Source organism: Psammomys obesus, unplaced genomic scaffold (genome assembly GCF_907164565.1).
Source record: "Psammomys obesus unplaced genomic scaffold, mPsaObe1.curated_primary_1811, whole genome shotgun sequence".
NCBI lineage: Eukaryota > Metazoa > Chordata > Mammalia > Rodentia > Muridae > Psammomys > Psammomys obesus.
The window spans coordinates 16,088,830-16,233,008 of record NW_026596125.1 but is presented as its reverse complement, the minus strand read 5'-3'; the positions used below and the strand labels follow the sequence as shown (position 1 = coordinate 16,233,008).

General features: G+C 43.7%; 2 protein-coding genes across 3 annotated transcripts; one reads left to right on the top strand and one right to left on the bottom strand.

The window, feature by feature from the left end:
• Positions 1-30,524: 30,524 nt before the first annotated feature.
• Positions 30,525-86,975, bottom strand: Nhlrc2 (NHL repeat containing 2). Its single transcript, XM_055591657.1, has 11 exons — positions 86,571-86,975; positions 83,643-83,795; positions 65,371-65,826; positions 61,467-61,588; positions 59,381-59,510; positions 45,947-46,046; positions 42,290-42,521; positions 41,678-41,800; positions 40,368-40,574; positions 39,252-39,468; positions 30,525-36,993 (listed from the first exon to the last, which is right to left on the bottom strand). Exons 1-11 carry the CDS (start codon positions 86,746-86,748, stop codon positions 36,737-36,739), a joined length of 2,175 nt encoding a protein of 724 aa, XP_055447632.1. The 5' UTR covers positions 86,749-86,975; the 3' UTR covers positions 30,525-36,736.
• Positions 86,976-86,993: 18 nt separating this feature from the next.
• On the top strand, positions 86,994-106,973 carry Dclre1a (DNA cross-link repair 1A). 2 transcript variants are annotated; one of them, XM_055591656.1, is made up of 10 exons: positions 86,994-87,225; positions 87,647-88,728; positions 89,711-91,324; positions 92,571-92,704; positions 93,583-93,701; positions 94,774-94,914; positions 96,672-96,817; positions 97,700-97,854; positions 105,212-105,353; positions 106,447-106,973. In XM_055591656.1, the coding sequence occupies exons 2-10, from the start codon at positions 88,263-88,265 to the stop codon at positions 106,605-106,607; spliced, it is 3,078 nt and encodes a 1,025-aa protein (XP_055447631.1). In that variant the 5' UTR covers positions 86,994-87,225; positions 87,647-88,262; the 3' UTR covers positions 106,608-106,973. The 2 variants fall into 2 exon arrangements, with proteins under 2 accessions (XP_055447631.1, XP_055447630.1); XM_055591655.1 differs by lacking the exon at positions 86,994-87,225 and having other exon boundaries at positions 87,261-88,728.
• The last annotated feature ends 37,206 nt before the right edge of the window (positions 106,974-144,179 follow it).

Sequence of the window (144,179 nt, the reverse complement as noted above, 5' to 3'; positions counted from 1 at the left end):
CTAACTTTTACTTGCATTTATTTATTTATTTGTGTGCCAGTGTGCAAGTGGAGGTCAGAAGTCAGCCTGCAAGAGTTGGTTCATGTGAGGCCTGATGGCAAGTGCTTTACCTGCTGAGCCATCTTGCTGGCCCCATTGCTGTAAAAATTATGACAGAAATCAGGAAGCTTATCTTAATGAAGACGTAATGTAGAAAGTGGGAACTATTGAAGTTCACTAGGAAACAGGGAAGGACTGGTCAGCCACCTGACCAATTTATGATGCTAAAACTTCAGTCCAGGGAAGTGGGATTCTCAGGTGCTGTGGTTACTAAAAGAGGGTTGATGCTGGTTCAAATCTCCCAAGTTCTACTACGAGAAATCTCTCTTGAGTGTCAAGCTATGACAGCGCATGGGAGTGTGACACACCAGTCCTAAAGACTTCCTACCAGGGATGGCCCCAACCCAGCTCATCAGTGGCGTTCCCGGCACTGTGTGTTGGCCACGATAGGAGCTGAGGTCTGTAAGGGACAAGCACCGCTGGAGAAGGCTCCTCATCTTGATGCAAGAGAAAAGTGAGAAGACAATTCCTTCCGGAGCTGTTGACTGAAAAGGGCTCTAATTTCCTCCCTTCTTGGGATGTTTGGATTGAACAGCTCACTAAAGTGTAGTGGTTTGGGGTATCTTGGAGCTTGAGAAAACTGTTCTGGGGTATGCAAGGTGGGAGAGGCAAAATGTTGGCTTTTCTGGCTTGATTGACGGACTTGGTGGTCTAAGAAAATCGAGTTCTGTTCCAGCAGCTGCAACACAGCACAGTATGCGCTGTACGAGTACTTTTGAATTTTCTATTCATCACTTTAAAAACATTGCAAAGTAGATTTAGTGCTATTTATTTAAACTAATATATTCCGAACATGATCATGTTACCATGGAATCAATGTGATGGTTATCGCTGGATTCTTGCACTTGCCTGTGCCGGGGTCACACTGAGTGGTTAAGGTCTGGGCCTATGTTGCATCTCTGTTCCACCTTACTGTGGGTTGGCCACATTTCAGAAGTGTGGTAGCCACACGCGGCAAGTGGCCTCTGTGTTGAGTGGGAGAATTCCCCCCAGCAGAAGCCATCTCAGCTCTGTCTCCACCCAAGTGGAAGCCCTGAGAACAGAGAAGGTGGCCTGAGTGCCCAGGGAGATGGGCCAGTCATATGAGCACAAGTTCCGATTCCTAACACACACAGAAAAGCCAGGTGAGGTGGCCAGCACTGTAACCACAGGGCTGGAAGAATGGAGACAGGGGCATCGCTGAGCCAAACTGAGGAGCTTTGAAACTGAGAGCACTGAAATCAGTTGGGGTGTGATGAAGGTAGACACCTGACTTCAGCCTCTAACTTCCACGTGAACATAACCACCTTCATGTACACAGGTATACGCCACAGGCACACAGACACACTGACACAAAGACATAGACATATACACATGAGACACAGAGAGAGAGGGAGAGGAGGAGATTGAGATTATCTGGCTAATTTTCTCTCTCTTCTTTTTGATATTTTCAACACAGGGTTTCTCTGTGTAGTCTTGGCTGTCCTGGACTCACTCTGTAAACTACCCAGGCCTCAAACTCAGAGGTCCCCCTGCCTCTACTTCCTAAGTGCCAGGATCACAGGTGTGCGCCACCACTGCCTGGCTCCATTTTTTCCCCTCTCTTTTAAACCAGGCTATGTGTCTAAGAAACAGTTTTGTTTTTTTTTTTTTTTACATTTTATATATTTCTATTTTGTGGGGGTACTTGTGCAACACCGCACGTGTGTGCAGAGGTCAGAAGAGAAGGAGCAGAAGTGGCTTCTCCCCTTTCCAGCTGGGGCTCCCGGGGATTGAACTCAGGTTGTTGGGCGTGGTGGGCACGGGCGACTGTTGAGCCATCCCATCAGCCCAGGAAGTCCGCCTTTTTGATGTCCGAGATGACGCCATCCAGAAGTGTGTCGGGCCCCATTCGGAGCTGCTCTGAGATGCACCTGCCAGTCCCAGAGGCTGGACGCGTCAGGAAGTTGTTAGGAGATAGTCCTAAGCAGAGGGAGCAGAGGACCAGGTAAAGTCATAAACCAGGCACAGCTCGGCAGGTTTACATGCTTGGCCGGCAGTTTGAATTCTAGCCCATTCCAAAAGTCACCTACTGTTGACCTTGAGGCCACCACCTGAAGGCCATCCAGCACGATCCACCCCACCCTGGCTGCCCATTAATCATGGGCCAGCGTGGCCTTGCCTGGCAGAGGAGCTACAGGGTCCTGGAACAGGATGCCACCAGTGGCAGACTGTTGCTCTTATCAGGGCCTCGCAGTTGGAGAAAGGAGCTCCGTGTACAGCAAGGGCAGCTTTTGTTTGCTTTTTCTTTTCTCTTTTAGCTAAAGGGAATTCCTGGGGAAAAAGGATGCCAGAGGAAAGGAAATGCTTGCCAATAAGAAAAATCCTTCCCAGCAAACTGCTGCCCCACCCTAAGGACTGTCCCAGCTTCAAAGGGTTCCTCACGCTCAGGGTCAGGCCCAGTCCAAGCCAGCTCGATGGCCCTTTCTTGTAGAGAGGTCTGCTCCTGGTTTCCTTCAGCTGCCAGGGCTGCGTTTAGATCAAGGAAGACTAGGAATACAGACACTCAGTCCTTCTTGGGTTTTCTAGGGTGGAGGCCTAGAAGGACCAAGGAAACTGGAGGAGGCCTCAGGAGCACCCTGTCCAAGAGGAGGATGCAGCAGGCAGAGATGCCGCCCACGCTGGGGACTGGCTATGTCTGTGCCTGGAGGCTGGCCTCGAGGACTCTGGACTTGCGAGCACCTGTGTGGTTAGCTGCTGAGATGCTGCTGTGTTGGTGGGTGTTGCAGGGAGGGGCTCAGAGAAGAGGGCCCAACACTGTGATTGTACCCAAGCACAGGCCCTGGGGGTGCTCACGGCCACTGAAGAGGCACTGATCAGGAGTTGCCGCCTCCTCACTTGACAGAGCTGTCCTGTGTCCCTACTGTGTGCCAAGCAATGGGATCAACAGGTCTGGGATTCTTGTTCTTGCCTCTGATCCTACTGGAGGAAGGCAGATAGAGAGAGGTGAGTGGAAGGGTAGAAGGTAACAAGCATGGAAGGAGAATTGCCTAAACTAGGGTGGCCAGGGAAGGCCTTCCTGACAAACAGCGTGTGTGCACAGCTTTCTAGGTGTAGACTGTAAACAAAGTCCTTAACCCTCTGATTCTTGGGAAATCTCATCAGCAACAATAGCGAGGTGACTTAGCATCCTCCCCCGGGCCCTCCAAGGCTTGATGCAGCAAAGCCACCTTTCTCCTGAGTGCCATGACACGCGTGCTGTCTCCCTGTTCGGGAGAGTGAAAAGCCCTGTCAGGGCTGCAGAGACTGGCTGCTCTTCCATAGGTGCTGAGTTCAATTTCCAGCCACCACACAGTGGCTCACAACTGTCTATAGTGAGAGCTGGTGCTGTCTTCTGGTGTGCAGGCACACCAGCAGAACAGCAGAACACTGTATATAATAAATAAATAAATCTTAAAAAAAAATCCCAGTCAGGAAGAGCGCTCTGTAACCTGGGCCATGCAGGTAACACCCAGGCAGCAGGCTGACTCCAGAAACTGCTCGTTTCTGCTGCATCTCGGGTAGATAGACTTGAACACAGGGTGTCCAGTTCAGACAGGAAATTTGATTTGAAAGACTTATCCAAATGAGCATTTCTGCCAACTCAGAATCTTTGTATTTTTACTTTTCTTCCTCCAACATTGCTTGATGAACTTGTCATTCATTCATTCATTCATTTATTCATTCAGACAGGGTCTCTGTGTTCCATGGTTCTATGTTTGTTTGACACAAGCTAAAGTCATCTGAGAGGAGTCATCTTAATTTTTTCAATTAAGAAAATGCCTCCCTAAGATCAAGCTACAGGGCACTTTCTTAATTAGTGATTGATGGAGGAGGGCCCAGTCCATGTGGGCAGGGCCATCCCTGACCCTAGGCATATCTCCTGGGTTCTATAAGAAAGCAGGCTGAGCAAAGTCAGGGAGCAAGGCAGTAAGCAGCACTCCTCTGTGGCCTCTGCACTAGCTTCTGCTCCAGGTTCCTGCCCATTTGAGTTCTTGTCCTGACTTCCTTCAATGATGGGTGGCAATGTGGATGTGTAAGCCAATTAAACCCTTTCCTCCCCAACTTGCTTTTGGTCATGTTGTTTAAAAGCAACCATAGAAACCCTAACTAACACAATCTTACTATATAGTTCAGGCTGGTTTCAAACTGGTGATTTCTCTGCCTCTGTCACTCTCATGCCACCATGCCCAGGTGCCAGGACGGTTGAGTTCTGTCATGCCAAGCATGATGGAAGATATATTGAATGTGGCATCCTGTATGAATCCAGTCCCAAATGCTAGGTCTTTGCATCAGACTCACCTGAAAAAAAACTCGGGCAGGCTGAGATGTGACCTACAAGGCTGCACAGCTGATTTCTAAGGAGGTCAGTGGGCCTGGGCAGTGGAGGCACCTGCTGAGACATGCCCAGAGGCAGGAGGAGGGCTGCCGTCTGCTGGGTGGGCATGCCTTGCAAGTGTGCAGGTAGCTCAAGTCTGAGGGAGGGGTAGAATGCAATGCAGGCCACATGTGCCGATCCGAAACAGCCTGTGGGCGGTGGAGACAGCGGTGGGTTAGGCTGTGTGAGCCCAAGGGCCTGAGTCTGATCCCCAGAACCCATGTCAAAGAAGCGGGCACAGCAGTGGGAGGTGGAGACAGACAGGTCCCCAGGGCCCAGCAGCCAGCCAACCCAGCGTAAGGAGTGTCATTCCGGGATGCCCTCTGACCTCCAAAGCACCTGCATACATGTGTGCATCATGTGAATGAGTGCATAAACACACAAGCAAACACACACACACACACACACACACACACACACACACACACACACACCACAAACACACAATGCAAAGCAAAGCAAAACAAGACACCAACAACCTATTCTGAAGTCTGTTTCCCAGAAATGTCCAGATTGACAAGGCCTCTTCCTAGTCCTCATGTGTGATTCCTCATGATGGGGGTGGGTGGGAGGGGTCACTGAAACACCATGAAGTGTAATTATGCTGCAGGGTCACACCTTTGCCTGCTTCTTCTCTACCACTTCCTTGTGGGGACAGTCACTTTGAGTGTCATTGCACATGAACCCAACCACAGCCCAGCTCTGTGCATAAGTCCTGCCACAGAATCAGCGAAGCGCTTTCATCTCCACAGGCCTCTGGGGGCCTGAGCGTTCTGGTCCTGCTCAGCCTGCCCTGTCCACCCAGGGGTCGTCAGCTTATTCCCACTGCACTCCCTGGGTGACCTTTCTCAGGGTCCAGGAGAGAGACAGAGTTCCGGGCGCGGGATGAGGCCGGGCGAGGCTCAGCATAGCACTGTGGAACAAAGGCACGTGTCTTGGAAATTGCCAAGAGGACAAATCATGAAGCCATAGTTTTTTTAATCAACAAAACTTAAATAGAAATGGAGGCTATTCATTATGCTACCAGATTTAGAGCTTTTATAAAGAAATACACTGATGCTTAAAGAAAGAAATCTGTCTTCAAGAGTCTCGGTCTTGCTCTAGTCAATGAGTCTAGCCAATGAGCTTCTGAATTTTGGTGGCAGCACAAGTGGAGTCAGGATGACCCGTTGGTGTGTTCACATTTTCAAACATTTATCTTTCTGAATGAGCAAGTTCATTTCAATTCTCATCCAAAGTTGCTTTAAAGATATAAGAATCAGGTTTGTGTGTGTGGCCCAGCAGCCTCACTTTTCTAAGGCAAAGTTCTTCAGTCTGTTCTGCTTACCTCTCACACCAGAACCTAAGCCACCATGCTTGCGTTGGTGTGCCTGTGGCTGCGTAGCAGCTACAAAGCATGCATCTAGCTAGGGCCCTTATTTTGGCAGGACAGGGTAGCCTTGCTCCAGAGCCAGGCTGAAGGAGAAGCTAGAGAGGGTGGGCCTAGCTGAGACTGGAAGGGGCCACAGCACAGCTCTGTCTAGTCCCCAGTGGACGTCAGCTTGGGGACCTGTCTGCACACAGACATCCACATTGGAACCATGGGACCTGTGCCCTGGCCCAAGCCAGCCCTCAGGGTCAGGGCTGCCTAACAAGAGTCATAAGTCCCAAAAGGAGGGCAGGGCTGGCTAGAACATTCAGGCCTGAGCCTCAGAAGTCTGCTCTAGACAAAGGTGAAAGGGAGGACCGTGAGGGAGAGTAGGGCAGAGCCTGAGGCAGACTCCAGCAGACACCCTGGCAGGTTAGCTCTCAGAACAGGGACAAGTCACAGACACCAAACAGGAAAACAAGAAGTCAACTTAGGTGGGGACTCATACAAGAGCCCCTAATCCTTCCTGGCCTCTGACATCATGGCAGGAATGAACCCTTCTGGAGAAGGCAGATAGGTGCCAACCAAACCAAAACTTAAAACCAGTCTTCCTAGCTTTGGGGTCCCTGGTTGCATTGCTTGAAGCCCCCAGGACTAAATGCCAGAGAGCCCTTGCTCTGACTGCTACCTCAGGTCAGCGTGCCTCAGGGGACCAGCAGTGTTTGTCATGTGGATCCTTTCTGGGAGTGATGAAATGGAAGAAACAGGCAGGATGTTTATGGAGCATTTATGAAGTGGAACTCTAGGAAAGTACAGAACACTCTTCCACGTGGCTGACCTAAGTCAACAGAGGCCTTGATCATGTAGAGAAATTCATCTTTTTCCAGTGGAACACGTGAAATCACATGAACACTGATTCCAGAATCTCTAGGTTTTGTTGGAATTTTGTGATAGCAAATATTGATTGAAGTTGGTGGGCCGTTAGCAGGGTTTGCCAGTGTTTGAGTTCTCCGGAAACTCTGACACGCTATAGTAGGGAGAATGGGATTGGGCTCTGGCCCTGTGTCTGTTACCAGCCAGCAGTGTGTCCTTCCATGACCCCCATGGACTCATGGCCTGCCCAGTTACCACATTTGTAGACTGACTAGATCTTTGTAGTTGGACTAGATCTTTTCCAGATCTACAAAAAGTGATCTTGTATCACAAAGACGGGAGGGGCACCATGGCTAAAATCATCTGATGATAATTTGGACTTCAAACACATTCTGATAAATGTTTTAAGGAGGTTGCTGAAATGCACTTTCAAAATCCAAATTGGTGTCTTCTGAAGCCCAAGTCAAGTGCTTGGAGTTTCCAGGCTGGGCAGATTGTATGGAGTTTGGGGCCATTGACAATTAAAGTGTGGTTTCTATCTGGCTGGATCCTGAAGGAAAACCATAGTAAGGTTTTTGTGCCCTTATTTCTAGCTGGATAGGCACAGTTCAAATGGGTCTGAAAACCTCAAGTGAGAGTACTAGAATTTTAATTACAGTCTCTTAAGAACATTAAAGCCCTATTAAGAAATGCTCTGACCCTCAAACCCTACTAACATAGGCCAACTCCTAGCAATCAGATGAGTCTCAAGTTGACACTGGAGAAAAGCATGACAGCTTCTACACGTGAACTCTTACAGCAAACGTGGCTGCTGGCAAGGTCTGGCCCTATCTCAAACATCCATGGCTTTCCCTTTTTCCAGAGAGGGACTAAGTAAAAAAAGACGATTCTTGTGCATAGGGGGTATAAAGCAGCCATGACGATGGACAGCTTTCCTAATGCAGAGCTCCGGACTGACCATGCCTATTTGGGGATTATAGACAGGATAGTTTAGCCTCTAAAGCATTCTATGTTTATGTATGTGAGGGTTCCCAGTGAAAGAGAGACAGCTGTTGTTATGGACCATGGAGCAGTGGTCTGGACTTGGGTGCACGGAATGCCTAGGTACCCATAGATGTTGGCCATCCTTGGGTGTATCTAAGAAACTGCCTCTCTTCTGCAATGTGAGGACTCCTTTTTCTCTGCCTACCATTCGCAAACACATTTGTGAAATGGGAGAAAGACTTTTTATGGCTGTAAAAAAGGTAATACAGTGCACAGAATGTTCCAGCCCTACAAGAAGCCTCATGGGACACCATAGTAACTGGACCTCCTTCTTATCTCTCATGAGAGTGGTGTAGAGGTTAGATGTCCCCAGAGCACAGACTGTCTGAGCAATTTAGATGAGACACAGAGATTATTGTCTTATATTGTTTCTAGAGTCACATTACTGAGCCACATGTTTTTAGAATTGAAGATTACCCCATTCTCCCCTCTTCAAAGAGTTGTATTAACAAGACCTGCATAAGATTAAGCCAGTCAGAATCCAGAATGGATGTGGGAGGGGAGCCCCTGAGACACACCTATCACTGACAGTGGATGGCTGCCGAAGGAGGGAGAGTCAGTGTCTTTGGGGTTCTGGCTGCTGGAAGGTCGCCCGCACGACAGTGGATGGCTCCACACCCACGTGCACATGAGGGCAGAGCTAACCAGACCTGAGAGCTTATGAACAGCGATTGTTTCAAGAATAGGTGTGGAGTGAAGAGGGAGGTGGGATGGGCGGTAGGAGGTGTTAGAGGGAGGAAGTGGTAGACAGATAGGATCAAAGTCTGTTATATCAATGTACAACATGTCCACAGAATACACTCTTTAAATGTGCCCTAAAGTACCCTAAATGTTCTCTCCTGGAACCCCTCCCATTCTCTGGAGTTCTTTCTCACCTTTCCTTAATAAATGTACAATCACTCTTTTAAATAAACAAGCACATTTAATCCCATCAAGTGTGTGCCATAGTTTCACTGACCACATACGCTCTGTGGCACAAACAAGATGGTTTCATCTTGCAAATCAGAATTCCCCTCTCATGGTGGGGAACACAGGCATTCCAGCTGTTTCTGTGACCATTTAGAAGGTGACACAACTTTCAGCCTTCTCCACTCAAAGTCTCAGAGTAAGTTCAAGATGAAGTCATCATCATTGTTGTCATCAATGACCATCATCATCACCATCATCATCATTGCCATCATCATCATTTCCCATTTCATTGCAGGGCAAACTGATGCATTAATAGGTTATTTGTCTCATCCACGTTGCTAGTCAAGTAAGAGCTAGACCTTGAACCCACACCTCTAGATTTCTAGGCTATGGAGTTGGCTTTTTGTTGTACTAGGAATACCCCCAAGCCCCGCCCCCACCCACAGAGAGAGAGAACCTCAAAATATGATGCTATTTGGAACTGGAGCACTTGAAAATGTAAGAGTTCCTAAAGATGAGGACAGACAGACTGGATTAGCTTGGGCCCAAATCTGAGGGCTAATGCCCTTGTCAGCAGGCCATGGGGGGATTAAAGCAACAAAACTACAAGGGAATGCCGGCTCTTTTCCCACCAGAGACTAGTGAGAGTCATGAGGGGGTTCTTTGCACCTTCTGAGGGGGTGTGGTCCTGCTGACACTGATTTCACACTTCTGTCTCCAGAACATAACAGAGTAAGTCCGCATGGCTTTGAGACTTCTAGTTTGTGATTTGTACATGTCTCTGTGTGGGGGAGGGGGGCATGCACATGTGCATGTTTGTGTGAGTGCACACGTGTGTGTGTGTGTGTGTGTGTGTGTGTGTGTGTGCGTGCGTGCGCCCGCGCGCCTATATGCGGACAGCAGAGGTCAACTGTGAGTGTTGTTTCTCAGGACCTGCTCACCTTGCTGCTTTTGTTTTGCTCTCTGAGCAGCTGTGCCTCCTGCCACCAAGCCCCAGGGATCCACCAAGCCCCAGGGATCCACCTCTCCAGCATAGGGGTAATGACTGTGCTGCTACACTGGGCTCTTTTGGGTGGAGGGTGTGGAGTAAGAGGATTCTTGGGGAGAAACTGAGCTTCTCATGCTTGCACAGTATGCTGGCTAGTTTTATGTCAAGATTGACACAAATCTCAGAAAAGTAAACTTCAACTGAGAAAACACTCCCAGCAGATTGGCCTGTGGTACAATTGCTGACTGACTGACTGACTGACTGACTGACTGACTGATTGATGAGGGAGGGCCCAGCTCACCATTGGTGCTGCCACCTGACAGCTGGTGGTCCTGGGCACTATGAGAAAGGAGGCTGAGAGAGCCACGGGGAGGGAGCCAGTAAACAGCCCTCCTCCACAGCTTCTGCTTTGCTTCTTTCCTGTCTCCAGGCTCTGCCTTCAGTTCCTTCCCTGACTTTTTTTGATGACAGAGTGTGGTGTGTGACCTGGGAGTTGTAAGCTGAAATAAACCATTTTCTCCCTGAGTTGCTTTTGGTCACAGTGTTTTATCACAGGGATGGAAGCACCAAGACACACAAAAGCACTTCTTCAGTAGAGCCATCTCCATGGCCCCTAGCTTGAGGTCATTCATGCTCTCACCTCCAGAAGGCATACTCTCTCCCTAACTACTACAGAGCACTGAAAGGACCTCCAACAACAGGCCAAGGTGCTCTAGCTACCCATCCTGCCCTGGGTTAGGCTCTACCCCAGAGGCTCCACATAGAACTCAGTCTTTGCCCCTGACCAGCACACATCCTGTCTTCTTTACTTCTGAAGCCAAAGCCAGGGCTGGGTGAGACAAAGGACACAGTGGAGTCATGGCCCGTGATCCCAGAAGATAAATACACAGGACACAGGCTTGGGTACGTGAGATTTTCTTTCTTATTCCATGTAACAGGCCAAAGATTAAAATCTCTCTGCCCTTCTCCCACTCATGTTCTTGAACTGGAGTGCACTTGAGCAGCTTACTCACAGCAGCTCTGGTTATGTCCACGTGCGTGTAGTTTTTAGTAGTCCCTGCCGCCCATAATTGTGCTGGCTTATAATAAGAAGCTGAGGTCAAGGTTCAGCTGGATGAGGGGGTGGGTGGGGTGGGACTTCTGTGGGACATGCTGTTCTGTGCATCCAAGTTGGCAGGCTCACACAGAGGAGTCAACACTGCTGTACAAAGAAGAGGGAGGCTATGAGGACGTTCTTCAGATTCAATGCCACGGCGAGGGATGCTTTTGAAAAGCAAGCATTTCCTCTCATGGAAGGGTACATTCACCAGGGCCCAGCAACTGGGAATTAACGATTTTGGTCCAGTGTGCTGTTGAATGGAAGGGATGTGAGTGGCGCTCCCGACACAATCCTTCCACAGACTGAGACGCCTAAGCACTGGATTTTCTCCAGTTCCACTGCCCTACCCCGAACAAGTGTGCAAGGGGCCCTGCTCTGTCAGCTTTGCTCCTCTCTCTGTTTCCCTCTCCCTGGGTTGCCTCTATCTTACACAGTCTTGGCCTTCCGTTACCTGTAGTTTAAGTTGTGGGCTCCAGGAGGGTAGCTATCCAACTACACATCCTTCCACCCTCTCTCCTCATCCACCCACCGGCACATCTGTGATGACTAATTCTAATTGTCAGTTTGGTACAATATAAGCATAAAACTGCATGGGAATAGAGTTCAATGAGGGGTCGTCAAGATTAGGTTGGTTTGTGGGCATTACCTCTGGGGAGTTGTCCTGATTATATTAATTGATACAGGAAGACCCAGCCCACCGTGGGTGGCACCATTCCCTAGGTCACTCTAGAGGGGTGCATGAGCACAGTAGGCACGAACACATTCATTCTCTCTGCTCTTTACTGTGGCAGTGTCTAGCTGCTTCAAGTTTTTGCCTTGACTTCCTCATAATGGTGGACTGTTATCAGCAACTATTAGCCAAATAAATCCCTTCTTTTCCAAATTGGTTTTAGTCATAATGTTTTATCATAGCAGCAGACATGAAACCAGGATGCTACCCAGCCATGCCATACCTATTGAGCAGACAGCTTTGGACACACCACTATGTGTGTGCACCCTAACGGGCACAGATCCTAATGATGGTCTCTCAGAGATGTAAAAACCATGTATGCAGATAAATAGTCTCAAGCTCACCCCGTTCAAAGCAGTAGCTCCCCACTGAGCAAAACTATAGAGTCCCTCCCCATTGAAGAACCAGAGAAACTGTTTTTGGCAGAGGGAGAACACAGGCAGTTCTATCTATAAGCAGGGGCTATCTACTGACCTATATAATTTGAAAAGTTAGTGAACTATATATTCAGCAACCGGACATCCTGAATTTTTAAATAACTCTAACTTAAAATACTCTATTCTCTTTGTAGTTCCTGTGTCCTGGATGTTACTCAGGGAAAGCTGGGTACTGGGCTAGAGACAGGGCTGAATTCAAACGTTTTCTGTGGTGTTGTTCAGTACCTCAGACAGCCTTCATCTCCCGTTCCAATATGTCCACTCAGTACAGTACAGCCATATGGTGGCTAGATCTCTATCAGACACCTGAAGCACAGACTTCCATGGGATGCTGAATGTGAAGCTACATGAGGGGGCGGGGCTCTCCACTACTGAGTTAAGAAGGAGGCAGTGAATGCCCGGGATAGGCACTAAAGCTTGCTGAGGTGTCCTTCCCACTTGGCCTCGGTGAGTGCTGGAGAAGAGGTGGAGCAAGACCTCGGTGGGGGAGAGCCAGAGGGCTCTTTCCTCCTTATCATTACTTGCCCTGGCATGAACTCTGCTAACCCAGAGCTCAGGGGCTGGGACCTGAAGACTTGAAGCTCATATACAGAAGGCTAAGGTCAGTGCAATTCTGTTTTATTGTTAAAGGAACCTCCTGTTTTCACTCCCTAAGAGTTTGAAAAAAAAAAAAAAAAAGAGAACACCTTTCTTCAGTTCACCTTTTTTCCTGCATTTGGGATGAGGAGCCTCATGTGACCATGGACAAACTCAACAGAGTCAAGGAGCTTGCAAGGGGTGGTCTGAAGCCACTGGGGACTTCTTCCAGTGTGCTGGCCCTGCTGTGTGCCTGGCAGCCTGTGTGCCTGGATACATGGCAGCCTCATCGCTATCACAAGTCCCCTCATCTGCTCAAAACCTTTGCCTTTCTGGGGTAGTAATTAGGATTGTTAAAAGTATGTTAAATGCACACTCCAGGTATAAGAGACAAGTTTAGACTAGATCTGTTATGAACAGGCATTTTCCTTCAAAAAACTATGTGGCTCAATCAAACACATCAACCGGAGCATCAACCGGATACCAAACCCTTATGGAGCTGAAAGGCAGGAGTCCTCGAACCGAGGCAATGAGGCCAGAAATGTGCCTCTTCTCTTCCTCTTTCAAAACAAGCCTCCCGGACATGAAGTTTATACTACAAATCAAATCTTCAGGAGACAGGTGAGTGCCACTAGGCTGCCCCGAAAGAAACCCCAGGTGCTGGTTCGAATGCTCATCTTGGTTAGCATCGTCTAGAAGACAGCTCAGGAGACGTCTGAAAGCAGTTGACTGGCACTAGCCTTCATCATTCCATGGTCACGCTCTCCAGACTGCGTCAGGAGTGTGCCAGGGCTAACAGTGCCATTTCCGTCTGGGGAGGCTGGGAACAGCCCACTTTGTGACCTTGTTCTCCCTGTGAAGGAGCCGGGGCCCTCCGTGGGCTAGTGACCCATGACGCGTGAGAATGGAGCCCGTAAGTTGGAGTACGTTCTAGTTCTTCTCTCCCAGACTACCACACCACGGGCACCAGGGAGAAGTGCTCTCTATGCTCATGGAGCCAGGTGATGACTGGCCCTGCGCTGACCCACTGCTGAAAAAAAGATTCTGCGTGATTTCTTTGATGTCCTTCCACTCACAAGGTTGGCTGACTCTTGTCAGGCTCTTCCCTATTAGCAGAGGAAATCAACTTTCCCGTTGCATCCCTGGAGGCTGTGTTCCAGAGCTTCCATAATAAAGTCTGTGTTTTAGGTCCCTGTGGCCCCCTAAACCTTCACCTCTACCCACGCCATTGCTCTGCCTGACTGGACCAGTGGCCCTCTCTCTGCTTCAGGTTCTCTGGGAAATTAAATCCGCGTGGCTAATCTTGGTACGTGTGTGTTTAATTTCTCTTTCATTTTTCCCCCTGCAAACCACCCCCTCTCCACAAGTGCCAGCCATCCCTGCCTTCCTTTCCTTAGGTGTAGAAAGCTCTCATTAGAGTATCCAGGAGTTCCTGGCCCTCTTCAGAATCAAGGCAAAAACTTAAAGCTGTGGTGAGTGTCTCTTAACAATGCTGCTTAACTATAATCACAGATCTGTCACCAAATATGCAGGCTTATGAGGGGTTGTCAAAGTTTGCCTTCCAGTGGAAAATGTTCAGGGGGAAATTAACTTAGCTGAAAGGAAAAAGGAAAAGCCAAGAAGCGAGGGATCGTGTGACTTCTGCAGCTGCCACGCTGCAGACCTTCCCTTCGCTTATGCTACTGCAGAGGATTCCAGAAAAGGAGAATGGAGCTGGGACCATGTGCACAGTGAAGGGTCTCGGTGCTGCTTTTCTGGGAGGTTCTAACTCTCTCAGCCTGCTGAGGCTGTGTGTGTGTGGGGGGGGGTGAAAGTGCTCCTTCCTCGTCACCCCAATGAAGACGTTGTTCTGACTGTGGGATGTCAAAAGCCTCCTGAATACATAGGTTTCCTTGATGCTAACCTTCAGTGACTCTACACCACGACTCCAGAGGGTTTATGGATTCTTAGGCATAAAAGACAGAAGTTCCCAGGGCTGGAAAAAAAGAAAGAAAGAAAAAAGAAAAGCTTAATCTATATGGTGCTTGCCAGCACGTGTAAGGACCTGAGTTCAAGCTCCACATTCCAGAGCTAAGAGTAGGTTGCAGTTCTCAGGCTGGGGACACCAGGACAGCCAGCTCTCTGTGGCTCCATGGCAGCCGGCCTGGCTTATTTGGTGAGTTCCAGGCTAGGGATGTGGCCTGTCTCAAATGAGCAAGGTAAACTGCTTCCGAGGAGCAACACCCAAGCCAGACCCAAGCATCTGTGGCCGGCACAAATGCCGCACACACACACCTCCCCACACACACGCACCAACATGAACACACACACTGTGTTTTGAAGCCATTTGGATTTACATCTCAGTAAAAAGGAGGGGAAAACACCCTGGGTTTTGTAGATGAACTCCCTGGAGGAGGTTTCTGTCCTGAGTCTTTAGCTGCTTCCGGGGTGAAGGCCCCAGCACTGTGCTGCCCAGCTGCCCAGCGTTTGGCGGTAGGGCTGGTCCTGTGTGCTTCCCAGTCCATTCGGCAGGCCTGGAGTCCTGGGCCAAAGTCTCAGGGTCCCTAGGACATCCAAGCATTGCTCCCTTTCCATTCTCCCGGGTACTCTACCTGCCTTGAAATGTACCTTCCTTTCCCTGCCACCCTTTTCTCCCACCCCTAAGTCCTGGATGAAAAGTCTGTCAGCAGGCCAATTTACTGAACACTGAATTGCCCAAACAATACCTTTCCTTCCCATGGTTCTCCAGCCAACTTCTCCTTGCCCTTCCTTCTCACACCAGGCTAGATGAAGCTCCACCTGGCAAAACCTCCTGAAAAGCAGCCTGCCTCCTCCAAATGAGAAAGCAACCTGCCCTTTGAACCCCCGGCCATTGTAACAGGACGGTGGCAGATGCCAATTTTCAGACCTGTGAGGGCACCTTTCAAGTGCCTGACACCAGTGCAGACTGAGGTATCGTTTGGGCAATTGAGTGTGGTTGGGCTTGGTTTTAAAAACCAGGCTGACGGGGCTTCAAATTAAGTTATGTTGTACGTGCACATCTGAAAGAAAGGGACATCAAAGGAAGGGTCCATTTGGATGGCAAACAGAAGTAGATGCTGGCCACAGATGCTGAAGATGTCTGTCTGGCTTGCTTGTGAGTCTGATGTTTGTCTCTTAGGTAGAGACAGTTGGTGACTTTAAAGGGAGCTGGATGTAACTTCTAACTCTGTTGGGAATTTATTTCTGAAAGCTGATTTTAAAATAATGTTCTTTTGTTTTCATTATGTGCATGTGCCTGTGTGGGTTCGTGCACATGAGTGAGTTGCCTGCAGAGGCCAGTGGGTCCCTAGAGCTGGAGCCATGTGAATGCCGAGAACCAGCCCAACATCCTCTTCAAGAGCAAATGTCTTTGTGAGCTGAGTCATCAGACTGCTGTATTCCCAGGTAAAGGTCCTCGCCATCAGAGAAGCTTTGTCCTGTGGCAGGTGGGAACAGAGACTTCACAGACAGAAGTGCAGGGAGTGAGCCCCTTGGAACGCTCAGCCCTCAGTAGGATATCTCCAGCAAACTCCTCCCCTCAAGGAGTAGGGAACCCTGCAGAAGAGGGCAGAAAGCAAGGCGGAGCCACGGAGGATGGAGAACACCTAGAGCTTCTTTCAGACGCTTTGAAGGAGATACACTGAGGTTACTTTCAGCCTCCCACAATCAATAAAGAATTGCCTGGGAGAGGGAGGGTTTTAGAGATTGCTTACATGGAAAAATAACACTTGTAACAAATGTGTCATTTGTCTTTTTATAGGCTGAAATGTTTTGAGTTAGCATCTTATGTAATTTCTACACTGTCTCTTAGTCTTTTTATAGGCTATTTCTGTCTTTTAAAAGGCAGATGTATTGACAGTACTTCTCTAAAAGGGCTTGGTTGCCCAAGACGGGGCATGATCCACCACAGGACTAGTGGCTCTGGGCACACCTTTGCCCTCTCTTGGGTTCGCTTTCCTCCTCTATAATCAGACCGACAACAGCCTTGGTTTTCTGGCGATGCTGTAGAGACAGAGCTCAGGGTGCCCCTTACAGCAGGGCTGTCCTGGAGACCGAGGAACAGGAGCTGCTACCAGGGATTTCTGAGAAAGGGCTAGGACTGACTCATCAGGGCAGTGTAGAATCTGAAAAGGTCCCCGTGCTCTGTACCAATTTTCCTAGGACGAAACCAGGTGACAGGATGCTGGGCCAGCTTTAAACCCTAAGTAAATACCAGACTTCTCATGGGAAGCAAGGGCATTTTGTTATGGGCGCATTTTATCAGTCTCAAGACTGTAAACAGCAGACAAGGAGACACTATTCCCCACAATTCTTGAGCTGTGCAGGGTGAAAAATTGCACTGAAGTTTCTGAACAGCCTTTCAGGCACCTCTGAAGAAATGGATGGGTCTGGCTGGTGCTGCTGACAGGAAGAGCCGGGGCCTTCTGGGTTCCTGGTCTCCAAGCCCAGCTCTGCCAAGCCTTTGCCTGTCCATAGTGCTGTAGCAAAAGTGGGTTGTTTAGAGTGACAGAAATGCGCTGCTCACAGCTCTGGGTAGTCCAAGGCGCCTTGTGCGGTGCCTGGCATGGCAGAAGGGGAGAAGGGGCTTCTCAAGCCTCTCTACACAAGCTCTGATTCCATCTGTGAAATCCCCAGGATGTAGTCTTTTCCCAAAGCCTGTGGTTCTTCCCACAGCTGCACAGGGGACTAAATGAACACGTGAGTGCTGTGCCAGGTGGCTCAAACCTGTAACCTCCTGCTGGAGGCAGAAATGAGGGTCACTGTAAGTTTAGGGCTACTCTGGTCTACACAGTGGGTTCAAGACTATTCTCAACAGCAGCAGCAGCAACAACATAATGGATGCTCATCTCTCCAGTCTAGAAAAGTCACCATGGCTTTTAGGTACCTTTCCCCCAAAGTGAGATGATTCTAACTTAAGGCCCATGCTTTCTTGAGCTCTTGGTGCCCTGGGCCAGCCCTCATGGCTGCCATTTCCCACTTTGGACTTAATAGAGGCTGCAGGTGGTGGCATCGGGCCCATCTAAGAATGCCTATCCTGCAAAGAGGCTCCAGGCAAGCTAGGATTTCCTGTAAAGTAGTCCTATCTATGGAAAAGCACCCTCAAGACTGGACTGGGAAGTGGCACAGGCAGGCTAGCCACAGCTATGTGTTCAGTGGGGTTGCCCCACCGAGCTGATGGGTGTTGTGCTAATCCAGGGTTGGGGTCTACTTGATGAAGAAACAACCCTCACCGAAGCTTCTCATCGTTCCCTGACGACTAACAAAACCTAGTGTCCATTGGGACAACGGCCATCTTTTAGGAGTTCTATCCAAATGGCAGGTTCTTGCATCCATACTGCAAACAGGGCCAGCTGCCCTCAGGGTTGCTGGGCGACTGTGACTCCCTAATCTGAGTTCCTCCAACACCAGGGCACACATTTGCTCCACCTGAAAGCCATGTCTGCTCTGCCCCAGCAAGAAGAGCTTTAGAGCCAAGTGCCTACGTCCGTTTGTTGTTAGACGCTGAAGCTGCCTTTTGCAGTTAGAAGTTGGGTCTGGTCTCACTGCTTACTTGTTAAGTATAGGCAATATTTCCCGGTATATGCAGAGTATGAGCATGGAAGCAGACCAGGAGAATCAACGCAAAGGATGCACCTGCCTTGCAATGTATGCCTCACGCAGCTGTCTTGCTTCTCTCTTCGCACCAGCACTTGCAACATCTGTACCAAGAGCCCCAAGACCCAAGTGGGTTGTGTGTGTGTGTGTGTGTGTGTGTGGTGATGGCCTTGCTTCCGGCAGAATGAACATTCCTCTCCTTCTTTTCATCTTCCTTAGGCTTACCTACCAGCTGCACGAAGGGCTGAGTTTAAAGGGAGGAGGCTTCATTTATCATTTCTTCCTAGCAAAGGCTGAGGTAACAGTTAAGGGTGGCATTCTACTACACTTGCAAAAGGTGAATAAAAATGTTGCTATAAAAAACGCTGAGTTCAGGCAACAGCGGCAAGCCATCACTGACTCATGGAGCACCTCTGCCCTCATAGTGCTAAGCCATAGGACACCTTCTGGCTTTTGGCCTTGCATTGCCAGCCTCCACAGGAGAGCAGCCCTGTTTTAACAGTTCGGTGCTGTGAGATAACCACACATCTGAGCTGACTAAGGAACGTGGGGCTATGAGGTCTGTCTCTCTTTCTCTCCCTGGATCAGAGTCTGAAGGGCACCTAGGGTATCTGGGTCATAGTACAAAGAATAAAAGGACATGATAAGTGGTAGAAATAAGTCTGTTAAGGGCTTCTGGAGGTGGACAGGGGCCAGAGAGAGACGCTTGGTCCTGCTGGGCTATACTCAGGATCCTCATGGGTCTTTTGTATAGCGTCACTTACCTTTTCTAATATTTGCTTGTCCATGTTGGGGAGTGTTGGAGGTTGGTCCAACCTCCAGCTAATTACTGGTGCTCAAGATCTGGTTACCCACTGGACACACCCATCCTTGTTTGGCCTGTACCTGGGCAGGGCAGAATGGAGTAGGCCTGGCTAAGGTTCCCTGGCTTTTGAGGACAGAGAATCAGGAGAATCAGGGGAGGAGACCTACAGGAAGAGAGGAAGAAGGAGGACACCATGATGGGTTAGCTGGAGAAGAAACCACATGGGGCCGGGAGAAAGGACTCCAATAATGGAGTGAAAAGGTCCAGACGAAGAATAAAAGCAAGGATTTATAAGATTACGGATGGAAGATAGGATTGTTAAGGAGGATGGCATTAGATGGAGGCTGGGAGATGGATGGTGAGGATATTGAGATGGTAAAGGTAGAAATATCTGCCCAGCCCAAGGTAAATAAGGCAATTATAAAAATCTAACAGGTGCTGTGTCTTATTATTTGTGATAGCAGGTTAGATAATATTGCCATGATAATCATAGGGCTAATAATAATAAACATTTTAGAGCTCAACACTCATTTTTTTATTTACTACAACAGGGGAAAGTGGTTTTTTTTTTTTTTTTTGTTATTGTTTTCTTTTTGCAGATGGTCTGTCCCTCACAGGTAGTCCTGGTAGAGAAAGCCTTTCTCTCCTTAGCAAGCTGTTGTTTCAAACAGTAGTCCAGGCATGTCTCAAACTTGTGATCCTCCTGCCTCAAGCTCTCCAGAGCTGGGACAGATCCCAGGCATGCTCCACCCATTCAGCCCTCTCTTGTTATTAGTTTTCCATGCGGCTGTGGTAAATGGTCATGAACACAGAGGCTCAGAACAACACATATGTGTTCTTAGTTATGGAGGTTGCAAGTCCAAACAGTCTGGAGGGAACCAACATCACGATGTCAGCAGCGATGAGCCTGCCACAGGCCTCCTGGTCTTTCCCAGCTTCTCACCCCTTGGTGGACTCTTCCAGCATCAGCTTCCCTCCTATCTCTGCTCCTGTGGCTACAGTTCTTTCAAGGAACCCTGATGATCTAGGATAATTTCCTCACCTCAAGGTATTTAATCACACCGGCCAAACACTGACAAAGGTTCCAGGGCAGCAGGCTGCAGACATCCTTGAGGGGCTGTTGTTCTGCTTACCATACAGTCCAGCTCCCTGAGCTCAGGGTGGGTGGGAAGAGGGCAATAATTATGCAGCAGAGTGACTGAATGAACTGGGAGTCCAGAGCATCTGCTGGACTTGGAGTAAGTCCATCATTTTTGCTTCTTTCTTGCAAAACTAGAGTTCATTGGGAATCCTACCAAAACATCAACTGACATCACAGTGCCATCCATGTGTGTGTGTAACTACTGCAAATTCACATTTCCAAAATCCCCTGGTGAAGTTGGCCCCTGCTGCTCGTGGATTAGGTGAGCCTTTGAGGAAATGGCTGGTGCTTCCACAGAGACAGAAAACCTCTAGGAGTGCTTTTAAACACAAGTAAATTGAGGTTGTGCCAGGCAACAGTGCACTCAGGCCCTGCCTGTGTTTACCATGTCTGTGTGCCTTCCTTGCTCTACAGTAAATAAAATCAGCAATTTCCCAAAGTGGACACCAGTGTTGGATTTCCTTCAATGAAACAAATGGCAGCTGGGGCCACCAAAACAAGAGCTATAAAGATGTCCCCAGCCTTCAGGACAATAAGTACCATTGAGGGAAATACCTTTCTTTGAGGCCCCAAGGCGGAATGAGAATTTTAAAAGGCAGACAGATCTGGGAAGGGGTACACTGGGTTTCCTGCAGGCCTTTCTCCCTGTTGCTGTTTCCATATATATCCGTGTGTTTGCCCATGGACATTCAGGTTAGTTAACAAAATTCAATATGCTTTCAAGATGAAAACTCTCCACAAATTAATTAGATATAAAAAAAAAGTGTTTGTTCCTCCCCAGGCATAGATTAGACCAGGACCATATTTGACAATCCTTCAGTAAGTCATGCTATATGACAAAGTCCAATTTGATGTCATCGTTGTAATCTTTAAAAAATTATTACTTTTCTGAGTTTCATAAATGTATTTTGATTGTATTCAACCCTTCATGCCTCTTCTTACCTTCTTCCTGATTATCTCCTCACCACCTCTGCACCTCTCTTGTTTTAATCTTTAATCTGGTTGCCATATATTGATTCTAAGGGATTAATAAATTAACCTTGTTTCATTTATTGGATAGCATTGGAAATTTGCCAGAAAATAAGAAAAAAATAAATAAATGTGTTAGCTACATAAACATCTGAAAACATTCATAAGGTTCTTTGTTGAATAAAATTTTACTTTATCTTGAACTTAAGTATCTTTACTACACTGTATAGTTAAGGTTTCTTTTTCTGTTGCTATGATAAAATACCCTGACAAAAGCAACCTAGAGAAGAAAGCATTTATTTCAGCTCAGTGATACAGGCTGCTGGTCCATCATATGAGGGAAGTCACAGTGGCAAAGCTGATACGGCTTGTCATACCACTTCCACAATCAAGAGTCAGAGACAAGTTAGTTTCTGCATGCGTGCTGGTGCTCTGCCAGTCATCTCCACTCCTAAGCTCGGTCCCCTGGCTGGGGAATTGTACCTCCCAAGGTGGGACCCTCTGACCTCCCAGTTAACACAGTTAGCACAGTCAAGATAAGCCCCACAGACATTCCCACAGGCCAAAATGATCTAGAAAATCCCAGGGAGACCTCTCCTGCCCCACCGGCACCCTGGCTGACTCTAGACTCTGCCAACGTGGCAACTCGCCATCACAGCATTCAGTCTATTTGATACACACAGTCACTGTGTATCTACCACAGCCATGCTAATTAACATGACCAGTGTTTTTTGTTTTGGTGGTAAGAACACTTAGACTCTATTCTCTGGCAAAGTCCAAGTGGATAGTGTGGTAACAAGCTATTCATCGAGTTTCTAGAATCCATGCACGCTACATTAGTGGAATTTGTAGCCCTTACCAACACTGTCACTTCCTCTCCCTCCAGTGGGCTGGGATCTACCAGCCCACTCACGTTTCTGTGAGATTGATGGCTCCTCCTCCTTCTTTTCCTCCCCTTCCTCTTCCCCCTCCTCCTCCCCTTCCTCCTCCTTTTCTTGGTACTGAAAATCAAATCCAGGGCCTTGCACACTAGGCAAGCCAGAGTTTGACTATTTTAGTTGCTACATAATAAGACCAGAGTGTTTGTTTTTCTGCATCTGGCGTATTTCACATTCCTCCTTTTCCTTCTTTTTGTGAGTCAAATACTATTCCCTTGTATAAACACATCACATTTTATTTTTCAAACTTTTTGTGGATTCTTCATGACTTCCACAATGTGCAGCCCAGTCCTGCTCATCTCCTTATCTCCTCATATCTGCCCTTTGCCCTTGTAACCCCCCCCCCAACATAAAACATAAAACAAAATGGTGTTGGCCACCAAGCCAGGCATCAAGCTAGGATGAAGAAAGCACTGCCGTCTGCTCTGCCCTCAGTCAGGCGCTGATATAAGACACCACCACCAACTAGGTGTCTCTGCCAGGGGAACACATCACATTTTATATTCATGTATTTGTCAATGGAGATCTAGGTAATATAACAAAAACCAGTATCTTTTCAAGATAGAAATGCTCAACAAATTTGGTATAGAAGGAATGAATCCCAATATAGCAAATGATTTATATATCTACAGCTAACATTATGTTCAATAATGAAAACCTTTTTTTTTTTTTTTTTTTTCTTTTCTAAAAGCAACTCTATTCAGCACTGAATGGAGAATCCTAGCCAGGACAATTAGGCAAGAAAAAGAAATAAAAAGCATCCAAATGGAAAGAAGTAAAAAAAATTCTGCAGATGATATGGTCTTATATATAGAAAACACCAAGACTCTAACAAAAATGCTAGAATTAATGAGTGAACTCGGAACACTTAGTACAGCCCCAAGCCCTCTCTGGAGTGGAAGCAGAGCTGCCGCGCTCACACACAAGTCATAAGCATCTAACACAAAAAATGAATGCTTACAGTTTCGCTAAAGAATGTGCTTGAAGATCCAAGGAGCATGCACAGTCTGGACCTAGGCCCCCGCACACATGTGGCTGATGAGTGGCTTGGTCTTCATTAGTTGCCTGGTGAGTTGGGGGGGAGGGGAAGGGGCCATTTCTGACATAGACGCTATTGCCTGCTTTTGGATCACTTCCCCCTGGCAGGGCTGTCTTGCCTGGCCTCAGGGGATGAGGATACTAATGTGACTTGATGTGTAAGGGAAGGTTGATATGAGGAAAGGGGGGGCTCTCCTTTGCACGGGGGGGGGGGGGGTAAGGGAAAAAGAGGAGAGGGGGAACCATTGGGATGTAAAGTAAACTTAAAATAATTTTTTAAAAATCCACTGGTAATAACAATCGTTGGTATTGAGACAGCTCTAACATTCTTGGATGCTATTTGTTTTTAATTAATTGAGACGGGTGTTCCTTATATAGCCTAGGCTGGCCTAACATACTCTATGTAGTGCAGACTGGCTTTGAACTCACTGCAACCTTCTTGCCTCAGCTGGTTCAACACCACCCTCAGCACAGGGAAACATTCCAAACCACATTTTTCCCCCCCTTTGCTTTGAGACTAAGTCTTGCTCTGCAGTCCTGGCTGGCCAGGATTCACAAGCTAGCCCAGGCTGGACTTGAACTCAGAGATCCACCTGCCTCATATGTCTGTACTTTAAGAAGTTCTTAGAAATCCAGCTAATAGGTAGTCTATGCTGTCCTTCCTCCCACAGTCCAGTGAGGCAGATTCCACCCCAGTCCGCTGCTGCCGGGAACACGTGCTACCTCCCCTAGCTCTCCCCGGAGAAGAAACGTCAGCGTGCTTCTCAGGTGATCAGCAACCCGTAGTGAAGCTCACTGGCCAGTGTGGGCAAGGGGCAGGCACTCTTTTCTGTCCAGCCCTCACTGGTGAGGGTGAGGTCCCCGTACAACAGAACACACCTGGAAAATGGAGTCCAAGTCTCAAGGAAACACTTTCATGCCGGGAGAGGTGAAGGAATAGCTAAACTGTGGCACATCCAGGTAACAGGATAGCTACGTAAGAGCCAAAGCCATGAAAAACTTGGAGGAAGCTTATGCATGTGTCTATGTTCAGGAAGCCAATTCAAAAAGGCTCTGTACTGTTTAGCATTCTGGAAAAGCAAAAAACAAGATGATGGACACAGTATAGAGATCAGTGGTTACAGGATTAGTGGAGACAAGAGGATCCCTAGGTGTAGCACAGAAGGTTTAAGATAGTGAAATTCTGTGTTCCCACAATGGTAGACAGCATTAAACGTACAGCACCCAGAGAGTGAACTGTGAGCCTGGGGTGAGGGTCACATGGGTCGATTACCGCACGTAAAGCATGATCCTGGGGGAGGGGCATGGCACGTGTGGTGAGAAGCATGTGGGAATGCTGGCGGTTTTACTCGGTTTCCCTCCGTACATGTGTGCAGGGGAGGGCGCTGACGGTCTGGACCTCCTGGAGACTACCGCTGTATTTGGGACTGGATGGGAACCCTGCCCTTGTAGCCACACCTGGAGTGGAATGTCCAATGATAGCCTTGTGCATCAAGGAAGGTCATGGCTGCCAGGATACAGTCACTTGGGGACTGAAATCCAGCATGTTTTCTTGAATCGCTATGAGGAGGGACCTCGAAGCCCCTGAGCCTCGTTCAGGAGGCCCATCAACATTTACTTCCAACGTCACTGACTCTTTCTACAAGAGGTTCCGTTTAACTCTTGGCTTCACAGTTTCAGCTGCGGACAGATTGGGAAGGGCTGGGAAGATGGCTCCCTGGGCCTGCACATGGTGAATTCCTATCACAGGTGCCGAAACGATTGGCCTGAAACACATGGCTAACTAAGGTCATACAGAGCCAGCAAACACGGTCCCTGAATGAGAAACCAATGGAATGTGTCTGATACAGGGTAAGCATGTGGATTAGAGCCAAGAGATAGTCTCCTGGCAGGCTGGTTAAACGGCTGGCTGTACTTCCCAGAAGTTTCCAGACTAGCTCTTAAAGCAGGATGTACCCTTATCTTTCTAGGGCTAACCTCACAGTAGCAGAATCTTAGTTTCTTTATTCACACGCATTCCAAGAGAATCTGAGAAACATTTGCTAATAAAATTCCTTAAATAACTTCAGAAATTCAGACTCATGGCCAACCTTAGCCTACAGCGAAAGCATCCAAGAGTATCTGAAAGCCAGTGAAATTGAGATACAAGAAAACCAAAGAAGGTTCTTGATCATGTGGGGATTGTTCAGCTCTTCCTTGGGGTTCAACAGATAGAAGCAGCTGTTTTTCCTCCTGACTTTCTGCAGGCCTAATGTTGGCCACTTAAAGATGCAACATGGCAACCAGGCCCCTGGCAACACTTGGGATTCCAGGTTCTGTCAGCTTCCTGAGCATGACCAAGCCATTGTGTTTCCATTTCCAGGATGGGGAGATAAAGTACACTCTAAATATTTATTCTTCTCATCTTGTATATTCTAATAAGGGGTTTGGTTGAGATGACATTTCAAATGAAATGCTAAATATAGAACAATTTCAATTTACACAGAAATTATTCTGTGGATGATTCTTTTCAAATTCAGATCAAAAACACGAGGGAAATGGGTGCTCCTCACGTGTTGGCAGGATTTCAGAGCTCAGCCTTCTTTAGGGAGTCCCCTCTGCTTTTGGCAGAGCAGGGACTTTGTCTATAAGGCGAGCAACCACAGACACAGCACTCAGCAATGTTATCTTCTTGCTTCTCTTAAGACTGAAGTTAAAAATAACTCAGTGACTTTAAAATTGATATTTGCAAAGTTTAATTAGATAGCAGCCACTTACTAAACTGACACCCTTGGATTGACTGAATTTGACTGGAAGGACAAACAGGAAACCAAAGGCTGCAACTGTTCAAATATATACACACATCTGTACCTGCGCACATACATTTACACACATGTAAAGATAAGCACACAGCATGCGTGTGATTTGTGTGTGCGTCACCATAAAGACAGAAGCACGCTTTATGAGTCATGGAGATGTCTGCAACTAAAAACCTCAACTCTAGAGGAACAACGGTCCGACCCTGAAGTCCCTTGTTTGTTTCTGTGGTGCTGGGACATCCCTGCCGAGTTCCAGCTGAGGCCCCTCGGAGTGCTGATGAACATCACGCTGACACTCCTTGTGTGGCCTTTCTCATTTCAGTTTTACTAAGCTGATTTCAGAACGGACACGAAGCAAGCCCTTTGTTTATTGAAGGGGTGTCTTAGAAAATACCACAGTTAGTGCTTGCTGCTCTGCTCTGGCCCCACTGGCTCAAGCTTCCTCTTAACCACTGACCCAGTAAGCAGCCAGCGCACAATATGACGGAGGACTAGATTCATCCCTGTGCCGTGGTTTAAAAACAAGACAAAACAAAACCCCAAACAGAAGAAGGAGCAATCTGTTCTTTGTAAATGGTTAAGATTGTGGTCACAAATGGTTAAGATTGTGGTCATGGCATCATATGTTGGAAATCACACACTTTTTTTTTTTTAACATTTTATTTCAGCAAAATTTTAAACTACCCTGAATAAAGTTTTTGGTACATAAACACATTTCAAATATTTTTATAGATTATTCATAAAGAAAATAAAGGGAGAAGCGTGAATGCCTCACTTAAGGTCCTTCTGACTGAAGTTTGTTACTGAGTAATACATATTCATGTCCATTATACATGATATAAATTCAATTAGCTAAAGGTTGGGATTATACAAAATGTACTTAAAATAATTCTGAGTCCTATTAAAATTCTAAGAGTAATACTTGAGTTGGTTTATAATGGGTGTGATTTTTTAAAAAAATGGTGTCTTGGCTTGGGAGATGGCTCAGTGGGTGAAGAGCTTCCTGTGCGAGCACAGAGCCTGGAGCACTGACCCCGGCACTGGCGGGCAGAGACGGCTTACCCTGAGCAAGCTGGTTAGCTACACCAGCCAATGCCAGTGCTACCCCGCAAGAAGGAAGACAGCCCACATCAACCTCCGACCTCACACTCCCACTGGAGGAACCCCCAGCCGTGTGCACGCACAAACCCCACAGCCATGTGGACATGCGCGTGCTCCCATATGCATAGCACACAAACACAAACGTAGTAAAGACATGTCCAAGTCTCAAGGCAGAAATCACCAACTCCTTTCTGGGACTTCACGGAACAGGCTTGTTCTTACATGTTCCAACATTCTAGCGGCGCAGAGCCTGAGGTGGGCCACTGCTACCTCCCACGGGGCATGGTGAATCCTGGCCAACTACAATGGGCTGGAGACCCTCACTGTCAGGAAAGGCAGGGTTTTGGGCCTTCTCAGTTCTTTGTCACTTTTCTTGTGTAATCATAAGAAGATTCCGGGCAGCACTAATCTGTAATAAGTCCCGCTGTTGAAGCAGGGCGCTGGCTGCTGCAGACAGATGGAGAACGGCTCAGGGCTGCCCTTTTGTGACATGGCTGTGGCATTACGGTGGAGGTGGGTTGAAACTCACTTCACATTTTCTGCATACACCCGTCACAAGGCTGTTTCTCCCTACAGCAAGCACTTGCTCATGTTGTCTCTCACACCCTTCCTCCATTGTTTCCGGCTCTTTTCTGGGTGTACAGGTGAACCACGTGACTTCGGGAAACAGCGTTTCTCGTCCCCCTCTGTGCTGAAAGCCACACGAAAACACACAGGGCAGCACTTGGCCCTCTGCACTAGGCTTCACACACTTAGTAGTGTGCTGAGCCCTACTACCTTTCTGGTTTACCTATTCATATACCTATATATGCTTATGTACATATATATGCATGAATATATATGTTCATTTATGTGTGTACATGTGTATTTCCTCACTTTTGTCTTTCTGTCTCTGCAGGCACTCCTTGCTTTGCACAATTCTGATATGTACAATTTCAGGTTCTGTGGTACGACACAGTCTCTGAGAATACAATCCAAATTTCCGTCACAAACTCCATTGTTGTCTTTGCCCACAAACGACTGTGTAACAGGCGTCCCATGCTCAGAAACTAGTGTTTCCCTCAAATTTTGCTAGTGACTGGACATTCCCTCTTTTGACTGATTTTGCTCACAGACAGCAAAGCATGTAGCTCTGTTTCCTGTTTCATAGTGACAATGACCCATGACGGATAACAAAAATGCTGAGTCAAAAGATGGAAGTGGTTAACCAACATAAAAACACACTGCAGAGCAAAGCTCTGGTGACAGGCGGTCACGGAGCAGCCGCAGTCCCCATGGATTATGGAGGTTTGTAGTTCAGATTGCCTGGACATGTGTGTGCTGTTTAAACTCAGCCAAGGCTGGCCCTGATCTTGTGGTTCTTGTGCCTTGGCCTCCCACCATCAAGGAATTCTGGTGTATGCTATGACTTCTGGCTTACACAATCACTTTCAGAGTCTTGTGTAACTGCAAAGCAATGTCTGTTTATGAATATGCAGTTAATTTTTAAAAATGAAAATGGAGTATTTACATGTATTCTGAAATATGTTGTTTGAATAATGGGATTACAAGCACACATCGATAGTTGTTTTTAATGGCTGTTGTAGTCGACTGGATGAGCTATCGCTTACTTAATATTTCACTACTGATGAGTATTTACATTTGTTGTTTTGTTTTTTAAACATGCTAACACATTTTTGTGTGCGTGCACAAACATTCTACTCAATCAGTTTCTACAAGTGGCCTACTGTATCATTCTGGCTGAGACAGGCTCACTGAGTTCTAGGTCAGACTGGTTATATAGTGAGACCCTGTCTCAAAAAGAACAGAACCCAGTTCTGCTGGTGGTCACAGCAACAACATCTGCACCACAATGACATGACATCTTATGACTGAAGGTCAAGAATTCAATTCTGACAGGACAGGGTTGGAGACTGTGAGGACCCACCAGTTCTCATGTACTGACGGGACCTCTGGGTGCCCGGCCCGGGCACTGCCCTGCAGACTCGTGTGGAAATGGAGCACGCACTGCTCGCATGCAGCTGCTGTGCCTCGACATGGCCGCGTGCCAGGTTGCATGTTTGCTATAAGCAGATACATCCTGATTCAGAAGGGAGTGGCACTTCACTAAGGCAAATCCCCAGCGGTCACATGCTGATGTCCCGGTAACTTTCCAGCTGCTATGTCCTTATTTATAATTGGTAAGTTTCATGTATTTTACAATATTAATTCTAGGTCTCTTTCAGGTTTCGAGTTTTCATTTCTTTGTGCAGTTGCAGGGGACCAGGGACCCTGTGCTGGCCTTTTGTAGGCACTGAATGCAAAGTATACATGTAGGCATAACACTCATACAGAAAATGAGAATAAATAATAGTTTTAGTTAAAAAAAAAACTTAATATTGTCTTCTTTATACTCTCCAAGGTTCAAATAAACCATGTCTTAAGGTTTCTTCTTTTTCTACATGTGTGTGGCGGGCAGAGACGATGCCTGATGTGATGGTCTGGGTAAGAAGGCCCCCATAGGCTCGTCTATTTGAATGCTTAGTCATCAGGAAGTGCCACTAGAGGAGGATGAGGAGGTGAGGACTTGTTGAGCAGTGTTACTGGGAGTGGGAGCTCAAGTTCCAAATGCCCAAGCCAGGCTCAGTGTCTCTCTTCCTGCTGCCTGTGGATCGGGATGTAGCGCTCGCCGCTCCTTCTCCAGCACCATGTCTGCCTGCATCCCACCATGCTTCCTGCCATGATGACAATGGACCAAACCTCTGAAACTGAGCCAGCCCCACTCAGGGCTGAGGTCATGAATGCTCTTCACAGCAAGAGATCACTAAGATACCCACGGTACTTACTGAGGCAGGGTCTCTCCCTTAACCTGGAGCACCCCAATTCAGTTGCTCTAGCCAGCTGCTTGCCCACTGGATCCCCTATCTCTTCCTCTGGGATTACAGGCAGGTCACCATATTAAGAGCCAACAAAATTCCTAGTTAAGAGAATGAACTCTTGGACGTGAGTGGAATCTCCCATTCCAGGTGGGGTGGGCTCAACCATTCTAAGGGACTGTCCCTGGAAGGGGCTCACCTTAAGCCATGGTAAGGAGATAGACAGAATAATTAGCTCTTCAGTGAGATGCTGTGCCTTTTCCTTCCCAGGATTTCTGCAGCAGCGTCTGAGCCACAGCCACACAAAGGTCCAAAGTCAGCTTGCTTTTTAAAAATTACCTACAAAAGGCCAACTTTTCCTTTCCTTCTCCAAGTATGCTTCTCAACACTTCCCCCAACATTTGGGGCTTGCCCCCCCCCCCCCCCCCGCCCCACCCCGGCATGAGCACCACATCTGCCCTCCAGGCAAGCCTCAATGATTTCCCCCCCTCCCCCAGCCATGTAGCTGCTGAGATTCCCAGCTTGCCTGCCTGGGGTTTGTCTTTTAAATTCTAATGAAAATGTCCCTATGCTTCCATTTGAGGCCATTCATACATTCTTGGATTTAGGAGACTAAGAACTAAGAACTAAGAGAGGAGCTGATTTCCTCTGTCATCCACACAAACTCAGTTGTTATGTGGGTGTGGAGGCCCAAACTCCAAGTTTTACCCACTAAGCTGTTTCTCCAGCCCCAGTTTACATGTTTCGAAGAAGTAAAATTAGTGACATACTTAAAACACACAGCATATTAAGGACAGAAACACAGCTTTGGAGAGAAAATATTTAATCTGTTTCATCAAAAACAAGTACAGAGCTTTGGAAGAGTTTAGGTTTTCATGTACAGTAGAAGCACACTTGTGCTCCCGAGATCCAAGGTTCCCCACTTCTCTGGAGCTGGAAAGGCCACCATGCTCCTGTCACCCAACACCACACCTGAAAAGGCCAATGAGGAGTTTGCTCTAGAAATAAATGTGAAACACACAGTTATGTAAAAATACACTACTCCATCCACATCAAACACTTCAAATGCATAGCAAGTGAATTCTCTCAGGACTAAGCCATGTCTACAAATATCAGCATCTACACTTGTATACTAGATTCTCACTGCACTGCTTAGGCACGAAGTCATCACAGCAGACCATCTCTGGGCTCACAAATTAAATCACAGAATGTATCCACACACGACTGGAAGACTCTCTAATGTGACACACCTATGAACTATCCTTTGGAGGAGTGACAGACAGATGGAAATCATGATTATGTAGCAGGCGTGAAGTAATTAATGACAGAGGGATGCAAGACCACACCGTCAGGCGTGTGCAGTTAGCACGATGAACTTCAAAGCAGAGCAGCTCATGTGAAATCCCAGAGGGTCCTGTCACCAGCCTTTGAAAACTGAGCACTTACTAGGAACTGCAGAGAAACCACCTCTGCACCAGCACTCTCCCACACCAGGCTCTGTGGAACCCTGGCTCCTCAGCAAAGGCTCTACAGAAACCACAGCTGCCTCTCAGGGTGGACGGCAAGGTGCTGAGAGGGGCTCTGCCTTATTTTCTGTAGGTAAATTACAATGATGACAGCACAGTTATGTATCAACAATATATCCCAACGCTATGCAAACAAAACTACTTTATGTTTCTGGTGGAATTAAAAATAAAGATAACTAACTTTAAAAATAGAAGATAGCTCAGTGGCTATGTTGGGAACTTGGGTATTTCTACCCCATCAGTATAATTGACTGATTGATTGTTTCATCCTTCTTATCTCAAAATGTTTTCTCATGAAACTAGGTACAGAATAATAATATTTCTTTTTAACTGGGCGTGGTGACACACACCTTTGATCCCAGCACTCAGGGAGGCAGAGGCAGGTGGGATTGCTGTGAGTTCAAGGCCAACCCGGTTTACAAAGCCAGGACAGCCAAGGCTACACAGAGAGACCCTGTCTGAGGGGAGGGGGGACCTCAGCATTGATCTTGACCTCCCCTTAGTTTTATTTCAAGTGCAAAGCTGAGACCAGGGCCCTAAGAGTACCATACTCACAGTTTCAGAGTTAGTATTAAAAGAAGCTCTTTTGCCCAGGTCCACTTCTTAGCCAGGACAGCCACAGAATACTTCTGATGGAGAGCTGTGGGTTTAGTGTTCATTTCTAGCCTAAGGCTCATGTGGACCCAGGAAGAAGTGTACTGGAAAGTGCTTGCACTACTTTCCTTTGGGTCTGGAGGCTGCCAATAGCAGGATGTCCAAAGGCACATTGGAGTGACATGCAAGGGGGGAAAGGACGCACCAAGCAATGAGTAACTTCACCTAGGCACATACTCCACAGTACCTGAGGGTGTAGCTCTTGCACTATAACCCCTGGCAATGATTAAACCAAAGTAGCACACTAAGGCAAAAGCTATCCCGGCAAAGCCTGCAGGCAGGGCTGAGTCCTATTCCTCCCAGCCTGTGAGCTCACAGTGGCCACCCAAGAGACAAGGCACCAGTCTACACAGTCGGCACATGCAGGAGACAAGGCTTATTAGAATGCCACGTGGTCCTCTTAACAAGCCTCTAACTTTTGTGACCATTCTTTCCATTAGCCTATTACAAAGAAAGCGGAGAAAAGCCAACGTGATTAGGCCAGGGTGAAACAGAGACTCAGGCGAGTGCGAAATCTTCAGGTGCGCTCTGCGGCACAGGTAGAAAAGCAGCACGCTGGTTAGCACTGAAGCCTAAGGTCGACGGCTTTGGTAAGATGTGACAGGTTTCGCATGGATGCCGGGGACGGCACTTCTGACACAGGCAGAGCACGCACTCCCCACCGCAGCACAGCAGGACCTCACTACCAAGCTCCCTGTCAATGGACAGCCCCTCTTCCCTGGGCTGGCCTTTACTGTACATCACCACTGAACACAGCACTTTGCCGCACAATGCCAAGCTGACCTCACATCGACTTCTGAGGCTCTAGAGGAGCCTGCACAGCAGACCACCAAGGCTGCAGACAGGCAGAAGACTTTTTATTCTATACCTCACTGCTCACAAAACACACAGTCTCAAATATGAGCGGACTTCTCAAGGTCTGTACCTGCCCTGCTCTTTACGACAAGGCCATCGGGGCCGTCCCACTGGAACTAACCGGGATTTCTGTACATTCAGCAGCCAAGAAAAACTGTGGCTAATGGCTGAAATTACAGGCACAGACAATCCTCTGGGGAAACTATATATACCATTCCAAGGCCCAGGTGATAAGAATCTATGAAATGTTGAGTAAGTTAAATGGCTTTATTTGCATTTCAAAAACAATCATTCCTAGGGCGCCTGGAATTCTCTGGATTGATAAGTTACTACATAAAGGCACCAAACTACGCGTGTCTGACAGACAATCCGAAGGCAGTGGAGCAGACAGCTGTGCAGGCTGGCACTGCCTTAGGGCATGGCCTTGATTGCTGGGATAAGTGCCTAAGCCCTGGCTTCAAGAAGGAAGGCTGCTGGGAGGGTTAGGTGTGCTCCCTGCACACCAAGCACGTGGCCAAGTACCGGCAGGTGGTGAGCCACCCTTCTGCCATCTGGAAGCCAGAGGGGGAGCCACAGACACGCCCCTTCTTCAGTGACTCCCCATCCACCTCTTGTAGGAGAGCCTCAGTCTAGCATACTGCTCACTAGCCACGGCTGAGTCAGTAGAGGAGACCCAGCGTCCTGTGCACTAGGTCCTGCCTAGGCACTGGGCACTAGCCTAGGAGCTTCCTGACCTCCGACAGCTACAACATGCCAAAGCAGCTTCCTTCTCTGGCACACACACAGCCACCTAGTCTACAACACTGTTCTGAAGCCCACCCCAGGCAACACACGTGAAAGCACTTTGAAGGTCCTGGAGAACAGGAACCAGGTGAGAGGAGCACATCCCGGGGTGCTCAGGCTACAACTGGGGAACTCTGAAGAGCACGTGTGGTGTTCAGCTACGGTTCCAGCTCCAGGAGGTCATTTTAAATACTTCAATACAGTACAGAGATGCTTCTTCATAAACAATATTGTTTATGAGACACTAATACACTCTATCATAAAGAATTCTTGAGCCCAGATTCTGTTGGAACTACTAACATGTCAAATGGTGGAGAAATATTTTGCTTTAGAAACTGGAGTTGTTAAGAAAATGTCAAGCATGTGTCTGTGGCCCTAAATTATTGTCATTATTAGTAACTAAACTGATAAGTAGCAGTTCATAAATTACTCCGCGCTAAACGCCGCATGTACATGTCACTGAATCCTGGCAGCAACCCCAGGAGGCAGCACAGCAGCCCTGCTTTACAGGCTTAGGCCAGCCACACAGTGCACACTCACGCCACTCCACAAGCACAACCATCCCTGTCCCTATCAGCTCACACTTTAAAGGAAGTGGGCAAATGTCCTCTAAAACATGTCCCCATCTTTGGTGATGGAAGTAGCTTTAGAAAAGCTACTGCATTAGTGCTGACAATTCAGATTATCTTAGCTTTAACAACGTTAGATTTCTTCCTAAAGTGCTGATTACTGAAAGACACAGAGAAGTAGAAACACCAGGAGTCTGCTCTGTGCACAGATCAGTGACGCAGCCCTTACATGTGTTCTCCTGTCATGTGCACTACAAAACTGAGTTTTTGATGACTTTGTTTTTGGCTGAGGACCGAACCTACAGCCTCTGCTCATACCAAAGACAGCCTCCAACTGAACTACAACTCTGATCTTTAGTGACTGGTCTGTAACATCATGCCAGAGGCAACAGCTAAGCTGATGTATCACAACTGATTGACAAAACAGTCAACTCACAGTGTGTGTGGAAACATTACAGTTACACATGTTCTTTATGCTCCCCAAATTTCCAACATTGTAAAACATAGACCAAAATAACTTATCTTCTTGGTATAAGCCCCAAAGTGGACAGGCCATAATGCAATTAACAAGCTCTTAGTGGAAGCAGAAGGCAGCTGCAGATCCAGACGTTTCTAAACTAAACTTTCCAGGGTGTCCTTATGTCAGACACTTGTGTCACTCATGAATCTAGGAAGCAATGCACACTACTCAGTGGGTGTAGTCTCAATCCACAGTAATCCATTAGCAATGATACTCTAGTCTAACAGCAGCATGACAGGAAGGGGAGTGACCAATCAGACTGTGAAGATCTACTGAGTCACCAAAGACCAATGAAGATTCTACCCAACAAAGGGGAAGCCAAGGAGTCCCAAAGAATATTTACGGGATTTTTAAGGTACATAAAACTACTGAATACATACTTGTGCTTTTAGTGTGAAAACTAAGTTACCATTATTTCTACACTAGTTAAACTGTTGTAGAGAGTGATACTGTTTATGTCCTCAAACAGGGAATGGCTGAGCTGAAATAGTCTCATCCTGTGCAACTGGAAATGAGGAATAGAGCAAATCAAACATGGCTGCAATACCTGGAGGTGCCTTCCCCACAAAACATCAGCCAGACTGGAGTCACAGAGCCTTCACTTTGGCTGCTTCGGGAAGCAAAGGTTTCTGGGATAACTATGTGTTCAACTCTAAACACGATCCTTTTCTGTTTACATTTCCATTTCTCTTAAAAAAAGCTTTTGCAAGTTACTAATTAAAGTCATGATCGATACATTCTCATGTTAGAGATTTCTTTTTAGCTAACTCAATAATAAAATAAGCAAATATTTCCTATCAAAAACTACTTCATAAACCAACCAATAAATTCGTAGAGTGATACTTGAATGATTACACTTCCATCTAGGACTTTTGTAGGAGGGGAGGCAGGCTATGCTAGACTCTTACAGACACTCAGTGAATTTATAGGTGGAGCTCAGCCGATGCTTCTGAAATCTTGTAATCTGAGTAAATGTCAAGTCAGTTTCAGACTCAGAAACAAATTTTAGTCCCAGAAAGACAGGCTTTTGCACAGTTATGATGAGAATCTATGATAGCTAAAGTGAAAATCAAGCCCCCCAATATCCCTTTCAGTGCTCTTTCTTACGGGGTTCAAGAAAGCAAATACTAGAGCAGTGTGAGTAAATCGCTGTGGCTCAGCCCTCACATTCTAAATGAAGTATTTTAAAATAACTTTACCTGCCAATCGCATTAAAATATTTTACATTGAAAACAGCAATCTGAAGGTTTACATATGATTTTTTAAAAATACCAGAATTAATGATAATTTAAGTTCTAAATAGGGAACTATTGACAATAGTAAAAATAAAACAATAAAATCCCAGACCCAACAAATCCGTATTTAACTCTTAAAAGTGCAATGTAAATTTCCAAAACAACATAATGCTCATTTTTATCAAGCTCAACCATTACTATATACACACACACACACACACGCAGCAACACAGCCTGACACCGCCCCAGGGGCCAGCATGGCTCTGGGGATCATGGCAAGGCCTACTATGAATATGTTCATTAAAAACAGTTAAGAGGTGGTCTGCACGCCCTTAGAAATTCTCTATTTCTTTTTATTTTTATATAAAGTTATAAGGCATTAATAACAGAATGTTAAAACAAATACTTTTTAATAAAAATAGATTAAAACTCTCTTTTAAAAATATCTCAAGTGATAAAAACCACAGAGGAGATGGTAAGTACCTACTTGTGTACTCTAAGCTTCCCCTGAATGAATACCTTCTGTCCTGGCTTTGAAGAGAGCTCCGTGCCAGGTGTACAGCTCAGGCCTACCTGAAGTTACTGTGAAACTTACACATGAGATGGGCCGCTGCTGAGAAACACTGAATTATTAGTACATTCTGTAGTACTGCAGGGACTGCAGCCTTATGCTAAATAGCTCACAGCTCACAGCACTGTGCTTTAAATGACAGTTGAGGACTTGGCTAGCACACAGCTAAAATGAAGACATTTATTTAGAATGAAATGTTAATAAGGAGCACAATTTTATTTTGGTATCAGTTGTTAGAACGGAGCAGTGGTTTCTATGCTTTTTCCCTAGACGATGGCAGGATGGACAGGGCTGCTGGCTGGCTTCTAGAATACGTGTGTGAGCTCCACAGAAGCTGCAGAGCCTGGCTGGGTACTGCTTATCTGCAAAGGCTGCCTGAATAAGATAGCCTTCATCATACAAGCACTGCTGTCTGCACTGCAGTAATAAAAAAACACTCTGACAGATACCACAGCTTCGAGTGACATGCAATCGGTAGGAATCTGCAGGGAAATTGTTGGCTGATTGGAAAGATTCTCTATGTCTCCAGATGGGTTCTGGTCTTGAAGAAGCCACTCATTGCCTAGAAAAAGGAGAGAATATTATTAAGACTGTAAAAACCCAGGAAGCTGGGGCATGGCTCTGGGCAGAGTGCTTGCCGCCCACGTGTGACAGCCAAAGTTTCAGATCCCTAGGACCCACAGACGCTGGGAGCATGTGACAAGCACCCATAACCCCAGAGCACAGGAGATGGGGACAGGGCATGCCCGCAGCAGACTGGCCAGTCAACCTATTCAGAACAGTGAGCTCGGGGTTGGTGAGACCCTTCCTCAATATTTCAGGGGGAGCAAGATCAAAGAAGACGCATGGGATTAGCCACATGAACACATGAACACATACACACACACCTACACATACATTTGTGCTCACACATGTGGACACACGCACATGCGTAATATACATACATGTATTTGAAAGAAATCCAAGAAAATTCTAAGAAAAGCTGCCCCCAATCATCAAGTGTTTACTGCGAGTCTGAGTGGCAGGCATTTCGCTCCACCATGAGGTCATCCAGACTGACGGTCCCTGTTTCGTCAGTGAGGCTCCTCCCTTCTGTGAGATCTATAAAACACACCACAACCTGGTTTCTACTGAAATGAAGCTGACAACTGAAGGGATGGCTCTTTAGCTCTGGCACACCCAGCTCAAAGTAAGGGCTACTGCTTATAAATAAGCAGAGGAACCACGAGGCAGTAGATAATTTTTAACCAAAGGGAAAACAATCTTCAGGGATACATCTAAAAACTACAAAGTGAGCTTTAGAGGATACAAGTGTCCACACAGTTCTGCAGTGATTTCAAAGTCCAGACAAGACAACAACAAACTGTTATTTTAACATTCAAATCTAGAAATAGGACATCAACCATTTCTTTGTGTACTTTTCACATATATCACAATTATGGCTTATGAAGACACGAGATGCCCGTGTCTTTAAAACACTCACAAATGCTAACCACTTTAACTATTTCTAAAGAACTAGCCCCAAAGAAAAAGCTTCTTCTATCCCTAAGTGTAGACATGGGCCCTGTAATACTTTCAGCATCTTTGAATTACTTGGATTCTTGTATAAAAGCTTATTTGTCCTATATAGCAAAAACAGAGCCAATATTTTACACAAATAATGAAATATCTCAGTACCTGACTCCTTCACTTTAACATCATCTTCACCTTACAGGGCAATGACTCAGCAGTCAATAATTTGGATGTTTAAGAACACAATGTTAAAAAGGTAAATTGTCAAACTCTTATTTTTAAAAAAGAACATAGTAGCCTTTACACAGAAGTTAAATATGCGATTCCCAACTATGGGCTTGCTGTCATAGGCACAGACACGAGCAGAATAGCTGAACTTCCTCTAGGACCTCTTGGGCCGGGAAGGAGGTGAGGGGTATCTGGGTCTGCACAGGCTTAGTGAGCTCACACTCTGAGCAGCTGTCTACCTGCTGCGTCCCCGTAGTCCTGACATCTCACTGATGCTGGACACCAGCTTCGGCATTGAGAACAAGTGTGTGAGAGGGCATGAGAGAGGAGGAACTGAGGAAATGGAGATTGAGTGAGAACGTGTGAAAGAGCGTGGGAGACTAGCACAGAGGAAGCTCATCTGAGACCGCAAGTCCTGCGAGAGCGCTCTGGAGCCAGAGCTTCACCTTGGACCTGCTATCGCTGTGTTCCCATAGTCCAATGTCCAGCAGCACTAACACAGCAAGCACAGCACTGACTCCTCACCATCTACTCTGAAAGGAGGATTTATATACACAAGGGCTGAGAAGGAAGACTACAGAAAAAGATCTTAAATAAGGAAGCTCCTCTTTATTTCTCATTGGGCATTTATTTATTTATTTATTTGATTTTTGTTTTTTTGGCAGGCTCTTGCTCTGTAACCCAGCTGGCCTGAAAATCACTATGTAGCTCACTACCCTCAAACTTGTGATCCTCCTACCTCAGTCTCCTGAATGCTGGGATCACAGGTGAGGCTTTAAGAGGCTTTTTGGGGACAAAATGAAGAAGGTAGAATGTGGCAGACATGCAGGCAAGTCTAATTCCCAGGGCCTACGATGCACGTAGCTGCCAGGGGTCTCACAGGCCACAACGTTTTAATGGAAGGGAAGAGGGAAGACGAAAGGCCAAGAGAGAACTATCTAAGTGGGTTAGAGCTATATTCATGTTTGCCTATCACTTCCTTCAACTCTTGCCCAAACCCTCAGTAAAATACGTAACAGACAGAAAGCATCAGTCTAAAGAGGAGCAGTTTCCTAATTCGTCTTAGCACTATGCACATACCTTCAGCTGCTACGAACCAGCAGCTGGGTACATCTTCACTCAGCTTTGCCCCTGAGGGAAGGTCCAGCTTGAGCCTGAGCTGCAGGGTCTGGCCAGGATGCACGGTCACAGCGGGGAGGCTAATCTGGGGGGCAGACTTCGGCACTTTGGGCACTCTCTGTTTCTCTCTAGGGAAGGGGCCATCTACCACCGCACCGCCAGACTTGAAGATTGGAAGCTAGAAGACCAGAGGACGTGCATTAAAGCAGAAGCACTGTTAGGACCAAGCCGGAGAGAGCTGAGCCTTAGACTTGGGCAGAAAAATGAAGTTTCCCATCAGTGAACTCAGCTGCCATTTAATCTAAAGAGTATTTCCCCGTGTGCAGAAACAGTCTACCTCAGCAGTCAGACTCTCGGGGACAAAGAGTTAAACTAACTGTCCCACGACTATAAATGAGGAAAGTAAGCAACGCTTTACAAACATAAGGGCATGGGGACAATATACACTCCTAACTTTCACGCCAAGAAAAATCTATGCAGGAGATGACACTCTTGATGCTCTTCTGTAATTTTTATTTTAAAATAATTACCTTGCAAACACTTCTTAGGTTTGCCCCCCCCCCCCAAAAAAAAAAAAAAAAGCTACGGTACATTAAATGGCAGTGAGCGGGCAACAAACTTGCTCTTTGAAAACTGATCTGAACTTGGTCACGTTTTTTTTCCCAGACCACCTCATTTTCAGAGTTTGGGGGGCTGGGACTTCTGACAATTTGGTAGTGGATTCACCACAAGAACAGATCTAACGATCACAATAAACAACCAGTCCACACAGCACAAATATAGTGTGTGTCATGACTTCTACACATTTGAAAACAGACCTGAGGGCTCTATTTTTATTAAAGGTTCATCCAATTCACTCCAAATTACAGCATTTTCCTTAGATTCTCAAAACAGATGGAACTTATATTTTAAGACTAACAGGAGATCCTCAAAGCAAGCCTTCTGGTCTAGTCATCCCAGAACACCACAGGGTACCCACTTCTGGCCCCTTTCTCCATAGCCAAAGCAAACATGCTTCAAAGCTCAGTGTCGCTCTTGAAATCCCCATCCTTTAAGCTACGTTTTAAGATAACTCACCACAGAAACGGTTCTTGCTTCTAAATCCATCACCTTAATTTGGTGATTGTTCGTGTCTGCTACATATAACAGCTGCCCACGCTCGCCGACACACAAGCCCCCGGGCTCATTAAAGGCTGACTCCTCGAAGCTGGAAGTGGTGTCACTCGCATCTCCAGTCCCTGCCAACGTTGTGCAGCTTTTTGTTTTTGGATCCACAACTTTAATCTAAACAAACAAATAAACATTTCCCTGAAGCCATCTTGGTTTACAGCAGCCCCAGGGAAACCAGAGGACTCCCAACTGCCTAGTATTTTCAGTAAAAACCTCAAAATAGATGTTTTCCTAAAAACCCCAATATTCAAACTACATCACTGAAGGAGAGAAATTTCATCCTAAAAGTATGCCTTTTATAAAATCTTAGTTAGACCATGTTTCCTTGCTAACCCCAGGATTTTTTCTTTCTGGAATTAAAAGCAGCCTTTCCCCCGCTGTGGAACACACTTCCACAGGTCCACTGGCTTCTCGAGAGCACCGTGTGAGGACTGCTTCTCTGTCAGCTGCGAGGCATGCTACTTAGGTCTTAGTACACTAAGTTATGGCTGCTCGTCACACTGCAGAGAACTCTGCAGTGAGAGCAGAAACAGCAGACGGAAATGGAAATGGTGCAGAAGATGGACTTTTTTGGCTCATGGTCATTGATTGGGTGACAGCTCATATTCCTCATCTGTTTGTGTCCCAGTTAACTTTAACTGTCAACCCGACACAATCTGGAGTCAACAGGAAAGGAAGTCTCAAGTGAGGAACTTTAGTCAGACTCTCAGTGGGCGTGTCTGTGAGGGATTGTCTTATTGATTAATGTGGGGAGGTGTATTCCACTATGGGTGGCACCAGTCCCTAGGCTGGGTCCAGGGTGACATAAGAATGCCAGCAAGCAAGCCTGCCTTCAAGTGTCAGCTGGGACCTCCCTCAGTGAAGGACTCAGTGTGGTGGTGTGTGTTAGAACCTTCCCCTCCTGAGCTGCTTTTGGTCAGTTTTATCACAGAATGAACCAGAACGGCTAGCTCATGCTTTCTCCCTAACGCTGTCTCCTTATTCCCTGACTTTATCACTGAGTAGCTCAGATGGGCCACAATTCATGCATTAGGTCACAGCCATTGGAATTAGCTTAGCACTGTCCTCAGTTCAGATATCATACGCCGCAGCAAGAAAGGCCCAGAGTGAGCTGCACAACGCTGAGGGCCATGGTTGTGCTCTGTCCTTCAGAGAGAGAGGTGCTGGGCAGAGGCACAGGGGTCAAACACGAGGCAGGACTTCGGGCCCCGACTCACCTTGTGGTTGTAAGAGTCGGCCACATAGAGCATGCTTCTCTTCTCATCCCAGGCAACCCCAAGTGGATGCTGGAGCTTCGCACTGATGCCTACTCCATCAACATCACCAAAAGCAAACAGATTCTTTTATTTTTTTTTTTTTTTAAAGAGAAAGAAACAGCAGTTATTAAAAAATTTCAGTGTCTTGTCAGGAGAGAATGTAAAAACTAAGGTCATCGTGTTGCTAACGGGGGACACTCTGGCTTCCTGGTAGAACTGGGCATGTGAACAGACTGGTGAGCTCAGCAGTCTACACGGCCTACACGTGCCGCCGTGCCTCTTCACTCACAGCCTAGCACTCTTTCCAACGCACTGCTGCAAACCCAGTGCAATCTCTGTCTTGTTGCCAACAGCAGACACTTTATCGTTTCCTTTCCCTGGAGCCTAAACATTTATGTGCATTCGGGCAGGGTTGGTTTCCTTTTCTTAGAGGCTTGCCTTGTGTTTCTTTATATTCACACTTTCTTTGGTCTGACTGCACTTTATCACAGACAGGCCAAGAATGAACCTCCTACAATTCACGACTGGTTCACGGTCCAGGGAACTGCACATTGCACACAGTGACTTCCTTACCATGGGATCTCGTTCTCCTCCTACAAGGTGCTTCACAGCTCCATCTTTGAGTGAGATGGTTCTCACTGTGCTGCTCTCACTATCTGCCACAAAGAGGCAGCTCCAGGGATCTTCTGAGGCTAGAGAGAGACCTGAAGGCTGGGCAAAACCCGCCTTGTGAGGATATGCATTGTTCCGGTTCTCTTCATTTCCACTTCCAGCAAAACGAAGGCAGGTTCCTTTCTGTAGCTCGCTGAAAGACAAGTTCATGGGTGGGGTCCACAAGTTACTAAAGGAATGTAAATGACCAGATCATGGTGACAGCAGAGCTAGACAGGTCACAGAACTGCTGCTGTCCACTGCCGCAACGGTTTAGTCATTCTCCTGGTGAGCCACCACGCAGGGCTGCCTCACTCCTCTGTAGTATACACATTGCTGAAGTCACCCCAAACACCAGGTAAGAAATCCCTGGAGCCACAACAATGGTCAGATTATTATGATATAATAACGAGATGGTTTTATTCTCAATTTAACTTCTTAGTTTTGTACAATATCAGGTTCTAGAAGAGAACTTAATAAGGAGATGATCCAGTTTTTTGATCATTTCAGGTTTTAAGTTTCTTTAAAAATGTCTGTGTCTTCTGTAACACAGAGAGTAGATTTAAGGAAGCCAGGTCTTCTAAGCGTGACCACTGAAGAAAATGACATAAAGACTGCACTGCATTAGATGATCAATCATACAAAACCCACCTCTTCTATACACTGGGAAACGTCTATTCATTTTCTGCAGCACAGGGCATGGTGGCACACAACTGGCACCAGCCCTGGGCAGCTGCAGCTGCAGACAGACTGTGTCTCAAGATGGTGCAAAGGACCACTGCTGGTTCCTTTTGTAATGCAGAGAAAGTTTACACGTTGATTTCTAAATTTATGCCAAAAGGATTATAAAGAAGACATGGCACTGTGAGAAAGAGGACGCTGACTTCACATATAAAGTAAGAAACTATGTGTGCACCATCTCCAAACCTAGCACACCACACCACGACCGGCACTCTGGACTGGTGCCTTCCCAACACTAAAGAGGGCAGGAAGCAGGGAATAAGAGGAACAGAATGAAGAAAACATGGCCATTTATTCAAGGAACTCACACAAGTTAGCTGGTCAGAGAAATATGTGCAAAACTTATACAGCAAGCAAAAAAAGGGTCTAAGCACGTTAGAAAGGAATCTGTGGTGATAAGAGCGGGAGGAACAGTGACATGAACACATTAAGGTCACCATTCCTGCAGGTCTGTATTAGACACTGTCTTTGTCTAATGCACCCACAAAATTAAGATGCAGATCACTGTAGCTTGAGCAACCACTTTCCTGCATTTTTCTGTTACAGACAGTGGCGACTCCTCTTACAAGGAGATGCAAGAAGCCCTGACAGCATATTCTGGCTGCTGCTGTAATTACACCTCACGCACTCTCTGGTAATCTACTGCTCATGCCACTACCGCCTCTTCCTGTGTGACAGCTACCACCTCCTGAATGGCACCGTGCTCCACCTGAATGCTGGAAGGATTCTTTCAAGAACACATCTGATCATGTCATCTCCCAGCTTAAGGCTTTCTGTTAACAGCCTTGGAATGTCCCAATCTCTTAAAAGACTATGTGCTGATACCACTAGCACCAGCTCTGTGTGGGAGATCTCTGCCACACAAGCCCTCCAGACACTTCCATCCCCCTCACTAGAAAGCACAGTGTGAAAGAACACTGTGGAGGCTCTGCCACACCATTTCTCTACTTTCCACTGTTTGCTGACTGATTCTTCTGCAGACAGGCCTGTCTTTAACACAGCGTTTCCTTTCATCCCCACTGCCTAACACGGTGCCTAGTGAATATACATTCAACACATTTTAGAGCAGTTCTCAATCTTCCTAACACTGTGACCCTTTAGTATACTTCCTCATGTGTGTTGACTTCCAACCATAAAATTATTTTTGTTATTTCATAACTACAATTTCACTACTGTTATGAGTCATACTGTAAATATCTATTTTCCAATGGTCTTAGGTGACCCCTGTGAAAGGGCCATTTGACCCCAAAGGGATCACAACCCACAGGTTGAGACACATGATTGTCATAAAACATTATACAACTATGTCCACACCTGTCCCTGAACATCTAGGCAGCTGTCCCTTTCTACTAATAAAGCTGACTGTAATTGGCCAGGCAGTGTGGTGCACACCTTTAAGTCCAGTACTCAGGAGGCAAAGGTGGAGGAACTCTGAGCTTGAGGCCAGCTTGGAGTACAGAGCAAGTTCCAGGACAGCCAGGGCTACACAGTGAAACCCTGCATGGAAAAAAAAAAAACCCAAAAAAATCAAAACTCAGAAAATAAAGCAAGCAAAAGAAGAAGACAGCCAGTGCCTGCTTCCTTGGCTACGCAACATCTTTATGCTCTATGAGTCTGTCCAGTCCCTTTTTTTGTCAATTTGACACAAACAAGAGTCATCTATGAACAGGAAACTTGAGCTGAGAAAGCTGAGAACATGTCTCATCAGATCGGCCTGTGGACAACTCATGATCCACTTTCTTGACTGAGCCCTCGACGGTGATGCCAGCCCTGGACATGTGGCTCTGGGTGTGCAAGAAAGAAAGTGTGGCAAGCCAGTGAGCAGCAGTAATGGGCTCTGCTGAGTCCCTCCCTCAGACTCCCCACAGTGGACTGTAAGCTCTAAGCGGAAATAAACCTCCCTTCCCAAGCTGCTTTTGGTCACGGTGTTTATCAAGGCAACAGAAACCTCGCTAGGACTGATGCTCACAGATTTGATGATTCTAGAAGCTTTTAACTGAGCTGTTATGTACCAGACTACTAGACACAGAGGACACAAAAACAGACAGGATGAGGCCCCTTTCTTTAAGAGGTAATCTAGTAGGAAGGGACAGTTAAGAGCAGCTGTGACCCAAGAGACAGAGAACAGAGAAGCGAGAGAAGACGCAGAGTGAGGCCACAGTAAGGAGCACACCTGCTCTGAGGATGAGGGAGAAGAGGGGTCAGGAGACACCGTGTCAAGGCACTGCTCTTTCATCCTCACACGCCCGACAGTGGCCGCATGTGCCTATGCCCACTGTATGTGCCAATGCTATGCAAGACCCTTCACACAGCAATCCCGAGGTGAAACATGAAAGAGATGGAAAAGACAGCGAGGTAAAGGGGCTGGCTCTCCTATGCTCGCACAGGAAGCAGCAGCAGGGACTGGCAGCCACTGGCCATGCACACTCAGCCCCTGGAGGAGTGGCTGCAGACGCCTGTACTGTGTTCATGCTGTGAAGGATCCGAGCCCACCTGGCATTTCTTTCTCTCTAGGCGCTCAGAAGAACAGCTCTTCTCAGACTCTTAGAAATCACATGCAGCCACAGGCTTAACCAAGGCTGATGAAACATAAGCCCAAGTGACGCATGTCACTTCTGAGCAGCAGCTTTAGAGCCAGTCAGTGACTCACCACCTCCTCCTCCCCGTCTCTGCCTCAAGGGCTGATCGAGCTCCTGATAGCAGCTGCTTCCTCAGCCTGGGGTGCAGGCCAGTGCTCCCCTGTGAATCCACATGAGCGAGCAAGAGAACCCCTGCTCCACACTTCTGCACACTGGGGACTCCAAGGAGGACAGTCCCCTCAGGGGCACAGCCACTTACCTTTTCTTTGGCAGCGTACCGGTGTCCAGGAGGAGCGCCCAGATCTGATGAGTCCCTGCCATGGCTATCCACAAGATGTCATTGTTTTGGACCTCTGAACCTTTATGAAAATAAGTAGCAAGTATTATATATATATCCTAAGTATTACATATCTTAAGTATTATATACATATCTTAGCAAGAATTATATACATATATTATATACATTATCATATATACATATGATACTTAATTCAGAAACAAGAAATATGTGGATGATACTAATTTTTATAAACTGGTTGTTTTTGAAATGACTCCTCAGCAAGACATTTGTTCCTACAGTTGCATACTTTACCTGCAACAATTTCATGAAAACCCAAAGTTGTCCAATTTTTTTTTTTTAAATTAAATGCAGTCAGGGTATAATTCAATGCATGCTTACAATGTGCAATGACAAAATTAGCATTTCCATTTCCTTAAACCAAATCCACACATTCTTAATAGCAATAAGTCAGTCTGTATCTCTGGAAACAATGTTTTTAAACACTGATTTTTTTTTTTTTTTATTTGTCACAAAAAATGGGCTCACATTCTCTAAGAAAACTCTGGCAATTTCCATGAAATAAATGATGCTTTTAAGAGCAGTGTGGTGGCACATGCCTGCACTCAGAGGCTGGGATGCAGAGGCAGGAAAAGCTCAAGCTGGAAGCCTGTTAGACTACACAGAACGTTCCAGGCCAGCCTGGGTTACAAAGTGGACACCCTGAGTTAAAACAAAGTAACAATGAAAAGAAGCTTAAGGAATGTGTCTTTTTATTACCATCACATGAGATTTAGACTCAGACACAAAGTCCAACAGTCATTTAGAAAGCCACTTGTCTAGCTGGCTGTAACATTTACGGGAGCATGTCTGTGGGAATGTGCATGTGTGTGTGGAGGCTAGTGGGCAATGCCGCGTGTCTCCTTCAACCATGCTCTACCTTATGTACTATTAGACAGGGTCTCACTGAACCTGGAGCTCAGTGATTTGGCTAGACTGGCTGCTACTAGGAAACCCCAAGGATCCTCCTACCTCAGCCTCCCAGGGTTGGGACTGTAGGTACATGCCTCTGTGGCTGGGCTTGTATGTGGGTGCTGAAGACTGAACTCAGATCCTCACGCTTCATGGCAAGCTCTTTACCAACTGAGCCACTTTTCAGCCCTGGTTTAAACACCCTTCAAAAAGTTTAACAGACTAAGAGTACAATGTAACTGTTTACAACCATTAATTTTATCATTCTATTTTTAGACAATGAGTGACATCACACTTATTAAAAGAGAACAAAGCTGTAGTTCTCAGATTAATTTTGTTAACATATTTAATTAGGATGTATTCTGAAATAACTGAGACATTTTAACTAAAGTACTCTGGTAAGACATTATCTTATAGAAAGTGATTTTATTTGTAGTTTCTTTAACTTCAAGAATTTTGTGATGAGAAGGGTATTTCTTCCTTAATTAGTAATAATTTTTAAGTGTCTTTCAATTTAGTAACAACAGAAACAACCCTCAATGATGATTGTTCTCAAGTAATTATGGATGCTATAATCCCAAGCATTTAAAAAAAAAAAAAATCATTGGTTTTCTCAAAGGACCATGAGCTAAGTACTGTTAGAAAGTCTAACTCCAGATGAGTAACCAAGCACAGGGAAGTCAAGCATGCCAGGTCACTAGCTAGCAAAGGAAGGAAGTCGACACTGGGCCCAAGCAAGGCAGAGAGAAAAAGAACAACATCTCAGCCATCAAGTGCTGAGCCTTCCTCTGTTCTTAACTGCTGCACAGGGGAAAGTATTTCTGTGCCCCTCATGCACACACAATCATTTCCACAGATGTAAGTGATTCCAAAGGGGATTCTGCTGCCCATATATTCTGGGGACTCACTTTCTGCTTTATCACCACACCAAAAGACCTTCACGATTAATTTTTTAACACACATTGCTTCATCAGTTATTCCAGGGCTACCCTCTGGGACTACTAAAATGACTATGTCATCTAAGCCAAAGAGTGCAGTATTTCAGATGTAATGACATTCAGATGAAAAGTCCTTACAGGCAGTAACACTCCATTGTCAGCCATGTTCATTATTTCCTGAATCTGGGTCTTGCCTTCACAGCATAAGCATGAGGCAAGCATCAATGTGTCTACGAACTCAACAGCCTGGAGAGGAGGGCACTGAGGAGGAGGACTATAATGACATCTTTCCCAGAAGCCTGCTAATCAATAATAAGCACTGCTGCGCTTGCAACACAAGATCCCAACACTACACTCAGTTTACAACTGCTTACTCCTGTTAAGGCCATCAAAATCTCAAACTATAAACTCTTCATAGCAAACAATGAAAATGAGCTCAAGTTCCTGATTAGATAATTATTAACAAAGGAAATGAACAACAAAGCAAAAGCTTCAGTAAGTAATATAAACACAAGGCACCAATGAATAATAGTTATTTTTACAAAATCTGGACTGTTTCCCACTCACAGTATTCCAAAGCCTGTATTTATCCAGTAACATGTTTACACTAACATACTGAGTACTGTAGACAATTACCATTTGAAGCCCACTACTAGGCCTCCAATTCTCTCTGAATAGAACTAAATTATGCACAGGTGTGGTGACAGCCTGTGAAACAAGAGGAAGCGTCTCTTCCAAGGCCAGGGAGCCATGTAGTCCAGGATCTGAATCCTGGCTGCAGCTTCTGCCCAGTTTACTCACCTGTCATGCGAGGCTATGACTGCCCATCTCTAAAGATGACCAAAGGGGTGAGCACAGCTCTGGAAATGAAGCACCACACAGTCCCATCCCATGCTGGGTCCTAGACAATATTTGCAGGCCTTCAGCTCCTACCCCAAGTATGCTCCCTTCTTCCTTCCCCTAGGACTCTCCCCTCAGCACAGGAGACAGACATTACCTTGCATGGTAACCAAGGTCATGCCAGAATAAATCCTTATTTTATTATTAATAACTTCTATTTCATTTCTATTTTAAAGACATGTAAGTATAGTTGGATTATACATCTGTGGATTTCACTTTCACTCTTTTTCAGATAATTGACAATGGGGCTGAACTTGGGGTCTAAGAGGCTGAGAATTCTCAAGTTACATATGAAAACACAAGTTTTCAATACCTTTTAATGTTTCTAGTTATAAAAACGCTGAGAAAACTGAGGTCCACAGATAACCTATCTAATTTGATAAATACTTTCAAAAGAATTTAGAGCAAACATATTTAATGACGAACCACTATAAACATGCTCCTGCCAGCAGAAATAAAAGACCTACCATTACCTTTATATAGCATCATATGAAGGCCCTAGCTTGTGGAACAAAAGAAAAAATAAATGCAAATATTATAAATGAAACTAAGTATTAGCAGGTGACATGATTATATATAAACTGCAGAAGAATGATCAGAATTCACAAGTAGGCCTCAGCTTGACAAAGAGATACCCCCAGTTTCTCTTCTTGTTCCCAGTCCTCTTACCTCTCATTCCCATTCTCCCCACATCTGATCTTCACTCTTGTTTCCCTCCCCATTCCATTTCCTGCCCAGTTCCCTCTCTTCATCCACTTCTGCTGTCTATTCTATTTCCTCTTCTAAATGACATTCCAAGCACCCTCCCTTGGGTCCTCCTTGTTACTTAGTTTCTTTGGATCTGTGGATTGTAGTATGGTTACCCTAATATGTGCTTATAAGCGAGTACATACCATGTGCATCTTTCTGGGTCTGGGTTACCTCACTCAGGGTGATCTTTTCTATTTCCATCCATTTGCCTGCAAATTTCATGATTTCCTTGTTTTTAATAGCCAAGCAGTATTCCATTGTGTAAATAAACCACAATTTCCTTACCCATTCTTCGGCTGAGGGACATCTAGGTTGTTTCCGGTTTCCAGCTATTACGAATAAAGCCGCTATGAACATAGTTGAGCAAATGTCCTTGTGTAACTCTAACTGAGACTCCTAATGGGGGAGAGGGGCATGGAGACTGAAGTGATTCCCTCCTCCCCAGGCAGGGCTAGCGGAGGGAGGGGAACAACAAATTGATCCTAAAATTATCCTAACTACAAGAAGTGCAGGGATAAAGAGGGAACAAAGATGGAAGGAATGACCAATCAATAATTGGCCAACCTGAGACCCACCCCGTGGTAGAGAAGCAGCCCTTGACACTATTAATGACGCTCTGCCGTGCTTGCAGACAGGAGCCTAACATGACTGTCCTCTGGAAGGCTACAGCCAGCAACAAATGGAGACAGATGCTGGGACTTGCAGCCAAGCATGGGACACAGCTCGGGGCATTCTGTGGAAGTGTTGGGGGTAAAAAATGGAAAGACCTAGAGAGGGCAAGAACCTCACAAGAAGACCAATAGAGACAAGTAACCCAGTCCCACGGGGGCTTACAGGGACTGAGACATCAACTAAGGAGCAGGCATGGTCTGCATCTAGGCCCCTCTTTTGGACCACTTCCCCCTGGCAGCACTGCCTTGCCTGGCCTCAGGGGATGAGGATAAGCTCAGTCCTGATGTGACTTGCTGTGTTAGGGAAGGTTATACGGGGGGCCTCCCCTTTTCTGGGGGGAAAGAGACAGGGAAAGGAGGGACTGGAAGAGGGGAGGGAGGGAGTGCTCTTGGGATTTAAAGTAAATAAACTGAAACACAATAAAACACCACACAAGTAAATGCACACCTGCCAAGAGAGGCCTGTGTCCTCTTCACCGTCACCATTATGGAACACTACGAACAGCCTAGCTCCCCATGCTGTTTCTTGGGCCATAAACCCTGTTGTCACCCTTACTGACACTTTCTCTTACAGGCCACGCACAATTCACTAGCAACTTCTGTTGGCTCCTCATTTAAAACAGATGAGGAATTTCTTTGGTCTGAACCATTTCCACCTCCATCTGAGATGCTGTCAAGGCCTACTGGAGAATCACACCTTAACTAATGTGTTACTCTGTTCATACCTAAACGCAGCCCCTGTGTGTCTCGCTGGGTGTGTGGCACACACTTGTATCCCCAGCACTCAGGAAGCTGAGGCAGGGAAATCACAGAGTTCAGTCAGTTCCAGGCCAGTCCGTGCTTCACAAGCAAGAGTCTGACTCCAAACAGACAGACAGACAAGAGAAACACAACACACAGAGATGAGACCTCAGGAGGAGGCGATCAGGCAATTTCCCTCTCAACCTGAGGAGTCTTCTCAGGCTGCTCCCGCAGAGGAGAGCCCTGCTGGTGCACATCTGCCTGCGGCCTCTGCCACCTGCTTCTCAACAGGCCAGCAGAGCTCGGGCCGTTCCCTGCACATGCAAAGGAAACGTGTGCAGTCAGCTGTTCTTGGCCTCCGTGCCCTGGTCTCCTCAGGCCATGAGCTAGGTACAGATGCATGGGCTCTGTCCACCTAGGGTGTGCTCTTGTGGAGCTTCTAAGAGCCAACCAGTGGCGAGGGACATCAAAACCCACCGGAATACATCCTGCTGAAGACACTGGGCTTGGGACGTCCTAGCACCACCTTCATTTTATAAAAGAGACTTTAGGTATTTGTTAATATTTGCACAGCTAGACCTGGAATTGAGTGAGCTGACTCGTTAGTGTTGGGACAAGAAAGAAAGCACTGTGGAAGAGAGCTTGTGCTGTCCAGTACTTTGCTTGGCCCTTTCCCTCCTGCCTCCATCTGCCTCGGACTTTGAATTTAGCCCTAGGTAGTGTACCTAGCTCATTTTCATGCTGAGATGCTCATATGTACCTATAGCTTCCTACTCTAGGGTGAAAAACTAGTTTACCCCTTCTAATGTCCAAAAATTGTAGATCACTAAAATAATTTTTAAAATAGGAATAAATTCAATAAAAGAAATCTGAAAAACACCTGAAGTCCAGCTTTGAAAAAAACAAAACAAAACAAAACAAAAACAAAACTGAGCAGCATCCTCCTGCTGGCCTCTGTAAAATCTGCAACGTTGACAGATGGGTTTCCACAGCTCTGAAAGTGCCAATAAAGCTGTGTTGAACTTCTAGGGAAGAACAGGGACAGTCACCCCAGGGCACACCCCAGGGTACAGGAAGGGCAGCAGAGAAAGCTCCATGCTGTGGGTGGAGGACTTCTGTTAAGAGCAGGATTCCCCAGACCAGCCACAAGCAGGACAGTGGTGCTGCAGAGGAGGGAAGGAGTAGCAGAGGGCTCTTCTTTCCCCAGCTTGGCTGATGGTCTCTACACGACTGTGGAGCACCAACGACAGCCAAGGGCAAAGCACCAAAGAGCAAAGGTCCGTCCTGGAGAGGCAAGCTCACAGAGAACCATGTGGTTTCTGTGTAATGGGTGACAGAAGAGAACCCCAAGGGTAAAGAACAACACCAGGCATGGAGGCCACCCAGAGGCCACCCCACCAGCCCAGCTAGAGGAACTAGAAGGCCACTATGCACACAGTAATCTTAGCAATAACAAAACCCAGCCTAGCACAGCATCCTTCCAAACTGACTTAGTTCCCCACGATAACAAAGCATTACTATCTCAGCCTTTACAGTTCTATAATGACATAATTAGTGACCAGAGGACAAAATGAAAGCAAGAGGAGGAGGAAGAGAAGGAAGAGGAAGGGAGGAGATGTGGATGACCACAACACCCACTTTTGATGCACGAAAGGAATAAACTGAAATTCAGAAGTGTGGGCTGAGACTCTGACTTAGTCTGTTAAGGACAGAGAAAAGGGAGGCAGCATTCCTAATGGGAAGCTTCTTCAGACACAACTCAGAACCAAGAGCAAGGCAGAAACGTGGCTTTTCTGTAAAGGCAGGATACTGAAAATGAAGAATCCTTGAAAACAGGGTCACCAGCTGACAGAGTCAAGGAAAGAATCAGTGACCCTGAAGGCAGACCGGGAGGAAGTTACCAAAATGTGGAAAAAGGAAGTGAGTGGAAAAGAAGGAAATGTGCAAAGGCCCTGGGATACAATACTGAGTAGTTTGACCTGAATATCTAGAGGTCAAGAAAGACAGAAAGGGACAAAAAGTGAGGATGTGAGGAGATGACAGAGGACTTCTTGAAAACAATGAAGGATACCAAACTGCAGAACAAGGACGACATCCAACCACAACAGTCCAGGCCGGGTAATTCAAGATTAACAGCCAAACTACTGAAAACCAAAGGCAAAGGCTTGAGGGCAGAGAAAAAACACACTTTACTTAGAGAAGCCCAAGAGCAAAAGATAGAGCAGACTGCTCATTAAATGTAAGCAGAGTCCAAATGTTCCCACAAAGGGAACGTATCTTCTGACATGAAGGCTGAACATTTTCTCAGCTCAGAAAATGGCAAGAAATCAGCTTAGTTTGAAAAGAAATCTGAAGCGAAGGCCTATGGAAAGGGGCAATGATCTCAAGCACATGCTTGGGACCTACGAGGACAACCACTGGGGGAAAATGGCAATCCAATTCATTCCTAGGCATTTACCCAAGAAAAGCAAATGAATCACTACCACACACAAACAGAAAGTACAAATGTTGATAGAGGCAGTCCTGTATTTATAACTTAGCAACTAGAGATACCTGAGTGCCAGTCAATGGGCTCAGCAAACTACGACAGGGATCTGAACACAGTGTGGTCAGTGGAAGAAGACAGACAGAAAAATCTGTTTTGAAGCAGCCCAAAACCACTGCTGCCAGTGGCTAGAGTGGGTGTGGTGACGCAGGGAGGCTGAGCAAAGGTACCACCAGGGAACTTTCTGGGGTGATCGTGACTGTGGGCACAGTCACAGATCTATACAGTAAGAATAAAACCCACTTTCTGTACAGTTTACCTCATTAACTTGAAACAAGATAGTTTAGGAATATTCTGACAGAGAAGCTTCCTCCTGCAATGCATGGGAACTAACACAGAGGCCTGCAACTGGATAATGTATAAAGAGTGAGTGGCTTTGCAGCACTCAGTCCTAAGCGGAATGGATGTCTTCCTGAAACCCTCCCTTCATGCCTAAGGATTTCTGCAGAAGGGAAGGTGGAAAGATTTTAAGAGCCAGAGAGGATGGAGGACTCCAAGGAAAACAAGTATTCTCCAGATGCAGCAGGACTACAAAAATTCACACAGACAACGACAGCACAAGGCCCACACAGGTTCAAACCAGATGGGGTCCCAGCACTGAGAGGGGGAAGCAGACACAGCACCCCCACCCCTAACCAAGAAGCTATCTGCAACTGACGTTTGGTTGCTAAAGAAAAGTTGGTTTTCCCCAATGAAGTCTCACCGGGTATACAAAGCAAACCAGGGTGGACCCCACGCCCAGCAGTAGAGGACCCATGCAAAATAAACTCAACAGTACTTTCGTAGACCTTCTGTGTCTCATTTTGCTTTGTTCAGGATTTTTTCTTTTTGTCTTATTGGTCTTTGTGTATATAATATGGTTTCTGATTGTTATTACTAGTGATTATCATTAGTGTGTGTGTTTATGTGTTTTTTGTTTTTTTAAAGAGAGAAAAAGAAAGGGAGTGGTGCTGGGATGGTGGGGAGGACCTAGGAGTTGGAGGAGAGGAAAAGCATGATAAGAGTATATTGTATAAAAAGTATCAATAAAATTATTTATATAAAAAAGAATCTTCTGTCAAATTTTAGATATAAAGATATAGCTGTTTTTCAAAACAAAAGTACACAGGCCACAATGCATAAAATTTATCCCTTTAAACATGCCTACATCACAGGCTTACTTTTTTTTTTTTTTTTTTTCCTGAGATAGGTTTCTCTGTGTAGCCTTGGCTGTCCTGGACTCACTTTGTACACCAGTCTAGCCTTAAACTCACAGCACTCGACCTGCCTCTGCCTCCCTGAGTGCTGGGATTAAAAGCGTGGGCCACCACACCAGGCTTAAATTATATTTAAAACAAAAATATTTACTGGTATCTTATAGAATATTAATGGATGTCACGTGATGTATCTAAGCGTGTAAGTTAATATTTTGCTAACAGACTATCAGCTGAGTGCATTCGTGCTGGATTCTAACCACTAAAGATGACACAGGAAAAGTGGAGTCTGTATCTGGGGAAAACACTGGTTACAGAGTCAGGGAAGGTTAATGGGATTCAAGCACAGGAGCCTCTCTATACATGATTCTAAACCCGGGACCAGCTGAAGCACTCAGGATGGGCAGGGATCTGACCTCTGCAATAAAACCCTTTACAGGCCATTGTTTGGCATCAGAAGAATCAAGAGAGAACCAAAACACATTCTGGAGGCGTGGTAAAATAGCTGCTAAAAGATGAATCCATCAAGACATCAGTATTACACAGTGAGGTCATCGTATTTAAAGTGGTACGATGAAATTTTTTATTTCTTGTAGCAACTGTATAATTAGGTCAAATGCACTGGAGCTATCTAAAAATACACATATTTAAAAATTACATATATATTTAGAATAACCACGCACTTTAAGTCTATTTCTTTTCTTTTTATGTATGAGTGCTCTGTCTGCATGTACTCCAGCATGCCAGGAGAGGGCATCAGATCCTGTTTATAGATGGTCATGAGCCACCATGTACTTGCTGGGAACTGAATCTGGACCTCTGGAAGAGTAGCCAATGCTCTTAAATGCTGAGCCAGCCCCTTAAGGCTATTCCTTAATGTTTCCTTGAGGTACGTTGTTCTCTAAGCTGAATTCAAGTACATATTTCAGTTACCTGTCTTTGTTACTATCATTCTTTTTACTTACCTATTTTTCTTTATGTTTAACTTTAATTAGATTCACCATACAGAGGAATACATGTGACATGGAAAGTTTACCTATCTAAATCCTACATGCACATGTGTGTACAAACCTGAGAAAGAGCATCACTTAACTGGAAGCACTGCCTTATGACCACACGCCCTTCTTGCTCTATGACCGCATGTCCCCCTTCTTCTCAGAAGTCATTGGTGCCGGAATCTGTCTTTTTCATTCCTTTCTTTTTAAGTTTACATCTGTACGGCTGTATCTTCCAGTGCTCCCTGTATCTTAACCTCTACACGAAACTCAATGGAGGTTCCTGATGCTTGTCCACAGTTCAGGTAGCTGTGTTCCACTGATGTGCACCAGACAAAATCTATGATTTAAAAAGATTACAACGCAACCCATTTCCCATGTTTTCTCCTCTCACTTCATGAACTATGGCAGAATTTGAGAAAGTTTTATAAAATTTTTGAAACATTAGAAAAGAACTTAAGAAAAACCATTTTCTTGGGCTGCTGAAACTTTCAAGTATTTACTCTAGCATCTGTTACATAATCTTATAATTTGAATGGGAATAGAAAGGTTGTGAAATGGGAATAGAAAGGTTGTTCATACTTTGAGAAGAAGAATGCTTAAAGAAAACACAATAAGGGCAAGTGGCTAAGTCAAGTGTTGAATGTATGAAAAATGTAATTGTTTTAGCCCTCATATTTATTTATTTACATTTATTAAAAATTCTCGTCACTTTGAGAAAATAAAAGACAGTTCATCTGAGGTTGAAGAAAAGGCCCTTTTCTCAGCCAGGAGACTGACTAGCTGGCGTGAGGGCGCACACGTACAGACACGAGCACACTATGCTGAGCCTAGGCTACATGTAAGTACATGGCGATTGTGTCTTAAAAGCCACCACCAACAAAAGAGAAACCGACTTTGAAATATACATTTATGTTTCTTAAAATAATTACAAATATACGGGATATATTTTGACCTAATAAATAATATAAAATAAATATGCACATATAAACATAAATGAATATCATGTTTATAAGTAAATACATCTTAAGTGACATCAAGCAAACATGTAATTTGGTAAGAACAATTAATCTAATCCTATGATCCAGTTATCAAAGAATTATATAGTAATATAGGTTAGGACTTTAAAGTAATTCAAAGCATTAGTTATTAAGATGCTTTGGGCAACATATCACTTTGAAAGTCTTATGAGAATCTAAACAAGTGTTCCAAATGTTAAATAAAAGTTCTGGGATTACCCAGTAATTTATAGTCATTTTATAAAGCCTTCCTACCGATGACTTGGTATAGACAGCCAGATTAGCTATCTCATAGATAACTCCTGAACTAGTATGACCACGGGGAATAGGTCCTTCAGACAGTTTTCACACCACACCTTCTGAGCTAGCCAACACTTCAGTGGATTCAAGACTACTTCTCTTGCCCACTTTCTGTAGTGAAAATATGTCCCTGTTACTTTTCTATTGCTGTCAAGACACACCATGACCAAAGAAAGAGTTTATTGGGGTCTTGCTTACAGTTCAGAAGGCTGAAGTTCATAATCATTATAGCAGGCACACAGCAGGGGTAGGCAGGCATGGGGCTTCATCAGCAACTGACAGTTTATGTCTGATCCATTAACAAGAGGCAGAGAGAGCTAACTGGGAAGGGTGTGGTCTTTTGGAACCTCAAAGCTGACCCCTGCCATACCTCCTCCAGTAAGGCTACACCTCCTAACTCATTCCCAAACAGTCCACCAACAAAGGATCAAGCATCCAGATGTGAGCATATGGAGTCATTCTCATTCAAACCACCACAGATGTTTTCAGAATTAAGTTGAATGCAGAGGCACAAGCTGAGCTAAAGCAGGACTTGAAAACCAGGGTTAATAAAAATATACTTAGACACTAACAGAATATCTATAAATATAGTTAAGATTCTTAGGAAGCAAGATGGATGGATTTTCAATACAAAGATAAACAACTAGCAATAAATACCACACCATGAGCTGTAACTGAGAAGTTCTTAGCATGGATGAAACTTTAAATATTCCTTAGCCATTATGTACATCTAACTTAATACAGCACACTGTAATTTTAAGCAACACAAATTTTGATAGAAATGCTATAAGTTGAACATGTCTTCTGTACCTACATGCTTTCCACAGCCTCCTGGTGGGCAAAGTAAACATCCCTGTCCCCTGATTTTAACTTGCTTGTGTGACTTGTGTTTCTGTTTTATTCTTCGACCCTCAGAAGCTGGAGTTATAGGTGGTTGTGAACCACCCAACATGGGTGCTGGAAACCAAACACAGGTCCTCTCGAAGAGCAGCAAGCACTCTTAATGTATGCCAGGTCTCAACGCCATGCTTTGTTTTAGTAACAGTAGATAGAATCTGAGCCAAGGCTTATTGTTCTCTTGTGCTTTTTACCTTCTGTCAAAGAACAAACACCCTACACAGAGTTTACTTGTCACATGTGAGGACCACATAACTAGATGTGGACTCAAGACACAGCTGGGGCAAGTCCAGGCCGCTCAGGCTTAGCTGACTCATCCCCAACACTATCTGTGTGTACAAAATAAGGGCTTAGGCTTGATGAATCTACCTAACATGACATAACTGTGATAATTACTAATAGATACAAAAAGCACAGTGGCAAATGCAAACACCAGTAACTAAGTCACTGTGTAACTACTGGCCATCAGTCTTACATATAAAGCACAGAGTTTTCCCTCTCCTGAGAGATGGTACTTGCAAAGCAAGAATTTTAAATGTGAAGCCATTCAAATAAGCCAAGATCACATGAACCATTCAGTTTCAAATTCTATTTCCCAGGTATCCTACTTTCTTCACGTCTGATATTAGACACACAGATAACAATCATGCCAGCACCACTGCTGAGTACCGATGACAAGCATACTGGTGTTTCTTTTAGTGTGTTCGCACGGGCAACGCATATCACAGAGAAAGCATGTCTCATTGATTATTAGCATCGGCCTAACTCAGGAGGTTAGTATTTTGAAATTAAACAAAAGATGCTATCCTATTTCAATATTTGAAAACTTTTTTCAGAATGGAAAAGATAAGGCAGCTTCCTCTTTGACATCTGTCTTTTTAACTAGAGTAAGGAAGGATTTTGTTAAGTGGTACGTAGCTGATGGACAATCTTTGTAATTTCTGAAACCGCAATCCTGCCAGCTTAAACATATTTAGAACCACATCAATTGGAAGATCCAGGCTGATAATATTGTTTAAATTAGAAGTTAGTGTGTGCTGAGCCCCGATCCAGGGCAAGTCAGCTAACTAGTTATTTTTGTCTTTTTTGTAAACTGTAATGGTATATGTAACATGTATTCTATTTGTATACGTTATGGCTGCTTTTGCTTTATACAACCAGAAACTCTGAGCTATTAAGTACAAATATACAAAACAAGCTACATAATTAAGTTAAATAAAAATTTCAAGACTATTTTAAGTAAAAACATTAGAAAAGATTTTTTTTTCTTTTTGTTTGTTTGTTTTGTTTTTCAAGACAGGGTTTCTCTGTGTGGCTCTGGCTATGCTGGAACTTGCTCTGTAGACCAGGCTGGCCTCAAACTCAGAGATCTCCTTGTCTCTGCCTTGTGAGTGGGATTAAAGACATGCACCGCCACTGCCCAGCAGAAAGGGATTTTTAAAGATTTTATTTCTATATGCAGAATCTTCCAGCATCTGCTGTTGAGCTCTCATACCTGAGGTTCCGAGCACGACGTCCCAAGGGGAGCTGATAGGCTGCTTCTGCCCTTCCCCTCCCCCTTCCGTATCTGTCCCTTGAATGCCGACACCAGCGACAGTGCTCACCTCCTCAGCATCTAGGTCAATCTACAACAAAGTCAGTGCGTCTTTTAGTCAATGCATGTTATATGTGAATAACTGCACCAGAACATAAAGACTATGAAAACATAATGTTTTAGAATGCTAATTATAAAGGACTGTCGCTTAAATGCGTGCAGTTAGTTCCTCTCATTTCCCAGTAATAGAAAGAAAGGGATTACCAACATACTACATCATGCCTTAAAATAACAAATGCGACTGAAGAAGAGAAGCCATACATTCCAGGATTCTATCTGTGTGGGAAGCTCAGAAAGGGCATCAGTGACAGGAAGCTGACTGCCTTGAGGGGGGATGCTGACCGGCTGTGTGTGACAGTTCTTACTTGGAGCCGAAACATTCTGAAACAAGTCATGAGTGGAAAGCCTGCTAACCCAGTTAAAACCTAGTAAGTTTTCACTTCAATGGTGAACTGCCTGGCGCATACTGCAATGATGTCACTAGGCCAATCACATGCATAGCACACGCATGTTTCAGGGCAGTATACAGACAAGCATATTAAGGTGCTTAACTACAGTTTGCTCATGTGAGGGAGTAGCAAGGGGAGCTAGGAAAGGGGGCATAAGAAATCTATACATTAATAAAGAAATTATCCTAGCCAAAGGAAAGGTGTGCATGGAACAATGATGTTTGTGTGTGAATGTGAGAGGATGATAAGCTTAGACCTCTGCAAATGAGGTCTTCAAAATACACACAGCAACTCTTTCTGTCAAAAAGAAAGAAGAAACAGTTCTGCTTCCTGTCTTGACAGACACTAAATCATGTCACACAGAACGGACTGACTGTGGGAAATCCAGGACTCTTGTGATTATATTACTTCAGCAACTAGGGGTTTAAACCCAGCACCCTGTCCAACTGGGAATCACAAGTTGTGAAGCAGGACAGGGGGCACAACTAGCAGCAGACAAGTGCTGCTGAGCGCTGGGGATGCCCCCGACCTCAGCAAGCGGTGAGACACCTATGACACTGACAGACTACAGAAACAACGCCCCGCAAAGACTATTCACAAGAACTGACTTCTAAGAGGTCAATAATCAAAACCAATTACTTTTTTGGAACATATACACAACATTAACAAAGTACTACCTAAAAAAGGGGGTTTGTGATCAAATAAGTATCCTGCTAACCTTGTCAACAACATATTAGCACATTTAAGTGTCTAGAAAGAGTTTCCGAGACTCAGAAAAACACATCCTATTTAATTCTTTAAGTCACAATATATATTTATAAAAATAAATTCATACAAAATGTTTTATTAAATACATATAATTTGTTAATAAACTTACTTAACAAATATCTACTGAGCATTTTAACAGGCCAAGTCCTACCCAGAAGCAAAGAAAACACACTGCTTTTATTAAGATATATATTGCAGTGATATCATTACATTCTAGATATATGCTTGCTAGTACACATACGTTATATGATAACTTTGCCAAATGAATGAAAGTGAAGTATCAGGAGCACTGTGTTTACCTAACAAGGTGTATTATAGGCACTTTGATTTGTTATTTTCCAAACTGACAATAACTTAGTGACCAATAGACTATATCAAAATCACTACTGGTAGGAAATGTTTAAAATAACTTAGTTTATCTAAATTGAAATATGATAGTAATATGATTTCTGTGACTAATATGGAATAAATAAAACCTGCAAAATACTGTTTAGAAAATTTCTATTTGCTTAAAACACTCTCTAGAAATAGTCTTTGAAGTGCAAATTTGCAAGAGTATATGGACAGGGAATTTTTCTAAAACCTTACTGTATTTTTTTCTTTTCCCTTTCTTCCTCTCTCCATCCCTCCTACCCTTTCCTCTTTCTTAATACAGGACTAACACAGCCTGGCTTCCAACTCATGTAACCCAGGATGAGTGTGGGCCCTCATAAACAGCAGGGTTTCTTGAAAAGAATATTTAAAACCTTTGCCTTCAAACAGAAAATTACCTTTCTTATGAGGTGGTTTTCCGTGTCAGCCACAAAGATGACGTTATCCACTATAGCCACACCCTGTGGAGAATCAAAAGACGACTCTGAGAACATTCCATCTTTCCTTCCAGGGTTAGGGCCTAAAAGATAAGACAGTTGTGAGACATTTTTTTCTTTACATTAAAAAGTCAACTTCAAAGTAATAACCTCCAAATAAATAATTTAAAACTTTGCATTTAAGCAGGGCAGTGGTGGCACATACCTTTAATCACAGCACTCAGGGAGGCAGTGACAGGCAGATCTCTGTGAGTTTGAGGCCAGCCTGGTCTACAAAGTGATTCTAGGACAGCCAAGGCTACACAGAGAAACAGTCTCAAAAAAAAAAAAAAAAAAAAAAAAAAGCATTTAATGCTGGGATTTTAAAATTAAGTAACACAGTATTTAATTATTTCTTTCTAAGAATGAAAATCTAGGGCAGGAGAAATGGCTCAGCAGTCAGGAGTGCTGGCTACTCTTCTCTCTGACTGGGTTCGACCGCCAGCACCCTCACGGAAGCTCACAACTAGCTGTAGCACTAGTCCCAGGGAGATATGATGCCCTTTTCTGGCCTTGGAGGGCACTGCACATACATGGTACACAGACATACATGCAGGCAAAACAGCACACACATAAAAAATTAAATTATGAAAAACTTTAAATGAAAATGCCATTTTCTTCTATTTCTCTGTGTCTATCTATTTTGTGTAAAGACAGGTATTAGAGTAGGTCCTAGTGAACTCCAGTAGCATATTGCACAACAAAAACTTAAATACATATTACTAACTAGAAAGTTAGAAATAACTTTATCCTTTTAGAAAGCTGATGTATTTGAAGTATGTGTGTATGTTTGCCTGCATGTGTATACAATAAGCACCATGTGTGTGCCTGGTGCCCACACAGGTCACAAGAGGTCATCACATCTCCCAGAAGTGGACTTACAGATTATTGTGTATTGCCATGTGGGTACTGGGAATGGAATCTGGGCCCTCTGAAGAACAAGTACTCTTAACCACTAAGCCATTTCTCTAGCTCCAAAAGGGATAATAAAAAATAAAAAAAAACAACAACAACAAAAAAAAACAATTTTGAATAGACTCCTTTGACAATAAAACCAAACTACATATACACTCCTTTTCATGAAAAATACTCATATTCAAAACTACCCTGTACCCTGAGAGCCAGTGTCTTCCTGAGTCAACAAGCCCAGGGTAACACTCCTTCCCTCCTGCTGCTTCTGTCATAAAGCCATGCAACGTGGCAGGCATATGGTAGGACAGGCAGAGTGACTCTGGCTTCACAGGTGTCCTCTCAAGTTTTAGAACACCATAGCTCCAAGAAGGAACAGTCTGACACAGCAATGTACAACTTCTGCTACGTGGAGCCTCTAAGTCAGCACTCACAATTCCTTTGCAGACTTTCAGGCTCGTACACAGCAGGAGCAGAGGCAGTACACCTGGTGGCTAGGGAATGCATGCAAGTCCCATTAATTCCCAGCTCCAGCCTTCTCTAGCTGGCGGTCTGGGTACGTGCTTTATGTCTTAGTTTTACTTCTGTAAAGCAGAACTAATAATACCCTGATTCACAGCATCACAGGAACGAAGAGAAGGAAATGCAGGCAGTATGCTCAGAATGAAGCCAGGGATGTGGTTTGCCATCATTACTATTAATACTGTTAATTGTTGACATTAAGAATTTTGCAAAAAAGGATAGGGCTGGGGGAAGAGCTCTATGGCAGGTCAGATCTGAAAACACCACGCCCCTCAACCACCTGAATATCCATGAGGCACTGCCTGAGTCAAGTGCCTAAGAACCCCGACAATACTACACCGCCACAGGCAAAATCTGCTAAGTCACATGAGACCAGTATTTCTTGAAAATCTGTGACCAGTGAATTCTTTGTAAAACATAGCTGGGCACTAGCAAGTTGGCGCTGCAGGCCAGAGAGCTTCCTCCAGACCTAACAGCCTGAGTCTGACTTTTTAACCAAAAGATGGAAGGAAAGAGCTGACTCCTGTGAGTTGCCCCCTGACCTCTATGCCAGCATCCTTCTGCTCCCCAACACACTGCAAACAAACAAATGTAAGAAATAGTATCAGGTGGCTGTGGTGGCATACGCCTGTAATCTTAGCACTCTGGAGGCAGGCAGACTGCTATGAACTCAAGGTGAGTCTGGGACACAGTGAGTTCCAGGCCAACCTGAGCTAGAGACAAAGACCCTGTGTAAAAAGCAGCATGTTAGAGTTCTGTCAGAGATGGAAGTACTCTTCGAGGCACACTTGAGAACATCTCTTGCTGATGTTTTCTGTTAACAAAGAATATTGTTGGGCTGGGCATGGTAACACATGCCTTTAATCCCAGCTCAAGATGCAGAGGCAGGTGTATCTCTGTAAGTTCCATAGCAGCCTGAGCTACAGAGAGCTGCAGGCCAACCAGAGGTGCACACTGCAAGTCTGTGTTCAAAAGAGAAGAGTACTAACCCACACCACCTCGAATGTGACAGCATAATAGATCTGGGTGGGAAGATGGCTCAGTTGGTAATGTGCCTTATCTACAACCATGAGGATCTGAGTCTGGATGCCAGTGCACACAGAAAGTCGAGCACAGCAGTACATGCCTTTAATCCCAGAAGGCAGACATGTGAGAGCTAAGACAAGTCTGGTCTACATAGAGAGTTCTAGGCCACCTAGGACTTCATAGTCAGACCCCGTCTTGGACAGCAACAAGGGCAACAACAACACAATGTGGTGGGCTAGAGAGGCGAAGCAAGCAAACTTCTAGGGTTCAGGGGTGAGTAATTCTGGCAAAGATTCACTTAAGATTCACTGAGAGACCCTGTCTCAAAAGAAGGCAGACAGCAATCAAGAAAGATACATAGTGTCCACCTCTGGCTTCTATTTATCAGCCCATTTATCAGCATAGAGACTCACATGAACATGTATCTATACCACACACACCAAAACCCCAAAGGACCAATTACATTCAAGACATTTTCCAAGTAACAATTTTCAAAACTGCCTATTACAACTGAAAATACCAAGTAGCCCCAACAAAAAAGCTCCACAAAACAACATATACTGTAATAAAAACAGTAAAGAATGACACAAAGATGAGAGAATCTTAGCCCACTACCCAGCACAAGGGCTTAGGAATGGGGCTAACCTACTTCCCTATGTGAAATGAGTCCTATGCTACCAAATGGGATGGGCTATAAGGAGGTGGTGTTCCTTTCCCTCTGACTAATTTGTGATGTGTCAGTTCAGCCCAGATAAGCAGATTAGTCTGAATGCACTTAGGAGATTTTACTAATCGTGCAGATGGAAGCTAGAGGCAGTTTCTTATCTAAAACAGGGAGGTGTGGAATGAGATGAGCTGTGCTTACAAGGAAAGAAGAGGGTCCAGATGTGTGCTGTAGTTCTTAGGAAGAACAAAACAAGAAAAAAGTAAAACTGTGTGCAAACCCTAGCTTGTTTATTTCTAAATATCAAGTTTCTTGGTCATTGTCCTGAGTTCTTGTCTTGAAAACTATATGGACGTATTTTCGTAGAGAAGAAAACATGAAACTTCCATTTAAAATGTCACTGACCTAAAATCTTGGGATATATTTCCATGAACAAATAAATGTGACTTTTAATTTGAAAACATGGGCTGGAACACACAAATATCCCTAAAAACTATATAACTCACTGATCTCCTGCTTTCGATGTGGAGCTTCTGGGTTTGGTTTGTTCTGAAGAGGGCAGGGAGGTTAGCTCAGACCCCACAGACTAAATAACAAAATAACTTGGTGATAAAGTCACAGGCAACTCAGGCTGCCTTTGTGTGTTTACTCGAGCTATTTTTAAATTGGAAATGTATTCCAGACCATGATCAGAAGCAGACCTACCTCCAATGCTGTGCTGGATCTGCCCATTCTTCTGAATGACCAGGATCCTGTGGTGCCCAGTATCTGCCACCACCAATCTACCAGTTGTGCGGTCTGCTGCTACTTTCCCTGGGAACAGCAACGGTGAAGGCGGCAGAGACTCTTTAAAGAGCTTTATTCCAATTTTTCCATCTCTGATCTGTCCCCTGTCTTTGTAATACTTCAAAGCAATAGAAATATATGAAAATAGTTTATCTTTGTGTCCCTCTCCAATCAAAGAAAATAGCATGTTTCCACGTGGTCCCAAGATGACCAGTGTTGGCCAGCAGGAGACCTCAAGCTCCTGCCAAAGGCTGGCATCTGTGTCATTAACCACAGGGTGGGTTATGTTGTATCGAAGGACAGCACTCTTGATATTGTCCAGGACCTTCTCATTTGGGAACTTGGCTGAGTGAACACCGACAATCAGGAGACCGTCTGCAAAGGAAAAGTATATGTTAAACACCAGGAAAATTTAAAATCATCCATATATCAGAGTTTTCTCATTAATATAAACAATCTACAGATTAACAATGAACTGCAACAGTGTGTTTAATTCCATTAAACTCAAGTATATAAAGCTAATCTAAATCACACAATCCTGACTTCTACATATAAACACACAGGATCAGATCCATGTACAGGATCAGAACTCTGTTTTTCAGGTAAAGCTATTACAGTGAGTGGAAGGAGTAAACCACAGTTGTCCAGTGTCCGCAAGCCAGAAGCTCTGCTGTCAGCTGAAGCCACATGGGTTGCTAACACTCTAAGGGAAAACCAACTGCATTCTGGGTAGAGAACCAGAGGCTGGAGAGCTGGGGGAAACAGTGAAAATGTTCATGTCTCAACTTCCATGTCTCTAAAGTACATATACATAAGGCAAGAACAACAAAGCAGAGCAAACGCTGAGCACTGAGAACTAAAGTATAAGCAGAGAGAAAGAAGGCTAAGGATAAGCAGAGGAGATGGAGGGGTGGCTCCGTGGTTAGGAGCTTGCTCCTCTCAAAGAGGACATAGGTCGGGTTCCTAGCACTCAACTGTTGGCTCACAACCATCTGTAACTCCTGGTTCCCAGGACTCAGCGCCCTCTTCTGGTCTTGTAAGCACTGCCTGCATGTGGTGCAGGCAATATCTATCTAGGGAAAAGTCATTTACAAAAATTAAAAATAAAATATTTTTAAAAGATGAGAAGAACTTATAATCAGAAGTAACTGTGCTGAATGTCTGCTAAAACAAAGCTAAAAATATTTATCAGGACTTCAGTAGAACTCAAGTTCCACATATCACAAAATTCCAATGTCTTGCGCACAACCCCAAACTATTATTTCACAAAGAATGGTAAAACAGTCCCTGGTCAGCCAGAGCCATAGTGAGACCCTGCCTCAAACAAACACCATAAAGAAGAATATATGTTTTATCATCAGAGGAAATAAAAAACAAATGAGATATGATGCCAAAACAGAATTTTAATCAGTAGAGACTTATAAAATTGTGTTCCATGAAGAAAAGAAAAATTCATTGAAATGAATGAAAAGAAAGGAAACATAGATAAGGCTGTAAAAGAAAAACTACATAAAAATGTTAGAACTGAAAATACCTACTTGAAAAAAGGACACACCATGGAGGGACTAAATGAAATACACACAACATGGGAGCAGTAGAGAAAATCCTAAGGAGTTACAAGAATCCAAAAGGAAAAGAGAAGAAATCTGGGCAAACCAAACCATTGAATAATGCCTTGTCTTCAAATTTGGTCTAAGACTACAAGTATATATAATTCAAGGTCAGTACATCATCGAAGACCCAACGGAAGAAAACATGTGTAGATAGATCATAACCAAACTTCTGAAAACCAACAACTGAACAACCAAAAGCTTTTTTTTTTTTTTTTTTAAAGCTGAAAAACAAAAAACAAAAAACCAACAATCATTGGGAATATTTGCCTGTGAACTGGATAGGGGTGGGAGTGAGCAGGAAGAAGTGGGAAGGATTTGATAGTTTGGATTTATCAGTTTTCTCATTTGTGAGATGAGAAAATATCATGAGTGGCTCCCTATATTAAGTGAATTAAGAGATAATCTGTATAAAGAGTTTAGCATAATACGCAGGTATACAGTGAAATCTCACCTATTTTAACCATTATTTTTTTAATTACAAAAACCACTCTAAATTTCAAAAGAAATCAGTAAAATAGAACTTCAAAAATGCCTCATGTTGAAAAATGTACAGGCTGCCACTAATATACATAAGGCAGCACATACTGCCTGAGTAAATAGACAGAGAGGGCCCAGAGAAGCATGGCTATGGGAAGACATGGCCGTGAGGCACACATGAAAGGAGTGTGCCAGACGAGAAACAAAGGACACACCAAGTCTCAGCAGGGTAAGAGGGAACGCCAGGGACTGCAGCCCACGCCCCAGCTTCTCTACCTTATGGTCCAGGAAGGTGTGAGTCCCACAACAAAGGGCACCTGTTAGTCATTCATTAGATGAAACAAAGCCTACAAGGGTTCTCCTTTTGCCTTTCTGTATCCGCTGCTCCATCTGCCTCTGAGACACTAAACAGAAGCAGCAGCTCCATGTAAACTGGTCAGACAGCTCTGCAATCACACCCATAGGTCAGGTCCTACAGTAAACCCTCATTCTTTGTTACCTTGAATGCGTCTGTGTTTGTTTTGTTTTTTCGGAACAAACCCTGACCATAACATAAATCTCTATTTACTCTGTTGTTTTGGTCTCAGCTCTGCATCTACATGTGTGACAGACAGCTTTATCCAGCCATGACAGCTCTCCTACTCTGCCAGGCTTGGATGAAGCCACCCTGCAGAACATTCAGCACCAACCGCTCGTGTGCACACCATCCTCTGAACCCTTGAACATCCTCCCTGTTTACTGTGGCCTGGATGCTTGAAGGGAAAAGGGATACAATTCCTTGGTTTGCTCTCCTTTAGAGTACTGAAATGTTGCTTTGTGGTACCTTGGCTTTGCAGTCTATTTGGGACAATTCCAACCAGTTTAATGCACATGCTTTTGTAACTCATCTTTTTGTCTGTAAAGTATAAGTTTTATGAAGCTGTTCCTTGGAGTTTTCTGGGTTAATATTCCCTGCTACCTGATTGGCCCTTTCAAGATGAAGAGTCAGGATTCTTTTTTTTTTTTTTTTTAATATTTAGGATTTTTTTTTCTATTTTAATTTCAGGTATTAATTTGGGTCAGTTGTTTTGATTTCCTTGAGATTCTCCAAGTAGTCTTGTGTTACGTGTTCTCTGCCTGTCTTCTGAGTCCATTGTTTTTTCCCTATACTGTTTTATCCTGTGGTTAAGTTGTTCCCATCCCCTGGAGCTCCCCTCCTCCTCCTGCCTCCCTTCATCGTCACCCATTCCATACTATATGACTTTAATCTCCTTGGACATCTTATAATTAGGTTTTATTTCTTTAGTTTTAGTATTTCTGACCCAAGTTGGTTTTCATTAGTGCTAAATGCTGTTTGAAGATATTACTCCAGTAAGGAACACAGTTGTCAAGTCTGTGACTATCAATGAGCATCGCCACACATTTTCTTTTCCTTTTTTAAAAAAATATTTTATTTTTTATTTATTATAATTTATTCACTTTGTATCCCAGCTGTGGCCTCCTCCCTTATCCCCTCCCAGGCCCACCCTTCCTTCCTTGTCTCCCCCTATGCCCCTCCCCCAGTCCACTGATAGGGGAGGGCCTCCTCCCCTTCCATCTGACCCTAGTCTATCAGGTCTCATCAGAACTGACTGCACTGTCTTCCTCTGTGGCCTGGTAAGGCTGCACCCCCATCGGGGGGAGGGGTTGTGATCAAAGAGCCTGCTACTGAGTTCATGTCAGGGACAGCCCCTGCTCCTCATACTAGGGAACCCACTTGGACACTGAGCTGCCATAGGCTACATCTGAACCCTGCAGGGGTCCTAGGTTATCTCCATGCATGGTCCTTGATTGGAGTATATCTCAGAAAAGACTCCTGGGCCAGATTCCTTGGTTCTGTTGGTTTCCTTGTGGAGCTCCTGTCCCCTCTAGATCTTTCTATCTCCCCCTTCTTTCATAAGATTCCCTGCACTCTGCCCAAAATTTGGCTATGAGTCTCAGCATCTGCTTTAATACCCTGCTGGGTAGTCTTTCAGAGGCCCTCTGTGGTAGGCTCCTGTCCTGTTCCCTGTTTTATCCTGCTAATGATGTCTATCCCATTTGCCCTTCTGAATGAAGATTAAGCATCTTCCCTAGGGTCCTCCTTCTTCTTTAGCTTCTTTAGGTGTACAGATTTTAGTATGTTTATCCTATATTATATGTCTAATATCCAGTATCCTATATTATATGTCTAATGTCTTTCTGCTTCTGGGTTACCTCACTCAGGATGATCTTTTCTAGTTCGAGCCATCTGCCTGCAAATTTCATGATTTCCTTGTTTTTAATTGCTGAGTAGTATTCCACTGTGTAAATGTACCACAATTTCTGTATCCATTCCTCAACTGAGGGACATTGGGTTGTTTCCAGCTTCTGGCTATTATGAATAAAGCTGCTACGAACCATTTACAAATGTTCTTGTTGTATACTTGAGCATATTTTGTATATTCTCCTAGGAGTGCTATAGCTAGATCTTGAGGATGCACTATTCCTAATTTTCTGAGAAAGTGCCAGATTGATTTCCAAAGTGGCTGTACAAGTTTACATTCCCACCAGCAATGGAGGAGGGTTCCCCTTTCTCCACATTCTCTCCAGCATGTGTCGTCACTTGAGTTTTTAATCTTAGCCATTCTAGTGGGTGTAAGGTAAAATCTCAGGGTTGTTTTGATTTGCATTTCCCTGATGATTAAGGATGCTGAGCATTTCTTTAACTGTTTCTCTGCCATTCGCTATTCCTCTATAACCTGCATGGACCAGCCTAGAATCAGAATGGTGGATCAATGGAAGCGAATAGAAGACCCTGACATAAATCCACACACCTACAGATACTTGATTTTTAACAAAGAAGTCAAAACCATACAATGGAAAAAACACAGCATCTTCAACAAATGGTGCTGGTCTAACTGGTTATGTACATGTAGAAAAATATAAATAGATCCATATTTATCACCCTGTACAAAACTAAAGTCCAAGTGGATCAAAGACCTCAACATAAAACCAGATACACTAAACCTATTAGAAGAAAAAGTGGGAAGAGCCTTGAACTTATTGGCATAGGAGACAACTTCCTGAACAGAACACCAACAGCACAGGCTCTAAGATCAACAATCAATAAATGGGACCTCATGAAACTGAAAAAGCTTCTGTCAAGCAAAGGACACTGTCATCACAACAATTACAGGCTGGCCTACATCTGACAGAGGGCTAATATCCAGACTATATAAAATACTCAAGTTAAACACCCACAAATCAAGTAATCCAATTAAAACATGGAGTACAAAGCTCCACACATTTTCTTCTGACAGCTGTTTTCTGTGCAGTTTCATTTATGGACATCACTTGTGAACAGGTTGCTGTATGTTAATTATCCTTAAGTTTATACTGGATCCTAAATCTTCCCTTTTAGACCCCTCATTTGCTTTGGGGATCCATCCAGGGAAACCCCACCCTGCCTATACATTTGATGCTCGTCCCAAAGCATCCTCATCCTTCCTGAACATTATAGAGCTGCAATATAACTAGGACATCCACATTTATTTTGATATTTTGCACTTTGTATTGGGTGTTTCTAGAGCCAATGAGGTTATTCTGTTTGTATTTTGTCTAAGTCCTCAGAACTACTCTTTTTCTTTTCTTTTTCAAAACTGTTGTATTTTGTTTTTTCTTTAAAATTTTTTCACATGATGTATTTTTGTTGTTTTCCTTTCCCCCAATTCCTCTCAGATTCCCACCTCCCTATCCACTCAACTTCATGTTCTCTATTTCTCAAAAAACCGACAAAAAAATCCCCAAAACAATAACAAAAAATGAATATGAAGACAAACAGAAAATCAATAAGGCAGAAGGAGAAAAGAAGAAGAAATAGAAGAAGAGGAGGAGGAGGAGGAGGAGGAGGAAGAGGAAGAGGAGGAGGAGGAGGAGAAACAAAAAGCCCACGAACAAATAAACAAAATCCCCACAGAGTTTGTTCTGTGTCTGCCAAGCACTCCTACTCTTTCCTCTGGTGCTCATTAAGCCTCTGGGGGCCTTGTCCTCAGCTTGCATCAGCAGCACCTTTAACCAGAATTTAGTTTGTTTCTTGCTGGACATGTGATATGAAGGCCATGAAACTGTCTGTCTAGTAGTCTTGTAAAACTCAGGGTAAAATACAGTTGCATGCTTTCCCTGTTACTTTAATCTTTGGGAGGTCAAGTGGAAAGATTAAAAATTAGGTGTATTAGCTACCTTCCTATTGTAATAATGAAATACTCGACAAAAAGAAACCTGATGGACGGCAATGTCCTTGTGACAGGAGTGTGACGCATCCAGCCAGGAGGCAAAGAACACTGAATACTAATATTGTGCAAGCTCTCTCCTTTTTATTCAGTCAAGGAAGCCAGCCTCATGGAGGGCTGCCCCTCAAAGTTAAGGTGGGTTTCTACACGTCGGTTATCCTAGTATGGAAAATCTCTCAGGCATGCCCAGAGACTGGTCTTTTAGATAATCCTTACCCTGTCAAGTTGGCATTAACTATCACAGGTGGCTGCCATTCCCCTTCAATCCTAGAAGTAGCACAAACATATTTGTTTACCATCATGTTTATAACTTGCATAAAGAAACTCTTATCTTCCATATCTTATCAGTTGATTAAGTAAATGTAATCAAGTCCCAAAATGAGTCTCCAAATGAAGAATGCTGTAGTGCAAGGCATAAGGCAAAGACATCTGCTTGCTGTACTATCTGACAAGGAGCTGAGGCACAGGCAGGGACTGCAGACACAACTGCACAAGAGAACCATCTAAAGACATAACAATTGCAAAGACATCTGCATGCACGTGATATAATTTGTTTACCAGAAAAGTCCTTGACTCAATTAAAGATTTAGCAATTTTGAACATAAAATACATGAACACAGCCTTTACATAGCCAAATAACCAGTTATCAACTTGATAGAAAAAACTACATGCATGCTAAATTGCCACATTAGATATATGAAATGATGTTTAGATAGGTAAAAGTTAAAACTCTGCTGAAGCAGAGGAGAGATAGACACACTCCCTGTACTGCTGTCTGTCTGTCTGACTCTCTGTTGCTCTGTCTCTCGTATGTGTGTTTCTCTCTTTGTGGAGAATTTAGAAATATGTAACAAATTACTTTTACAATCTCATTTCTAGGAAATGGCCCCATAAGACAGACCACCAGTACAGAACAACTAACCCTCTACAAAATTATCCATTGTAACTAACGAGTAACAACCCGAGAGCCAACAGACAAGAAAATGGCTGAATGAATTTCACTACATGTGCACTGTGAACTAATGTCTTAAGTGTATCACTTTCTGTTTAGGAGAAAAGGTAGTAAGACATGAAATAACGTGAAAGGCAGAAGCAGGTGAAGAAACAGGTGCATGAGTGACCAACTTTTCCAATTAGTTCTTACTGTAAATACTGTGTTGTTCACACACAGAGAGACATAGACACACACACACAAACACACACACACAAATCAAGGCAACAAAGATGGCAAAGGTGCTAAAACGAATATAAGGAGCAACAAATGACTCCTCCTGATCGTCATGAACACTGTAATTTCTGGGTGGAGGCAACTGGAAAGACTTGCCTCAAAAACTGTTTAAGTCTCTAAGAGGGACTAAACTAAAAACAAAAAACAGCTTAGGAATCATTGGCTCCTTAGAGAAATGGTAACTTGAAAGCACAGGAGGAACTAGAAATATTCTAGTATGAAACGGAAGTCCCCCCAAAATGGCATGTGCACAGGAGGCAGCTTGTGGGGTGAGACACTGAGGAGATCTAGGACAACACAAATATGGAAATAAATAACAGTAATGATCCAAAATTCACCAAATACAAATAAGAACTTACAAGTTAAGCCAAATTACATAGCTACTACAATAATATTAATCAAAGTTTATTATGATATTTCCTACCCACTTTCCCCCTAATCAATATAGCCCAATAGTTTCCCAAAGAAGCAATGAATGGGGTGACATCTCAATGATACGAACTTGCGGTGGGGTAAAGACAGTGATAAAGGACACTCAGGGAAAGAAAACAATACATACAAAGAGGATGAAAGCTGGAGACAATAAAGACAAAAGGGAAAAACAGTCTGCCTCGAAAGTCATGGCCAGAATTTAGACCTTTATTCTAAGTGCAACTGAAATTACACGGAAAATAAAACGGACATATCAAAGATACTTCAAACTAACCTCATGATCTTACCTCTAAATCTGTACTTTGGTGTTTCCTGTTACAGAACTGCATTATTATACATCCACTGGATATGCAAGAACTCAATCTAGAAGGCCTCTGTGATATCCCGTGAGCTGCCTTCATCCACATATAATTCATGATATGATCATGATATTATTTATGATATATATAATATATATATAATTCATGATCATGAATTATATCCTATTGATCTTATCTCCTACAACTGGTTTCAGCCTGTTATCCTGTCTCACAGAGCAGAACTGCCTTACCACCGACCTCCTCTTGCCATCTGTAGATAGCCCTGTGCTCACAGATAGCACTAGGGAAAGGAACGCAGGAATGTGAGACTCACAGGGCTGTCTCCTCAAGAGAGGAGATGGGTTCCTATAAAGCTAGGAGCAGATGCAGTGAATAGCCCAGTGATCTGGACCATCTTCTACAGGCCACAGCAGGATCCCCCAGACTGTTATGTTTACTGCAGACTCTTCCTCCCTAGACCTTTATCTTGAGCATCATTCTTCAGTCAATAGAATCCATCCTTAGGGAGATGCCATCTGTACTTTATAACAAGCTTTTATCCTACTATCCTGCCCAGCTAACCAACTAAACAACTGCCCAACTACTAAACGACTATCCTAAACTGTTTGCAATAGCAGCTTTCAGAAGGACTCCAATTTAGTTCTCTTAGGGCCTCAAAAAGAGAATGTTGGCCTAGACATCACCAAGCAACTTTAAGAGGACAATGTCCCATTCCCAAAACATGGGGTGGGTGGTTTTTGATCATTCAAGGTGATGGATGTTTGTCATCGTTAAAGGCGTGTTGGTTGCAAATTATTAATGGTCTTGGTCAGAGGAAATGAATTAAAGGAAGTTAGATTCAGGTATCTCTTTTTCTTTCCTCTATTCTTCTTTCTCTCCTATCTAGTGTTAAGTAGAAAGAGGGTGCATAGGAATAATAGGATAAAGGGGTAGATTACTGAAATCTACTTTTAAACTAAAGCGCAACTACTAGTCTCAAATATTTTACATTGATATGGATCATTGTATCTCAACAATACAAACACACAATGTTTCAAGTCTTGTTTAAGGTGTTGTACCTATGCAACTCATTTAAAAACTACAATCTGAAGCTAACTGCTTACAAACTGCTTAGGATAATTAAGAAATACAGATTAAGTAGTCAGCCAATCAAACTTATGGTCATATTAGGTACTGCATTAGTTAACCAAAAAAAGTAAGCTTTATTTAGCCTCCTATAGATGTTTTCAAAGTTAACCAGAGAGTAAATAGCTAGAAACAAGCAGTGTTTGCCTATTGTATGTAGTTTATTAATGTAAGAGAAAAAGCCTTTTACTGGACTAAAAGGGGGAGATGCTGGAGGATGTTCTGTGCACTGTGTATTCAAATGCTGATTTCTGTACCCAGAGATCTGGTTGCAGTCTGAACTTTGTCACTGTCATTACGAAGCATCTCCTGTCTTGGTATGCTATAAACATTGTTCTCCATCGCCTTCTGATTGGTTAAATAAAGAGCTGAACAGCCAATAGCTGGTCAGGAGAGGATAATATGGGACTTCCAAGCCTAGAGAGAGGTCTCAGATAGGGACTAGAGGAAGGAGAGGTCACCAGCCAGACACAATGAAGAAGCAAGTGCCAGGACGAGACTAAGAAAGACAGGTAATGAGCTCCGTGGCCAGTACTGTCAGGTTAGAATAGCTAAGTATCTGCCTAGCTACAGTGCCTGAAGCTTTTAACAAAGCCATGTCTTTATTCAGAGCAAGGGTGGACATAGAAGTCCTTACTGATACAGAGAGAGGCTGAGGAAGATACCTGAGGCCTCAATACACCCATGGGCACCCCTCCCTTCAACCAGGCAACAATAACACAGATGACCTGGGGTAAGACTAGAGAGGCTGAAAGAAAGGGAGAAAGTCACCCAGGCACAGAAGACAATATTCAGTAGGTGTATGTACTTAAAGCAGTGGAAATATTGAAATCAAAACCACTAAAGATGAAGTTGAAGCAGAGACCCAGAAGCAAACAGAAAGACCCAAAACAAAAAAACAAAACAAAAACAAAAAACAAAACAAAGAAACAGTCATTAGGCTTCTGGTCAGACTAAACCCCTAAAAATGTGCCATAAAATGATCAACATTTTCACAGGTGCTTAACTATTTAAGAACACAGAATATATAGATGAGTTGTGGGGAAAAAAAATATAAACTACATATGGATAAGAGTAAACACAGCAGACCTGACTGCCTGAAAGGCCTATGTGTAAGAAGGGCTCTGGCCAAGCATCTCGATTTGGGAGGGCTCTCACCGTGTCCACTCTGTGTGCAAACCCTGAGAATGATGCTGAACAAGTGTCCTCCTGTTGGGAGTCTGCTGTTCTGGAATATGACACAGCACAGAAGCTGCCCGTGAGCATCTCCATTAAAATCTTGGGAGGTGAGCCTGACAATTCAGAATAAGTTCCTCGTTGGCTGGAGGACTTGTGTGGTATGCATACCCATCAAGAGAAGATTAGCACCTTGCATCTGGTCTCACTAGATTTGTTCTTTCATAATTCCTCATTCTTGGCCTTGCTCCTGTTCTTTCACTGTAATCAACTGTAGCCACAAAGGCAACTATATTCTGAATCCTGAATCTGAGCCCTCACCTGGTCCTCTATATGAATTATCACTGAGGTGGTTTGGAAACTGACTCAAAATGAAAGTAAACTTAATTTACTTCAAGGTTTGGTTTCAACATAAAGTTAAGAGATGTACTTCTGTAGACTTGAGTAAAGTGTCCTCACATACTGCATGACAGATACTAATGTTTACTCAACAGTAATAAACAATTCAGGCTTAAAAAAACCTGATGCAAGATGGGTGGCAATGGCAAATCCCTTTAATCTCAGAACTTGGGAGGCAAGTTCCGGGATACCCACGGCTGTTACACAGAAACCTGCCTCAAAACAAAACAAAACAACAACAAAACGCAAACAAAAAACAAAACAAGAAATCTGATGCAGCAACACATTAAATATACCTAGACATCACATTAAAATAGGCAAAGCTTTTTCTAAGAAAATGTTTTTGCATAAATCAAGAATACTTTTACTGTGATAAATGCCATTGTCCTAAATGAGTACTGTAACAATATACTTTTCAAGTATTAGCATAAAGAAGTTAAAAATCTTAGAAATTTTCATGTAGCAAGCAGAAATCACTTGGGCTCTTTCTAATTCAACATAAACATGTGTTGAATTACCATGAACTAATGACCTCAGGGCATTGTTACATCCTTTAAAATGTTTAAGCATTAGAGTGACTCACTACAATTAAGCATTATTTGCTTTTTGCTGAAAATAGTTTTTCATATGCTATTATGAAAATGATACTGGTCACTATTACAGACCTGAGTTTGAAAGCTGTTGTTTGTTTATTTATTTATTTGTTTGTTTGTTTATGCCGGCATTTTGATAAGTCTTGCTACGGAGTCCAGGCTGGCTTAGAATTTATAATTCCAGCCTCTGTTTATTGAGTGAAGGTTGCACTACCATTGCTGGGTAAGAGTGGGTTAGAAACAGAGCCTCTTTCGAGGTGTTTGAATTAATGAGAAATTCTTCATTCTGCTGAGCATTTCTTGTGAGCTGGGATTTAAAATACGCCGCTAGCCACCAGGACAGGAAGAACATTTGCTCCAGTATGTTCACAAATGTATCAGATAGTGGAAGACATTTAGCTGCAAGAAAGCAAGTTTACTCTGGCGACAGCTGAAATTTGATAATTTCTAGGCATCTTTTTCAACATGAATTATCTTCTGACAATTAAAAAGCTCTTGAGTTATCCAGATTTTCATATAGTAGCATATTATTTCAGCAATGTTTCTTTAAAATTACAAGAGTAAGAACACTTAGACAAACAGCATTTAAAACAGTCAAATGCAGAAACATAAATTAGTCAGTCCATAGCAGTGGTTCTCAACCTTCCAAATGCTGTGACCCTTTAATACAGTTCCTCATGTTGTGGTGACCCCAACCATAAAAATCACTAGATTCCTACTTCGTAACTGTAATTTTGCTACTATTATGAACTGTAATGAAGGATATCTGATATGTGACCCCTAGTGGGGTCATGACCCACAGGCTGAGAACCACTGGTCTACAGTCTATCAGTCATTTGGGTAACAAGTCATTTGGGTAGCAAATCACACCCTCTGTATGCTAGCAAGCCAGCTCTTTGATTTGATAAGATGACCAAAAAAATATTTTTAAATACCCTGATTTGTAGCATTTGTCAACTTTTATGTTTTAAATACTTCCCCTATGGCCAGTTTTGAGCTTAGTTGGGTCATAAAACTGTCTATATGTCTGACAAATGGGTCCCACTAGTCAGTAGAATTTGGTGCTACTGAATTTGGTGAACAGACTGAATTTCTTCCAAAGGGGCACAAATTTGTCTTTATAATGTTAATTATAAAATTAAAAACAGGAGTGAAGTACCTCCAAACCTCGTCTGGAAACAGCATTTTTCTCTGTGGTTCTGGCTGGCCTCAAACTCCTCACTTTCCTACCTCAGGTTCCCAGGTGCTGGCACTACAGGCATGGCCACCACATGCAGCCATTCTGTGTTCAGGCAGGTTTGTTTTCTGTGTTACTACCATAACAACTTTTAAGTGTAGTAAGTTCATTCACCCTGCTGGAAAACTACCTCCAATCACCATCCCTATCTGAACGGCTCGCCTGGCAAAACTGAAAATGCCAGGCATAAAGCCAAGCCCATCCTGGGCTATACCAGAATTCCGAACCAACCTGGGCTAGGAATGAGATCTATCTCAAATAAAACCCTACGACTAGTCATTGCACAGTAAGTCTTTATTGCTTGTCCCACACCAGTTTGCTTCCTATCTGTATGCTTCATGCTATTCTAGATATTTCACGTAAGTGGACTCACTGTGTGTGTGCAAGAGACAGAGGGAGCGGAAGAAAGAGGGGATTAAGACTGGTTTATCTTACTTAGCATAATGTCATATTTTAAGGGTGCTCAAAGTTGTCAACATTTCCTTCCTTCGGAAGGCTGAATGGCTGCCCCCAGCATGCATGCCTCTTTTCCCTTTCATCCTGCAGTAAAGTTTAGTTGTTACTGCGGCGTGGCTGCAGTGACTAACAAGAGTAGATAAAGGTCTGTTGGGGATTCTATTTTTTCATGGTTTACTCTTGGTAGGCTCTGTTTTCAGACAGTTCTATTTCATCACTGACACACAATTATATATGCTCTTATAATTCTTATTTCAATGGAATGAGTAGTAATAGCTTCATTTGCATCTCTGATTTTAGTAATCTAGCTGAGATTGTCAATTATGATGACAGTGTCAAGAAACCAATTTTTAGCTTCTATTATTTTCCTATTATCTATTCAGTTTCTCTCTACTCAAACCTTCATTGTTTTGTTCTGTCTGCTAATTTAATGGAAGTTAGCTTTTTTTTTTTTTTTCTGGATCTTTATGCTGTTAAGTTTGCTTGGTATATTTCTGATGTATTTTGTTAAGTTTTCTTTCTTATAATATGGCATAAATCTTCATTTCTAAGTATTTTCTAATTTCCTTGTAGCCTCCTTTTTGGTCTGTTGGTATTTAAGGATGTGTTTAATTTCCACAAAGCTTTCTTCATTACAGCTTTCCTTCTACTGATTTCTAACTTTACAGAGAAGACACTTGGTATATTCTTTTAAAACCTACTGAAAAACCTGTGACCTAACATATGGTCTGCCCTGGAAAATGCTAGTGTGCACCTGAAGGAAGTGTGCAATCTGACAGGGTTAGGGTGCTCTCTATATGCTATACACCTAGCTGGTTATTCTATCTTTGAAGTCCTTTATGTCCTTACTTATCCACTGTCTGGATATTGTATTCATTATTGAGAATGGGCATTGAATTCTTAACCTACTATCACAAAATTGTCTACTTCTCCCCTCAAGTCTGTCAGTAACTTTTAGGCTAATTTTTACTATGTATGTGCCTACTAGTCTTGCAGAAATAAAGCTACAACATCATTGTTACAATAATGTAGTTTTTATAATTATTACGTATTTACTTAAACCTGTTTCTACTCAGGCTTCAAAATAGTATCTAGCCTCTGTTCATGTCCACCTGCAGGACTGTAAGGACAGCCTCTCAGTTCTTGCCTGTGCATTTGGATGTTTTCTTTTCTCTCCCACTTGAGAAACATAACTTGCAAACTCTTTTACAAAGTCTTCTTCTTTAGGAATTTGAATACGCTGGCCCACTGCCTTCAGCCTACAGTCTCATCAAAACCCAGCAATCTGAGGAGACTGCTGACTTTCCAAGCTCTCTGAGCACAATGAAGTGCTTCTCTCCTATTGCTGAGTTCTCTTTGTCCTTGTCTCTCAGCATTGATTCTGGTCTTGTTCTCTCTGAATCCATTCTACTTAAGCATTCAGTGAACCACACAGGTCTATATTCATGTCTTCCACGAAGGGGCAGGTTTTAGCCATTACTTTTTTTAAAGTCTGTACTACAAAGCCTGGTCTACTTAATGGTACTCCACATGTCCCTTAGGCTCTAATCCTTTCAAACATTTTATAAAGTGCTCAACCCTTTCTGCTGCCCTGGCTATAAGCTCAAAGTCCTCTCTCTTGCTGCTTAAGTCTGCTTCCAAGTGCTCACTTCAATAGCTCCGTCTTCGGCGCCAGTGTCTGCTCTGTGCTTTTTTACAGCTATTCCTATTTCTTAACTGTTATCTCCTTTTAATCATGTACTGTTTTATCTTTTCTATATCTCTCTGCTGTTCTTTAAGCATCTTTAATATTTGTTTTAGAGAGTCTCATACGCCCGCCATTTGGTCTTTTAAAGGGACAATTTCTGGGGTGTATAATTTCTTTGAATAGGCTACTTTTCTTGCCTTTTTTGTTTAGTTTTAAATTATCGAGACTTTTGCTGAAAATATTCAGCAGCTCTGCCTTCAATAAAATGAGAGTTCTACCCGAGCCAGACCCTGTCTACACAACTATCTATGCAACATCACATCACATCGCTTCTTCCTCCTCTGTCTTCCTGGAATCCTTTCTACTTACAAGCATTATACTTTTCAGAGGCTTATTTATATATACATGTGCTGTAAAAGAAATTCCAGAATTACACATCAACTGGCAGAAGACACAGATCCCTCAGAGGAAGTCACTGAATTTGTTCTGGGTATGGGGTTAACCAATTAGGCTAACTACTGAAAAAGGAACTTTTTTATTTGACTGGTTCAATTGTTGTCTTGGAGGCTCACTGTCTCTGTCTGCTAACCTAGGCCTAATCTTGGAAGCTTTCAGCCTCCACACAATCTAACCTAGACCTAGAATGTTTTCAGCCTCTTGGGACTTATTGCTTAAAAAGCTCACCTTCTCTTGTTCTTTCTGAGCTCTGGGCTGGCTGGTTCAACTCAGCTGTTCTGGCTCAAACTCCTCTCCCAGCTGACTTACTGAATCTGGCTTTTCTCTTGGCCTCTGAGATGTTCTGCTTGGCCTCAAACCAACTCAAGCAATCTGCTCTAATCTCCTGGCTCCTTCTCATTCTCTGGCTCATTCACCTGAGTTCTCTCTGCAACCTGTCTCTCTATTACTGTCCCGGTAAAACAACTCCTCCTCCCTTTCTTCCTCCCTCCCTCCTTCCCCTACCCTGCATTGCTCCTTCAGTAGCTTCCTTTTCCCCTCTCTTCTTGTGAGAGCTGGACATATCCTATTCTGTCAAAACTTTCTCTGACTCCTCACCTTTTCTGCCACTCAGTTAGGCATCATTTTCAAACATGGGTAATTCCTTCTACAAACTAACTTTGCCTTCATTGTTTGGGATTAACAGTGTGTATCACTAAGCCTGGAACTAAGCTTTTTGCAACTTGAACCTTGCTCTTTACTAGGCTGGCCTTGAACTCAAGATATCTGCTTTCCTCTGTCTCCTGAATTAAAGTTGTGTTTGTATTCCAGCAGATCACACAGATCTAGAAGGTCTTTGGATTTGATCTCTTGCCAGAACAACTATGTTCTGAATTAAAATTCCTCTACAAACTACACTGTCATTTAAGGGTGACCTTAGATAAAGAAACACTGGGATTCTTAACATAGTATGTTTTAAAATACAATTTTACTATGTATCCTACCAAAAACCCCTCAATGGAAGAAGACAGTCTGAGTTATTTGTATCTTCACAACATAGCCTTAACCTATCGGTCTTTGTCTCCTTTTATTTATTTACTTACTTACTTTTCTTTTTTAAAGATTTATTTACTTATATATATTTTTGGTATGTGAGTACTGTGTCTGCATATACACCTGCATGCCAGAAGAAGGCATCAGGACCCATTATAGATGGTTGTGAGCCATGATGTGGTTGCTGGGAACTCAACTCAGGACCTATGGAAGAGCAGCCAGTGCTTTTAACTACTGAACCATCTCTCTAGCTCTTGTCTCTTTATTTTTACCACAAACCCTGCCACAATAAACCTCTTCTTGGACCAAAAATCCTACTTTTTCTGGCATTTATGCTTACTTGCCTGACACTTTCTCAACCCATTTTCTATTTCACATGCATTCTTGCTTAGTTTTAATTTTAGATCAATTCTGTTTCACTGGGAAATATTTTTAAAGTGTCATAGGCAAAGTGAGTTACTACTGTCTGGGGTAGAGAGGTTCACAAGACTTTTAAAAAAATTACATACATAAATTTTACAAAATAATGGATTTTGCCACCTTAATGCTCTTATTCAGATCTGCTACACATTTCCTAAAAATATACTTATAATGACATTACCATGCTCAACCAGTGTGCTAGCTAGAGTAAGAAGCATAGACACATGCTACCTAGGGTATAACAAAACAGTTCTTAAATCTATACACATGGGTTTTTGATGATCTAGTCACTTGTAAATCTTTTGGTTAGTGTTTTTAAAACAGAATATATGACAGCTAAAAAGCGTCTAAGTCTTTATTAATTTTAGATGTCATCAGGGGTCTTATTCAACTGTACTCCTCGATATCATCCATCCGTGCACACCCCAATATCTACTCACAAAGGCAACAACCCTACTGCTTTCATACAGATGCCAGGCAGATTGATTAGTTTAACTTGAATTAAATGAAATCATTTTATCAATTTATTTACTCTCATATTGTTTTTAGAAAGAAGTCAACAGAAAATAAAAGCCTGATTATTTTCCAACTTGGATAGTAAACATGAAGTATAATCCCTCCTATCTCCAGAAGCACTAATGCTCTAAGAGGATTTCCTAGCATGCTTTGGAAAACATTAACTTTAATAAATCATGTTAATGATGAAAGGTCACAGAAAAGTATCTGCTGTACTTTGCATTCCACTGTGGTTCACGTCAGAAGTCTAATAACATTTCCTGTTAAGAAATTTAAATCTCCTGTCATCATATGGAGAAGAGTATAAATGTGGCCAGATGTTTCACTTTTTTTCACAGAACAAATTTAGTTAAGCCTGAGATAGAAAAAGACTTTTCTAAATATCTCATCATGACAAAAGTAAATTAGGCTCAGACAAAACCTGAATCCTAAATTTCGGTTCTCAGTTAGGCAAACCATGATCATTAAGTTCAACCTCTCATGAAAAAGCACATGGAAGTCAGGCCCAGTGAGGCAAGCCGCGCCTGGGGATCTAGAGCTTCACTGCCAACCTGCCAACCCTGGCTGTGGTGTGCTATCTTAGCTTCAAATTAGAAAGTGCAGGGAGACAGGGAGACAGCCTCTAGCTCACAGGGTAAGATCACACTCAGAAACTCCCTAGTCTTGCCAAAGGCTCATTCTCCTCCGAGAAAGGAGTCTGACCCTTTCCAGTTCTTTGCACAACAGTCTGTGAGAACAAATAGAAAAAGCAGGTACCTTGATCAGAGAATTTGTGCTCAAGGGCATGGAGATCAGGCAACAGGTGAATACAGTTAATGCAGCAGTACGTGAAGAAATCAAGGACAACCACTTTCCCACATAGGTCCTTGTAAATAGAAAGGGGCTCCTCTGTGTTCAGCCATTCCAGCCCTGGAATTCACAGAAAGCAAATTACAAAGATTAAAGGAAACAACAACGGGGTCATTTACACAGCTATTAAAGTATTAACTATACTTTGAAGTAGATAGAAATAATTTAAAGAAAGTAAAAGCCGAAGCTGGATAGAGGACAGACACAGCAGTCCTAGCTGTCTCTGGCAGATTCCCCTCAGATCGTTTCAATGGACCCTGGACCTTGTCAGTAGACCTACTGCAACTTTAAATACTGCATCCTTAAGCCAGCTTCACAGTTTGAGATACGGCAGCAAAACTGTGCACTTCGCTTTTCCTCGCTCACAATTTGAAGGGCTAAAAATCACTCTTACAAGAGATCTTAGAACCACAGCATGTGGTTGTTCAAGAGATTCCACCTTTTCTTAAAGGAGGAACTTTATGGTTTCTCTGTGGCGTATCCAATAAACACCATCATTACTCTTGAATGCTGGAGCCATTATTAAGTGGAATAAGAATTATTTAAGCACAAGCATCATGGTCCCAGTGAAAACCACAATAAATGCTGAATGACTAACAGTGGGCAACACACACAATGCTGAGATGTGGACAAGGGCTGACCAGTGTCATGGACAGAAGGATGATTTGCTTCCTGGAAAGGACACAAGAGGACGGCACACAATTTTAGCATGCTACTCAGAATGTACCATTAAAACTTATGAGCAGTTTATTTTTGGAATTTTCAATTTAATAGTTTGAGCAGGTGATTAACAATAGGTCCCTGAACCCAGCCATAAAGGCAGACAAACGGAGCAAAGACTACCAATAACAAAAACTGGTTGTTCAAGTATATCAAAATTCTAAAAATAATGGTCTCAAACAAATTTATATTTCCAGTAAATACTCCCAACTAAAGTATTCAGGGTTCAGTAAACATTTAATTATTCCTTTTGATAAGCATTAACTATATACCTAATTAATGACATAGAACTATTAATTATACCTACTAATTAAGATGTAGTTCACACCTCACTTGCAATATATTTAAGAATCTGTCTCTAAATTGTTAAGGGTGCCTTAGTGAGGGCATAGAGACAGTTATTATATGTAAGTTATTGTGCCAGGTGTTTACCAGATTTAATGATAATAATGTATATAAGTAGCAATAATTACAATGAATACAACAAATACCCAACACTTAATAAGTCTCCTTGTTTTCTAAGAATTTACCTGAATTACTTCCACGTAATATCCCTAAAAAGTAAATATTAGCTCCACTTTCTAAGTTAAAAAAAAAAAAATCAAGACCTGGAGAAATAAAGTAATGTGCTAAAAATCAAAAAGCTCACAAAGGAGGGTACAGGGATCGAGGTCCAGGCTGGCCTGGATCCACCGCTCTACTGCAGGTGGTATCTTTCGACGAACGACTGTTCTCTAAGCTGATCAGTAACTACAATCACACTGAACATGACTTTACCTGAAAATCTGCTTTGTCTTCAACATTCTGTCCTTAAAAATTGGGTCCAGCAGATATCAGAGCACATCAGAAACAAAGCCTGATTAATATCTAGTGAGTATGACTTGAGACATAGTGGTCAAATACCGTAATAATATACTTATAAATAATATATAAGTATATTATTATACTTATATATAATAAATAATAAATATACTTATAAATAATAAACTTATAAAATAATAAACTTATAAACATAGAAAAAATAGAAAATGGAAACATTCTCCCACAAATCTAGCTGCTGGCCTGCTAGTTTATAATATTGTATTCACTATGTGCTTTATTACAAAGTTTTCAGAAGATATGTATACATCTGTATATATGTATGTGTCATTTTGAAGTTTCTCTGATGGGATAAACCAATCTCTGATGGGATAGAGCCAATTCTTTTGCAATTCCGCCGTATTTCAAATCCAGTATAATAAAGTGGGGAGGGGTATGCCCCAAGTGCAAAAGGGAAAGAGAGACTGTTGTGGAACTGAGGAGGAACTGATATATCCTTCCGGGAGATACCTGAACCCTGCCACAGGTAACAAATTAACTATGCATGTGGTTTCAGTATCATGCCAGGATACATGCCAACTCCAGCAGACTAAACAATGACACTCCCAACTAAAGAAAGTAAAGGAGCATTTTGTTTAAACTGCACTGCTGGGAGTATCTATTTCCTCGTGTTCCAACAGTTCCCACAGCTAGGATTCAACCCTGAGTACTAAGCTAAAACTGATTCCAAAGTTTAAAACTCAACAGGTTCACTACTTTGAACGTGGAAACAAAGCAGGCAGTACTAGAAAAGCTTCAGATCTGAGGTCTGTAGAATGTAATACAGCTCTACTAGTTATTAGACGGGCAAGTTCCTTAGCCTTCCTGTGCCTCAGTTTCCTTACCTGTAAAACAAGACTAATTAGGAGCACCCCTAGTGGGTTGTACCAGGCATTAAGATCGCCAAGTGCTTAAAACCGTCGGTTGCATGTGGAAAATGATCCACAAACGTCAGTGGGGATAAGAAAGATGGAGAACCTGCGGGCTGGCTGGGTAGTCCGGTCATTGAAAACCGAGGCCGCTAAACAGCCCCGGGGTCTTGAGGTCCTGGACCTCAGGCCAAGCAGTATTCAAGACCGAGAAGCAAACGCTGGTCCCCGCCCTCCAGACCCCCCCCCCCCCAGCGTGTCGCCACTCCGTTACACCCAGGGACGTGGGCGGGTGGCCGCGCGGCAGACCTCCGGACGGCTGGCGGGAGGGAGCCATCCCCGAGGAAGGGGAGGCCCCGGGGGCGCCCCCACCCCCGCCAGCCCTCACCTTCCGGAAAGTCGGGCACCGCTAGGTCCCGCTCCCAGCCGTCCACCTTCTGCAGATACTGGTAGACCAGCTCATCCTTCTCCTGCTGGGTGACGGCGTCCAGCAGGGCGTACTCCAGCGAGGTCTGCGCGGGCAGCAGGCCCGACAGGCTCGCGCCCCGCGCTCCGGGGGCCGCCATGTTGTGCGGGCTCCCGAGCGCTCCGGGACGGCGGGCGAGGGCCGGGGAAGCGCGCGCCGCCCTCTTGCTCAGCGCGGTGCCCGGCCGGCCCCGAGCTGCGCCACACCCGCCTCCGTCCGCGCCGAGCCTCGCCCAGCGGCCGGAGTCCGAAGGGCCGAGCTGCCCCCGGCGCGTAACTCAACGCCAGAAGCGCCGACCCGCCCCTTCCAGGTCCCGGCCGCCGCCGAGCCTGGACGTTCGGAGCGCCAGATTCGACACGGGGAAGGCCTCCGGGCGCGGGCTCTGCAGGGGATGGGGAGCCCAATCCCGGGAACCGGACAGGGCTCCCTACGCAAATAAAATCCAAGTAGCTCTGTAACTTAAAAAGAGCCGACTTAGGGAAACCCTCCTCAGGTGTCCCCACTCCTAGGCTGGGATCAGCCGATTCGGCACGGTAGTGAGCGCGGGAGACGGTTCCCGCGAAGAAGGACCCGGAAGGTAAAGGGGGTGAAGGCGTCTTCAGAGTTGTGTTCTGTAGGTAGTGGGGCCGGTGGGGAGTGGCGAAAGTGCCGGCGCGAATGAGTGTCCCGGGAGCGGGGAGCTGGCGCGGAGAGGAAGCAGCTGCCGCGGTGCCGGGGCTGCCCGGCCAGGTGCGCCCGCGGGGGGCTGCCGGGGCTGGCAGGAGGGGCCGCTCAAAGAGCCGCTGTGGCTTAAGCTGAGGATCCGGCAGGGGCCTTCGGTGGCCTTCCCCACCCCAGATCCACGGGAAAGAGGACGAGCTGTAGGAGTTTTCTGGTACCCGACTTCTGTGCAGGTCTGGAGGGTGGCCGACCACTTTCAGGACAGACAGCCCCAGTGGTGTGGGGTACAGCGTGGCCTCAGCACGATCTCACTTGTTTGAACTTTGTTCACTGTGCAGGATTTGATCCTGTGAGGGAGGAAGAAATGGAGTGACCCGGGAAACTGAACCTGGTTGGATATCCATGAGTCACGAATAAGGGCAGTTGCGGGTTTTGTGACCAACACCTCTTTGATTATGGTGTGACTAGTTTCAGCAGTGAACTAAAGTACCCAGTTGGCTAGGGTCTGTGACTGGACTTGTGAACGGACATTTGACCACGTAAATGAGAGCCAGGAAAGCTTCCTAGTGGGGATGTGGAGCCTGTACTTCTCATCAGTGCTTACCTTTCAAGGCACCATTGATTCTTATTTTTATAAATCAAATCCTGGAACATTAAAAAAAAAAAAAAAACAACTGAATGAAATAGTGTCACAATGTAAAAAACAAAACAAAAAAACCAAAAAATTACAAATCTCACCCTTTGGTTCGATTAATTTTATTGTGTTATAAATGGAACAGCAAGTCTTCATAGGTGCTGATTGTGTTGTGTTCCAATATCATCATCAACAAAGTTTCAGTCCAGACCAAGTTAGTTCGATTTTGGCTACGTTTTTTCCTATTAAAAAACCTGTAACAAGAAATGGACTCTGAATTTACTAAACGCTAATGTTGGACTCATAAATACCATTTTGCCATGTTAGAAGACACATTTTGGGAAGAAGACATCTGGGAATATAAATCTAAAAGAAAACCCAAACCAGTGCATCCAAATAATTGTTCTGAAAATATTTCAGAATTTGTTGAAAAAGCAACAGATGGAAAATACCGGACAAAACGAAAAGGAAACAAAAAAAGAACCAAAGAAGATAAAGGCATGCCGAGGGACCACAAAGAGTGCCTTGGGGAAACAAACAGTCAGATTTCTGTAGGTTCCAGTCAGAATTCTAGTTGCAGAGATGAGATTCAACAGTCTCAAAGCAAAGACACTACTCCAAGAAAGCACCATAGAGCTCACAGAAGCAAACAATTGTCCCCAAGAGTACGCCCAGTTTATGAAGGATACTGCCCAAGCTGCCAGGTGCCTTTTTCCTCATTGCTTGGTCAGACACCCCGATGGCATGTTTTTGAGTGTTTGGATTCTCCCCCAGTCTCCAACATAGGTAAGAAAAGCCCAGGGATACCCCTGTCTCTGTCTCCTTATTGCTGGACTGTAAGCATGTGCATGCATGCCTGGCTGGTTTCTGTAAGGGCTGTGGGCTGAACTCTGGTGTCTGTGCACAGCAGGTACTGTACTGCCTGAGCTATCATCCCAGCTCCTCAATCAACTTTTGCATGAGCTAAGAACTTTCGCATTTTCCTACTTAACTCTTACAAGGACCAGACAGGTGGGTGGCATTAACGTTTTGTAGATGAAGATTTCCTACAGGTTAAATAACCAGGATGATTTGTTATCCTAGTTTAGAATCAAATCGAAAATTATAAATACATTTGGTTTCTAACTATGGACATATTGTATTCATCGTGCGTGTTGGTACACCGGAAGAACTAGAAGGTAGTCTGAGATGACTCAGTCTCACAAAAATGTGCCAGTAACAGAAGTGATGCCATGTTTTTATTATATTTTAAGATAAACGTCGTATTTAACATAGAAAATTCTACTAGGACTATATAGAAAATGAGTTATGACTTTAATTTTTTTAAAGTTATTTCAAATTTCCTTGTGAAAAGGGGATCTGAAAAAGCAATCTAAAAGTATATGTTTAAGTGTAATAAATAGTGCCTTGTAAAACTATTTTGGATTAATTTTTGGCGTTTTAGTGTTTATCTTGGAAACAGCTGTTATTATGCAGGCCACCATAGCTATTGCCATAGTTCTTAAAGGTGACCCATGCCAAGGTAGGTATGGTGGCACACACCTTTCATCCCAGCACTTGGGAAGCAGAGGTGGGCAGATCTTTGAGTTCAAGGCCAGCCTGCTTTACATAGTGAGTTCTAGGTCAGCCAGGGTTACATAGAGAGACCCTGTCTCAAAAACAAAACAAAACAAAATGGTGGCCCATGGTTTTGTGTGTAGAGGCTACTTTACATCAGCGCTGCCAAACTTTATTGTGTAAAATATTCTGTTGGTCTTTAACTTTTCAGAGTGTCCTGAGGGTCTTCTATGTACCTCTACAATTCCTTCTCATTATAAGAAATACACTCATCTCCTGCTTGCTCAGGGTAGAGCTAGCAAGGAGCCTGTCCACAGCCCATCCCACGTGCCAGCTGCATGTCTCACTGCAGCAAAGCCAGACTCTTGTGACCTTGAGGAGAGACTGCCTGTGCATCTGAGAACTGAGAACTTAAGGAAGGTTTTAGATGATTCTCTATCTATGGTACAGTGCCTAAGAACATCTCAACCTCCAGCTGAAACCAACAAAAAGATTTCCTCTTCCGCATGTTCTCAGATGTCAGTAGTTCCAGAATATGCAGAGTTTGTTAAGAAAGACAAGCTGTGTGAGGATGGCTTGCCTCTTGTGGAGGACACTTTAAAGAGTCAAAGCAACTCACAGGGTCCAAGTTTGCCAGAAAGTGACTGTGAGATCTCCTACTCTCCGCTGCAGAGTGACGAAGAGACTTACGATAAAGACCAAGAGCTGGATGACTCACAGCAGGAACTATTCTTTACGCAAAGCTCTAAAGACAGCAGCCTAGAAGATGGTTCTGCCATATTTGAACAGCTTCACCATCCCTTCCCAAAGGAGCCAGAGGGAGTCTGCCCCTCAGTGGAGAGCCTGCTGACTCAGGCTGAGTTCAGGGGATCGGATAAAGGCCGTGCTCTCAAGGATTCCTTTCAGCTTATCTCCCAGACCCAGGGCAGGCTTGCCCAAGATGACCGAGCACACACAGGTTCTGGCTTTCTCTTGTTTTCACATGCATTGGCAGTGGGACGTGCTGCTTCTAATTATCAGACCACTAAGGCAAGACTTGATGAGCCAGAATTTTACTCACTTGGATCAAGTCATCAGAAACAGAAAATTAAAACATCAGCTGTTGGCAATCAAATTTCCCTGCCGTTACTTACAAGCGCCGTGGCAAAACCACTTGAGAAGGAGGGAGGCAAATGTCGGTCTGTGAACCCAACCCAAAGTCAAAGTAAAGGATTACAGCTTAAGGGCGTGGATGCTGCGGGTACTAACTCGACGTGTGCCTGCAGAAAGGTAGAGAAGTGTTCAAGCACGCCTCTTGCCAAGTCCGTGAGCTCATCACCTGTCAGTCCTAGCTGCAGTGCAAGCCAACCTGCTAAGAAAGTAATGAGGCAAATGGATATAGGTGTGTTTTTTGGACTACCACCCAAAAGACAAGAAGAGACATCGCCAAGGAAAAGTGCTTTAGAAAGGCCAAATGTGAGTCCCGTTGTGAGTCCTAAAGAAAAGAGGCCACGGTTGGGCAAGAGGAAAGCCGAGAACTCTGTAAGTGACTTAGAATTTGATGCAAGGAATTTAAATGAGAGTCTGTGCCCTACGGAACTGTCTGGAGAGACAGCTCAGCATCGAAGAAAGAGACCTAGAAAGTCAAGTTCACTGCGGGAAGGAACGTATCAGAGGTCAGGTCCCCTTCTTACCAGTCCAGAGATGGGGACAGCCAGCTTAAGTAGAGGCAAAGCCTCTGTGCGATGGACTCATGGCAGGCCACAGAGAGGGAACGTGGCCATTTCAGAGTCGGCTGGCACGGGGAAATTGCAAAGATCATGTCCATTCTATAAGAGAATCCCTGGTAAGTTGGAACACCAGCGTCAGCTTATCAATGAAAACACGGCGCACATTTCTTTGACACTGGGTGGATATGTTTCAAATCATTTTCATAAAGTATATGTTCTCTTTGATCTTTATGATATTTTTGAGTCTTAATGAGATTGGGTTTTTGGTTTTTAAAATTTTTTTCTCCATTATCAGCAAATTTTTATTAAAAATTTTATACATGATCTATATAATGATTAGATAGTCATTATAGATTATAGAAAGGCGAGCGAATAGTGGAGATTCCACATAACCTGAAGGAAGGTAAAACATCGGTGTAAATATAATAAAAGCTGGTACTTAAGCACTGCTGAGGGTACACAGTGCTCAGGGAATAAAAAAGGGGCACATGGCAGGATGTAACTCCCACAAATGCCAGTTTTAAAGCAATGTGAATATTTAGGTTTTTCTGCTTTTGTATATTCCAGCTGGATATCTGCTCATGCCTTCACAGGTGAGTTCATAGAAAAAATGTGCACAGAAATGATTGCTAAAGAAATCACTAACTCTTCTATTGGGAGTATACAATAGAACAGCAAGAATAGATTCAGCTTCTAAAGATTACATAAAAATGTTTCTCAGCTATGTGTGGCGGTCAGTGCTAGTTCTGTTTTTCAGTTATTATTATGATTTACTTTTTATATTTTTAAATGTGCTGTGTATTGATAACCTCAACAGCATTTTGAGGTTGAGTTTGTTTCCCTGTGTATCTTTTTTGAGTTTTTGAGACAATTCCTTATTCTTCCTCTGCTACCATGAAATCAAGGACTATTGATAATATTCTCTTTTTTATTTAACTTTGGCCCTTCGGAGGACTGCAAACTTTGATAAGCTTTTTGACCCTTGAGAAGCTCAAGGATCAATCTCACCCCTTCATTGAAACTCATGGCTTCAAAGTTCTAAGCCATTCTCCTCTCACTGTTTGGCAGAAATTAGAGTCCACTTGCCCTACCCCAGGTGTCAGAACCACAAAGCATTAATTAGGGCAAAAAAAAGATTGATTTGTAGCTTAATTTTTTGGTGAAACTACTCTCAAGTGTCTACTCTGGGTACTTAGTAGACACAGGAATTATTCTAACCTCTCAATAAATTTATGTTTTTACATAAACTGTAGTGAAATTGAGGGTTAAGTGAGAGCTGCAGAGTGGTGAGGTCTGGGCTCTAGAAGGCACCTGGGTGTGTGAACACTGGCTCCTGCTCTCCATGGTGGTGTCTCGTTGCAGGGACCGGCTTTACCGTGGATGCTTTTCAGTACGGCGAGGTTGAAGGCTGCACTGCCTATTTCCTCACACATTTCCATTCTGATCACTATGCGGGGCTGTCGAAGGACTTCACAATGCCAGTTTATTGTAGTGAGGTATGTTTAGTGTTCTGAACTCTGTCTTTGTGGAGTGTGGTGACTTTGAGAAACTTTGGTTAAAAAAAAATAGAATATTGAAAACTAGAAGAGCCATCATTGTTCTGGAAAAGATGGCTAAAGCTGATTCTACATTAAGTTTAAAAATCAAATATGACTCTACCAGCAGTTACAACCTATTTTTACAAACATGTATTTTAATACATGAGAGCTATAAGTGGTGTTACAGTACACTCAGTAAGCCAAATTTTACCCAGTAAACATTGTACAGAGTGCCTAAGTAGATATAGAGGCAAAATAGCACTGTAGGGCTATGTAGCTTCCAGGGGCAACATTCAAAGATAAAGCCAGGGTGGACTTACTGCTGTCACAGGGGTACCTCACACTGTCCCCAGCTGAGTTGAGAGAAAGTTTCACAGTGCAGAATGCCTTGAGCTGGTTATCAGGGAGCATTTAATCCCAGTTCCCAAGGGCTTTAGTGAGAACTTGATTTAATCCTCACAGTACTCATGACACACCCCCTTGTCTTAGTGAAGAAAGAATGATTAAAACAGTTGGTGGAAAGGCACAGCACCTTGGAAATACCTATTTCAGGCTTTCAGAAAGTTGAGAATATTTAGAACATACCATGAGGAACTGTGGGAGATAAGCCCACAGTTGAGAGCAGGGACCAGGTCAAGAAGGTTTTTGTGCAGCCTGTGGGAATGGCCAGCTGGCCTCAGGTGAGCAGGCCGAAGAGTGATATGGTTGTCTTCCAGACTGTCCAGGCGTGGAGAGGTCACATGCATAGGAGTGGGAAAACCGAGAGTGCTAGCCCACCATGGCTCTAAACTGAATGTGAAACACAGCATCATTAGCAAATGCACCCTGTCTTGCAGATAACTGGCAATTTGTTGAAGAAGAAGCTTCATGTGCAAGCACAATACGTCCATCAGTTGCCAATGGACACTGAATGTATAGTGGATGGTGTCAAAGTTGTTTTGCTGGATGCCAATCAGTAAGTGTGAAGGTCACCTCAGCCTCCCGCTTGGCACAGCAGGCAGCACACCAGTGTCATAAAAGGCACCTGTTTTGAACAGTATCGAAAAAGAAAACGGCAGCATGGTTGTCTTGAGAGCTTAGAGCTAATAAGCTTGATTCTTGAACTGCAGTCAATCCTATTTCTACTTTTGAAGAAAATAATTTTACTATTAGATTAAATGTACAGAGATTCAGTTGTCTAATTCATTTTGTGCAGTTGACTTGTGACACTTTATATTAAAAAATACTTTGTTACTGTTCTTTAAACATGAAGTTCTCCATTCTCCTTAACATAATTTACATGAAGTAAAATCTTATATTCTATTTGGATACCAGAGGATTGGTCCTCTGATTCTACCCTACCTTTAAATTAAAAAAAATCAGTCAATTTTAGATTCTAAATATTTGGAAGATTTTTTTTCTCCATGGAAATAGATTTCTCTGTCTCTGTCTGTCTCCCTCCCCTACCCATATTTTCTCTTTTTCCTCCTTCTCTCTCCCTCTCTGTCCCTTTTCCGCATTCATCTTTGCACCCCTCTTAACCCCACTGTAAGGTGCTGTCAGGATTCATGCTGCCCCAATATAGCAATCAACTATGCTTCTGAGATGTGAGCCTGTTCCATAGAGACCATAAGCATCTTGGGAAAGAGATAAGGCAAGATTAGTCCAGGCCAATATTATCATCTTAGATTGGTTTTTGTTTTTTGTTTTTTTAAAGAAGTTGTCTTCTAGCCTTGCTAATATTTCTTCTTTCATTGTCCATTTGAGTTCTGATACTTTTTGGAGTTGTTATTGAAATATTTACCACAGCTTCCATATTTCCCATAGATTGTTTGATCAAGCTAGTGTCTCAGACAATGCTCTTATCAGACAGGTTGTCCTAAGGGCTTCAAGGCCAGCCTGTCCTGAAGACAGTACCTTCTTGGGAATGTGCACCCTGTAGGCTTGAGCAACCCTCCCTGCACTCTGGTGGTCAGCTGATTGAGAGAAGTGCCCTTGCCACAAGTGCTCTGTGTCTCTGGGTGTTCCTCTAAAGTGTTTGTGTCCAGCTGTCCAGGTGCTACCATGATCCTCTTCCAACTTGCTAACGGTGCCGCCCTGCTGCACACTGGAGACTTTCGGGCAGACCCCAGCATGGAGCGCTCTCTTCTTGCGGGCCGTAAAGTCCACACGCTGTACTTAGACACCACGTGAGAAACACTTTTTGAGTTCTGCCTTTTCCCACTGTTAGTTGTGCCCTGCATTTTATGGGTAATTTAAGCATTTGTGTAGATAAGCTAAATGATGGTTTGTAGCCAGTTATTTTTTTAAGAGTGACCAAAGGATGCATTTAAAAAAAAAAAAAAAAACCTACTAAAAGGCAAATTTAGAATTATATGTCATAATTTTTGTTATTTTTTTGAAAATGTTTATAAGACAGTTCTGTTACTTAAAAAAATTGGGGAAACAAATGTTAGGAAAACAGTTTTTAAATTACTTTTTTTCTGGAGAGTCCGTATAGTTACTGTATAGTTGTAAAGAGAAAACAGAGGCCACAATTCAGGTTTGGAATTACTTTTGTCCTTTTCTTAAAAAAGTAATTTGTAAGTTACACCTTTGAATCCTTCAGTGATACAAACATAGTCACATAAATGTTTTTATTTAAATTATGTAGTCTCAACTTTATTAAGGTATAACTGACAGAAATTGTATATATTTGTGGTATACAGTGTAATTCCATATTTTAAAATGACTCATTGATTAGTTAGGAATTAATTATATAAATATTTCAAGGATTTTTTTTTATGAGATATTTTAGTAAAAGATAATCTTTCCCAAAGAGCAGAAACATCAAAGACAAGCCTTTCCGTGGCCATTTGCCTACAGTGACATAGTTCATTCTTCCATATGTACTTTAAATAGTAGATAAGGAAATAAATTTTTAAGACATGTAGTTTTACTCCTACATGATTCCAGATTTTTTTTGTGGGTTTTCACAGAAGAAAGGACTGAGAGTCTTTCCCTTTTTGACAATTGAGTAGCAAAGTCAGTTCTGAAAGTCAGAAAAATTGTTTGTGTGGTAATTATTGTTTATTGCCAAAATTGCGCTTCTCATCTCAAAACATATATAGATAATAACTTGAGGCCAGCCTTTCACTGTGTGATTTTGAATCTTGGTCCAGCTAGATCTGTTGTATTTGTTTAAAGATTTGTTTTTAATTATGTGTCTGTGAGTGTGCGCTCTTGAGTACAGGTGCCAGTGAAGACCTAGGGCATTAGGATCTGGAGTTACAGGCAGCTTGGGGGTCTGACTCTTGTGGGTGCCGGGGACTGAACTCAGATCCCTGGAAAAACAGTATGCACTCTTTACCCATGAGCCATCTCTCTAGCCCCTGGGTTTGCTATATTCTTGTGATGTATGCATTTATGCATCTGTGAAAGGTAATAACCATATGGATATCAACTTTAATTTGAACACTAATGAATTTATATTTATTAAGTCAGAATTCTTTTCTACAAATATCTCTTTCAATTGTATTTTCTTTGATACTGACTTGGGTTTTAAAAATAATGAATTTTATCATTCATAACTAAAGTGAATAACTGGGTATATTCTTATTATATAATATATTCTTATTAACTGTATATAGGCATAACTGGGTATATTCTTATTATATAATATATTCTTATTAACTGTATATAGGCATATCAAAAAGTATTCAAATAGAAAATTTCTTTGCAGATGATAAAAAAATAATTTAAAAGTAAATAGTGAAAAATTATTATTCTACTCTAAATTGGCAGTAGCTGGAAGCAAGCATTTTCATTTTAGGTGGTGTGAGACCGTGTAGTTTTAATAGGCTGTATCCCTGCTGCATCTAATGCACTAGCTTGATTTCTTGTAAAGAAATACCCAGCAGAGCCACAGCTTCTATAGTCCTTGTTAAGAACTGTTTCCTTGTCATAGATACTGCAGCCCAGAATATACCTTCCCATCTCAGCAGGAGGTTATCCAGTTTGCCATCAACACCGCCTTTGAGGCTGTAACCCTAAACCCGCGTGCTCTTGTCGTCTGTGGCACTTACTGTATCGGAAAGGAGAAAGTCTTCCTAGGTGGGTGGTAGCAGGATCTAATTTACATTAATAGATTATAAAGATCAGATTCTCTTGCAAAAGGCCCTTTCAGTTTCTACTGTTGCACTCAACATTCATTTTCTGAAATGATCCAGTATTACCTTTGGAGGTAGAGAGAAAATGGGTAGTGTTTGGTACATTTAAACCAGGAGGCTAAACATTATGAGAATGTTTGATAAATGCATTTGTCTTGACACTTCTGTCTGTAGGCTAAGTCGTGTGGCACTGTGCTCTCAGCTAGCTTGGTCTTACTGCACAGCTCTATTGTATCATCCCTTGCAGATCTACCAGGAACCAGCAGAGAGCAATTTAACTTTTGCTCCTGGTGATTCTTCTGTCTTCCTGTAGTTTGTCTAGTGATAGGTACATTGCGTTGTTTCTGCGGAGTGCTCCCTATTTCTTCTTAGATATGATGACACTATGTCAGCCTCAAGAGATGACATGATAAGGCCAGGGTGTTGACATGTTCAAATGTACTTCCTTTCCATCTGCCTCTTTCATGCTACTTTCTTTTAAGATTAGTTTTATTTCTAGGCATGTGACTATGTGTGTATCTGTGTCTGTGCATGTGAGTACAGGTGCCAGAAGACATCTGATTACCTGGGAGCCGGAATTATATGTGAGCCACCCAGCTAGGATGCTGGGAACCAAATATGGCCTCTGTGAGAGCTGTGTGTGCTCCCAGCCACTGCACCATCGCAACAACTCTGCACTGGTTATTTGTGATTAGAATGTGAATGTTTGTCTTGTGAATTTGTTATTTATTTGGTAGATTCTTATTTTAATATTTGAATAAATTGTAACTTTGTTTATTTAACAAACTAGGATCTTATTGTTTTTCCTCTTTTGCTTTGCCTACAGCCATTGCTGATGTTTTGGGTTCAAAAGTGGGCATGTCCCAAGAAAAATATAAAACTTTACGGTGCCTCAACATACCAGAAATCAGCTCCCTCATAACTACAGACATGTGCACTTCTTCGGTCCACCTCCTCCCAATGACACAAGTTAATTTTAAGGTAAGCATTCAAGATGTATGTCTTTTAAGATACACCAGGAAAGGTATTTATCTGAGTTTAACTCTTAAGAAATTCTGTTAGAATGAAGATTTCCCACAGGGAAAGAAATATTTAATGTTTTTAGCTTTTCTGTGTGAGCATCTCTGTAGAATAAGTCACAAGCCCACCAGGACTTTTAGACACTAGAGGATTGGCCCAAAGGAAGTAGCACAAATAGAAAGGCATATAGCCATGTGGTCGTCATTAAGCCCATTTTTCCTAGTCATTTCTGGGGGAGTGAGGGAGTTCGACAGTCGTGAGTCCTCCGCAGGCCTGTTCTGCTCAGTTCTGATATTGGCCCCTAGAACACTGGTGTTTGTGGAATGACTTAGTGGCAGTGTATCCCAACAGAAAAGTCTAGTGTGAGAACATGCCATGTGAAATGTCTGATATGTCACTGTGGTTCTGGGGCTGTCTCTCAGATTTAAGTTCTAAGATTCATTCCATATTATAGCATTTTGACACCTGCCAATAAAATAATGTATAATAAACATGATTTAGAACATGATGCACAAAAACATGGTTTTGCTTTTGCCATCATATCATAAAATAATGTTTCTGAAGCTTTGAAACTGGGAAGCTTGGGCCTTACAAATAACAAGACATCAAGAAAACAAATGAGCTCCCTGCTGTGCACGGTGAACACACAGGCTCAGGGCCTCTTTTCCTGGGTTCATAATCCACACAAATTTCAGATACAGCCAAAGCAGGGTTTTGCATGTTAGTAATTAATTGAGTCAGTTTGTGAGCATCTTGAGTTTGGAGCTGCCCATGTGGTGGGGAATCTTCTGAGATGCTGGTCAGAAGGACACGTGCTGCTGTCCTGGAAAACAGGCAGCGTTATTTTATTTCCTACTCAGCTTGTTTCATGAGAGAAGATTATCAGGACAGGGGAGTCAGTATTATGGACATTGAGGGCTTAGAACTTTTTTCACAAGAGTATGCATGGATGCTGTCTGCTGCAGAGAAGGCCAAGTGAGGGAAGGAAGGCAGTCTTCAACCAGAGCAGCCATGCTCCGCTGTGTGCAGTAAAATAGTGACGGAAGGGCCTGATGGCAGGTAGCTAAGGAAGGAATGAGAACACTGTCCAGTGTCTTACTTACCAAGTCATACTTCGATGCCAGCCTCTACATATACTAAAGGAGGCACAGTGCTGTTCTGTCAGGACGTTACACATGCTCACCCCTCAGCACGCACTTGGATAGCTCTAGTAAAACAGACAGACAGTAACTACCATTGTTGATGGTATGGGGAAATATGAACCGTGATCTTCGCTCATGGGACTGGGAAATGGTGTTCTTACATTCAGTTTGGTGCCGACCTGATCAGTCCTGGGCATATTCCAGTCCTAAGAAAAATCAAAAGCATCACCTTGCATAAAACTGTGAAAATATTCACAGTAGTCTGATCCATAGCAGCCAAAAAGTAGAGACAACTGCAATGCCCATTAAATATAGTAAATGAACGAATTAAATGTGATGCATCCATAAAACAGGATCTTCGTCATCTATACAATGGAATGGAATCATAGTACATACTACTGAATGAAATATGAGAAAAATATGCAAGATAAAAAAGACAAATGTAAATTCTATATATTAAATTATTTGATTCACCTGAAATACCCAGAATGTGTAAATCTGTGGGCCCAGGTTTGCTAGAGTTTAGAAGAAAGACAGTGGAGAGTGCGTGCCAGGGGCAAATGATTTCTTTTAAGGATGATGTAAATGTCCTAAAATTTGATAATGACAATGTTGCATAACGCTGATTTTATAAAGAGACTAAAAGTGCTGAATTGTGTGATTTTAACACTGCCTCGAAGTCAAGAGAAAAAAACAAACAATGAACAAGAAAAGGAGAATAAAGAAATGGAGTCCAGAAGCCGAGCCCAGGCTGTTAAGAGGCAGCCATAGCACATGGAGCCAGAGCTCCTTAGGGAAGTGACTGTTTTAGCTGTGGGTGGGGCGAGGGAAAAACTGGTGGCACTGAGGTAAGGCAGTAATTGGTGAAGTCAAGCTTCTCAGCAGCCTTCCTCAGAAAGAGGAGTCAATGCTCCTGAAGAACCAATAGCTTCACAGACTGTTGTCTGGTCCTCGTGGCCTTCTTTTAGATTGTATTTTTATACTTCCAGACCTAAACAGAAATAAATCTTGAGGCAACTGCAAACTCAAGTACAGTTTTTATGCAGGAACTCAAACTGGCTTTAATATTTGGAAGCCTTTATTCTGAGCACGATTTAGGCTGGTGTCCTTGAAGAGGGAGGGACTTGGTACCGTTGTCAGGATTTTAATATTCACTAAGGGTATTTTACCACTTCTGGAAGTTTATATTAAAAATCACTTCTTTCTGAAAAGGCAGTTTTTTAGGGCTCCCAGATGATGAGTGTGTAGCAAAGTTAAGAATGGTCAGACACATCTGAGAGATGAGGCTGTGAGGCTCCAGAAAGTCAGCCATGCCCTCTTTGCTCACCCATGCCGGGTGTAGAGCTAGAGCAGGTATCCCTGGTTCTGCCTTCAGGACTCCGCCGTTCTCCCTGAAAGTGAGCAGAGAGTGACATTTGAAGCTCCTTGCCTAATAAACACAGGAGAAGAATCTGGTGATTATTGTAATGCTGTGTGGTAATGATTATTGCCAAATGTACTGGCCCCAAGTATCTGTACTACAACAGACATAATGGCTTTTGTTAAAATACAAACCTAATTGTTCTCAGGGTGTTCAGGGCATCTTCAGAAAGTTTTGGAATGTGGCCTCAGTAAAGTGCTTGCTGTACAAGGACTTGAGTTCTATCTCTAGACCCATGGTAAAAACAAACAAAACAACTGGACATAGGGTGTGCTTTGCAGTCCAGCACTGGGAAGTAGAGACAGTTGAACCTCTGGGGCTCCCTGCCAAGTGGCTTAGGACACTTGGCAGGCTTCAGGTAGTGAGAGAACCTGTCTTAAAGGTAGGTGGGTCCCAGTGAACTACACACAAGGCTGCCCTCTGACCACCACAAGTGTGTACACATACGTACCTGACAATATGCATGACTCACACTCAGGCTCCTGCACTCTCATATCTAAGAGTGAGGGCTGAAATGCTGCAGGTGATATTTGCTTCCTCCTCTCTGACTCATCCTGAGGTCTTAGAGATGTTATCTGGCCCACCACCACCTCTGGTTCAACGCTTATTAACTAGGTGTGGTAAAACAATACAGAGAGGCTATGGGGCTGTTGGCATTCTAAAGAAAACTTTAGTGACATTGCCAAGGCATTTTTCTCCCAAACTGGTTACTAATAAACAGAGAGAGACAGTCATAAATCAGGGATTTTGTGTTGACTAAATTGTTTGTAATAACTTTCCTCATGAGAGCAGTCCTGCAGTGTGGTTAATGTACAGTGGGCTTCTGGCAGCCTTCTCTGTAGACTTCGCTCATGTAACTGTGGCTTTCTATTTGTAGCACTGGTTTCTATCATGAACTATTTTTAGAATAACCAATTTGTCTCATAGGAACAAAAAATTGGTTCCCATTTAATTCTTTCAGGTAGTTTTGAAGAAACAAATAGAAATAGATACGTTGGTGATAAATACTGCACACTAGACCCCAGTTTATGGGAGTAGAGTATAGTTATGTGTATTACTACCCACTGTCCCTGTTCAGTTACTTCCTTTCCGGCTGAGAGTAAAGTGAGGAAACATAGTAATTAAACAAGTAACCAAAACAAAAACTTGAAAACTACAGTGCAGGGATGGTGTAATGGAAACACTGTTATAACTCCAGCTCTTAACAGCAAGTTTAGGAGTTGACTAGACGTCTTTTCATGATAGGTATTTTTATATTTGTTTCAAATTAATAAAAGGTTTTGGTTGGTTCAAAAGGAAGTCAAGGAGGACTGTGCTCAAGTCTCTAGCACCCTGTACAAAGCTGGGCACAGGTACAAGTGCTTGCAGCCCCAGAGCTGTGGGAACAAAGATCGAAGGGTAGCTGGGTTATTGGCCACCAGCCTGCTGCAGGTCTAGTGACTCACCCTGACTCAAAGGAACAAGGCAGAGCACAATAGAGCAAGTTACCCGTGTCCTTTATACATGTGCATATACACACCCCACCCCCCCACACACGAAAATGAGATTGTCTCATCAACAAAATGAATTTTAATTCATTCTAAGCTTTTGAAATCCTAGGTTTCAACCTTAAAATCAAAACCATTGACCTTAAAAAAAAAATCCCTTATGTCACCATTACCATTCTCATCCTACTGTTCTCTTGAGCTGAATTTATCCCTCCTTTTAAAGATTTGACTTGGAATGGATTCTTGAGGAGGTTTTGAAATGCTGTAGTAGCTTATGATGTTAGCTGAGACACTTTATTCTTCTCAACACTTACAAGAGGAGCATGTGAGGGGGTGAGTAGGATTGGGCCCTGTAGGTTTACATATTTGGATGCGTGATCATCAGGAAGTGGCACTGTTTGAGAAGGATGAGAAGTTGTGGCTCTTTTGGAGGAATTGTCTTGCTGCGTTTTCAAAGCCCATGATAGCCCTGGTGCCTTTGTCTCTGAGGATCAGGCTGTTGTAGCTCTGAACCACTTCTCCAGCACCACGCTTGCCACGCTCCTGGCTTTGATGGTAATGGACTAAAGCTCTGACTCCGTAAGCCAGCCTCTGATTAGATGTTTTCTTCTGTAAGAGTTGCCTTAGTTGTGGTGCCCCCTCATAGCAATAGAACAGTGACTACAAAAGCTCGTTCCGGGGACTGGAGTGTTGCTGTGACAGCCCTAAGCATGCGTTGTTGGGGGTGTGGAACACTCAGAAGTTTGCACTGGAAAAGTAGTTGGGCACTTTAATAGGGCGTGATAGGCCGTTCTGGTAGGGAGCACAGAAGACAGTGCTGAGGGCGAGTCCAACTATGGCAGCCCAGCTTGACAGGTCTCAGAGGGCAAGGACATTAGTAATGGCCTAGAAACCACTCTTGAGATATTTTGACAAAGAATATGGCTGCTTTTGCCCTTGTCCTAAAAATCTGCGTAGGCTAAATTAAAGCGTTTTGGAGTAATGTCATTGACAGGAAATCTGGAAATCTTAAGACAGCCCAGTATTGACTATGTCACATGGTTAGTAGTGGTCACTCTTCTGCAGACTATAGTGAAAAGGAGCAAGCCAGAAAAAGAGAAAGGCAAAATGTGCAGTTTGTGGGAAAAGGGAGCCCCAGGAAGTGTGATGGAGCAAGTTGAGTGCTCAAGGAGAAAGGAAGTTTAAAGAAAAGTCTGATGCTCAGTGGAATAAAAGGAGTGGTGGTTTCAGGGCAAGACCTCACACAGCTAAGTTTCCAGCTCGTGAAAAGGAATTAAAGAAAAGCTTAAGTAGTGAAGAAAACCATCAGAAACAGAAAGCTGATAAAAATGTAATTGAAGAGGGAACCATGTTCTAGCTCTAGCAAGCAGAAGAACTTGGCAGCTTTGGCCACGTGGTTCTGGCTTTAGAGTCAAGAATAGAAGAAAGGAATTGTGCAGTCTCCCTCCATGGCTAAAGACAGCCACTGAGGCCAGGAGTGTGTCAAGGATATCCCTGCATGGATGTGAAGCTGTGAAGGTGAAGCCTGGATTGCCTTGATGACCCCAAGATGTTGGAGATGCCAGAGTCATAGGATCCCTGCCAGGAAGAGCTGCAGACCAGAGCTGGAACCAGGCCAGACAAGAGACTTGCATTGCAGTCAACAAAGCTGAAAGGAGTTGGAGTCTGAAGAGCGCTTTGAAGCATCAGACATGAGGTTGTAGAATTTGGAGTTTGACCTGCTGAGTTTTCAGTCTTGCTTTGGCCACGTATTTTCTCACTATGCTCCCTTTCTTCCATTTTGGAATAGTAATATGTGTTCTGTGCCATTGTATATGGGAAATATGTAATCTTTTTTAGTTTGATTTTACAGAAATTACGTTAAGAGATTGCCTTGAGTCTCAGAAGAGACTTTGGACTTTTAAGCAGTGCTGAGACTATGGTAGACCATTTGGGGACTTTTGAGTTGGACCAAATATATTTGCATTATGATATGGCTATAAAGTTATGGAGGCTGGGGAGGGAAGTATGGTGGCCTGAATAAGAATGGTCCCCAGAAGCTCATATATTTGAATGCTTAGTCACTAGGGAGTAGCACTGAAGGATTAGAAGAGGTGGCCCTGTTGGAGTAGATGTGGCTTTGTTGGAGGAAGTGTGTCACTTGGGGTGGGCTTTGAGGGTCTGAATGCCTGTGATGGGCCCAGTCTCTCTCTCTCTCTCTCTACTTTTGGTTCAGGATGTAGGACTCTAAGCTACTTCTCCAGCACCCTGCCTACCTGCATCATGCTCCCTGCCTTAGTGATAATGGACCAAGCCTCTGAAACTGTAAGCAAGCTTCTTTTATAAGAGTTGCTTTGGTCATGGTGTCTCTTTACAGCAATAAAATGGTAACTAAGCCTGGTGGTGGTGGCAATTCCAGTACTTGGGAGACAGAGGCAGGTGGATCTCAGAGTTGAAGGTCAGCCTGATCTACATAGTGAGTTCTAGGACAGCCAGGGCTACACAGAGAAAACCTGTTTTTAAAAAACAAAATAACTAAGTAACTAATATTTTTTTTTAAGTATTCAATTGGGGTGGTGGTAGCATGAGCCTTTAATCCCAGCTCATGGGAGGTAGAGGTGGATAGATCTCTGAGTTTGAAGCCAGCCTAGTCTACAGAGTGAGTCCAGGGCAGCCAGGGCTACACAAAGAAACCCTGTCTCATAAAACCAACCAGCGAACAGAACAAAACAATCACTAAGCACATTACTTGTGATTACAGTGACCTGAAGACAGGAGGTGACTCTAGTCCACAGCTGAGGGGTAAAAAGCAAATGCCCGGAAGAATGCTGAGCTGCGTCTTCAGACTGTGGTCTGTGCTGAGGGCAGTGCCACTCTGACTCCAATGCCCCTCCTCAGGGCCCTCAGCGTGTGCTCCCAGACTTACGCTCTATTTCTGCTTATTGTTCTCAGTGTTAGTGTCTGTATGTGGGTTTGGAAAGAGGTGGGGCTTTTGTAGCTAACTCAGACCGTAATTCATTTAACTCCGTTACTTGGGTTTCAAATGACCCATCGTACTTCTTCCTAGGCACTGCCTTAGCTTGCTCTGAAAAGCAAAAAAGAGGAGCTGGAATGTGCCCTCCAGGACTGTCTGCTTAGAAGCAGGGCACCAGGTCTCTGCACATCAGTGTCAACAGCGGCTGCTGTCCGTGACCATCAGTGCCATGTCTCTGATCTCACCCGTTAATTGCTCATGGTCTGACTTTATTGACAACTGACCAGCAAATGAACTCACTGTTTTTATTCAACAGGGCTTACAGAGCCATTTGAAGAAGTGTGGTGGGAAATACGATCAGATTTTGGCTTTTCGACCTACAGGATGGACCCACTCTAACAACATAACGAGCATAGCGGGTATCACTCCCCAGATGAAAGGAAATATATCAATATATGGTAAAATTACCCAAGTTCCCTATTGTCAGAAGTTTCTCCTTTTCCTTCCCTCTTTCTTTGTGTGCATGGACCATGTGTGGATGTGGGGGTCAGAGGGCTATTTGTCGGAGTTGGCTCTCCTGCTGTGTGGGTCCTGGGGTCACACTTGGTCGTCAGGTTTGCTAGCAAGGGTCCTGACCACCAGACCCTCTCTCTGGTCCAGAATGTGTTTCTCACCTGTAATACTTGTGTTACTTAAAAGCCCTGTAAAATCAACAACCAAGGAAAGCAGGTGGCAAAGCATTGAGCAGCTCCAGAGTTCCAGGCCCCATTCCTCTCCGACTATGAAGCCCGCCCAGTCCACGGTCAGCCCGAGCGGAAGAGCTGGCTCCAATGCTGGCTAGTGCACATCACTCACTGCCTGCAGTTCTCTGTGATTTTAGAGGAAATGATAGAACTGCTTGCAAAGGCACGCTGTGCTTCTGTCTGCGCTTAGCTGACAGGAAGCAGTGAGGTTGTGGCAGGAAGAGGTGGCTTAGATGTGGTGGCTTAGATGTGGTGGCAGCACACCCTCAGAGCTGGCTTAGCACCTTGACGGTGGGTACAGATGATTTGGGGATCACCAGGCTGCTGGCTCGCTCCACTGAGGACTTCCTGCAGGAGTTCTCTCGAGACCTCCCGCCACGGTTCTCCAAATGTAAAAACACAATAAAGGATTTTTAGAATTCTCCTCTTTCCCTTCTTGCTTTTTATGCACAGCTTGGAATTGGGGTTGGCTTACCCTTAATGTTTTAATCTTTACTAATCATAAAGACATCAAGTTTTTGTTGTTTTTTCTTCAAGACCAGTTTTTCTGCCCTGGCTATGCTCGAACTCAATCTGTAGACCAGGCTGGCCTGGAGCTCAGAGATCTGCCTGCCTCTGCCTCTCTGCCCCCTGCCTCTGCCTTGAGTGCTGGGGTTAAAGGTATGGGCCACCATCAGCCAGCAAGACATCAAAGTTTATTATCATAAGTAAAGCACCGGAGTTTCTTTGACAGCAGTAATCTAGCTTGCTTTTCTATCTTCTTTTATTAGTTTGGTTTTTCGTAAATCTCTTCCCTTTGCTCTTACAGGAATTCCCTATAGTGAACACAGCAGCTATTTAGAAATGAAACGTTTTGTCCAGTGGCTGAAGCCACAGAAAATCATACCCACTGTAAATGTCGGCACCTTTAAGTCAAGGAGCACAATGGAGAAATACTTTAAAGAGTGGAGGTTGGAAGCTGGATACTGAACCTGCCACAGAAGTCAGCTGAGTCGTGCACAGCAAGTGTTAGCAGTCCAGCCTAAGCAGGCATGAGTATGTGCCATGAAAACAGTCTCAGGACTGTTTCTCATTTGTCCTTGAATAATAATACACCCAAGGAAATGGATGCCCCTCAGAATCCTCAGTGACAGCTGAGAGTGGGCCTTCCCAGTTCCTTTAATTCTTAATCGCTTTTTCCACGGAGGCAATAGTAATTTGCAGCAACATGAGGGCTGGAAACCAAAACAATTCATGTTAATGGATACTAGAACAAAACATTATCTATGTAATTATGAAATAAATCTTTTATATGATATATATTCTTCAATAAAAATTAGTATGGAATTTATTGTAGCATCTTTTGGTGAGTTTTGTTCCTGTTTTATTTTCTTTTTAGTAGACTTTATTTTTTAGAACAATTTTATATTCACTGCAAAACTGAATAGAAAGTACAGTTCCGTCTGCATCAAGCCCCATACTGATTATAGCCTCTCCCGTTTTAGCATCCTCTCCCAAAATGGTACACACACGAACACTGCTGAATATACGTTGGCTCTGTAACCATCATCCACAGCTTGCACTAGATCCACTGTTAGTGGTGCACATCCTATGGGCTTTGACACATATGTAACACATCATCCTTAGGGTGTCATACAAAAGTTTCACTGCCTGAAATACGCGCTGTGTGCCTGTGCTCATGCATCACTCCCATGGCCTCTGGCATCCAGCAGTCAGTGAGCTTTGTTGTCTCTATTTTCTCGTTTCTAACACGGCACAGAGTTGGGGTCGCGTGGTAGACAGCCTCACCCAGTCGCTTGGACAGAAGGCCACTTGTTGGGGTGGTTCTGCTGCTTTATTTTCATGCTAATTACTGGCTCTCAGATCTCGTTACACCTGTCCTTATTTAGTAAACCGAACAGTTAGGCATGCCTTTTCCTGGGTGGTCTGATAGCTCATTTGTGAAGTGCTGAATTCTGCTCCAGTGTTAGGCATAGCGCTCTCTCCCCTTACCTGCTGCAGGGCATCTCAGTAGTGACCAGATGTTCACAAGGACAACGGTGTTGTATGCATCCGTCTGTGAGCTTCTCTAGGAAAAGCTTTAAGCTCCTTTGGGTGAATAGCAAGGGTTGAAATTGTTAGGTCATGTGGTAAGAGTTAAATTTTTTAAATTTTATTTTATTTTTTTAAACATAAGGTCTGACTATGTAGCCCTGACTGGCCTAGAGCTCACAAAGTCCTGCCTGCCTCAGCTCCCAAGTGTTAAGAATAAAGGCATTTGCAACCTTTCTTTTTGCTAAAAGGTTTAATTTTATAAGAAGCTGCTAAACTCTTGAAAATTGTCAAAATGAAACTTAATTTTTTGCATGCTGATTAAAAATGAAAATTAAAAGACAAGGAAATGGCCAAGCTGTCGCCGGCTCACTTCCGTGGCAGCTCGTGAGTGCTTCTGTTGGCCCAGTTGCAGCAGCACCGCGTGTTCTAGGTTCGGGGCTTTCTGAAGGGCAGGGAGTGCTATCTCCTGGCTTGCGTCCCCCAGGGACGTCCAGTGTAGAAAACTTCCGTTTGCCTTCTGCCGCTCATATTCCCTGTTGAGGTGTCTGTTAGGTCTTTGCTTGCTTAATTTTTAAGTTAGGCCATTTGTTTCTTTAGTGTTAATTTGTGTAAGTTGTATATTTTGTATAAAGGTTCTTTTCATGAACATCATTTGTATCTAACATGGTTTTAATTTTAATGGACGCATAGCTTCTCATTTATCCCTTTTGTGGGTCATGCTTTTGGTGTTATACTTAAATCAAGGTCATATTTTTCAGGAGTTTTATTTTATTTTGCATCTCATGTTTATATATGTGACCCATTTCCAATTAGTATGTATAAAGACCCGTTTGTTAGTATGTGTAAAACAATTAGTATGTATAAAACAATTTGTTTTGTTTTTAATGTGGATACACGATGACTCCAAGCCACTTGTCGCGAAGATAATCTCTCCATCCATCCTGCTGGTTTTGCACCACAGTTAAAGATATATTCTGTTCCATTGATTTGTCTTTCTTTCTTTAGTGTCTTGATGACAATAGTTTATAATCAGTCTTGAAGTTGGGCAATGTCAGTGCTCCAACTTGGTTCTCCTTCAGTACTGGTCACTTTCCTTGGATTTCTGTCTTTTCGTTTAAACTTTAGAAACATTTCCTGAGTATTCTCAAAATCACTTGTTAGGGTTTGGGTTAGGGTCTGGGTGGTTCTGAGCACACACATCAGGCTGTAAAGCACCAACCCCTTGACAGTGTTCTGTGTTTGTCCATCTAAAACTTATATACACTTCATTAGGTTCACGCCAAGGTAAGATAAATGAGTGTGTAAAAGCGCAATGGATGTGTGTAGATGTGCACATGTGAAGCCAAAGGTCACCCTGCAGTGTTGTTCCCTCAGGTGCCTTCCATCTTTTGTTCAGGACAAAGTCTCATTGTCTAGGGACAGTGCAATGCAGACCAGGACAGCTGGCCCTCAAGTCTCCAGCGACATACCAGTACCTGCCTCCTCCTCACCATCTCTGCACCACAGGCTATACCACACCTGGCTTTCCACATGGCTTGTAGGGATCCAACCTCGGGCCTTCATGCTTTCTGGGCAAACACTTCACCAAATAAGCCATTGTGCTGATTAGTTTTATGTCAACTTGACACAAGCTAGAATCATCAGACAGGAGGGAGCCTCAATTTCAAAAATGTTCCATAAGATCTAGCTGTAGGCAGGCTTGTAGGGCATTTTCTTAATTAGTGGGGTAGAGGCCATCCCTGGTCTGGCGGTCCTGGGTTCTATAAGAAAGCAAACTGAACCAACCATTGGTAGCAAGCCAATAAGCAGCACCCTCCAAGGCTTCTGTGTCAGCTTCTGCTCCAGGTTCCTGCCCTGTCTGAGTCTCTGTCCCAACTGCCTTCCATGATCGTAAGCCAAATAAACCCTTTCCTCCTCAAGCTGCTTTTGCTCATGCTGCTTCATCATGGCAATACTGACCCTGGCTAAGATAGCCCAACTTTACCTACTCCAACTTCTGTGAACAGCAATAGTTTTATTTCTCCATTTCTAGTCTCTGTATTTTATTTCCTGTAAGAGCTGGGATTCCCAGTACATGATAAAATAGAATGGTAAGTGAAGAAGTCTGTTTCTTTCTCCTGAAATCTATGGGAAGTGTTACACTTTCTTGCCATTAAATACGGTGTTAGCTGAAAGGTTTGGTAGGATATTTTGTTGTTCTTTAATCAGATTAATAAAGTTACTTTCCTCATTTATTAAAGATTTTTTTTATCATGAGTGGGCATTGGATTTTTATCAAGTGCTCTTCTGAATCTATTGATAAGTTCCTGTGATTTTTTAAATTAATTTATTAAATTATTTTACATCCTGATTACAGTTCCCCTCCTCCTCTTAGTTCCTCCCATGCTGTGTTTGTTTGTTATTTTAACTTCAGCTTAATAGGATAGGCTACATTAATTGATTTTGAGGTCAGCTTCATATAACTGGCTAAATGCTGCTTGCTTTCAGTCTAATTCCTCAAACATTGTTGAATCCACCATGTTTGCAGAGGTTTTCCACATCTATATTCATTAGAGATATTGGTCTGTAACTTTTCCATAAAAACCATTGTATGGTTTTGGTAATAGTTTATGCTGGACTTTTTAACTGAGTCAGGAAACTCCTGCCTGTCCTCCAGAAGAGACCACAGAGAACAGCTGCTGTTTCCTGCTCAGGACTGAGCACCTGTGTGTCTGAAGCTTTTCGTCTTAGGAAGTGTCACCATCTGTTAAAGTTCTGTGGTAGATCCAGCCCCACCACATTGCCTGGGTCCTCTGCATTTTGACAGACTGTGTCACTCCAGGGACTGGTCTGCTGTATCTAAAGGACCTAGTTTCTTTTGGCTCTCAGGATCTCCAACTGTGATGCTCATACACTTATAAAGAATAGCACCTAAAGCAAGTCCACAGTTACCTTTAGTAAGACGATTCAAAAAACTATGTAATCACCCATAAGGGAAGTTTGTAGCAGTGGTGTTCAGCTGAACCGTCGAGTACATTTGAATGGCAGTGTAATTGTTTTGTAAAGTGAGGTCATGTGATTTATTTATGAGTGTATATCTCTATAGCATCATTTGAGTGCTTAACCCAGTGTAGAAATTTCATGTTCATGCATATTAAAAATGCCTTTATGAGGTCTAAGAACATGTTAGTACCATATATTTACAGATGTAGATTCTTGCATAAACTCTATCAGTGAACTTAATTGGGGTGTTTCTTAATAAATATTCATCATGAGAAGGATACTGGTCATGCACCTCATTTGTATAAGGTTGGCTTTTACTTTATTGTGGAGCTAAAAGGTCTGGGCTGGACAGGGCGGACGCAGGTTGCAGTGGGGTGATCTAACTATATTCTCAGTTGACTGAGTTTAAAGTACTTTATTGTTTTGAAGTTTTAAACTTCTTAAAGTTACTAATTAAGGGTTATAATTAGAAAAACTTCACATCTATAGGCATTCTTAACTTGGGGGCATGGTTAAGTCATTTAGAGTCATTTTATTAACTGCCTTTTCCTAGAGTTGTCTTTCTCCCTTTCCAGAGCTACAGCCTGAACCAGGGCCTGTCATCTCCAGCCCTTTATTTTAAGGTGATGTTTCCATTCTTTTGAACAGTTTACTTCTAAAATTGGGTGTGCGTTCGTTTCATGAGCACACCCGGCCTGCGGTGCTCTGCTGTGCTCATGCAGGCAGCGCTCTTCGACAGCTTGGCATGCTGTGGTTTGCTGCTGTTGTTACAAAATGCTCACTCACTCAGGAGTGACATCAGATGGGTCTACACATAGACCACAGCTCCGCCGAACTCTCCTAGGCTCTGATGGGCACAGGGAGCTCTAATGGTTTTGGTTTGCGGTTTTGGTTTTCTTTTGCAGCACTGTGGATTCAGCCTAGGTCTTTGAAGATGCTAAACAAGTGATGTGCTATGGGGCTACAGTCTCAACCGCTGTGTTTTCTCATTCTGAGAAGCAGTGCTGGGTGCTCCCCGGGCTGACCTTGAGTTCACTGTGCATCCAGGCCTCAAGCTGAGAGCCTCCTGCCAGTGCTGCTTGAGCAGCTGGGGTTGCAGGACAAGCCACCGTTTGTGGCTCTCAGAGTCTTGTCTGATCTGCAATACTTTGGTAAAGTAAAAGGAAAGAAGAAATCCACCACCGCTCAGAAGAGGCGAGTGGCAGCTCCCGATGTCCGACGTTCGGGGAAAAGGCTGAGAGGGAGGAGCCCGTTGGAGCCCACCTAGAGGGAAGTGTTCTTTGAATTGGCTTGGACTCCTTGGACAGCTCCTTCATAGCATTTTCTGGCCTTGGACATTCCATGGCTCTCGAAAGGAAGATTTCTAGTTCTGAAGACTGTGATATAGAACCTTTCTCCTTTGGTGTCGTGCCTTTAAGGCTAACTTACTCAATGCTCAATCCTGGTCCTAGAAAGGAGATTGCCCTTAGAACATCTGGCTTGGATTGAGGCCCCTTCTGTTGATGAATCAAATCCCTGTGGACCAAGCACACTCTGAACTTCCAGGCTTTGCCCTGAGTACCCTTCAGTAACACACAACACCAAGAAAAGATTTACTTCTGGTATTGATCCCCAAAATGATCTATCCTAAAAGAATCGATCAGTTTGCAACTTCTCTGACTGGTGCACTCCTGTTCACTTAGTTATTTGATGATTGTTTTAGAAAGATGCTGATAAAGTTAACTTGAATGGCAGCAAAAGCATCCGTCAGTTACTGAACACTGGGAAGGGGTAGTAGTAAAAAGGATTTCCGGTCTGAACAACTGTACACATTGACCTGGCAGTCATTTAAGTGTGCTAGTTATGTTTCTTCCTCTCACTTCCTTTAGTACACACCCCTTCCTCCCAAGAGACGTCTTCTCTTTCAGTGGCATGCTCCCCTCTGGGTTTCATAGCTAAATTTTTTATAAACCAAATAAAACATTTGCCATGGAGTGTCCAAATTACATGCAAGCCAAGATGGCAGAGAATTAATTTTCTCTCTCTCTTAAACCTCTACAGCTGGGACAGTAAGGTTGACAAATACCCCAGGCCTGGGTTCAAAGGCCCCTTCGTAAGGGTGACACACTCGGCCTCTGAGCATGAGTGTCCGCCTTTCCTCAGCATAGTTCCTGATGCACAGCATCTAATTATTCTGTTCTGTTCCTTGAGGACTAAAAATGGATTTGCAAGGGATCCCTTTCTGTTCTCAGTCTATGTGAGAAAAGCAGCACTATAATCTGAAGTTAAGAGAGAGAATCTTACTGAACTTCTAGAATGATGAGTATTATTCCTGCTAATTAGTAGCAAGTTTTCCTGAAGCACCAAAACCAGGTTCCTTTATGATCTGTCCCATGGTGCATTGCAAACACCTTACAGCCAGGGCTTGTATTTTATTCATCTTATGATACAGTACCTTTTGGTGTCTGGCCCAGAGACAGTTCTCAGAAATTATGAATGCTTCAGTGGACCTTGAATAAACAGTGACAAAAATCCATCCACATTTTAAGAATTGATTTTCAAAATTATTTTGTATGTATTCCTTCTGTAAAAATAAGGTTTTGTTTTTTTTTTCAAAATAACCACTGGAAATAAAAATATATTGAAACTAAATATACAGTGAATTGTTTCAGTACATTCAAGTGTGTGTTATTCAAATTGAATGCAGTATAAGAACAATTTTAAAATAAACATTTTAAAAGAGATACATCAGCTTAGTCAGGCGGCTAGACTTGAAGTCTCAGTTTCTAGAGAGGCAGAGGCAGGAGGAGTACAAGTTCAGCCTGTCTCAAAAGCCAAAACTCGAGACTGAACATCTGTTCTGCTCAATGGCTAGCACATGTGAGAGGAAGAGATAAATCGGTGTGATTTCCCATCCTGAGGGAGGTGAGACCAGGGTCGCCAAGGCTGATGATGAGCCAGCTGCCAAAAGAAAATACACGTGAAACTAATTTAGAAACATAATACTAGGCCTTAGTGAGGGTGACCAGGCCAGCCTTGCTTGATTTAAATCAATCTTGGTTTTATGTAAATACTACTTTCATATTTTGGAGTGAGTTTTGTTTCTGAGGGACACATGGTAGTTTACATAGGGGTTTAAGGCACCTGAGAACACTGTGTGCTTTGTCTCAAATGTGATTGACATTTTTCAAGGAAAAGTTTTTAGTAAAGTCATTTTTTAGAAAAATCAGTTTAAGTCCTTCTGACATTTCAACGCAGAAAGCAAAAGCTTAAGGTCACAGAGTGGCATTAAGGCAGGGTTTTAATTCACTGTTAGATGATATTAAACTGTTTAAAAGTTCTTATGAAAGAACTGTCACAGACTTCCTGTTGAGGTCTGAGCTCTTATTACATATCATATGAGATAAGCAGACACAAGTGTAAATAAGCTAAAAGCAACAGTGTGTCTGCAGGGGATTAAAGGTCAAAGGTCCCTGTTACACAAGATCAGCAGATGGTGCTGGTGATGGTGCTGATGATATCTTTCATCCATGGAAGGTGTGCCATGCCCTGTTTTCATGTTTTGTTTTTAACAGCTGTATCCAAATCTATTCCACATACCGTCTTCGTCACCCATTTAAAGTGTACAAGTCAATGAGTCTTAACACTTTGCAGCCAGCACCGTGGTGAGCTTCCATCATGCAAAAAGGATCTTTCTGTAGCAGGTCACCTTAGTTCGCTCTCTGGCCTTCCCTTCCCTAGGCACCTATTCTGGATACTTACGAGAAACCTCTGTCATGTGGTCTTTTATTTTCTACTTTCTGTAGCATAACGCTTTCAAGATTTTGAAGACCACTGAACTTCATTCTTTCAATGGGCAAATAAAATTGCATTATTTGAAAATACCACCTGTTGTTCATCCAGTCATTCCTGAGTTGTTTCCATTCTTTGGCTATTATGAAATACGGTACTCTGTGTATAAGCTTTTGTGTAGACAAATATGATCATTTCTCTTGGATGAGTATGTGGAAGTATTACAAGAAATGTAGTAGCTGTGTTTAAACTTTGAGAAACAGCTGAAAGCTTTCCCAAAATGCAGCAACACTTTGCAATTCCACCAACAGTGAATGAGGGTCCCCCTTTTGTTCACGTCTCAGCTGTACTTGCTGTGTTTGATCATCTAGGTGGGTGTGAAGTAGCACCTAATTAAGTGGATATGCTATATATTATTTAAAATCTAAGCAGAATAGATAGTTTTATACTTTACTCTTAATTTGATAGAAAAACGATGTTTAACAATCAAAAGCCTACAATTTTGGCACAATAAAAAAAAGTTAAATGAGCTGGGCATGGTGGTTTACACCTTTAATCCCATCACTACAGTAGTTTGCTGTCAGCAGGGGTTAGAAGGTCCCCTGAAGCTCTACTTACGGATGATTGTGAGCTGCCATGTGGGCACTGGGAACCGAACCAGGGTCCTCTGAAGGAGCAGCATGTGCTCTTAACTGCTGAGCCGTCTCTTCAGCTTGATGGGATAATGTACTGCACAGCGCTGTTCCTGGGAGCCATGAAGTAGCTGTGTGATGTGCAGGCAAAATGGTTGCTACCTCAGGTTGTAGACCTCCCCATAGCTACTATGGTGGAAGATTGGAGATCAGAGGGTTTGAAAAACCTCAGTGGTAAGACCAGCCAACCTGGAATAAGAAAAGTCACTTTAAAAAACTGTTTATGTAGATATATAAAAGTAAATGTCCAGTTTTTATACCTTAAAACTGCAGCATGCTACCAAAGATAGCATCTGGAAGGCACATAATTCAATAGTTATATAATTAAACAGATAGCAGAGTTAGTTCCCCTTTAGCCCTAAATCATATAATTCCTGGCTAAGATCAGGGTTTTCAAACATAGATAATAAAAGTACCGTGTTTTAAACAACCCAGCACTTCTCATATCCTGAGAATGATCGGCCAAGAACCAGCATCTTGTTCCCAGAGACATTTCTGAAACTGTTTACACAGGGACTCTGTGCACAGCCCACAGTGTGTATCTGTAATCTGTTCAGACATAGAACAGGTAAGGAGAAACATAGAAAAGCCAGGAGTCATCAGAAGCTCCTCACAGCTCTATGATCGGAGTCTGAAACTCTGGACTGAGGGAACAGGGGGATTTGGACACACTGCCTTTGGTGAGCCACAGAAACAGCTCAAAACCTTAAATATCCTCCAGCTACAGATGTGTCTTTAGGCTGGCAATGCTATGGACAGCATTCTCAGCCTCTTCAACTGTTCAATATTTAATAGCAGAAGCTAAAAAAACTAATAAATAGCGTAAGAATAATTCATTAACATCCTCACTGAGTGGCTAGGTGTGTTCACTTGGGGACCATTTACTGAGGTCTGGTTAAGACTTTGCAGACAGTGGGCTGGTTCCTGAGGGGCAGCCTCGGGACCATGTGTACAATTAGGATAGTCACGAGGGAGAAAAAAGTGAAGTGTGACAGTTATCTCTGAAAAAGATGGCCAGAGGGCTGGAGAGACGATCAGTGGTTAAGAGCCTGCTCTTGGAGAGGTCCTAAGTTCAATTCCCAGCAACCACATGGTGGCTCACAACCACCTATAATCAGATCTGTTGTTCTCTTCTGGCTGCAGGTGTACATGTAGTCAGAACACTGGATACATAACAAATAAGTAAATCTTAAAAAAAAAAAAAAAAAAAAAAAGGCCAGAGGTGGATGCGAATAAAGCCTTTCAAGGAAAAGGCAGCCAGCATCCATATGTCTGCTACAGTGATTCAAGCAGTATGGAGAGATCCTGGAAGGCAGGTGTCAGCCTTTAAATGCCCAATAAGATATGCAAAGAAGTAAATAGCCCTGACACACTGTAGGAGAGAAGAATGCTGTGGGAAAAGGTGACATCAAAGCTAAGAGACAGTGATAGGGGAGAACAGAGTCTTTACTAAATCAGAATCACCCATGGTCTTCTGCTGCTGTGGAATCACATTCTTTGAAAATGAAACTTGATGAAGATATGTTGAAAGTAACATTCATCTTCTCTGTTGCTTCTCAAAAATGTCAAACAGGAAGTGCATTTTCAATTCATATTACAAGGTCAAAGTTACCACCAAAGGTCAAAGGGGAGGTGCACTTTCAGAATCTATTACAAGGCCAAAGCTACTATCAAGGTGCTAATGGAATGCCAGCGACATTGTTGGAGAGGTCATACTAATCTTTTTCCATTCTGTCCTAAGATTCATTAGCATGATAGTAAAGTCATGAAAATGAGCATGTCCACAGAGATCAGATGATTAATGCGCATGATCTGTGTGTAAGAACTCCAAGCAGATTTTGAAAGGCAAAGGGGAAAAGAAGCAAACGGTTAAAGTGTTTGCGCTCATGGATGGCATGGTGGAAATCGTGGAGCAAGCTTAGCTGTGTGTCCATATGTTTGATCATATCCGTGAAAACCAACATACTCACCTGAGCAATCTTCACACAGTGTTTGAGCATGTAATGAACAGTGTTTTCAGACTCATGATAATGTAAGTAGTGATGATTTTAATTTTTTAATTATCAGAATTGGTTACTGATGCTAATAAGGAACAGAGAAAGAGGTAGATGTGGAAAAGAAGATCCAGTTAGTTCCCTGTTGAACGTTCTTTCATGGCTTCCAGTTGGGACTGAAATCAAAGTCCCTGGGGCTGGGAAGATGGGCCAGTGGGTAAAGCACTTGCCGTATACATGAGTTCAATTCCGGAGTGCGTGGAGGCGGAAGCTATAACACACATCTGTGACCGCAGCACTTCCCCAGAGTGACGGAGGCAGGAGAAGCCCCAGAGGTTTACGGGCCAGCTAGCTTAGTGTTACAATGGAGATGAGACCCTACCTGTTGCAAACTGATACCAGAGGTTTCTGTCTGACCTCTACATGCACTCTGTACCTCAAATGTGCCTTCATGCAGGCCCAGGCACATGTGTGCATTTACACATACAAAAACATGCCCTACTCATATTCCCCTCTTCATCCTTTACCTCCCCCCCCCCCCCCCCCCCCCGGTGATTCTGGTATGCTTGCTCTGTCATTTCTCTCTCTCTCTCCCTATCGCTCCCCCCACTCCCCCGCCACACCCATGTGTTAGGGCTTAAGTAACTCAGCTGGACTTGCACACAGTGGAGTTTTGCCTTGACCCCTGGGCTCCCGCCACTGTCTCTCAAGTGCTACGGTTGTCAACAAGCCCAAACTGTTTCTATTTAAATAAGTTGTTTTCTTCATCAAGGATTTTAATCTTTCCTCTATATAAATGTTATTTAGATAGAAAATGAATTGGCCCCTGGTACGTATTCTCCTTTCACAGGAAGAGAATCTTAGCTTATGCCCAGAATAGAAATTGCATTTCAGTTTTCTTTTACAGCTCAGTGCGTCAATGTGACTAAGGTCTGGCCAAAAAGACATGAGCAGAAGAGTTGAGAAATTTCAGAGTTGGCATACGTACAGAAAAAGTACGTCCTGCTCCTCTCTGTTCTTCTTACTATTTGGATTTTTGTGCTGAGGCACCTAGGTTTTTCCAGACATGGAGCTGAAGGAGTAAGAAGGTAGAAGGAGCTTGGGCCCTGGACAGGCTGTCCTGAGGCTACTGTAAGAAGCAAAACACAATATTCATTTGCTAATCCAGGCTTAGAAGATCTTTGTTCCCCAGAGCCAGACCTTACCCCAATGCACAGAGCTGCCTTCTGCCAGAGTTCACACTTCAGCCCTTTCTCAGCATGTGGGCCTCAACTCCAACATCACCTCAGAAGAGCATTTCTCTGCTACTTTACTGAAAGTCAGTTTTTCTATTGCTGTTGATTTTTTGCATTTTACCCTTTGACTCACTTTCCACTTGCCTTTTGTCCTAGAGTTCAAGTTTCATGAATTGAACGACTCTGTCTGTGTTGGCCACAGCTAGATCTGTAATTATGGGAACAGGGTTGGTCATATGGTCAGGGAGCTCTTCTTATTTGTTGAATGATTATTGATAACACATTGTTTGGAAACATAGAGAAGCATAGAAAAAGCAGGATTTAAAATGTTCTTAAATGGCTCCTTCCGGGAGCCAGCAGTGAAGTGGGGCAGCTGTCCTGGGATCAATACTGGGTTTTGTTATATGTTCTTTGATAATAGTTGATTTTTAATCTTTCTATATATGACTTTGGAAAACATCATGCTTAAAAGTAAATATTGTAACGTCATTCAAATGATATGTTAGAAGACTATTTAATAAGACAGAAATAATATCCATAATATGACAATTAAAAGAAGCTACATGACATGCGGTTATTCAGAGCAAAATATCATTTTATGAAGCACGGAGTACATGTATAAAAATGGTTAATACACAGGATGGCTTCACATATGTGATCAAAATGGCTATTCTAGTTTTGAAAACAGAATGAGTACTTCTTGATTAATTATGATTAATGAAAAATTGAAGAGCAAGTTGGAAGGATACAGTTGGAGCTCCCCACCACCCAGGGCTTCAATAGGCCCTAGGCCAGCCCTCCTGTCAGCCATTTAATGGGGAATAGCGAGGAGGAATCGAAGTATGCTAAGCAGAGATGGCGTGATAAAATTGGTTTCAAGTAGACTTGAAATGTGAGAAGCTGACAAATTAATGAGGAAGCTGTTAATGTAAGAGGTGCCGGCCGTGGAGACCTGAAGTAGAAGCAGCAAAAGGTGTTGGAAAGGAGGAGGATGTCTCTCAAAACACAAAGCTTAGCTTTAGCAGGACTGGCCAGGCAGTGTCCAGACCTCAGCTCCACGCAGCAAGGACAGTTTGATCCATTTCCTCTCCACCTGGCACAGCTGATTGACGTTTAGTAACTGTTTGGTCCCAAGAAGGGGAAAGGGTGAAGGTTGAGGCTTGCAAGGCTGGCTAGTCTGCCTGGGCAAACTCGACAGTGTTCTGGGCAGTGAGTGGGAGGACCATGGCAGACAGAGGACAGTGAGCTTGGTGTGGGTATGTTGGGTTTGGATGCTGCTGCTGTTCAAAAGGGAAGGTTCTGGCTACAGACAGGCACTTGGGCCATCAACATACAAATGGTCCTTGGTGAAGCAGTGAACAGTGTTTGCCCAGAAGGCTGAGGAAAGAAGGCAGTGCAGAAAAAGACACCTCCAGCTACCTCCCCAACTACAGAGGGGGACGGAGGGATAGTGCCAGGAGGGGTAGTCACAGAAGCAGAGAGGACAGCAAGGGACACCGTCAGCACAGCGAAAAGGAAAGTTCTGAAAGCTACTGTAAACTTAGAAGAAGCTGTCGGTGATGGTGGGACAGGACAAGATACATGGAGTCTGGGGACTAATTTATTACATTAGAGGGACTGCTTGGCTAATATAACCACAGTTTCTTTCTTTTGAGTTTTTTTTTTTTCCCTTCTAACTTTAATGGGTTTCTGACTTGTAGCTGCCACTAAACTGTCACCTTCTTATCAGAGTTCCAATGGCTGTTTTGACAGCGGGGAGGTGTTTCTCGGTCACATTGGTACTCCGTTCACTGTCAGTGAGCTGACAGAGATATTCACACTGCTTCCACGAAGCCGGCCTCCATGTGCATGGCTTTCCGGCCTCAAGGTCACACCTCAGGTCCTGCGTGTCCCTCTTTTATTCCCCGGGACAAACACACACATACTCTCAATGTAGAAAATGGTAAAAGGTTTCATAACATTAAAATTAAAAATTATGTTTCCATCATGCTCTTCATTAGTGGTTGATATTTGGATCATGTAGTTTTCCAAATGTTCTTTGCCAAGGGTAGTCTCAGTACACAGTTATTTCCTGAGTACAGACTTTATTTTCCTTTTCTTTCTTCTTTCAGTTCATTATATTCTGAAAATCACTGTGTGTATGTGGTAAGGATGTTCCTGTATGTGTCAGCATGTATGTGCACATTCATGTGTGGAGAGCAGAAGTTAGTGTCAGCTGTCTTCCTCTGTCAGCTTCTTAGTATTTGAGACAGACTCTCTCACTGAGCTTGAAGCTTGGCCCTCAGCTGGACCGGCTGCGCAGGGAGCAGCAGTGTCTGTCTGTTCCTGTCCCCAGTGCCCAATGAGAGACGCGCACGGATGCTCCTAGCTTTGACATGGGTGCTGGGACTCAAACCCAGGTTCCTCTAGGGTTGACGTTACAGGCAGTTGTCAGTTGCCCAGTGTGGTCCCTGGTAACAAACTTGGGCAGTCTGGCGAGCAGCAAGCCCTTTGACTACTGAACAATGTTCGGCCCCAGAACCAAATATTTTAATTTGTTGTTCTGCATTTGTTTATCTAATCATTCTTGTACCTTGGAGGCAGAACTTCTAGCTTAGGTTTGGAGTCCTGGAGGTGAAGTAACAGAAGAATCTTCTTTCTTATACTGGTGTTGGTGTCAGGATGCTCACACCAACTACAGCGTGATGCAAGGTTGTTGCAATGGAGCAGCCCACTGGGAAATGTGTGAAAGGCGGACTGAGAGTTCTCCGGCATTCCCATCACACTATGAGCACACAGGGCAGAACAAATCCACAGACCAGGACCAGGCATAGTGGCACACACCTTTAACCCAGTGCTCAGGAGGCAGAGGCAGGAGGCCTCCCTGCGGTAAAGGCCAGCCAAGTCTACATGAGACGCTGTATCAGAAAAAACATGCATGTATATAGATTATTCATCTTATAAACAATTCCTTGACACAAATAAATTGTGTCAGTAGCCAAGCACTAGCTTACGCTTTAGAATTTCAGTTTAATGGTGCCATGCATGAACTGACTTTGGCAGATCTATTGAACCACTTGGTGATTTCTCAAGCATCTGTCCCTTCCCTGAAGATAGAATAAACCAGTGACCTACCTTAAAAAGGTTATTTAAAGGTTTGAGGGAAGAAATGATAGGTAAAAGCTGTACATATTATGTTACCCTAAGTAAAAACTGCTCGTTCCTCTTCATAGGAGACATCTTTTGTGTGCCTTTCTCTCCATGTGCTCAAGATTCCTTCACAGTCTTAGGATAGCCACGTTTCCGATGGCAGTGGTGAATCCCCTCCTTAGCAGGCAATTCAAGATCCAGCACCCAATGGGAGCCCCGAGGGCTGCTTGTTTTTGGAAAGAAGAGTAGTTTTTTAAAGTTCATCTTCTCACCCAGGATTCTTTCAGGATTGCACTGTCCACAGGAAGAAATTGAGGCCACATGCTGCCACAGTTCAAACTCTGCTGTGGACAGCTTGCTCATTTATGCAACACCACTTTTTCCATTCCAACAGCTAAATGCCTGAGGACATCATAAGCATTCTCCTTTGTTTGTTTCTAAAGGGTCCGTGGAGACTCTTCGTCATATCCTGGCTCGGTTGAGAGAGGATGTCGCTGAGCCCTCGGCACCACACATCAGATCACAGTGTCAAGACTAATAGGGCAGCTGGTTTGCTTCTCTGATAAAAGAATGAAAGACTTTGCTTGTAAATAGTCTCGCTGCACTCACATATCCAGAATAGTCTTCCTGCCTTTGCATTCCCCAAACATGGCTTCAAAGGCCTGGTTTCCTTCCTAGGATGTGAGCTGCCCTGCTTACTGATACTGATAATCAATTCCTGCAGCTTTCCCGTCTGGCTCCCTCAGTCTCATGGCAGCTTCTTCCCTGTGCTGGGGACTTTGAAGTCAGGAGGACTGTAGCCTGCCGGCTGTGTGCCTGTTCCTGCCACGGGGGTGGAGTGGGATGAGGAGAAACGCTTCCTTGCCAGGCTGTGGGCTGTGCTGTGGTGTTGAATTTTTCCACTGTTTCACATCATGCAGACCACACTCATCTTTAAAAATGAGAAGGATAATATAGTCACAACCTGTGCTAGGACTGGAGACAGAGGTCCCTTGGCTTTTCTGAAGTTCTGCCAGCATTTGCTACATGGCTGCTTCATTTTAGAAATAGCTCCCTGATGGCTTTCACATCAGCCCTGAGAAAGAGTTAGGTAGTGAGAGGGAGAGAAAATACATACGTGAACAAACAAAAAAATGGGAGGAGGAGAAGAAAGAAGGAGGGACTAGAGAGAAGAAAGGAAAAAAGAGGAAAAGGGGGGAAGGGGCAAGAAAGAGAGCAAATGGCAGTCACGTGATGAAATAAGGCCCTGAAAGCAAGCATAGCCCTTATCTGGTCCGACAGCCCCGTGCAGAATTTGTCCACTCAAAAGGGACTTCCAAATGCCTCATGAGTTTACGAGTTTTCCCCAAGGCAGTAGAGAGAGTTTATACCAGAGTCATCAAGAGCTCTAGATGAGAAAGAGTGGAGAAAAGGAGGGGGGATTGGGAGCACAGCGACCTAAGTCAGTGTTGGCAGAAGCAAGATTAGAAGTTTGCAGTCTTCAGACATTTTCTTTTTTGTTTTTAAAACAGAAGAGACTCGGATGATTCTAGTAGGGGGAAAAAGTCCATAGGACTCACAGCTTCTTTTCCCCTGAAAAAAGGTAAAATGCAGCAATCTTGTAGAGCTTGAATCATCAGGAAAGGAACGTGGGTGTGTTGCCTAGCTCTAAGCAACTGGAAGGGAAGTGATGTGGGTGCACAAACACCAGGAAGAAAGGAGCATCTGCAGCCCATGGTGGATGGCAAGCCAGAGAGAACACGTAGGAGCCTGCAGGAGCTAGGCGTCCAGCTAAGGACTAGCAGCAGACTGATGTTCAAGAGCAAAAGACACAGTGTATGGTGGTGGCGCACACCTTTAATCCCAGCACTCAGGAGGCAGACATAGGTGAATCTCTGAGTTCAAGGCCAGCCTGGTCTACAGAGTGAGTTCCAGGACAGCCTAGACTACACAGAGAAACCCTGGACAGCCAAGGCTACCCAGAGAAACCCTGTCTCAGAAAGAAAAAATAAAGAGCAAAACACAGCCTAAATGAAAGTGGTGAAGGGTGAGTTACAGTGTCTCAGTACTCTGCAGCACAGCGAACTCACAGCATACTTCCAGCCCCTCTTAATGGCACAGCTCCAGGCCTGCAGGGCAGATGCCATGGGGCCATGGACTTTTAGCATTTCCATAATCTATATGGGGAGGACCTTCAGCCCTAGAGTCCAGCTGGCGGCTGGCAGGACACATTGCTGCCGTGTGTGCAACAGCGAACGGCAGCTTATTTCATATGCAGCATGAAGGTTTTTAAGTGGTCACTAACGCATCTTGAATATTTAATGGAAATAAATTATAAAACAAACTCTATTCTTCATAAAGTTTGATAAACTCACTTTGCTCAGGTCTGAGTTTTCATAAATACTGCTTGGGTATTGACCCTCCTCTTACTGTTTTGCATTTTGGTTTTTCTTAAGAGCTGACAGACAGAAAGATCCAGGCAGCATAAAAAGAACACTGATTATAACGAAGAAACGCCGTATGCAGAGATCTGCTGCGGGCGAGGCTGGGAGCCTTTGAGGTAGGGCACAGGGCACTGAGAATACAGATGCTGTCAAAGGCATCTGAGAGGCTGGCTGAGAAAGGCAAGGAAACTGGACCAACATCACAGGGTCCTGGAAGTGGCCCGAACGCATTCATCAAATTTTGCAATGAATAAAGACAGAATAAGAAAACAGTCTTCCATATATTATTGTCATCTTGATTTTCAGTTTGACTTTTCATGATGCTGACTAGTTGAGTAGGTATATTATTTTGAGAGCTATAAATACTTGAAACCCACTTTGAGGATAACTAAAGCTGCAGCCAGCTGCGAGGCCAGGACTCCATCCTCTCAGGTGCTTAAGTGTTGCATGCTGTAGCAGCAGTGCTTGCTGCAGAGAAGCAAAGAGCCACACAACATGAGAATATGAGAATAGTGGGTGGAAACAGCAGGAAATTCACTCCTGGAACAGCTGAATGCTTTACATTCAGAAGCCTAAAAACAGACCAAGTTTTTCCAATTAGGCTTCATATTGTCATCATCCAGTATGAAGATGACCTTGAGTGTTAAGATCAAGGAATGTGATTTCAAGACTGTGTCACTTCCAAGAGATCAGAGATGTCCCTCAGACATGGCCAGCGGCCTTTCTTCCCTTATCCATTTGGATGTATCATAGAAGGCAGCTTTCTTGAACTCATTCATTTTTCAGCCTATACATTTCCAGGTGGGAAGAAGACTCTCTAATTTTATAAGACATTCAGAAATGGGTTTATCTTGAATTTCATTCTTTCGAATTCTGCTGTCAAAACATTACCACTCCCTACTCTCTATCCAAGCTTGTAGTGTATTCTTTCTTTCTGGGAGACATTATAAGTCAAGAGGGGAGTGACCTCGGAACTTCTGTACTCCGAAAAGCTGCCTATCCAGGCACAACGTGAAAAGGAGCCACTGGCTGCAGTGGCTGCAAGAAGGACGCCCAGGAAAAATGACAGCAAAATGTTATAAAACCTGAAGAAAATAAGCTTAGCTGAGTCAGAACCTTGGGCATCTGACAGCCTTTGTGGGGTGCTTGCCTTTCAGTGGCATGGCCTTTAACCTCACCAAGCCTCAGATATAACCTAGCACCAATAACCTGTAAGTAGGCTAACAATCTTCATTTCTTGGGGTGACAGTGAATGATAAGTGAGAATTCCTGCAGGCTGTGTACAGAGAGCAGAGAGCAGGTACAGGCAGGCACCCCAGATTGCCACATTCTTTACAGATTATCACCTCAAACCCCCTCCCTGTGTGTTTCACCCCGAGGAACTCTGGCATGGCTACCTTAACCCTTCTCCAGTGGGCCTGGGATCATGGCGATTGGACAGGGTCTGTAACAGTCTGAGAGTTTGCTTTGCATGGCCCCTCCTGAGGACACGTGACACTTGTGAGTTGGCCCTGGCTTTTGCTTCTAGTACCTGGAGTTCACACTTTCAGAAAAGGCCAGGGGCATGATGGAGTGTGAGTGGCGTTTGGGCCCTGTGATCAGCTAAGTGTGGTTTCCATCATTCTCTCGCCTATGCTAAAACTGTCTGCTTCCGTTCTGGCCACTCTCAGAGCCCAGCAGGCTCATCTGCTGCTTACTATGTTGACATCTCTCCTAGGAAAGAAACCTAGCTTGGTCTTGAAACTTGAAGAGTTCAATTCTGGATCACTTCACTTAATTCTAGCCCAGTTGCTCAACAGTCATCCGTATTTGAAGTTTCCATTCAAAGAAAAAACCATCCACATATCCATAATCTCTGACCAAATTCTGAGTTCCTCTGGCCTGGATTAGTTTATTATTTAGTTTATTATTTTTTTCAAGGTATTAAACCCTACTGGTCTGAGATAGTTTGTGTAGTAGCTTTGGGTGGCCATTTCAACTTTATCTAAGATTTGGCTTTTGGGCAAAAGCATTTGGCCCCTGAGACCATTACTAGGACTCAACACAGTCCTCAGTATGGAGGACTGCCCGCTCTGACACCCAAGAGCATACCCTGTCAGCCGAGGCACTGACTTCCCCTCGTTCTGGGTTTGGGGTCAGTACACACACAGAGTCCTTTGTTAGAGAGATGTGGATTACAATCCTAGTTGTTTTACCACCTTTATTACATTAGAGATTGTTTATCATGAATCAAGCACGGTGCTGGAATTGATACCTAGCTCCTGAGACTTCCAAGAGCCAGATGCCTCCAAGTTGCTACATCATACAGGTTTGCTAAAAAACCTCTGCTATGGCTCGCCTCAGCCTCTGACTCATTAATCCTGGAGATGCAAACCAAACACAGCTGTGTTTCTGTGTACCTGAAAGTGGGGAAGCATGAGGGCGCTTTCCTTCCAGCCAACTCTTTCCCAGGTAAGTGAGCAATTCTGCATTTTAACAGTCAGGAGCAAATTCCATCGCATTCTTGTTATTGTTTTGACTCTAAATTCCAACAACACAGAGGCCAGGGCTTTCTCAGACCATCACAAATGAGGGACAGTTCTCTTTCTGATGTGCTAGTGTTCTGTTATTTATTAACCCTTCCTGCTCATCTTCCCCAGTCAAATCTAGACCTGTCCATCCTCGTGCTGCTTTGGTGAACCAGTTTGTCCTCCTTCCTAAGCCAGGTCTGGACCACATGGAAACTATTGGAGCCAGGTTGAAGTGAAAGAACCTTTACACACACACACACACACACACACACACACACACACACACACACACACGCATGCACACTCGCTCGCTCGCTCGCTCGTTCATGTGCACGCACGCATACGGCATATGCTTATGCTGCAGCTTGTGCTTAAATGGCTTTTGCTCAGCCTTATCATCCAGTGCCCTTCCTTCATCAGGAGCCTCTCTGGGGACAGGAAAAGAAGAATGCTTTCATGCCTTCAACCTTCTTCACTGGCAAGCCATTCACACCAGTCTCCTCTGAGCTCTCTCTTTAACGTTTCCATCAGGTGTACTCAACAGACCTGGGAGTTAGCAGTCTTAGGAAAACATTCCTCCTCGCTGTGGAGCAACCGTGAACAAGTCTGTCCTGGGGTCTTAAGGCTCACTCTGTGGTTGGGAACACTAGGTCACATAACCCCCAATACTCCTTCCCACCCCAACACTTGTATGTGTGTGTGAGAGAGAAAGAGAGAGAAGGAGGGAGGAGGGGGGGTCTCTTCCACAATTGCCTCTCCACCTTACTTTTTGACATGGGGGTCTTAGTGACCCCAAATATGGCTGACTCAGCTGGACTGCCTGTGGAAGAGCTGACCAGCAGTCTCAGGCATCCTCCTGTCTCTGCCTCCGCAGTGCTGGGATTACACAGGCATTCATAATGCCGTGCCTGCTTTTCATGTGGGTGTGGAGGAGCCACGTTCAGGCCTCGTGCCTAAACAGCAAGCACTTTCCCAATCAGCCATTTCCCTAGCCTCATCATTATATAATTTTTGAGAGTTTTCTAGGAGTGCCCTTCAGTAACACTGGTACACTTGTGGCGTTAACACACACACACACACACACACACACACACACACACACGTCACGTTTTAGTAATGTAACACCATGTGTGATGAAGCGCCCTGGCAATTGGCTGCTGAGGCTCACAATTTTGATGGCAAAGCTTGAAAATAATACTGAACATAGTTGATAAACAAATCTGTGAGCTCTTGGGAGGCCAAATATCATCAACAGTCTTTTGCAATTTGTTGGAGTAGGGACAGGCATCTGAAAATTGCTGATATTTACAATGATGGAACACAACACTCTAAGGGATTACAGTGTACCCTGGTAAAAATAAAATGTCTAGCCATCATATTGTAAATGTAATTCCAACCAAAAATTTTGTTACGCCTCGTGTAGAAAGAGGTCACGGTATATAAACACTTAAAACCCTAGCTGCTTTCCAGAGGCCACACTCCAAAATGCAGTGTCCTCACAGCTGCTGGCAAGATAATGTCCCATTTGAACCTCATGTAAGTAAGTTTAAGTAAACCATTAACTCCTTAGGATCTAGCAGCTGGAACACTCAGAAGAAACAGTCTAGGTGGTGCTACAGGTGTTTAGATCGATGACCACAGGTTGGGTGTACATTCTTAACTCTCCTTGACAATGAAACCCCAACCTTTAGTTTCTACTCTGCACATTGTAAGCCACCCCAAAATTGCTAAAACTTGGCCTTGAAATTCAAATATACCCCAAAGTAAACCTTAAAATTATTTTTAATTTCATATAGTTATATTAGTTTTACCCTTCTATCTCTCCCTCAAACTCTTCCCATCCCCCAAACCCCCTCAAATTCATGACGTCTTTCTATAATTATTATTGATACACACACAAGCCTTCTGTGCCATTCAGTGTTTCTTATATGTGCATATGTTTAAAACTGAGCACTTGGTATTAGATAACCTACCTCAGGCTCATCCTAACAAAACCATTTCCCTTTCACAACAGCCACTGACTGACTCTTCATCTAGATGTGAGGCCTTGTGAAAAAGTTCCCAAAGAGTTGGCATGTCAACTGGTGTTGTTTCGATTCCATGACTGCGGCATCTCTGTCATGTCTAGAAGACACTATCTGGCACAAGAATCCTGGTTCTCTGGCTCTTCCGATCTTTCTTCCCTTCTTCAGTGATGTTCCCTGAGCCTCCGCTGTGGAGCTTGGGTTGTGGTTGTTCCAGTTGGGGCTGAGCACCCCATGAAAACTTATTCTCTGAATTTGACTAGGTGTAGATCTCTGTAATAGCTTCTGCTGCAAATTAAGCTTCTTTGATAAAGAACAATGGCTATTCTTGTCCATGGGTATAAGGATAAGCATTTAGAATACAGTAGAAATGTTATTGATTTAAGAAGATGAGAGAATAGCTTGCAGCACAAACTTTAAAGAAAACAGCACTGAGCATCTGAAAAATTGGAAAGAGATTTGGATTTCCATCATCTTTCCCTCTTCATTTTCCTGAAGCTGATGGGAATCAACTTCAAGTTTATATATTTTATGTATTAATTGCACTATTTTTATTTTTTCAACTTACATGCATGTGCATATGTCTATATGAGTGAATGTCACATGTGTGTGGTAACCAGGGAGGAAAGAAGAGGTGTCAAATTTCCTGGAGGTGGGGTTTTAGGTAGTTCACTGACAGACATATATAGCCTTAGATTTTTCATCAAACTTACTTTATTTAGCGTTCTTCTACCTCCCTTCCACTCACTGACCAGAGGAATGGGAGAAAAAAAGGTTATCAGGAAAAAGTTCCTTAGGGTGAGTCCACTCTTCGTTGTCTAGATACCAGCAGTCCAGTTCAAAGGCCAACACCAATTAGCATGGTTCAGCAGATCAAGACAAGTCAGAGTCAATTTGGATTGCCCTGAGAAGTCCTCTGGAATGTTTCTCTCTGCCAAGTCAAGTGTCGAAGAACAAAGACTAGTGTAACAATTTGGACCCAAAAAGCATTACCTCACTGTCCGTGGGCTTCTATATACCTCCTCTCCTCAGAGTCCACCTACAGATGTTCTCAGCTGGCCAAAGTCATGCCCCTCAGGAGATAACTTGCAGCAAAACATCTCACACCCTCTTACAAGACAGCTCCCAGCAAGACATGACACATCTGAGTCTTCAAAAAAAAAAAAACAAAAAAACAAAAAAACAAAAACAAAAACAAAAAAACAAAACCAGAAACTTCTACTTCAGATGTAGGTGCTGGGAACTGAGCAAGTGTCCTTTGGAAGAGCCACAAGTGTTCTCATCCACTGAGCCATCTCTCCAGACACAAGGTTCTTCAAACTTTCACTCCAACAATTCTTTTAACATCATGATGATCAGAGCATGAAGAATTAAGACATATATAGACTAGATACAGGTAATCTTAATATGCTAAAGAGCACAAAGGTTTAGATAGACATGACCAACAAACTTTGGAGATCGGCTATACTACATGATAATTATAGTTGCTAATAATATATAGCAGACTAGGAAATGGCCAAAAGGAGATTTTAAGCATTCTTATCACAGAAATGACAGCTATGTGCTGTCATTAATTAGCTTGATCAATTAATTGCACAGTGTATGCATATATCAAAATGTCATGTGCATATAAACTAAACGAAGGAAGGTAGATAGACATACAAACAGACTGACCGACAGATAAATGAATTGATGTTTTTCTAGTATCATTGCATCCTTTGGAGGTAACAAGTTGTTGAGAAGGAGTGATCTTTTGTTCTGGGATCCCCCCTCTCCTGCCCTTTTCCAGGCTTTCAGGTACTTCCCCTTTGCTGCAGTCACTGAGCTCCCAAATATCAGACCTAAGTATGACTTTCAGAAGAGCGGCTTTGAGAATAACTTTAAGGACGTTTTTAATCCTCAGAGTGCTCATTGTGCATTGGGTGGGCCTGGTCAGGTGGCCCCTGCCCCCAACCTCACCATCGGCTGCTTATGGATATGCCAATGTCAGTTTCCAGAATGAGCCATGTGATCAGTCATACCTGTCATGTGATGGGGTAGGGGTGGGGGTGCATGCGTGTGTGTATGTGCTTGTGTGAGTTTACATGACCTTGAGTGCGGATGGAGGCCGGAGGCCGTGTCAGGAGTCTTTCTCAATCACTCTCTCTCAGCGTCTTTTGAGGCAGTCTCTGACGGAACTTAGAACTCCCTGAGTGGGTAGGCTCGCTGGCCAGCCAGCCTCAGGGTCTCTCTCAGCAGCACTGGGATTGCAGGCGTGCACTCCGGCACCCAGGGCTTTTTATAGACTAGGTGCCGGGGTCCTTGCTCAGGTCCTTCCACTGGCGCAGCCAGCGCCTCACTGACTGAGCTGTCTCTGCCGCCTCGGACTAACTCCATTTCCGAGGGAGCACTCTGCAAAGTCTAACCCTGGCTGTGCGTGAGAGTCACGTGGAACATGGCAAACACTGGTGGAGAAGCCCTACTCTAGAGATCTGATTTGTTTTGGTCTGGGGAGGGCCACTGGTATTATTCTTGAAAAGCTCATGAAAGAATTCTAATATGCAGCTAAGCTGGAAACCACTGATCTCAGCAATCAAATCCCACTAGAACACACAATGTGAAGGTAAATGTAATGGAGAAAAAAAATCTGCATTCAATTTTCCTATCTAGACCAGGCTTCCAATTCATTTCATGCTCTTAATACAAACCATTTCAACTCTATGTGATTTTTTATGGCTTAAGAAAATTTGAAATCAATTATTTTCTCTGCGTGCTTTCAGGATTTTTCTTATGACTAACCAGGAATCCAGCCCAAACTAAGCCAATGCTATTATTTTATCACATTTCATACTATAAGTCATTATATATACAAATCCTAAAAATAAAATGAGCTATTAAAATTTATAATTCAAAAGGTGGGTTTTCGTTTCACATTAATGTTCTTATAAACTTAGCATTCCTTTGCCATGAGTTCGTAACATAGACTAAGAGACCAGAGGCCTGCTTTCTTAGTAGGTGTAATGAAAAGGCAATTTATTTGAGATTTGATTTCTGTTCACTTTTCATAACAGAAAGTTCTCAGAATAAGAAAATAATACAAGCTTTACACACACACACACACACATACATACACACACACACACATATACACACACATGCTTCATTGTGTGTAAATTACGGGCATTTTTCACATACAGTACTACAAATGAGTAGGAAAAAGGGGTCGATTTCCTTAGAAGTGAGTTTAAAAAGATGGTTCCAGGAAAATCAATTAAAGAGGAAAGCATTAACTTAATGCTACCAAGAGATTTCCCAGAAGTCTGTAGGTCAGTTTACCCTGACAAAGCCAATCAAATGAAAATGTGGTCTGCTCCTTCTGAGGATTGTTGCCACACTCTTGTCCAGTTGACACAGGATACTGGAATCTTTTTATCAGCAGCTGTGGCTGAGGGGCTCTGGCACTGAGACCTGCCGGAGGCTCTGGGCTTAAGGAAACTATACTCTTTCTGGGAAAAGAAAATCCAAAACAAACCTCACCAAAAGCCAAAACAAATAAGCAGAAGACACACCTTGTGTCAGTTTTGTTGTTATTTTGCCTCTTCTTTTGAATTTAAAAAGACGTTGTTAACACACACTCAAAATCCACGTGCTTGCTAAAGAGTATTGATATTTCAGAGTTTTGTGTAATGAGGGGGCATTTTTGCTTTCTGTTGAGGAAAAAAAAAACACCCTTTTAAATAACTGAATATAATCCATTTCTTGAGGAGATGGACCTAAAATTTATTGACCTTAAAAAGATTTCTTTTCTAGTTCCCACCATTTGCCTGCAAATTTCATGATTTCCTCATTTTTAATTGCTGAGTAATATTCCATTGTGTAAATTTACCACAATTTCTGTATCCATTCCTTCGCCGACGGACATCTAGATTGATGTTCCCAGCTTCTGCCTATTACGAGCTTCTATGAACATGGTTGAGCAAATGTCCTTGTTGTGTACTTGAGCATCTTTTAGATATATGCCTAGCAGTGCTATAGCTGGATCTTGAAGAAGCACTATTCCTAATTGTCTGAGAAAGTGCCAGATTGATTTCCAAAGTGGTTGTACAAGTTTACATTCCCACCAGCAATGGAGGAGGGTTCCCCTTTCCCCACATCCTCTCCGGCATGTGTTGTCACTTGAGGTTTTGATCTTAGCCATTCTGATGGGTGTAAGGTGAAATCTTTTGATTTGCATCTCCCTCATGACTAAGGATGTTGAACATTTTTTTAAGTGTTCCCTGGCATTAGATATTCCTCTGTTGAGAATTCTCCATTTAGCTCTGTATCCCATTAAAAGACCATATTTAGTGTGGTAACCCAGAAGCAGAAAGACACACATGGTATATATTCACTCATAAGTGGGTATTAGGCACATAATATAGGATAACATACTAAAATCTGTAGTCCTAAAAAAGCTAAACAACAAGGAAAATGCTGGGGAAGATGCTTAATCCTCATTCAGAAGGACAAATGCAATAGAATTTGGAAACAGGAGAAGACAGGGAACAGGACAGGACCTTCTACAGAGGGCCTCTGAAAGACTCTACTGATCTAGGTATCAAAGCAGAAGCTGAGACCCATAGCCAAACTTTGGGCAGAGTGCAGGTAATCTTATGAAAAAAGGGGGGAGATAGAAAGACCTGAAGGGAAAAGGCACTCCAAAAGGAGAACAACAGAGCCGTAAAAACTGAGGCCTGGGGTCACTAAAGAGAATGATGCTCCAATCAAGGATGATGCATAGAGAGGACCTAAAACCGGCTCAGATGTAGCTCAGATGTAGCTCATACTCAGTCTCCGAATGGGCTTCCTAGTAAGGGGAGCAAAGGTTATGTCTGACATGAACTCAGTGACTGCCTCTTTGATCACCTCCCCCTGAGGTGGGAACAGCACTACCAGGCCACAGAGGAAGACAATGCAGCCAGTCCTGATGAGACCTAATAGGCTAGGGTCAGATGGAAGGGGAGGAGGACCTCCCCTATCAGTGGATTAGAGGAGGGGCATAGGAGGGGAAAGAGGAAGGGAGGGTGGGATTGGGAGGAGATGATGGAGGAGGCCACAGCTGGGACACAAATTGAATCAATTATAATAAATGATAATAATAAAAAAGGAAAAAAGATTTCTCATAAATACAGTCCTTATTAAAAAAAAATAGAGAGAAGAAATGTATCCTTTAAAAAATGGAAAGTGGAACTACTAAAAAACCCAGACACCCTGGTGCTGGGCACACAGCCAAAGGGAAGTGAGTCACTATGTCAAAGGGACACCTGTTTGTCCATGTGTGTGGGCATGCTACTCACAATAGCCAGGAGATGGGAACGCCCAAGTGTCCATCAGTTGGTGAATGTGTAAAAAAAAATGTGGTACAAAATGGAATACCTACTCAGTTACCCAAAAGAATGAACCGGCAGCAGCAAGGGTGGCACTGGTGGTCCCTGTGTTCAGTGAACCAAGCTAGACACAGAAAGCTGGATGCAGCCCTAGCTCACCCATGTTCAGTCTGAAACAGCAGACCCCACGGAGGCTGGGTGGGAGCCGGGGAGAGAAGGAGGAGAGGGGGCTCAGGAGTTCTAAGCTACAGTCAGGGAGGGGCAGGAAGCTCCTGCGTACTGAACATTCCAAAGAAAGGATTTTGAAAAACAAATTACCAGAAAGAACTGACAAATGTTTGAGGAGATAAGATTGACTTAAACATTACACAAGATCTAGCACATATTGATTATTACATGGTTCCTTACATGTAATAATCATGTACATAATCATGTAATAATGTATGTACAACTTCTATACCTTTGTGTGTCAATTAAAAAACCTACAAAAAAGAAATGTGAAAAGAGGAAATTCACGTTCAGTTTGCTTTTCCCCTATTGCCCAATTTCAAGTCAGAAAATACTGTGCACTCATTTATCTCCACAGCTCAACAAATGAATTGCAAAACTAGGGAGGTACGATCCTGAAATTATTTGCAAACACCCCACTCACTCAGTCTCTTGCCCTTGTTTGACCTAGAAGATTGAATTATTGCCCTGTGAAATTAGAAATATTATAATGTTGAATTTAGCCAACATTCCAGTTCTGATCATTCAGAACAGAGCTAGGGAAAGATGATGTGATTTAGATTTTCTCTTAAAATTATTTTGTATGTGGAAGAAATCATTTTAATACTCGCTGATTACTGAGTAGTAAACACCTGGTACACAATTCCTGATTGGTGTTGGTATCAACCAAGAATGCAGCCCTTAAGTGCATGGTGCACCTGGGTTCTATTTAAGGCCAAGCAGGGTTACTCACAGAGACCCAGTGTACTGAATTTAAGTATCACCAAATTGTTGGAGAGGGAGTGCTAAATTTGGAGAGCAGGATTAAAGCTCAGAGAGAGGGTGATTTAGAGAACCTGCCACAACCTACAGTGAGTCACCCCAGAGGACTGGGCTGAATCTAGGTGTTGGCTGGCTGGTCACCAATATCTCATAGGTTGAGGTCATTGATGACATTACCTTCTTTGTAGTTCTTTTCACAAATGTTATCCTCTGCAATTTCCCCCCCAATGTCTTTCCTTTTTTTAAGCAGTGCACTCTAATTATCTGAATGTTAAATTCCAGAGCTATTGACATCCAAAAGACGTTGCTAGGGAATGTCTAATCCATTCCAGTTACCTTGTAGACATGTAGCAAAATTATGAAGTGAAAAATATTTGGGGGCCTTTATAAGAGTTACACATATGGTACTGCTATTCCTTGGGACAAAAACAAGTTATTCAAGAGATTACATTTGTCAGAGAATGGAAGCCAAGATTATTCTGGCAACAGCAACCACAGTTCAGCAAGACTACAGAGCTCAGGAACCACAGCAAATTCTCAAAAGGTTCTGATGTTGTCTGTCTGTTTAAATGCATTTGAAATTTTTGTTTTGTTTTGTGATAGGGTTTCATTTAGTTCAGGCTGGCCTCAAACTTGCTATGTAGTCAAGACTGACCTTGAACCTCCATTACCCTTACCGCCACCTTCAAAGTGCTGGGATTATAGGCACATGCCACCACACCCTGCACATTTAAATTTTTTGCATGATTAATTTTAAAATGCCTGCATTTAACCCAGGGTACACTTGATTTTCATGTTAGCTCATGAATAACTCTTAGAATAATGATATGCTAAGCAGTGAGGAGTGTGCAAGTTGTTTAAAAAGCTATTTTTAACTCAGAAGGTCACTCAATAAAAATTCGCTAAAATTTGGCAGAAAGTGTAGTCACGAAGAAAAATATGGAAAATAGATCTATTGTAATTGCTATGCTAGCATTGATGATATTCTATACCCATGAGAGCAGGCATTTTTTGCTCCTTTTATCCATCTTGAATTGCTCTGGTGCTAGTACCAGGAGGCAGCGGGTACTAGAAACATGCCTGGAGTGAACGGCGATTCTCAGCTATCAGAAGGCACAAACCATAGGTGTGAGGAACTCATCCTGGACAAACAATGAGCATTCAGTGCTTACCAGCTTCAGGGAGAGGTAGCTCATCAATTTGCAAGTCAGAAAGGGATGTCCTTTTCAGTGTTTGCATACACATGTGTGTGCGTGCGTGCACACCAGAGGGCAGACAGAAGGGGGTACTGTGTCTCCTGGAGCTGGAGTGACAGGAGGCTGTGGTCCAGTGTGGGTACTGGAAGCCAAGCTCGGAGCCTTTTCAAGAGCAGCAAGCGTCCTTATCCACTGAGCCATCTCTCCAGCCTAGGAAGGGATTTTAGATTAGATGTTGATTTGTATCTTCCAAATCTTCAGACTGTATTTGCGGCCAGTGCTTGCTCTTCTTGACAACTTTCAAAGCCAGAAATGACAATAGACAGAAGGGTCATGTTTCTATAGGTCTTCAGTGTGGCTTGAATACAGCAGGTGCATATTTGCGCTGGGAGCTGACAGCTCTTCGGTGTGGCTGCTCTATGGCAGGTATGTATTTGCACTGGGAGCTGATAGCTTTCTATTTTTCTGGGACTATGCATCTGGGCAAGGATCGACATAAGGACTGAGCAGATAGACATACTGTTACTCATTCCTCTTGCAAGGATTAAGTTTGCTTTTATTTTCAGACCTGAGGAAAAGCAGTTAGCATATGGAAAAATTCTGGGCGATTCCTCCCTGCCTCCAGATATGTTCAAATGACTCACCATCTGCATAATTCTCATATAGTTTATGCTTCTTTCACGTATGCTGTACTGAGATACTGTGGTTGCTAAGCTTTTAATACAAGGATCCTTCAAGGACCATGTAGCCTGATGGTTATTGGCTAAACTTGCACCATGCTGGCACCTCATAGGCAGGACTTATACCATAGGGCTGAGTTCTCACGGTTGGGCAGCAAAGTTGGCAGTCAGGGAAAGGGAAAGGCTGCAGGAAGGGTACCTCCAGGTTCCTCACCACCTCTTCTCAGACACACTCTTCTTAGCTCAGACTTCCTGTCTAAGAGCCTTGGGATCCAGTTTTCCTTCCAAAGATGTGTGCTTTTGCTGAGGGTAGTCTAAGCAGTTTGATTCCCACTGTTACCACATACCCGAGGGTCTACTTCCCAAATCCGACCAGCCGTGTAGGGTCTATCCCTGAAGGTACTTTTACGCTTTAACATTAGGTGACGTCTTGACTACCTGCCATGACCAGTAAGCAGGAGATGAGCATGCGCCAAGAAGCGGTGGTGGAGCTAGGAAATGGCGTCACCAGCATGAAGAACCGAGGTCATATCTCCAGAACACATTTAGAGCCGGGCGGAGCACAGGCATCCGCAAGGCTAATCCCCCTGAGGCGGGAGGCGAAGACAAGGGAAGTCCCGGAAGCTTGCCAAACCGACAGCCTGGGACGCACAGCAGCAACCGCGGCAGACAGCGAGAACCCTCACTCCATGTCTCCCTGTGGTCTCCGTGTGCACGCGGCAGCACGGAAACACCTGCGCTCACGTACACAGCTGCACGAGCGTGCACACACACATGGGGCAGAGAGTAGTCATCAGTAGTCATTAGAGGGGAGATTTTTTTAAGCCAATGCTGAAAGCTGGCTTATACTGACACTTGATCACTTCCTGGTGATTGCCCCGTTCATGGAAGGCAGTATAGCACAGATCGTGTCATTTTTATAGTAGAGGTCTAGCTTTCAAATTTTGACTTGCTTAGGGACGTCTATGATAGGATAAAATCAAAGCCTCTCTCCTAAAAATGTTCTGATGCAATAATAGATTACACTGTATTACTAAAAGGGATCAAAGAAATCAGCAAAGGGTTAAAAACCTGGGAGAAAGAGTCAGGGGGAAATATCGATACATACATGAGAAAATGAATCAAAAATAGCAACAGAATTTGGAACTGTGTGAATGAAATTAAAATAAAATTTCACTATAAAGCAAAACTATGTGGAGCTATCTTTCCCTAAAGACCCCAAGGAACAAGTTTCTAGAAGCATTACTTGCAAACACCTCATCCTCCTTCTTTTGTCAGTTAAGGAAGTAAACTTCCTCTTCAGTCACAAGCCGTCCTCTTGTTCTTTCCCACATGCAACAACAGGTGGATTTTTTAATTTTAAAAGTTATTAGATATTAACCCAGAAAGAGGAAGAAATGTTAACTTTCAGGAGGGAAACAATGGAAGCTCTGGAAAGCACCTTGATTTTATGCTGACATCAGAGTAAACCAAAGAAAGTGTGACCTTTACCAATGTCAGCAGTGCCCAGAAAAGACTGAGCTAGGTGAGCCAGATTTTCTCTTCGCAGGGGGAGAAGTGTGTGGGCAAGCTTTTCCAGCTTGAGGGGAGCTGTCTTAAGACACTTCCCCTCACTGCTCAGAGCTACCCTTGCCTCTCTCTAACATGTGCCAAAGCATGGAGTCAGCTCAGTTGTGCAACTGTGGGTCCTAGGCAAGTCATTTTACTTGTTTAAAACTTAGATTTGCCCAAAGTAAAATGCAAACAGTTTCATGCCAACCTTGTAAAAATTATTAGGGGCGGCACAGAAACAGTGCTCCGAATGCTGCATGTGTCCCGCATCTCTTCCCATCCTCACACTTGCCATTTGTCTTCTTCCTTCCAGTGTAAGCCTTCTCTACATCAAGTAGTGTCCTAGCCAATAGCAAGGTCTCACTTTCCCAGCTCCTGAATCGCCATGGCTGGTAGGCTGTAACTAAGCACTCGAGTTGTTCCTTGTTGCGTGGTGTTTTGTCTCATCGTTACTGACGTCTCTCTGAGTGAGAAAGAAAGGGCACAGTGGTAGCAGGGTTCCTTAAAGGAATGTGTTATTGCTGGTAGGAAAAGGAAGTCCCATGTTCTATCCCCCCCCCCCCCCCCCAAGTAATTGGGTCCAAACTGGGAAAGTTCCTGGTCAGGAAGCCACTAAGTGTCAGATCAGCGGGACCCTGAAAGATGTATGAACTCTATGTAAGTGAGGGGTTGACTGTGGCCTGGAGCCAACAGCCCAACCTCTGAGCTCTCTGAGCTTTGATTTTTCTCTCCTGTAAAGTGGTGCTAACAATGCTTAACTTGAAAGTCATGAGAGGATGAAAGGAAATGATATTAAAAGTTCCGACTCCTTTGGATGTTTGAAAAGACCCCTTGCAGCTCCTCTCTGTGGAGGCTCTGATCCATGTAGCTTCAAGAGCTTATGTGTCTATGCAACCAAAACCGACAGAAGACCAGCCTGCTGGGCCTGTGCGCACCTCTAAATGGTGTTGCACGGTGGAATTGTTTTTCTCTTTACCTTTATAGGCAGCTGTTATTATTCTTAGCATGCTTCAAGAATCCTTAATATAAAAGTAACCAAAATATGGCTTTCCAGATCACAAAGTACAGTCTAGAGATTTGCTTGGGTAACAGATAAAGTTAACCCTCCACATCTATGAAAATTGTGAACATTGTTTTTATTTCCTCATATGAGGGAATGAGATGAGAATCATTCCAGAGTTTTTCTGGCTCTTCCTGAACTCTGGCTGGTTGGTTCAACTCAGCTGTTCTGGTTCAAACTCCTCTCCAAGTTGACTGATTCGATCTGGCTTCTCTCGGCCTCTCCTGAATTGCTCTGCTCTGAGCTCCAGGAACTGTACCAAACTGCCTGTCCTGCCATGAACTCAGCTCTCCTGTACAGTCCTCTCCACTGAATTGTCTACTCAACTGAACTGACTGCCCAACTTGCTGAACTCAGCTCATCCTCTCTCCCTGCAATGCCTTCCATCTCCTCTTTCCTGTGCTGTTCTTATGAGGTGTATCCTATTCTGTCAAATCTTTCTCTGATTGTCACTTTGTCCCTTAATTAGACGTCATTGTTTGAGATTAAAAATGTGTACTAAAGGTGTGTCATATTTCAGCCAGAGGGATTAAAGGTGTGTGGTGTGTCTGCATGTCAGCTGGTTCACACAGACCTAGAAGGTCTTTGGATGCGATCAGAGCAGCCAAAATGCTGGATTAAAATTTCTCTACAGAAAACATTTGGGAAAAATTATGTCTTATTGAATACATGCAGGTTTTTTTTTTGTTTGTTTCTTCAAGACAGGATCTTTTTATGTAGCCCTGGCTGTCTTAGAACTCACTCTGTAGACCAGGCTGGCCTCAAACTCACAGAGATCTGCCTGCTTCTGTCCCCCAAGTGCTGGGATTACAGGCATGCATCACCACTGCCCAGTGCAAGCACTTGCATTTTTTCATCTTTTTATTCTCTAAGAAGACAGTGTAACTATTTGTACAGCATTGACATTGAATTAAGCACTATAGGGACCTAAAGAAGATTCAAAACATATGTGTGTAGGCTATATGCAGATGCTGCATTGTTCTATAAAAGGTATGTGAGCATCTTGGATTTGGATGTTCCTTGGGAATCCTGGAACCAATTCCACATGGATAAGAGGCACAGAAAGTGATACAGAGACATAGACAGGCAGTCAGTTCTGCCTGGAGAAGCATGACATGTGAGCTGGGCTTGCTTGTTCAGTGTTTGCCAAATAAATAAATCTTGAATTGAAAATGTTTTCAGCATGGCAATGATAGTCCCCTTACTTTTCCTTTCATATCTATCACTGAGCATTCATAGAGAGTTCTAGAGTTCTCTACGGCCAGCACTCGCAAATCCAGCAAGCTGGGGGAAAAGGTTGCAGGAAGAGGTCATAAGTATGCAGATTCATTGATGATCATGGATAATGTGGAGCTCTCTAATAGCCAGCGTGAGCCCTGTGAAGGAGGCCTCCTCAGACTGATGATGACCTTGGTATCAGGTCTGTGTATGCGGTGCAGCAACTATAAATTTTATCTCAGTGTTCATAGTACTAGTGTGTCCCTAGCCCTGCTTGAGCCTGGCTTCTGTAAGCTGGGAGGCATGTTGGCAGCGGCCCTTGCAGCTTCACACACTTTGTTTGGAAGTGTGAGCTATTAATTAAAGGAAAGCTAGATGACAGCATTCAGCTGGCGACAGCACCGTGCCAACCATCTGCAGTGGCGGAGGCCAACTTCTTCCTGAAGCTTCTCCCTGCCTGAGCCCCCACCTTCCCCACTGAGCTCAGGCCAGGGCCTCTGGTCTCTCAGGGAGTACCTGAGGATCTTCTAACTGCACTGGTAAGTGTGTGGTAAGATCGAAGGGCGGAAGACAGCTTATGAGAACTGAAAACTGGATTGGCATGGTACTGTCCCTTGGAATACAGGAAAATCCTAGTGGTCTTAAGTGTTCAAAAGTGAAGTGGCAGGTTTCTCAGCAGCCCCCAGAGCTATGGGCTGAGGTCCTTTTGAGGGTTGCATAGCATATATCTACACGTATCTACACACACCTACACATTCAACATGTCTGCAATTCCTAACCGTACTAGCAACATTAGTTATGCAGTGGCGATGAAAATAATTTTATGACTGGGGGTCCATCACCACCACATGAGGAACTGTACTAAAGGGTCACAGCATTAGGAAGAATGGACCACTGCGATAGAGGAAACCATTGAGGGAAGACATCTAGAAACAGCATCGCCTCAGCCCAGGTCAGCAGCACCCAGCTTTGGAGGAGCGAGGAACACATTATCTCAGCAAACGAGTTTTGTGGTTTCTGTTCTGTGATGTAGCTCTGTGTTTCCTCCTTTCTAGCCTTTGAGAGCTTTGTGTGTGTGCGTGTGTGTGTGTGTGTGTGTGTATCTGTATGTCTGTCTATGTGTCTGTATGTGGTGTATGTGTAGGTACCTATTTGACTCTGTGTCTATGTGTCTGTGTATGTTGTGTATATGCAGGTGTGTGTGTATTTGTGTGTCTGTGTCTATTTGTCCATGTATCTGTATGTATGTGTGTGTCTGTTTGTATGTATGTGTGTGTGTATATATATATATATATATATATGTCTATGAGTATATATGAGGTATGTGTGTGTGAAAGTACACCTGTGTGTAACTATGTATCTCTGTGGCTATGTGTATTGTATGTATGCAGGTATGTGTATGTGTCTGTCTTTGTGTGTCTGCCTGTATGTCTATGTGTCTGTATGTGTTGTGTATATGTGGAGATCCACCTGGGTATAACTGTGTGTGCCTGTGTGTCTGTGTGTGTGTGTGTGCGTGCGTGTGTGTGTGTGTGTGTGTGTGTGTATGCAGGTATATGTGTCTGTCTGTCTATTTGTCCATGTTTCTATGTGTGTATGTAGGTACAGGTGTATGTAGGCCAGGAGATAACCACAGGTATCATTTGGCTTTTCTAGACAGGGTTTCTTTGTGTACCTCTAGAACTTGTTCTGTAGACCAGGCCAGCCTCAAACTCAGATCTGCCTCCCTCTATTTCCTGAGTGTTATGGCACTACCATGCCCAGCGATCATTTGCCTTTTAAAAGACAACATCTCTTACTGAGCTCACCAAGAGACTATGGAGCTGGCTGGCCAGCGAGTCCCAAGGATCTGCCTGTCCCCAGCTGCCCAGTGCTGAGACTGGAAACTTGGGCCAGCACACCCAGCACATTTTCCTGAGGGTTCTGGGGCTAAAGCCCAAGTCCTCATGCTCTTAAGGAAGCTTTTCGCTCACTGAGTCTGCTTCCCAGCTCTCTTGTCATCCTCTGCCATTCCTCAGCTCAAACTTAAGACGGCACAGCCATTGTACCTTACGCGGAAGAATCTGCCCACTGGCCCCTGGTTGACAGTGTTCGTTAAGATGCAGTAAGAATTATAGTCTGTAAAGGAGTAAAAAATCTTATTATTAGCACATTGTCTCTTACACAGGGATGCCTTTCCCAGGTCCCTCCAGGATACTTGAAGATTCTCTGTCCCTCCAGCTAAGTTTTGTGTGGCTGCTCTGTAGATCCGGCCTATTCGAGAATATCAAGTAAATTCCACCCATTCTGTAGGACATGAAACGCCTCCTTCAGTCTTTCTTCATGAAGCTTTTCCAGCACTGCCCGCCGCGGGACAGTCTCAAGACTTGTGCTCCCAGCACTGAGTTTGCAGTGAGGACAGTCAGACTTGACCCCTGGTCAGCTATGAATATGTCTGCCTCAGCACACTTAACATGAGCTTTCCAAAGCAGGGCCCTGTGACTCTCCCTTAGCCTGAGCTCAGCCTAAAATTTTTGTCACTGGAGTTGCCAGCTATTTGGCTGTCACACAGAACTAGGCCCGTCTGAAAGGAGGACTGTAAAACACATAAACTTGTCACAAAAGGAGCCTTGGTGAAATGTTCCCAGAGTAAAATGTCTGAGTTTTTCAATTTCTCCTGGGTGAAAGGTCAGAAGATGAATATGTCACTGAGTCCGGGTGTGTGTGAAAAGGCTGAGCCTCTCTAGACAAGCTTTGGAAAGTGTGCTGTGTGCCTGTCCGTGTCTCACCCTCTCCCCATGCATTGTCTCCTTCCCTGCTGTTGGCTCCACTTGCCTGGCTCTTCCACCTATGATGGGCAGGCTCTGTCTCCTAGTCCAGTCTACCTGGCTTGAATTCTAGGTCCACGATGCTCTCGCCAGCCATAGCTTTGAGTAAGTATTTCACATTTCTGTGCTTCAAGGCAGCCAGTCTTGGCTCGGTAGAACTGTTGCAGGACTTGGTTCAGTGTATGGATGTTGCCCTGCTCCAAGGTACCCCGCCCCCAGTGATTGCCACTCTGGCCTCCTTCCTTTCTGAAATTCTCTGTCACCCCATGGTGTGGTGGCTTATCACTCTCTAACTTTTTCCTAAAGAGCAGTTTTGTTCTGGGGCATACTCCTGGTGCTCTCATCTACTGCTTAAGACACAAGAGGCCAAGTGGCAGATGCATGACAATACCGTGACCACTTCTCTGCCACCGTCAAGGCAACTGAGCCCCAAATCAGTATTCCAGACCACCCCATATTAAACAGTGATGGCCAGTATGTCGAAAACCTCTCACATATGACTGTCGATTCTTGGCCTGTGTCCAGCTGTAACAAGCCCCAATATCTGTTTTATAAGCTCACACTTAAAGAAGAGCTAAGAATATCAGAAATATTAACAAATTTGCAACAATTATGATTAACATAATCTAAAAACTTGACTAATTATGACTGACATAATCTAAAAACAATGATGCTTCCTAAATGAAGATAACGTTAGAACTAAGGTCATGGTAGACTTGTTTTTCTCTTCACTGTGGTCAGCAATTTGTGGAGAATTGTAGACCCTGAGATTTCCTGTTTTTATAATAGCTCCCAAGTGTGCTGCTGATTCCCCCAGCAACTTGCTAATTGTTGAGAAAACAACTTATATGGAAAAGTACTATAGCTTGGTTTTCAAATTAATTATATGATACCAAGACA

What these genes read in the sequence shown, in the direction of transcription:
- Nhlrc2 (XM_055591657.1), bottom strand. Translation starts at nt 86,748, where the DNA reads ATGGCGGCCCCCGGAGCGCGGGGCGCGAGCCTGTCGGGCCTGCTGCCC. An exon ending in GGTACGCTGCCAAAGAAAAG is followed by an intron (nt 42,522 to 45,946) that starts GTAAGTGGCTGT and finishes CTTGTCTTTCAG; the next exon opens with CGAGCTACAGAAAGGAACCT. An exon ending in AAGCAAGAACCGTTTCTGTG is followed by an intron (nt 39,469 to 40,367) that starts GTGAGTTATCTT and finishes CTGGTCTTCTAG; the next exon opens with CTTCCAATCTTCAAGTCTGG.
- Dclre1a (XM_055591656.1), top strand. Translation starts at nt 88,263, where the DNA reads ATGTTAGAAGACACATTTTGGGAAGAAGACATCTGGGAATATAAATCT. An exon ending in TCCCCCAGTCTCCAACATAG is followed by an intron (nt 88,729 to 89,710) that starts GTAAGAAAAGCC and finishes TTAACTTTTCAG; the next exon opens with AGTGTCCTGAGGGTCTTCTA. An exon ending in ATTCTATAAGAGAATCCCTG is followed by an intron (nt 91,325 to 92,570) that starts GTAAGTTGGAAC and finishes GTCTCGTTGCAG; the next exon opens with GGACCGGCTTTACCGTGGAT.